Here is a 125,029-nt window from a genome sequence, read left to right on the forward strand (position 1 = left end):
GTACTGCTTTGGTCTAAAATCCGTTACTTCTGAAATACAGAGCTTCTTCATTAATTTTGAAAAATTACATTTTCAGTTTTGATTTTCCTTTAACTCAAGCTGTATTTTGAAATGTGTTTTTTTCATTTTGGAAATGAAAGGCTTTATGTGTATGTATGTTTCTAGTCATTTATACTTAATTTTTAGTTTATTGTATTGTAGCTTGAAAATTAAGCTGATACAGATTTTCCCACCCTGAAATTAGTTGAGTGATTTACTGCAGCTTTATAAATAGTCATTATCTACTATTGCAGGGGCAAAGAAGTTGGGTTTTGGAAAAGATCATGCATAAATTACAAGGTTTTTGTCTTTTTTTTTTTTTTTAACTGGTTATAAAATTCTCTCTGTGTAGATCAGTCATGTTAATTGTGTCATTCAGATTTTTATCTTCAGCATTTTGTGGTCCCATACCAGACAGAGATAGGAATAGGGAGAGGAGAGGAAAACTGACAACAGCAAGACAAAATTAAGGGCGGTTTTAGTTACCCTACATTTTAGTCACCAGTTCAGACCAATTCAGGTAAAAAAAGAATTATGTATTTATTAATAAAAGAAACAGAAGAAGCAAAAAATGCAAACAAATTCTGTATCTTTCAGGGTTTTTGCCATGTGATCCGATAATTTTTGAGAAAGTCATGTTAAAAATCTTCCCCCATGATTATAGAATCATGTACTTCTCTTTTTATTTAAAAAATTTAAATTACTACTTTTTAATTAAAAAAATTAAAAACAAATTCAAGTTAGTTAACATACAGTATAGTGTTGGTTTCTGGAGTAGAACTCAGTGATTTACCACTTACATATAACCCCCAGTGCTCATCCCATCAAGTGCCCTCCTTAATACCCATCATCCATTTGCCTCCCCCCCCCCCCCACTTCCCTTTATTATTATTTTTTAAACAAAAGCATTTATTTGAGGTCATAGTATCGCAATTTGAGAGTACAGATTCAGGTAACAACCCAAATTGTGTCCTACTAAGGAACAAAGTTAGGGGTTTTTAAAGACAAAAGGGAATGCTGTATATGTTGTTTACAAATAACTGTGACTGATATTGGTGGCAGAAAACTAACCTTGGCTAAATAGAATTGGTTGCTGAGGCGATCACTGAGCAAAAGTCCATTACTGTAGCAAGTTGCTGGTATTCCTGCAGAGCCCCCAGACTATTTGTGCTTTGACCCTACTCAAAAGCTTTTGGCCCACCTAAAGACTCTACCAAAAAACTACTAGAACAAATAAATGAATTCAGTAAGGTCATGGGATACAAAATTAATATACAGAAATTTGTTGCATTTCCATATACCAATGATGAAGCAGCAGAAAGGGAAATTAAGAAAACAATCCCATTTACAATTACCCTAAAAATAAAATACTTAGGAATAAGCTTAACCAATGAGGTGAAGACCAGTAGTCTTTGAAAACTATAAAACACTGATGAAAGGAATTCGAGGTGACACAAAGAAATGAAAAGACATTCTATGCTCATGGATTAGAAGAACAAGTATTGTTAAAAATGTGTATACTACCCAAAGCAATCTACAGATGTAATGCAATGTCTATTAAAATACCAACAGTATTTTTTACAGAACGAGAACAAACAATCCTAAAATTTGTATGGAACCACAAAAGACCCCAAATACCGAAAGCAATCTTAAAAAAGGAAAACAGAACTGGATTTATCACAATTCCAGACCTCATGTTATATTACTAAGCTGTAGTAATCAAAACTGTATGGCACTGGCACAAAAATAAACACATAGATCTATGGAACAGAGCAGAAACCCTAAAAATAAACCTGTAAGTATATGATCAAGTAGTCTTCTCTCTTCTTCTTCTTCTTCTTTTTTTTTTTTTTTTTTTTGGAGAAATTTTGGAGAAATTTTTGTTTTGGAGAAGTTTTTGTTGTTGTCTTAGCTATAGAATGAAAGTTTGTGATTGTTATAATTTCTTTAGGTAAGTTATTTCTTCCTTTGTTGTGGCCAGTCTTCTAATGAGGTCATCAAACGCATTCCTCATTTCTGTTAATCTTATGTTTTGTTTCAATTTTTTTTTTTTTTTTTTTTTACTGAAGTATATTTGATACACAATATGACATTAGTTTTAGGTGTACAACATAATAATTTGATGAGTTGGTATGTTATGCTGTGCTCACAAGTGTAGCTACCATCTGTTATCATAAAATGCTATTATAATACCACTGACTTTATTCCCTTATTCCCTGCATTGTACCTTTCATCCTTGTGACTTATTCCATAACTGGAAGACTGTACTTCCCATACTCTTTCATCCATTTTGTCCATCCCCCAGGACAGGATTTTCATGTCTGCTTTTGTTACCCATCTATTATTGCATATTTCTACTTTTCCCATTAGAGTCCTTATCGTATTCATCATAGCTATTTTAAATTCCCTGTATGATAATTCAAGCACCTGTATCTAAGACTGGTTTCTGATGCTTGCTTTATCTCTTTATATTGTTTTGTTTTTGCTTTTTATTTTGTCTTGTTTGTTTGTTTGTTTGTTCGTTTATTTTTGATGAAAGCTATATGTGTTTTATTGGGTAATAGGAACTGACGTAAATAGGCGTTCAGTGTGAAGTTTTATGTTAATCTGGTTAACAGTTGGGCTTCACTTACTGTTTGCTTAGTTATAGGTACCAAAACCATCAATGTTTCTTAACCTTGGGTTTTTTAAAGTACTTTTCAGGGAGGGGTAACTGGGTGGCTCAGTCAGTTTAAGTGCCCAACTCTTGATTTCAGCTCAGGTCATGATCTCATAGTTTGTGAGTTTGGGCCCCGCCTCGGGCTCTGTGCTAAGCACAGAGCCCGCTTGTGATTCTTTCTCTCTGTGTCCTTCCCCTGCTCATTCTTCTCTCTCTCTCAAGATAAATAAGTAAACTTAAAAAAAAAAAAAAAAGAATTTTAAAGTACTTTTCAGGAAAATTCTGTTTCTTTCAGTTGTAACACACCATTCTTACCCAGGAGGCTTTCGGGTGTGGCGGTATGGATGGGGGAGGTTATTCTATAATCTTCCAATCAGTCTTTCACTGGGGCCTGTGTATCTGGCCTATGACTTTTCACAAGTGTTTTGTTTTTGTTTTTGTTTTTGTTTTTGTTTTTTTGTACAGGTTCCCTCCATAGGTGGAGAGGAAGGCCGGAGGGTTTTGAGGGAGCAGAACAGTTTTCCCCAGAGCTCTAGGACAAGGCTCTGATGAAGTCTTTGCCCCTGGAGAGTAGGTCATCATTACAGAGAAGGCTCTGGGCATACATCACAAGGATTACTCTTCCTTCCTTGCTCTCTCCAGTCTTCACTGTGACAACCTGTTTGGTTTCCTCAGGGTAAAGTCCATGAAGTATGAAGCTCCCTAGGACTTCAGCCCCCAGGAGTATCTCATTCTCATGCTAGTCCACACTCAGCCTCCAGTAGTTTGTCAAAATTACCAGTTAAGATTCCTACCAGTTTATAGCTCCAGTGGCCTCTGTACCATGTGAGCAGATTTTGGCCATGAGACTCCGGAATTTCCCGTCTCTCCAAACTCCAGGGGGGAAGTTAGCACAATAGACTTAGTTCTCTGATAGGTCTAAGAAAAATCATTGGTTTCCGGTTTGTCTAGCTTTCTCTTGTAAGGATAGGAGTGACAACTTCCAAGTCTTTACATCTGAAACTAGAAGCCTCTAATCTAGTGTTTATCCTTATAAATATACTTGTTTGGGGCCTCATTTAATACTTGTAGTGTTATATCTTACTTTATCTGATTTTTAAAATTATCATTTGTTTAGAACATTCTTAGTCATGTCATTATTGTTAGCCTATGTGATTTTATTTTGTTTTGTTCCTTATAAAAAGCACATAGCTGTATTTTGTTTTTTAATCTAACCTGGCGTTTATCGTTTAATAGGATAATTCAACCCCTTACTCACGCTGTCATTGCTCTGTATTGTGAGGATTCTGACATTTGATTTTCCAAGTTGATGATTTGTTTTTAGCACTCTATTTTTAAATTCCCTTTATTAACCTTTTTTATATAAAAAATTGTGCTATTGTTGTTTTTAAACTGTTTAACTTCTTTTTTTATTCTTCTCTAATTTCTTTGAAATGTTTTCTTATATCATTTTATGGATTCATTTTTATTTCCTTACTCGTATTTAGGGATTGTCTTACCTGGGTAGTAAGAGGCTAAAAATGAATTCTGTCACCAGTTGGCTAGGAGCCAATGGACTGGCAAGCTGTGACACCTCGGTTGAGAGCTCTCTTTGGAAGCCTCCACATTAGTAAGCTCTTATGGAGTGAGCAGCAAGATGCATCTTCCTCCTGGCTTCTCATTTCCCTGGCACAGTCCTTCTCTAGGGGGAAACAACAGGTAAGTGCATTATGCTTTTCCCTGTGCTCTGATCACAGTGCAGATACAAACAGTTCTTCTGTGAAAGCCATGGCATGGGAGGGCATCACCCCAATTTCCTCATGTAGGTTCTCCATTAGGACTCCATGGTCTTGCATGACAGAAATCACTCTTCGTAGACTTCCCTTGTAAAAGAAAACCTTTTATGAGGTTGATTGCCTCTCCCTAAGCTGTATCCTTTGGCCCAACCACCCAACACAATTTCTCAACACACACACACACACACACACACACACACACACACTAATTACTAAAGAGGTGATTTGTAAAAGACAGAATTCATTAGTAACATAGGAAGCCATCTTTATAGAATCTCATTAGTTATCATTAACTTTTTCCATCTTCTTGAATAACAATATTAGACAAAGTAGCTTTCATATTGGAGGCTAAGTATAGCAATATATGCCTGAAGAAGACTGAAGAATTTATTTTTATTTTGTTCTTTGTAAATAAAAGAGAACCTTGCATTTGCATTAGCTAAAGTAAAGAAATATATCTGTATCTGTCTATTAGAAAAACACTCTGATTATTATTTTGTATCTGGCCAAGCTAAAGCACTCACATCAGTAGTGCCCTATTTATTCACAACATAATATTATCCTTATAAATTTGGAAAATGAAGAGGTCTATTTCTTGAAATGTATTTTTGTCTACTTGTCAATGTGGAGATAATAAAGTACAGTGCTTCAAAAACAATGGAAAATATTAAATTTACTAAGTTTTATTCACATGTTAACCTTCCAGTTTCTTTTGACCTTCTTAAATTTTGGCATACTTCCTCCTTCTTGGCTTTTCTCATCTTCTTCCAGATCAACTCCATTTGGAGCTACAAATTTGTTGAAAGCGACATTTAAGTGTTCATAATAAAAATCAGTGAAACTGCACTAAATGCCATCTATTGTAAATTTTAAAATATATTCTGTCACTAACCTAATGAAACCTCTATTGCTTTTAGCTATTCCATCATTAACACTTAACTTGATTTGGCATCTGGTTGAGACATCTTCTATCTTGGTTTTCAAATGAAAGCAATTAACTCAGTCAATTGTACACAGTTTCTTTAGGAATGACACTAACTAAAATAGAAGGGCAATAGATGAAGAATTATTTTTGGATATTCCTATATTTCCTTTGACAACACACTAAAATACAAACAAGAACAACAACAAAAACCCTATAACTTCCTAACAGGCATAGACTCAGGTCTCAAGTATCTCATTTACCTCTTTTATGTTTGTTTTCTTAAGAATATTTCATTTTATTCTGTATTAGAAAAAGTTAATAACTATTTTATCCTTATGAAAGTCAATTATGTGGATTCATCTGGGAATTTTCCAAAATGTCTGGACAAATATTTATGTTAAATAGCTAGGAATTCTGACTTTATTTTGCTATAGATTTCTCCAAAAATAAGGCTGACGAAATCTTGGGCTCATAAATCTAGTGGAAAAGATTTCCTAGGGATGTTCCAAATACCAAGCCAGAGATATAAATGACTCTCTTCCTCTTCTTTAAGTATTCTGAATACAAGCCCATCCACTGCATGCAAATATGTAAACTTCCTTTTGTACACCTGCCTCCTGTTGTGGCCTCAAGTTTTTTGCGGCTCAGGGATTCCAGGTTACTGGCACTGCAGTCAAGGTGGAAGTTCCTTGAATGACATTGACTTGTGTTAGAGCAGCAATTCTTGCCAGTACCATTTTTATTTTTAATTTTTAGGTACAAAGTTATTTTGCAAATATCGTTGGGATTGAGCCAGTTACCAATTGAGGATATAGATTGATTGACACTGAAGTTTCATACACAATTCATTAATGGAGACATTTAAATTCTTAAACAATTCCATAAATAACCCTCTAAATTACTTTTTTAGCTATTTAATAAAAATGCCAAAAATGAATTAATACACCACAAAATTGAAACAACAGTGTTGTGTTATCTTGGAATCACAATATGTTATGTTGAAAGGTTTGCTTTAGTGCAAATTCATTACATTGTTTGCTTAATCTGTTTTAATGAAATTCCTTAATATTTGGAAATAATTCAAAATCAACATATTTTTGTGCTTATCATACTTCTTTTTTTAACTTTTATCTAATTTATTTATTTATTTATTTATTTATTTATTTATTATTCTCAAATTAGTTAACATACAGTGTAGTCTTGGCTTCAGGAGTAGAACCCAGTGATTCATTTCTTACATATGACACCCAGTGCTCATCCCGAAGAGATCCCTCCTTAATGCCCATCACCCATTTAACCCACCCCAACATCCTCATCAACCCTCAGTTTGTTCTCTATATTTAAGAGTCTCTTACGGTTTACCTCTGTCTCTGTTTTTATCTTATTTATAGCAGCGATATCAATAATAGCCAAATTATGGAAAGAGCCCAAATTTCCATCAAATGATAAATGGATTAAGAAGAGGTAGTTTATATATACAATGAAATACTTCGCAGCAATGAAAAAGAATGAAACCTTGTCATTTGTAACAACATGGATGGAACTGGAGGGTATTATGCTAAGTAAAATAAGTCAGTCAGAGAAAGACATATCATATGATTTCACTCATATGTGGAATTTAAGAAACTTAACAGATGAACATAGGGGAACGTAAGGAAAAATAATCATACTTCTTAAATGTAAATCCAGTAATGTTTTATCTCCTACTTAAAATTTTAACTCTTTAGCCTGGTGTTCAACATTCTTCATTATCTGGCTTACCTCTCCTGTTCTATGCGCTTCCATTCTCTTACAATGTTCCAGCTATACTGAAGTTCTGAATACCTCTTGGGCTCACACTCAGTTCAAATATCCATCCACATCCTGGTCTGTATGTTTAGAAAAAAAAAAAAAAATCTGCACCAGAAGGACTTTCATCCAGTTTACTCCTAATCTTTTACAAGATTCATTCTTTTGGAAGATTCATCTCTTTTGGGAAACCTTCATGATTCCCCCAGTCTGGGCTACATGCTCCCAGAATGCTCTGTGTGACAACTCTTAACCACACTGTTTTACAAATGTTTGTTTCTCCTACTTTATATTACTTTTGTATAGGTATCATTTCTTACTAGTTTTTATATTTCAGTTGCCTATATGATGTTTGGCCCATAGTGGATATCTAAAACATGTTTTCATTCAAATAAAAATAAAATGAAAATGAGTTACCTAGTATTCTTTCAGTCATAATGGGTAATTTTCTTACTTAAAAATATAATGTCTAGTGTTGCTCTAGTCCTCTATCATTTCCATATCTATACATTTTTAATAACCATGTCTTTCCTAGGTTTCATTAATTTACAAAGACAGTATAGGAAACTGAGTTGAATTAATTGAAATTAAATAATAAAAAGGAAATTGAACACAAAAATGAGAAATAAATATCAAAAGTGCCAACTAACTAATTTGTCTTGGGATAAAAGTTTTATTTTTGAAGTATCAATTTTGACCAACGAAGATGTCCATAAATGCTTGTGGAATTCTCTTCCTGTTGACATCTGGTGACGTACATATGACGTTGAAAATGTTGGACTTTGCTCTCTGTTAATATTTTTGGAGACTATCTTTATATCTACTTGTCCATTTATCTATTTATTTTTACCAATTCTATTTTCCTTTCTGTGTTTTGACTTTTAATATATTGTCTCTAAAGTTCTATATAGATAATTAACTGTAAACCATTTACACAAAGTAGGATATGATAATGAAAAGACCTAGATTTCAAACTCGGCTTTAATACACAGAAAATGACAAAAGACATATGCTTCCAGAGTTAGAAATACTGTACCTAAAGCTTCTGGTATAAGGTAACTGATTTATGCTTATTTTCGGTCCTTTATTTCATTCCTACTCCATTTTCCTGTGAAACACATCTTAGTCATTGAGAATGACAGACTGCGGCCTTTCACTATGGTAATTATTATTTGTTTGTTTTCAAAATCTCTCTTCTCCTTACTTCCATGAATTTTGTTTCCTCATTTATTTTAATAATTCTTCCATTTTTCCTCTAAGTGGAAGCATCTCCAAAGGTATAGCTAGACTTCTTTCTCTGTATTTTCCTTTAATGTGTAAGTTGGTATTGTGCGTTATATTACATTGGCATCCTTGACTTTTTCCTAAGTGTAGGTTTTTCAATTCTTACAGCCTGGCGGACATCACTATTTGGTGCCTCAATTTCGGTGGATCTGAAATAGAATATTTCCTCTTCCAATTGCACTCCTCCTCCTAGTCCCTTCTATAAATATTCCATCAGAGACCTACTCATCTAAGTTCAAAAACCATGAGTTATATACGAGTGATTCTCACTGCCCTCCACATTCAATCACATTATAAGTAATATGGACCTACTTTTGAAATCTCTCTCACATATTTCCTTTCTCTATTTCAGTGGTTTCTTCAAAGTCCTCTCACACATCTGTCTCTGCCATCCATTCCAGGTGCTTTGTCCAAAGTCTAAAATAGTAGGCCTGAAACTTTTCCTTCTACCATCAGAATAAGAGAAAAAAATAATAAACTAATAATATCTAGGTAGTCAAAAAAAGTTGTGAGTCTTCACTGTGCTCTTCTTTCATATCTGCTTATAGTACTTGTCATAGGCTAAACTATGTCCTCCCAAAATGTGTACATTGAAGTTCCATTCCCCAGTACCTCAGAATGTAAACATCTTTGGTGATACCATCTTTAAAGAAGTGAAAAAATTACAGTGAGATTGTTAGGAAGGAGCCCCATCGCAATATGACTAGTGTTCTTATGAGAAGAGGAAGGGACACCAGGGACATGTATGCACACATTGGGATGACCATATGAAGAGGTAGGAAGCGAGCTAAAAAGAGAGACCTTACAAGGAAGCCAACACTGCTAGCACCTTGATCTCGGACTTTCAGCCTCCAGAACTGTGACAACATTAATTTCTGTTGTTTAAGCCCCAGTCTATGGTATTTTGTTATGGTGGTCCTAACAAACCAGTACAGTTTTGAACTTGGGTCAAGTACTTTCCAATCAAAAGGGATCTTCATGTTCTTCCTCTACATAATAAAGTTGATCACGTAAAGAGAGACAAAGAAGGTTCTAGCCAAAGTTCTATAGATGTAGATCTTCACAGTTGGAATCTTCATACCCACTGCTTTATTTCATTTAATATTGAAGTTTATTATCGATTACTAGTCTTTCAGAAGAAGGTTTTTAAGTGTTGGAACGCATTAGCGTGTTTAATGATGGAGTTAGTAGAGAAGTTAAAGATAAAGGTAAAGGAAAGAGAGAGGAGAACTGATGTGTTATAGTTCCTGAATATAACACAGGTGATAAGATTTAAGGCACAGGTATGGGAATTGCTCTTGGAGAGGACAAGGAACGTAGAAGAAGTGTTTTATTTAACTGAATGGGAGGAGAAAAGAAAAATTCTTATCAGAAGTAGGTTTGTTGAATAAAACTTGAGGAATTTCCATTCTGATAGCTTCCATTTTCTTTTCTTTTTTTCTTTTCTTTTTTTTTTTTTTTTGGCTTCCATTTTCTCATTGGTTGAGAGTGAGTAGGAAGTGAGATGTTTGGAGGTTTGCAAGAGTGGAGAACGTATGAAATAATCATGGAAAACAGGAGCCAAGGTAGTAAAATTGTTGTGCTTGAACAAAGGGCCAATCTATTATAAATGTCACTTAAGCTATTGTTAAGTAATTAATCTGTTCACTCAGTTTTGGAGAAAGCAGGAAGTTGGCTTCACTCAGGGTTGGAATGTTATCAAGGAGATAAAGCAGAAGAACAAGGAATAATTCAGGATATTAATAAGAGAGTTATTCCTCGAAACTGCCTAGCCATAATTTACATTCCCGTTTCAGCCACTGAACTGAAATAGATTAAACAAAATACACAAAATAACTACCCCGTTGTTCTTATGTTTTTGGTTATCCACATGCTTGGTTCTTCCATCCTCATCCTATCATGTTCCATTATTCATTCCTTAACATCTAAATTGTCACCAGTCCTGGGAATTTTGCTTCGAAGATATCTCTTATATTCTCTTGCCCCTTATTTTCCAAGACTCTACCTATGTTTGGACCCATATTATTTTGTGTGGACTTTTACAACTTCCTCAGTGCTCTTACTTGTTCCTTGTTTTGTCTCCCATCATTGTCTCCAAGTGGCTGTTCAAGTGATCCTTCTACAAAAAAAATGTGATCGTATAATTCCCTTTACTTAAGACCCTTGGCTGCTTCATTACAGCTTATAAAATGAACTTCACTGTAAATGAGACCCTTCATAATCTGACCCATCCCAACTTCTCCAGCTTTGTTTTCTGTTCCGTTCTCTTTCCCTCATATCAACTCTTTATGTTCCAGCAAAACAAAACCACAAAAATATGGATATAACTTGCAATCTACATCTATGTCTCACACGCATTTTTCTACTTGTTAGGAATTCCTTTTTTCCTTTTGGGCAATCTGGCATACTGACTTTAGAAAAACAACTCAGGCATCATTTCGATGAGAAATGGCAATCCTTTCCCCATACCTCGGAGTCCGTTAATAACTCACTTTCGGGAGGCCATAAGTGCCTTGTATATGAGTTTTTTGTTGTTGTTGTAATGATTATACTCTACAATTACCCTATTAGGGAGTGGTGCACTTAAAAGAGATGGTAATATTGTGTTTGATTCATTTGAGGATTGACGGATGGATATGACATTTATTGGTGTGGCCCCTGTGGACCAGCACCCCGTCTTGCTCATTGTTAGCGAAAGTTCTAATTTTCTTTTTCTAAGGCTTAAGTCTTGGAATCATTGGAAATACTGGAATTTTTCTTCCCTTTTGTCACCAGGTTCTCATTCTTCTCTTTGCTAGCACTGCTATACTTGTTCTTGGCAAATTATTTAAGGCATAAGACCTACCAGCTAACAAGTTTTATTTTTGCTATTCTTGTTGATTATTTACTTGATTTACCATTAGTGTTCTCAAGATTTAATGCTCAATGTTGAAACCTCTTATGTTGCTTGCAGTTTTCACATCTATTGTTTGCTATCCCTCCCAATGAAAGATAGCTTATTAAGGAAGGTTACCATGTTTCAGACTTTCTAGAACTATTATATAAACTCTTGAATTAAGAGTTGTCGATTGCCTCTCTGGAATGTCTATAAGGTTGATCATTTGTGTTTACTTTCATAGCCTTCATTTCATCTAGCCCTTCATCTTATGCTGTGATTACCGTTAAGATCCTTCTAGACAGGTGCTATGCCACTAGTCTCTTATTTTAGCTAATATTCTACTCCTAAGTGAACACAAAAAGCATTGTTCACACAATCCCTTTAGTCTACCAGGAGCCTATTCTTTTACTGTTTTGTTTTCTTTGTTTGTTTGTTTTTTACAGATTTTCTGAATTCTATTTCTTGGAACCCTAGGTCTATGTTTTTGAACTTGCAGCGCTAAAAATAAATCTTACACAAACATGTTATGGAGATACTGGGTTAGATAATGTTGAAATGTTTCTTTATGACATAGCAAAACATTGAGTATGCTAAAATACTTTGTAAATTTGAGAAGATAAAAATTGCCGAGTTTGTTTAGTCATTGACTATTTCTTTTTTCTCCTGAAGCATACTGAGGGCTAAGCTTGCATAGGACATCCTTCAGGAAATGCTAACTGAGAGATTTTGTCCAAATGTTTTATTCTGATCCCATTTTTCCTAACCCAATCCAATGCTTTCTTGACTTTCTCCGTGGCTTCTCTTTCACAACCAAGCCAGAGTCAGAATTTGACCTTTATCTGTCACCCCTCACCCTCTCTGCTGATGCTATTGCCCTAGAACCAAAGTTCTCCTGCACTAGTACTATATACATATATATATGTATATGCTTGTTCTTATTCATCATCTCTCATTTAAAAAAAAAATTAAGATTTATTTATTTTTGAGAGAGCATGAGCAAGGGAGGGGCAGAGAGAGAGGAGACACAGAATTGAAAGCAGAACCCTGGCTCCTAGCTGTTGGCACAGAGCCCAATGTGGGGCTCGAACCCATGCACTGTGAGATCATGACCTGAGGTGAAATCGGATGCTTAACCAACTGAGCCACCCAGGCACCTCTTTATTCATCAGCTCTTATGCCATATACATAAATTATAAATGGGATTTACTAATGTGGTAAAAAATGAAACATTTCCTGCAAAGGCACAGATTTAGACTTCATCATCTGCATGTTTGGAACTTTCAGTGGATCTAGCTTGACTTTAGAAAACCTAGAGGAATACATTTGTAATACTGACCAATATCGATTGTTTCCTCGGGTCTTAAAAAAGAGAGACAACAACAACAAAAAATCAATGCTGACGTTGTTTACAAATTTCTAAAAAACAGATTTTTGGATTGCTTATCAAATTGAAATAACATATTTGCTTTGGATACCAGAGGAAGAGGACATGTTGTCATAAACATTTAAGACTTAAAATCCTGGTTGCTGGAGGAAAGCATGACCTCTTCTCAGAGCTGCAGCAATGTTGATGGGCAGATTCAACGTTTGTCAAAAGAGGCAAATACAACTTTGCCCAGACTTGGCGAAACTGCCTTTGACTGGAAGAGTTGTGCCCTGACATACTAGTCATCTGCTTCTGCTGCAATAATTGTTACTATTACTCCAGAGGAATGTTTGGCTTTGAATAGTCCTGAATGAGACAATCTATCACACGTTAGCCATAAAATAAGGGAAAAAATAATGTACATAAACTGATCTTTGGATGACTGTTGCTTTGTCATATCTGCTCGGATGTGAAGAGTTCTGGCTCAAATCAGCGATTTTGGTATGATATTGATATTGGACTAGCTTTGATGACACTAAATAATAGGGTTTTTTTTTGCTTTTTTTTCTGAAGGCATATTCTGGAAGTATAGTAACAGTATCATGTTATTTATAGAAGTCAGTAATTTTTTGTCTTTTTTTGCTAAGGACCTGGGATATATATCTGGTCTATCTAAAAGCTATATCATATTATGTAGGTGCTTTTGCATTGAATGCTCTGATAAAACATCAAAACCTTGATCTATTTTAAGTTCCTGCACCTCCAATCACAGATTGTTCCTCTCCATGGGCGTAAGGGCTGATGATGGATTGATAGTACAGTGGGTCTTTGTGCAGAACTGTTTTCTCAACTGCATGATATGGCATAATGCTCAAATTCATAAATAGGAAAGTCTCACTCATATTTCTTATTTTATAATCTCAAAATCACATTACTATTAATCTGATGTTTTGGTTGCATATGAATGTTATTCTAGGTGTCATGGGATATGATTGAATATATAATTTGCAGTCATACACACAAAAATATTTTATTTTTTTAATTTTTTTTAACATTGATTTCTTATTGAGAGACAGAGAGAGAGCACAAGAAGGAGAGGGGCAGACACAGAATCTGAAGCAGGCTCCAGGCTCTGAGCCGTCAGCACAGAGCCTGATGCAGGGCTTGAACTCACAAACTGCGAGATCATGACCTGAACCGAAGTCGGACACTTAACCAACTGAGCCGCCCAGGTGCCCCCACACGAAAATATTTTAAAAGCTTACTTTTCAGAAATATGTAAGTGTATGTCTTCTCTATCACTTATTAGGAAAGTTATTTGCAAACTTTATAAGAGTTATATGATGCCTCTGAATCTTCATCTATAAATTGTAGTAAGAATAGATAGTATTGGCCCCATAAAATCATTGAGGAGATAATGAATTTAACATACTTTGTGCATGTCTGGAAAATAGTACACTCTATCAATAATGATAATTATTACTATGACCATTATGTTGAACAAAAAAATTAAGTGAAACATGATTAATGTATTAGTTCATGTTTAAGACCAACCTGGACTTGGAAGTAAGAGCCTGAATCTATACTTGAACGGCCTCTCTGACTTCAATTTCCTAATCTGTAGCCAGAATTCTGTATAAGCCATGTCTGCGTCTAAAAACTAAGCTGCTTTAACTCACCAGAATCAGAGTCTTAATGTTCTAACAGGACATTAAAGATGGAACAATCCCATCTCTTCCCTTTCTAACTCTATTATTCTAGATGAGTTATTTTCCCTTTTGAACCCTCTGATTTCTGACAAAAAATATGGGTATTAAAATAACTTGCAAAGGTAGCTTGAAGTTTTTAAAGTATGGTATCAGTGCCATTTCTGGCAATTTAATCAATAACAGTTGGCTATTATAGATTAAAATTTAGTTTAAAAATAATTGGAGATCGGAGAATATTTTAAGGATGATATGGTATTTTGGAAAAACATGGAAGTGATCGTGGGTTATCAAATACTGTTTTCATTATTCTAATACATTAAAATTGGCTGTCCATTGACACTTCCTAATACTAATTTTGCTGTCTTCTGAAATTCGTGAATAGTACTTAACAGATGCTGAGTAACTGACACATCATTCTAAGCATCCTCTGTTTTAACATTCTCTTTATTTGTACTTGTAATCCCATTATCTATTTTTGAACAATTTTTAAAGATGATGAATTGGGGGAAAAAAACACATCTAAAATAGCCGGACATGAGGGGCGCCTGGGTGGCTCAGTCGGTTAAGCGTCTGACTTCAGCTCAGGTCATGAGCTCGTGGTTTGTGAGTTCGAGCCCCACTTCGGACTCTGTGCTGACAGCTCAGAGCCTGGAGACTGCTTTGGATTCTGTGTCTCCCTCTCTCTGCCCCTCCCCTGCTCACGCTCTGTCTCTCAGTAATAAGTAAACATTAAAAAAAGTTTTTTTAAATAAATAAAATACCTGGACATGATGGAAGAATTGAGTGAAGGTGGTCAAAGGGTACAAAATTTCAGTTATATGGTAAATAAGTTCTGGAGATGTAATGTACAACATGATGTTTATAGTTAACACACATTTTGTCTATTTGAAAGTTATTATGGTGCCACAGTGGCTCAGTCGGTTGGGTGTCTGACTCTTGATCTCAACTTAGGTCATGATCTCAGTTTGTGAGATGGAGCCCAGATCGGGCTCTGCTTGGGATTGTCTCCCTCCCTCTCTCTCTGCACTTCTCTTGCATGCTCTCTCTCTTAAAATAAATAAACTTAAAAAGAAGAAAGTTGCTAAGAGAGTAGATCTTAAAAATTCTCATCGCAAGGGGAAAAAAAAATTTGTTAACTATATGTGGTGATGAATGTGGTAATCATTTTGCAATATATACATACATCAAATTATTATGGTATACATCTGAAACTTATACAATGTTATATGTCAATTATATCTCAACAAAACTGGAAAAAATAAAACAGCTGAATATGTTTTTCTTGAAAATATATGGTGGTTAAATTGAATTTGGACTCAAGTTTTGATGAAAAACCTCATTAATGATTTACAATTCAGACTAACATTAACAAATCAACATGATCTGTATAGAGAAAAAATAGAAAGGGAATGAATTTACATATTGCAGACTAGTGTTTCCAGACTTAAGGCAGTAGCAAGAGTGCTAAGTGCTTATTCCATATGAACAAATAATGTGGTGAGAAAAATCTCTCTTCTTCTTATGTTTGGTTACTCAGTCTAATGCAAGATATATAGAACAGCATTTACTTTTGATGATCAATTAAAATAAATATTATAGGCTACATGAAGCTGGGTAATTTATGCTCTCTCTACTATGTACCAGATATTTAACATAAATGAACCTGATTAGTTTTTAGAACAATTCTATAAGTTATGTACTTTTTTTTTTTTTTTCATGTTACTGATAGAAAAACACAACATTAAAGAGATTAAGCAACTAGGGCAAGATTTACTCATTTATTCAACACCATTCTACGTGCTTGGGCAATATCAATGGACAAAAACAGACACAAATCACTGCCTTCATTGAGCTTACATTTTTAAGTATGGAAAGAGAGGCAACACATATATTAATAAGTTGTGTAATATATTAAAAGGCAAAAAAAAAAACTATGAAAAAAGAAAAGGAAAAGCAAGTAAAGGGGGATCAGAAATCCTTGGAGGGGGGACAGTTTGCACTTTTAAATAATATCAGACAAATCTCCTTGAGAGGTTACATCTCAGATATAATTGAAGAAGTTAGGAGGTTAGACATGGCTGTCTGGACGAAGAACAGACTCACGGGAACCAACAACCCAAGGTGGCATTTGCGTGGCACTGGCATGTTGGAGAAGCATCAAGATCAGTGTGGATCGACCCTAGGGATCAAGGGGAAAAATGGGAGAAGGGTACATAACAACTAGAACCTTGCAGACTATTGTGAACACTTTGGATTAGAATCTGAGTGAAATGAGTCATTGCTGGGTTCTCAGCTGAGGAGTGACGTCATCTGACATATGACATATTTTAAAGGTTTCTGGCTGCTGTGCTGAGAATACGAGGGAATAGGGGAGACAGTGGCAGAGGCAAGAAGAGCAGCCATGAAGCTGTACAAATAATCCAATTTAGAGACGATGGTGACTCAGTCCAGGTATGTTACAGTAAAAATAGTGAGAAACAGAGTTTCCTCATAGTTTGGATGTGGAGAGTGACACAAAGTGATATTGAATAAAGAACAATTTTTAAGATTTATTTTTTGGCCTGAGGAAGGAAGAAAGGCAGGCATTGCCATCAGTTGAGAAGAAGACTGAGTGTGGAACAGATTTTGGGGAGAAGAAGATAAGCTCCGTTTTGGACTTGTTGAGTACTAAATGTTTATTAAATTTGTGAGTTGGGACATTGAAAACGCAATTGGATATATGAGTCTAGAGTTCTGGAGGAAGGTCTAGCTGGGAGAAATAAATTTGGGAGTCATCAACAATGGTACTGAAAGACCTGTAACTAGATGAAATTACTAAGACAGTGAATGGAAATTAAAAAAAAAAAAAAAATAGAGAAAGTGAACCAACACTTGACAAGATTGAGAAAATAGATTATTTCATGACATCATTGGGAAGCTTTCCTTTTGGAAATATACAAAGCAGCTATATAAATGCAGATGGGCTGATATCTTCATAGATAATATTTAAAAATCTGAACTTACAGGTTCATAGGCCTGGAAGTGGTCATTTTAGGTCACCAACTGTATTTCCTAACTTTTGGGCACAAAACAAAAACAAACCCAAACCTATCCAAACACTTGGACATGCTTTTCTTATGAATAACTAATTCTCCCAATATTATATCTATAGGTGGCATAATTACAAAACACTTCTAAGGAAAGTAAACCCGTCAATTTTATGTGTTTACAACACATAAATTCTTCCAAATGTGTTCCTAAGATTTTGTAAATAAAAGGTAAGTCTATTTCATTACTGGAATCTGAATATCCTATTATTCCAAACTCTTAGTGATTCCTTGATTATGAGAAAACTAAGTTCAAGGTTTTCTTCAACTTCCGAACTCCTTTGGTTGCATGAAACTTATTCTTTTACTTTTCTGTAGGGGAGGAGAAACAAATTTTCCCTCTATCCTTCTAGATTCTTGGCTAAGAACTGCTACATTTCACCATCAACCCAATAAAAGACAGATTAACAGGAGAAATACAAACAAGTTTAATAACATGTATACCTCTTTGTACACATGGGAAACACCCAGGAAAACTGAGCAATTCTCTGAAGTCCATCAAACCATCATCTTAAATACCATCTACTGCTAAAGACAAATTTAGATGTTAGAGGGTGGGGCAGTTGTCAGGCAGGAAGGCCAGTTATGGGAGGTTTCCAGGAAAAGCACAGTAAACAAGTGTATGGTTGTTATGCAGATTTAAGTCAAGGACTTCTCCACTGATAAAACTTTCTAGAGATTTAGTCACCTCCTCACCCTGGTGGAGAGAGAAAAAGAGAGACACAGAGAGACAGAGACAGAGACAGAGAGAGAGAGAGAGAGAGAGAGAGAAACACCCTTACAAATGGAGACTTCCCCTCTACAAGTGAAATGTTTTTTACAAAAGGGTAACTTCTGCTCAGTTTTCAGACCTTTCTCCTATGTCTGTTGTATCTTAAAAATGATCAGCTCAAAGTAATCCTTATCCCAAAGAAATATATCTTGGGGTAGCAAATTCTGTTCCCCTTCAATTCCTTACATCACATATTCTCCAAAACTTGAATCTTATAAAACTTATACAGTCAATGCAATTCTCCTTTATATACTTGTAAAATCCCAAAGCCCTATTCTGATCCAATTTGGAGGCTCCCAATAGAACAGTTCTTTAAGTAAAATAATGATCAGATGCTAACCTTAGACAGCAGAACGTCTTGTGAAGCTTATAAAACAGGGTTAGGTACGGAAAATGTCCCCTTCTGCTCATATCATCTGGTTTGAAATATTTATTAGTGGATACATCTGTAGGCCCCAATATACAGTACTAAAAGGTACTCATCTGGGACAATGCTTTGTTCATAAAAAAGTCAGTTAGGCATACAGTCAAGCAGTAATAGGAAAGTTTTGTCTGTTACCTGAAGGTGCATAGTCAAATAAAAGGCTGCTTCCTAAAAAGCGACAACCAACACTTTGCTACCAGAAGACGGAGATCATCTTTGACTCAAATGTAAAAATCAGACTTTGAGTTGCTGGTAAATTCCATTCAACATTAAGCAAATTCCTTAATACATTTGAGCTTCACTTTCATCATCCGCAAAACGGGAATGACGACATAAAACTTGCCCAGGAATGAATGATATAATGCAGGGATAGGGTTTTGAAATTGTAAAGTTCTAGACACACGCTAATTATGTAACAAATGTTAAAATAGCATTACCTGAAAGATTATATGGTGTTAGTAATTTCGACCAATTTAAGCTTGCTTAGAAAGGTCAAGTTGTTAGAAATAGTTGGTAAAACTCAAGGGATTAAGTTAGATGCCAAGAGTCTGATGATGAAATTACAGAAGCTGTGTTCATCTGCTTTATCCAAGATCATTTGTTGTTTTCCTGTTTTGTGATCAAAAGTTGACCCTAAACGATTTCAGCTCCTTGAAAGGTCTGTCTCCTTCTGTCCCCAAACTGGTCCTCACCCCCCCCCCCCCCCCCCCGCGCCCGTCGTTTCTAGTCCCCTGCAGGGGGACTACATTTCACAGAACCCCCTCCAGGGCCTGGAGGGGAAGGTGCTGTGACGTCCTTCCACGCTCGGTCGGAACACCTTCTCCCTCCTCCCGGCCCGCCGGCCCGCCGTCGCGCCAGCCGGCTGTCCCGCGGGCCAGCCGCCCCGGCTCACGGCAGCGCGGCCCGCGACCCGCAGCGTCCCCGAGCGCGGCTGCGGACGCCCCGGCAGCGGCGCGCCACGCACGGCGCAGGCTCGGCGGCCCGAGCAGGCGCGTCAGCCGAGCTCGGCGGTGGCGCGGGCGGCGGGGACGCAGCTGCCCCCGCTTTGCGCCCGCCGCACCCCCAGAAGCCACCGCCGTCTGGGCCCCGCGCCGCCGCGTCCTCGCCTGGCGGCTGCGGGCGGGGGCGCCTCGGGTAAGAGTCAGGGGCTCCACTCGGCTGGGGGTAGGGGTGGGGGGCAGAGAGGATGGGGAGTGGGCGGCGGCGGTGGTCTGGGGACCGGAATAAATGCTCTGCGGAGAGACCGGGTCAAGCCTGGGAGGCGCGGGGAGCACTGCGGCGTGCAGGGGGAGGAGGTGAGCGCTGCCCTGCGCGGGGAGAGGGGCACGGGGCGCCCGGCAGCCGGGTCACGGATGCGGTGGCGTCCGCGGATACGCTCCGGAAGGAGGGATGCAGAGAACTGGGGAGGGGGGGGCGTTGGGGGAACGCAGGATTTGCGGGGAGGGCTCCTTGCGTTGTTTTGTTTGCGAAGCTCCTTCAGTCATTGCAGTTGTCCCCTTTGAAAGGTTGGAGGTGAAGACAGAGAGCGTAGGGTTGGATTTCTGTCGACCCTTCAGCCCGTTAAGGATGGCCCTCCTGATTTCCCGGGGAAGAATGTGAAGGTGGGAGAAGTACCTGCTGCTGTGGGCGAAGGTGTCTGGAAGCAGATGCCACCGTAGGATGGGGAAGGGAGCGTCCAATGCTGGAAGTTGACAGAGGAGAGCCTTCTGTTGTTGCTCTTGGCCTGATAAGCCCCCTCTGTTGTCCTCAGTAGAGAGAACCAGGGAAGAAGCCCTTCTGGCTTCCCTCAGGGGCTGTAAAGGGTAAATGGGAGAAAATGAGAGTTCCTGGGAGAAAGGGAGATGCAAGTTATGACATTGGAGAAGGAGAATTATACAGGTGAGATAGGAATTAAGTTAGTGTTGAGGATTATGATAGATCTCTTAGTCTGCAGAAAACAATGATGGGGAAACAATTTATGGTTTGGAAATGAAGGACTGCAAAAGAGGCTTAAATATTCCAGTGTCACTAGATGCTTAAAGTTTTTTTCTCTCTCTTTCTCTCCCTTTTGTTAATGCATTGGACCGGCAAGAATATAATTCTCATTTGAGCATAGAGAATGTTATTAAAATAGGACTGAGAAGATTATTTGGAAGGGTCTGACCACACTTGCTATTTTTTTCATATAATGTTACAGAATTTGTGGAGTCGAAAATCATCTTGATGATAAATGTTAGTAACATGAAAGTGGGAAAGCCAACAAGCTAACTTAAATCAATATGATCCTATTTTGAGTAAAATGTAACTTGCAAATTTAATGCATATAAGTAAAAAACAATGAATATAAAGTGTGAAACTTTTGGTACTAATTTTTTTTATCTCTATCAGTTCTTTAATATTTAGAATTATCTTTTCCTTTAGAATAGTTTTATTATTTTTGAAAAAAAATGTACATGCAAAATTCAAACGATATAGAAATTTAAAAAGGAAATAAAGAATCCAATGTACAAGAAGAAGATAACCTTTTAACACTGTGTTAAAAACATCCTTCCAGGTAGCTTTCTAAACATTGGGATTATATTTCTGTGAATCACTATTTAACTTTTACTACTAAACATCACAAATGTATAATGAAGGCTTACCACTTAGGTTTGAGCAATGAAACTTTCACGTATAAATGCCCTTGGCCATTGGGTAGTCATGGTCTACTCTGTAGAGTCCTATTGTTATCATTTAATGTAAACATTTTCTTGTTCTTTCTTGTAGATTGATCTCCTGAAATTTAACTTTCAAGATGAAGTTTTTATTGGCGATTGCCTTTTTTATTTTAATTTCCTTGTGGGTTGAAGAAGCTTATTCTAAAGAGAAGTCTTCAAAGAAAGGGAAGGGGAAAAAGAAGCAGTATCTATGCCCATCGTACGTTCTTCATGTCTTATATTCTTATGTGGAGAAATGTTATTGCATTTTTTATCAAAGTAAGGTCGTTTATTAAAACACATATCAGCAAAACTTTTCATATCAGAATATGTACCCATTGGTTTCACAAGAGAGGTTTAACATGTGATAGCTATTTCCTAGTGTTTAAGGTAAAGTTTTATAAAGTTTTGTTCATGTTCTGGGATTATATGATTTCTATACATCTTTTATAAAATTAGAAAAAAGCATTACTATTTCTTTCAACCCTAAATATGCAACCATAATTAGATACTGGAATTCTGTGTTTTGAGCAAATACCAGTTCAAAAAGATGATTTTAAAAAATATTCCTAAAAATGAATATGAATTTAAAAATTAGATAGCTAAAGTAGGATTTTAAGGTGTATTTAGTTTATATTGATACATGGAAGAAGAAAATTCACATGGTAGATCAGTTTTCTATTTCAGTACTTTTCTGCAAAGGACTTAGATTAGGAGATTAGGTTATTTCTCAAAAAAACAGGAAAACAAATCCAAATCACCCACTCCTCCTTTTGTGGATTGGACTCTTTTTTTTTTTTAATAGGAAGGGTTAATATTGCTGGTGAATAACCGCAAATAGTACCTAATGGTTAGAGCAATTGAACAGTGTGTAAGCAAACGACTTACACCAATATAATGTGTTTTTAGGTAATAATATATGTGGTGGTCTGAAATAAAAGTTAATTTGTTGTTATAGGTCAGTTTTGAATTAAGATTTTTTAAATGCCATGTTGATCGTGGGTAATTTCAGGATCAACATCATTTAAAGGTAGACTATTATAGTTTGTAGATACTTTGTAAGAGATGTTAAGGTACATTTTAGGAAGTTTATTTTATAAAGAAAGGCTATTAAAATTGTTTTTTGGAATGGGTATTTATATGAGTATGTGAGACTAAAAGTCTGGAGACAGTATCGTGATCCACATCAAAGTCTAGAATTAAATACATTTCCCTATTTAGAAGTATCTGCTGGTTTTCAGGTTTAATAGTCCTGCTGCTTATTTCAGTGCTGCACAGTCTGATGTCAGGACCAGATTTCTGGGTGTGTAATAGGATGGCCCTGAATTCTACTCATGTGTCCCTCCTTGGCCATTTGCCCAACTGGGTATGAGGTATCTGATGGAGCAGGTTCAGGAATAATTGCCATCTGTAACTATCACTGTTCTTCAATGTCAAGAGCTTTGGTGTCACAACCAGGAGATAAGCATTTTAGGGAACTGGACATTGGCAGGCCTTACTCCTCCCAAGTGAAAGGACACATTCTCATGTTTTAGATATTCTTTGTATTAAGCATTTATTTGATGATTGTTGGCATATTGGTACAAACTGTTGCATATGTCTTAACAGTCATGGTCATCCCGTGTGTGGAATCAAGCCAACTTCAATCAGTCAGGTTTCTCTATATGTAGAAGTTCACAGGGCTCTTCTGCCTCCCCCATCAAGTGTCATGAGTTAAGAGAGTTCTGAAGATGCCAACACCAAACCTGAGAACTACCATGTATCTTACATGAGTTCTTTAGAGGACATTTTATCCCTTTTCAGAATTATGCTGTTAAATTGTCTTATATATAAAATGGCTATATATTTAAGTGTCTATACTTAAGACAGATTTTTAAAGTTAAATCTAGTAGGTTAATTAAGAGTGAAACCATAAAGGTTCTGTTCTGATGAATATGAATATCTTCAAGCAGAAGGCCCAACATACACTTGGTAAGCCCATATCACAGTATTTTAGACATGTTGGTAATTAATTGAAATTTTATCTTTGAAATTTTCTAACACAATTTTAAACTCTTTAGTATTTTATTTTTTTATAATTATGAGACTAGCTAAAGCATTATTAACAGTTGCCATGGTGATGCTGCCAAAAATCTGACTTATTAAAGAGTAAGTGTGCCTTGGAGAATAAGATTTACATATTTTTTGTTTGAGCATTTTATTAAGAATTTTGACTTCTTATTACTGAATTCAGTGAACTTCAGAAGACTAGAGTTTTTTCTGGCTATGTTTGGATCCATTATATTAAATTTCTTTGAACATCCAGATTAACAACCTCAGCTTTAATAATGTGCCGTGAAAGAATATGCAGATCATTTGTATCTAGAGGATGATCCAGTTAGCCCATCTTCTATAAGTTGAAAAAGTATAAAACATTTTGACTAAGAGGAATATTTGAGATTATGAAAGTTAGGTGCAGATCACATCATAATACCCTTTAATATGGCGAAGCCTTAGTGATTTTTTATTTAATTTTTTTTCAGTAGAGTTGAGGCAGTGGCATTGTATAGACATAGGCAGTTAATGTACGAGTGTAGCAGACACAAGCACAAATTTTCTGTTTCACTGTTGTGGTAATATCCTTCCCCCAACCAAGACTGTATATAAGAAGAAAAAGGTTTTAAAATGTAGAAGAAATAAAAGACTTGGGGTCCTTAACATTCTAGGGTTCAATTTTGATGTTGAACTTGAATTATATCATAAGTTTTTCCTGGCTCTTTTACTATTTTTTTTAATTCACATTTTTTTGAGATGCTGTAACATAAATTTATGCTGTTGTTTTTTTATTTTTATTTTTTTTTTTTTTTTTTTTTTTAATTTTTTTTTTTTTCAACGTTTTTTATTTATTTTTGGGACAGAGAGAGACAGAGCATGAACGGGGGAGGGGCAGAGAGAGAGGGAGACACAGAATCAGAAACAGGCTCCAGGCTCCGAGCCATCAGCCCAGAGCCTGACGCGGGGCTCGAACTCACGGACCGCGAGATCGTGACCTGGCTGAAGTCGGACGCTTAACCGACTGCGCCACCCAGGCGCCCCTATGCTGTTGTTTTTTGATGTGTAAGTGAAACAGCCATATGACATTGACAAGCTATCTGATAAATCTCCTTTCAAACATTTTAGAAATTTAATATATTTTAAAATATAAGAAATAAACTGTAAATGAGAAGATAATTTTGATTAAGTCCTTGGACACAGTGAGCTTTTTATTTTCCAGTTTGAATTTGACATTAACCTTCATTCCTTGGTCTTTCTTCTGGTTGTCTATACAGTTGGCCTGAGAGATTCTGTCCAAATCTATGGCTGTAACTACCATTTATTCACTGTATTCCTAAATCTCTGTGTCCATTTCAGACTTCTTTGAAGAATGCCTTACCCATAACTCCAATATTTTTATGTGGCTATACTTATTTTGACCTCGGGCTCAACTCAACATGATAAAACCTGAGTTCAGAAATCCTCCCCACCACTCCTAATACCGTGTTCATTTTTCCAGCAAATGATACCACTACCTCTTTTGCTAACGGAAGTACCGGGGATCACCTTAGACATTCTCTTTCTACCTTAGCGTCTCAAATTGAGTAGTCTCCAAGACTTCTCAGTTCAGAGTCTTTATCAGCTCTGGAATATGTCCTTCATTTTCACTCCCCTGTGGACACACTACTTTAATTACTCTTCTCCACCTGTTCTGGTGAACTTTTTATTAGTCTCTCTGCTTCTTGTCTTCCTCCATCAATTCATATTTTACTGGAGTGTGTTTTCTGAATCTTCAGTCTACTCAAGTAGTTCCAATGCTTAGAGCCCCGTAAGCGCCTCCATAGCTTTCTATATAAGGTTCTCATTTCTTGGCTTCATACTCAAAGCTCTTGCTAAGCTGGCCTCTGACACCTCTAGCAATATCTTTCTTTACTTCTTCTTTTTTTTTTTGAATCGCCATTTGACACCACTTTTATTTTTTTACACAGAGAGAGCACGTACATGTGGAAGAGGGTAGGGGGAGAGAGGGAGAAAGAGAGACAAAGGAAGAGAATCTCAAGCAGGCTCCACACACTGCAGGAAGCCCCACACAGGGCTCTCTGTCCCACAACCCTGGGATCATGACTTGAGCTGAAATCAAGTGTTAGATGCTCAACCGACTAAGCCACCCAGGCATCTCCAGCAATATCTTGCTATCCCCGTCCCCCTCCCACCTCAACACATATGAGTCAGATCTCATACACACTTGCTCTTTCACACCTCTAGAAGTGTTCTTTCCTTTACCTGAAATGCCAATGCTTTTTCTTTAGTTAACTCCTGCCTCAGTGGTCTTGTCTAAATCCATGGCTGTAAATACCACTTATTCACTGTTGACTCTTCTTAGAAAACAAAATTCAACCAAGTAAATTTGAACATCTAATTGGTTTAGTAGCAGATCATGAATCAGGCAGCATTCCATCTAGCAAGTACAGAGATGCTCTGAGGAGTTATACAACATGGAAGGTTTTTACAGGAAGGAGAGTGTGGCAAGAAGTTATTTAACAAAAAAAGGATTATTTCAGGCAAGGCTACATTCCCTTAGAGGGAGGGGATCTTACTAGATGCATTATCTCATCTTTTGGGGAATGGAGAGGGCACATGTGACAGATTCCTCATTGATGCTGATCAGAACATTCCTGACTGACTAGTTAAAACTACATTTTTAGGGGACGTTGAAATGTAGTTGGGTTAGGTATCAGGTCTATATTTGGTGACTTGGCTTAAGTGACACCATTTTGGGCCTGTGGTTTTCTTTTTAATACACCTAAGTCTGTATGTCTGGCCCAGACCTCGCTCTGAAGAGCATCACACCCATATAACCGAATTTTAATCTGACTGTTCCATAACGATCTCAAACCTTGGGAAACCTTCCCTAATCTGATCATTTGATCTAGATAATGACACTCTATGCCTCCATAGTTCCCCAACTGCCTATCATGTTAATTACAATACTGTTTGGTAATCATCAGTTGTAATTGCCTGCTTTCCCCACTAGATTGTAAGCTCCTAGAGAGCAGTGTCTTATTGACTCAATCATCAGAGATCACAGAATATATACATACAATAAAAATTTGTTTAAAGAATGAATAAAAACCTAAAGATCTTTGGCTCTTATAAGTCATTATATCTGGGTTTTGTTAAGATACTTGAAAGGAACTTATATAAGTCCCTATGGACCATATTTAGAAATATAGTCTCAATATAGGGACAACTAGATGAGTTAACAACTGGGTAATTAGTGGAACGTCTCCAACATGGATGACGTTTCCTTGTGAAATTTTGGCCTTATCAAGTTTAACATTTTTTTCAGTGACTAAAATAAGACTATACAGAGGAAACACCCAAACTGAGGATCATGTGATTTGGGAACATAGAGTGAATATCTGAGACAGAATTAGGATCCACTGTGATGTTGAAGGGTTAAAGTGATGGGCTGAATCTAAAAAAGATGGAAGTATAAATTGCACTTTTGTCAAGAAATCACCTGTGCAAGGATAGGATGGGGAAAATATGGTAGAAAACATTTGAAAGAAAAAATGAGATACTATGTTATATATATATATATATATATATATATATATATATATATATATATGCATTATGTGTATATAATATATATGATACAAATGAGTATATATCATTACTTAAAGAAATTAGTATTTCTACTTTACCAATTTTATGTTAAGTATATTAGTAGAATGATATTATTTGAAGCAAGATTTACAGAGATTTCTGCATTGTGCTAATCAATATTGCAGTAACAATTGAAATAATTAAAATCATGTCATACTAGGAAGAACTGAAGAAACTGAGGTATTTGAAAGTTGTTTTCAAATCATTGAAAAACTCTGATGTGGATGAGAAAGTAGATTTTGCTGCTTGGCACCAATAGTTAAAATAAGTAGTAACTGGAGGCACTCGCCATGAAGGGTAATTATTTGGCAGATATATTTTATAGAAAATTTGAACATTGGATAGGTGGTTAGACCAGATAGTGATATTTAAGGTCAATTTAATTTGTCATATTTTTAAGATTCTTTGATTTTATATATTGTATTTGATTACAGCCTTACTATTATCCAATAGAATGAGATAGAATCATTTGAAAATTTTGTTTCAGTGCAGATTTAAACAGATCTGCCTTTATTTTTGGTGCATTGTCTTGGAAAGCCCACCCATATAAAATAAATATATCTTGGTCTTGTGTTAATAATAAGGATTTAAAAGCCTTCGGTGGTAGAATCTCTTCTTGGAATTTCATGAACGATCATACTTTTAGAGAAAAGTGAACTAACTTGATTAGGCCACTATTATTATTTTTTTTTTTTTTTTTAATTTTTTTTTTTTTTCAACGTTTTTTATTTATTTTTGGGACAGAGAGAGACAGAGCATGAACGGGGGAGGGGCAGAGAGAGAGGGAGACACAGAATCGGAAACAGGCTCCAGGCTCCGAGCCATCAGCCCAGAGCCTGACGCGGGGCTCGAACTCACGGACCGCGAGATCGTGACCTGGCTGAAGTCGGACGCTTAACCGACTGCGCCACCCAGGCGCCCCACGATCATACTTTTAAAGTATGTCTTTCAAGCCCAGAAAATATTTCTCCTTTCTGATCTAAACCAATAGGAAGAAATATGTCAAGCTACTGTTCTCAAATAATGATTGAGGGATTGCAGATTTAAGTGATCTAGTCATACCTGCCGTAATTTTTAAGAAGGTGGTATATGTTTATATTTATATGTGCATTATATATGAAACCAGAACATATATAGTATACTTTCAGAATTTTTGATTGAATAAACCAAAACAAAATAGAATTATCTCAACAAAAAACATTACTTGTCACTTCTGTTTGTGCTATCAGCAGACATAATGACACTTTTAAATACTGAATTTGGCCAGGCTGTAACCTTTTGGCACATGCTGCATTTTTGCCATCACTGAGCCTAGGGAATCTTCTACCATTTGTTGAGGACTGTTTGAATTTCAAGTATAGGATAGTTTACAGTAAGTGCACTAATATGTTTATAACTTAAATTTAAAATTTCCTTTCTCCCACTTTTGGCCCATACTTGTATCTGAAATATGGGGAGACTTAATAATATACCCTTGATTGATACTAGATGAGGGCTGCTGTTATTTATATTAGTGTGTAGTCATGTTAGCATAAATGAGTCCCATCTTTTTTCCTCCAAACTGTTGGTACTCTACTTTTAAAATCATGACAAAGGAATTTGGTTCTGTGTGTATAATGGAAAACGATGTGGCTTCTCTATATTAATTTGTTCACAAACTAAAAACAAAACAAAACAAAACAACTATATGTGTAAAAGCATTTGGTATGTTATGAGAAATTTTTTTGTCTCTTAGAGATTTGACCATTTAATGATAGCATTTGTATATATCAGTTATATGTGGTAGAAGGGTAGATGTACTGAATAATCAAAGCTATTACATGTTGTCTAAGTATAATATTAGCTATTTTCTTCCTATTCTGATTTTCTTACCTACTGTTGATTATAATAGAGTGGATCGATTTTAGTTTAGTTCTAGTTTCTTCCTGATGGAAACATTCAAGATAAATGTGTTGGCCAAAAGATGAAAAGCTGATTGCAAAAGGGTGTGGGTAATTTCTGTAATGAATACAATTGAAAATTGTCTGTATTGTTACCATAACACATCTAGCTTGAATATGTCACTAATGTTTAGTTATACATTTTTTTTACTACCTGTTAAACAATCCCAGCTTACTGGCATGCTGTTGTTTTGCCATCAGGTGAATTAATGATCTTCCCTTTCCAAATAATTTCCTAGGTTTTGAAACTGGCATCCTCATTACTCTAGCTACTCAGGCATGAAACTTAAATGGAACCTGTCTTTCTTTCTCTTAGAATGATTTCCTCTATCTGTCATGTTCGTTGCATCTCCACTTACCATCATTTTGAACTTTTTTCCTCAATAGTTTTCTAATTATTTGCCCTATTTTTTCTCTGGTCATTATTATTGGTCTTATATACTGTTTCCATTTTCATCTTGTTAATATTATGTTCAAGACCCACAATGTCTTCTTTTTGCCTGAAGGATCCTAGTGCAAACTCTTTACTTTGATTTTCAAGGGCCCCTCTAATTTGCATCCCAAACTTTATGTGAAACTACCCTCTAGTTTTAGAAAGGTTGATCTGCCCTTGCTCCTAAACTACTCTTGCCATTGTTTATGCTTAGACATGTTTACGTTTAGAATGTTAGACAACACCTTGGTTAATCTATGCAGGTCTCAGTCGTCCTTCATGATTCACCTCAAGTATTACCTTACCTTATGAAGTTTTTAAAAATAATTAGAAGTTTCAGTTGAGAATAAGGTTAATATAAATTGATAGCATGTGCTGGCTATTTAATACTTAGTCTTGGACATTGATAGAAATATTATTTTTAGAAAGAAAATGTATTACTATCATGGTGGGTATAAATTCTGGTTGCCATCATTTGTGATGGTTAGAATTTCATGGGAATTTGTTAAGGAATCATGATCAGGATTTGCAGGAACATGAAAGTCTGTTGTTTGGTTGGTTGTACTGTGAGTTGTTTTCCTTGAAGAATAGAAGAGTAGTTACCTGCTATTTGAGGAGTTATTACACAAGATGAACTAGACTTCTTTTGCATGATGTCGACTTATAGAACCGAGATCAAAGAGAAACATAGAAGAAGACAAGTTCACTTTTAAAGGATATGATAGAACTGTCCAAAGAGAAAATGGATTTCTTTGGGTAGTTCTTTGTTGCTAATAAAATGTGGCCTGGGTAGAGATACTACCCAAATCAAGCCTCACTGGGAAATTACAGTATTTGAAAGTTGTTCTCATCCCCAAGATTTCATGAGTCTATGACTAGAATTAATGTTAACTCCCTCTTCTTGAGTCTTTTTTGTTCATACTGCATGTTTTGATATTTGATTATATTTAATAATACTCTTTATATGGTATGTTTTATTTTCTTGTTGAACCATATATAGTATTAACTCTAACAAATATATGCATACACACACACACACACACACCCGTCATCTAATATGTATATATACATATATCTCAAGTGTTTACAATTTATAGTTAACACAATATGTTAACTCTAACCATATATAACAAATGTATACACAGACACACTTTTATTTAGCATGCATAATGAGAATCTTATGCAAAGTATCTCAAAGTAGGCAGAATGTGAAAGTTTAATGTATATACATACATATACACACATATACTTAGTATATATGTGAAGGTGTGTGTGTGTGTGTGTATACACACACACACATAGTATACACACACATACACAATTTTATGTTCTGTCTACTTCAAAATTCTTTGCATAAGAGCCCCACTATGCCTGCCAAGTCAAATGGAATAAAATGGGTGACTGACTATACAGAAATAATATAAATCAGTCTTTTGATGGGTCAGTGGCTGACTGGGACTGGGATTAAAGGTAACACCTTTAAAGTTCCCTTTGTATGTCTGCTAAATCATGATGGTCAAGGCATTGTAATATGGGAGAAAGAACACTCCTGTATCTCAGTTAAAACTGTTGCTGATTGGTTTTATGACTTTGAATAAGTCACTAATTTGGGGGGTCTCTACTCATTTGTATAGGGAAAAGTTTGATTTCAGTAGTCTCCCAATTTCACTCATCCATCATTCATTTATGACAATTGTATCTTTTATGACTTAATCAAGTTTTATTTATCATTCTTTTGGTACCTTTATATTCAGGGTTAACTCCTTTTGTTTTGATCCTCTTTTGCTTTCAGATTAAAAACCAGCCAAACCTACCAACAGAAAAAGAATACACAAAATTCTGTTTCTTGACTAAGTTAATTACAAAGGGAGCTAAATTTCAGAGTTCACTTATTAAAATGTATGTATTTCATTGTATTCCAAAGTAGATTAATGTATGTAGAAAGTGAATTGTTTGCGTTATTAGCGTACCAATTTTTATACACTAAGGAATTTGACTTACAGAAATGTGCCTATTTTTTTCTTTTGGAGATACAGTAATATGGTAAAGCACAGAGTATATTTGCAGAGATCTTCTCTATTCTCATTGTGTTACTACCTGAAAGAGACAGAACACTGCTGTGTTCCACAAAGCAGAGAACCTTTTATAAAGGATTTCTTTTACTGTAGACATTTTACGGAAATTTACGCTTAGAATTCATGAGGCAAATTATTCAAATTTATGTACATACAAATAGCTCCTCTGAGACATGATGTAAATATGAAATAATATTTCTAGAGCTCTGATTGGAATAACAGCAAAACACTGATTAAATCACTAATAGAATATGTCGGTTAACTTGAAACATCTGACCTTTATTGGTCCTCTTTTAGGAGAACAATAGTATGGATTCATGACTGTTCAGGGAAGTTTACTACCATGATTCCTGGGAATAACCTCATAGAAAATACCAATGTATTAATGAGTAGATGAGTAATGAGTGCCCTTTTGCATCAATATTTAGCTCTCCGTTACACCATGGGCATGACTGACAAAATGATCCAAATTCTTACAACACTTTTCAATATCGCCCAGAATTTTGTTTTCATTTGACTATGATATTTTTGGCTTAATTCTTCAGATGTAGATGCTTTCAGTTATTCAGAATCTGTACTGATTTATTTTGTGTGGTGATCTAGTCTTGGCTGAGTCTTCACAATGTTTCCAATAATCCTTTTACTTGGCTCTTAGTCTCTGTTTTTCTCTCTCTCTGATAATTGTTTTGTCCTTGAGCCTACCCTTTTGAGTCTTAGCATACAGTCTTAGTTTATTTCAAAGACAAACAAATAGAAGTAATTGGGTGGAAACTCTCCCAGTGCCTATCTTCACTCTAAAGCTACCTATACTATCCTTTCTTTTCTCCTTTCCATCTGACATAACAGGAAAAGGGACTTCCTTTTGTCCTATCTCCTCTACTCTCTTCCGAGACCTACCTCTATTGCCTTACCTCTGCTCTCCGGAGTTTTCAATTTGCTTTTCTTTCTTTGGCTTTTTTTTCCCCCCTAAGGGCTTACAAATATACTAAATTGTCTCTCAACTGAAAAAAAAATATATATATGCAGGTTTTGGTTTTTTTTTTTAAGTTTATTTATTTTGAGAGAGAGAGTGCAAGCTAGGGAGCGGCAGAGAGAGAGGTAGAGAGAGAATCCCAAACAGGCTCCATGCTATCAATGCAGAGCCCAACTTGGGGCTTGATCCCACAAACCATGAGATCATGACCTGGGCTGAAACCAAGAGTCAGATGCTTAACTGACTGAGCCACCCAGGCGCCCCTACTGTATAGTTTTTATTTTTGTTTTTGTTTTTTCCTTCCTAGTATAGTTTTTATATTCCTATTTCATTAACTTTGTTTTTTCCCTCTGTTCACTACCATGTATCTTAAATTAATAGCCTACAATGGTCTATACTTTCTCTGGGCTATGCATTATTTCTTTCCTTTCCTCTCCTTGAATTTCTTGGAATTATGAAAGCCATACATTATTGTGGTAAGAAATGAAACAATGTGTACTACTTAATATTCTTAATGTTCACTCCTCTGTTAATATTAATTCCTGTTACCATGGTACTTTTTGGTAAAGATATTTTATTCTTTTTAAGCAAGTCTATTGACTTTTGAGTCCTTCTATGACTTGATAAGGACTAATGATTGTCTTCTACATCCTGATTCAGTCTCCTACCCTAAGCATCCATCTTTTGGCTACTAGCACTTGACTCACTCTTGGAACTTTTTTCCTGATTTAACTGATTAGCCACTTTCACTAGCTATTCCTTTTTAGTGTATCCTGAAATACTGGGTTTTGCCAGGTATTCATTCTTGGTCCTTTTAGCTTCTTACTCATCAGTTTTTTTTTGTGAGTAATTTCTACTTGTATCTGTGGTTATCCACACAACTTTATGTCTAGGTGGAACTACTCCTGTGGGTTCCCCATAATTATTTTCTTTTTTTTTTTTTTTAATTCTTTTTAATTTTTTTCTAATGTTTTTTTTTTTTTTTTTTTTTTTAATTTCTGAGACAGAGGGAGACAGAACATGAATGGGGGAGGGTCAGAGAGAGAGGGAGACACAGAATCCGAAACAGGCTCCAGGCTCTGAGCAGTCAGCACAGAGCCCAATGCGGGGCTCGAACTCACGGACCGCGAGATCATGACCTGAGCTGAAGTTGGACGCTTAACCGACTGAGCCACCCAGGCGCCCCCCCCCCACCCATAATTATTTTCAACTTCCTACTGGACCTCAGAGTTCATGTATCAAGCCGGCTCTACCATCTGCATTTCTCAACTTTGTACTCAGCCTTTCATGAAAAATGGCAGAAGCATCTTTCTTCCATGAGCTTCTCCCTGATCATCTCATCAGTTCCTTATCCTATCGATTCCTGTTTAGAAATGACTCTTATATCTGGCTGCTTCTCCCCATCCCTGCTATTATGGTCTTGGTCATTTTGTCATCGTCTCATCTCGAATCTTTTATTGAAATTGCTTACCTAGTTGCCTGAACTCCAGCCTGCCTTCTCCACTTTAGTTCATTCTGCACAGCAGTGGCTCTCCAACTGTTGGTCTTAGCACCCCTTTGCAATCTGAAGCATTTTGAAGGCCACAAAGAGCTTTAGTTTGTGTGAGTTATATGTACTGATATTGTCTTATAAGTTGAGACAAATTTTTAAAATATTAATTAAATCACTTAACTATACTTATTACATCTTAACATAAGCAACTTAATTTTTATGAAAAGTAACTATATTTTCAAAAACAAACAAAAATAGTGGGAGGAGTGGCTGTTGTTTTACATTGTTGCATATCTCTTTCCTGCTGGCTTAATGGAAGAGAGCCAGATTCTCATTTTGGCTTTGTGGTATATTGTTTTGATTGGAGTAGGTAAAAAAAGTATGACTTCACACAGACATGTAATTAGAAAAGGGAAGATTATTTTAATAGCCTTTTCATAGCTGTGAATATTCTTTTTTAATGCCATGCCAAAAGTTAACAAGTGATAATTTCTTAAAAGTTAATTGCGGTGTTAATTCTGAAATCAGATCAGTGAACATTTTGTTCTCTGTTGTACGAAAATCTATTGGTTTCCCCCCCCTTTTTTTTTTACACTTTCTTAGTTTTATTACTGTTCACAGTTTTTTAGCGTCTTAAATTGTTTTTGGAACAATTTGATTTCTGTTTTTTTTTTCTATTTTCATTGAGATGTAACTGGCCTATAACACTGTGTTAGTCCAAGGTGTACAACATAATGATTTGACATATGTAAGTAAGGTGAAATGCTCACCACAGTAAGTTTAGTTAATATCCAGCACATAGTTATACAATTTTGTTTTTCTTGTGATGAGAATTTTTAAGATTTACTCTTTCAGCAACTTTCAAATATACAGCATAATATTGTTAACTATAGTTACAGTGAATGACTGTAACATAATTTTATAACATTCTCCATTGGCCATGAGGAAAATATTGGCTTGCTGTGTTTTGCAAATGTTGGCACATTTCATTATACAATATCAAAAAATCACATCTATCTAATGTCCCTTCCAATCTCACTGGAAAGTCTGTTAAGTATTGGAAAGTATTGAAGCTCGTGATGGTGGGTATTACCTTGTCTAAAATTCCAATTTTTGTGTGAAAATTTACAATTTATTATTGGCAGCAAATACTATGCTCTTTGCAGTTTTTCTCAAAGTTAACAAGCTCTCTTGATTCACTTTTGAAAAATTGTTTGCTAAGTAACTAAGACTAAATTACCATAGTTTTTCTGTGTTGTTCCATGAAAATGGTGTTCCATAAGAAGTGTCTGCTTTGGCTAGAACATCAGTGACCCAATTGCTTTTCTTTGGACCTGTTAGCATAGTTCGATGTGTGGATAACCACAGATACAAGTAGAAATTACTCACGAAAAACTTCCCATTTTGTTCACACGGAATATTAAGACAATGTGGATTTAAATTTCAAAATTCAATAAAATTAGCATTTTAGTGCTTCTTTAAGAATATTACTTAGGAACACTGTTTTTAAAACTATTTATTTATTTACTGCTAATGTGCAAAAGTAAAGGACTGTTAATACGTGTAAGTATTACTTTCTTGATTTGCGCACCACAGTTTATCCACCGTTGCTTTTGTGGCATCGGTGTAAATGTCAGTATAGTGAAACAAAGCAAATAATATTTTTAAAATTATTATTTTTATGAAAGTAATTTTGACTCCATGGACCACCAGAAAAGGTCTTGGGTACCTTCAGGTATTTGTGGACTGCACCTTGAAAACTACTGTTTTATAGTGTCAGCAGATCAGTGATGCTCAGTGTATATCCCATCATTTATTTCTCTGACTATGGCTGACCCTTTCTCTTTTCACTTCTATTCCACACCTCTAGCATGCTCTTGGCATACTTAACTTGTCACTGACAAACGTCCCTTTGCTGTTGTGCATACTGCAACCACTGCCTTGACTTTGTCTTTGTCCTCCCCTTTTTTACTGGTTACCTGCCTCCTCCTCCTCCAGCCCCACCTCAAAAGCCACCTACCTACTCTACGAAAGCCCTATTCTATGTGCAATTAAATGATTGAAATTAATGCCAAATTTAAAGTGAAATTAGTTGAGTTAATAAAGAGGAAGAAGAATTAGATTGAAATTCTGGAGAAGAATTGGGCTCTGCTCTGTTACTAACTCGTGGTGTGTTCTCAGATAAGTTACTTTTCATTTTAATAACCCTGATCTGTAAAATGAAAGAATTAGCAATAAGATTTATGAATTTCTCACAGTTTGGGGAGAAAAGATTATTTGGGATTTTAACATGTGGAAACAATGTTGTCCTGAGTCTGAAGACTGTGGTTCTGTTCTAGAACAGATTAATACATTTGTGACCTTGAATAAGCAATTGTTTTGCCTCTCCAGTCCTCAATTTTCTTATCTGTAAATTGGAAATAATTACCTCCACCTATTTCACAGAGCTTCTCTGATAGTATAATTTGAAATTGTATATGAAAATATTTTCTGAACTGTAAAAGTTCTACAAAGTGGATTACCTATATTTGTGTATTGTTGAAACCTTTTTAAAGGTTCAAAGGAATTTTACGTATTTCATATTATTCTTGGTCTCATTCTTCTATCATTACTTAAGCTAATTATTATAGGCAGGAAAACTAATCATGGAGAAAATATCTGAGTAACTTTATTAGACATAGCTTTTTCATAGATTCAGAATGCTAAGATTTGGGTGAATACAACGTATGTGGCACACTCAAGGTGAGGGCAGGTGCCATGTGCTTGACCTATGACCCTTTTTAATACAATGAATCTATATAGGAGGCAGCATCCTTCTCCCTTTACATGTGAAAAGTTTGTGCTGTGGAGCATGTTTATATAGCTTTCTTAAGGTCATAAATTTAGTAGTATTCTTGTTATCTAATCCACGTGGGTATTTTAGGACTTTTTTTTCTTTTTTTGGTCATACAGCATCATAGTCCATTCCGTTTATTTGGAAGATAAGAAAGCTGAGGTCACAGGAGGAAATGGCTTTCTTAAGGCACACCACAGGCTAGGAGCTGGAAGTAAAACTTAGGTCTTCCGATTCTCAGTGCAATTTTTTTTATGAGCCTTCTTTCCAGTTTGTATTTATCTAGATGTTATTTCCACCAATGAGAACTCATTTTTCTTTACCTTGAATTCACTTATCCTTTGTATGTTTTTACCACTTTCAAGTAACACATTAGGTTTGCTTGTGGGATTTTACTGAGATTTAAAACTCATCGATGTTTTATCTAAATAACAGAGTGTCAGTTTCTGAGGAAACAGTCTTACAATCTTCCTGTTCATTGATGTGGGTTCCACCATATAAAAAATAGTCATTCATTTGATTAATGGTGTTCAATTTGGATGTTAGTTACCAATAGAGTTTTGTAAATAAGAAGTCATTCTAAGCTACTATTGTCGGGAAACAGTATCTGTGCACTCTTTTTTTCATACTGCCTGTACTCATACAATAAGATCTACAAAGGCATAACTACAAAGGAAATGAAGTGTAAAACACACAGTTCTCCTCGACTCTGCTTTCAGGGGATAAAAAGCAATAGTCCAGTTCTTGAGAGATACAAAAGGGAATTATCTTTTAGTGACTATAACAAATTTGGATGCGTGTATTTATCCCCTTTCATATAGAATATTAGAGAATTTTAGTTTTAACTTACCAATAATTCCAGAATCACCTTTTAATTGCTTTATGCAATCTCTCTGTTTCTCTCTCTTTTCATGTGTGTGTGTGTGTGCGTGCATGTATGTATGTACGTGTGTGTGTGTCTGTCCATGTGGGTGTACACATACATACACATATATTTAAACACAAAAGTTGTTGTTGTGTGTATTGTTTTGACGCTTTGAAGTCTAATATGCATATATAGAAATGCACTAATCATAAGTGTGCTACTTAATTAGCTTTCACATTTAACCATGGAACCAGCACTCAGATCTAGAAATAGAATGTTACTCAAACTTGAGAAGCCACTTCATTCTTCTTCCAATTACTCACTGCCTTTTTTAAGATTACCATACAGTATGTTAAATTTGCCTATTTTTCAGCTGCATATAAATGGAATAATCCAGTAAATATCTTTAATGAGTGGCTTTTTTTTTTGTTTTATCTGTGAGATTCATCAACAGTGTTAAATGTCACAGTAGTTGTTACTGTCATTGCTGCATTGTATTCTGTCATATGAATCACTACACTTTATTCTCCTGTGAAGGCATTTGGGTTGTTTCCAAATACACAGACACACACACCAATAAAGACTTTTATTGAGAACATAAAAAAAAAATGCTTTTGAAAATCATTAAGGAAAAGGCAGGCAACCTAATTGAAAATGACCAAAAGACTATAGCCAAGAGGTCAATAAGCATATTCATTGGTCATTAAGGAAATGCAGATTAAAATGACAATGGCATGCTATTACACATCCACTAGAATGGCTAAAAGTAAAAAAAAAAAAAAAAGGAAAAGAAAGGAAAAGAAAAAAGAAAATACCAAGTGTTAGTGAGAATGTGAGCTACAAGTCTCATGTACTGCTGATGAAAGTATGGACTGTACAAGACTTGGTGACTCATTTAGCAGCATCCAAGACCTGAAATTCATATTCTCTATCACCCAGCTAATCTGTTCCTAGGTATATACTCAGTGGAAATGTGTACATATGTGTACCAAAAGATATGTACAAGAATGTTCATAGAAGCACTGTTTGTAATTAATTACCAAAAATATAATTCATTTTTTAAAGTTTAGCTGTGTTTCTTTGATTCAAAATATTCAAAATTTTGGACTAATGCATTTGGCAATGCAGCAGGAATTAGAACTTTGATAGTACTAATATAGATTGGGTTGTCTAGAATAAGAATTACATGAAAAAAGGTAAAATAGACATTTGGAGCTACAGTTAAAGTATCCATAATAAAGATGGACTCCTGTAAGTTACTTCTGGAAATGTGCATCTTCTTATAAAAATTAGGTAGGTATAGTCAATTCTGTCTTATCAATGGAAATGAAAAGAGTGGTCTTATAGGTAGCTTTAAAAAGAAGGCACAGTCATTACAATTTTGAGTACATTATATGACTATATTCTGGGATTTCAAAATTCTTTTTTTTTTTTTTTAAGATTATTTTGAGAGAGGTAGAAGGACAGGAGAGGGAGAGAGAGAATTGCACGCAGGCTCTGTCTGCCAGCGCGGAGCCCGATGCCAGGCTCAATCCCAGGTTATGAGATCATGAGCTGAGCCAAAATCAAGAGTCAAACACCTAAACAACTGAGCCACCCAGGTGCTCTGAGATTTCACAATTCTTAATGCAAATTTTCAACTTAGAGCAAACAATCTCTTTCTGACACTTAACTGATATACTGTCTACTTCTTTTATGTTTTAAAAGTGAATCATTTAGTTTATTCAGTTACCCTTTATTGAGCATTTAATATGTACCAGGCCCTGATCTAGGTGCTTGGGCTATGGCTGTGAACAAAACAAGGTTCTTGCCCTCAGAAAGTTTGGTACTAGTGGGAGACAACATGGATATGTAGACATGAATTTTTAATATGGCAGGCGGTGAGGGGCACCTGGGTGGCTCAGTTGGTTGAGTGTCTGACTTCGGCTCAGGTCATGATCTCGCACTTCACGAGTTCAAGTCCCGCGTCAGACTCTGTGATGACAGCTCAGAGCCTGGAGTCTGCTTTGAATTCTGTGTCTCCCTGTCTCTCTCTGCCTCTCCCCCACTCATACTCTGTCTCTCTCAAAAACAAATAAACATTAAAAAAAATAATATGGCAGATGGTGATCACGGCTATGGGGAAAATTAGAGTAGGATAATTAAGGGGTGGGGTTCCTATTTTATACATGCTGGTCAAAAATATCTTTCTGATAAGGTAAGATTTTAATAGGGAGCTGAAGTAAAGATGAAAGCCATGGAGATCTCTAGGGGAACAATGATTCAAGGAAAAGGACACCAAATACCAAAGTCCTGAAGCAGGCTTTATGTATTTAAATGATGGTATGGAGACCGAGAGCAGAGTGAATGATGGGAAGAGTCAGAAAACTTGTAGGTCATTGTAAGGGTGATTCCCATGTTTTGGGCCTGAGAACAGAAAGCATGAAGGTTTTTGTTTGTTTGTTTGTTTGTTTATTTGTTTCAATATACTGAGAGGTCTATTAAAGACTACATTAGGAGTAGATCAGAGGTGAGGGGAAATCAAGAATTTGGTCTTGGTTGTCTTAATTTTGAGGTTTTCATTAGACTTCAATGGAGAAATGTCCAATAAGCTGTTGAATATAGCATCAGAAATTCTGGGAAATGGTGTAGTCTGGAGGTATAAATTTGCAAGTTGTAAATTAATGAAATGAATGAGGTCACTTAGAAACTGAGTTACTTTGGAAGGTAAAAACATCTGAGAAATGACTGGGGATGAAGTTGAAGAAATGAGGAAGAACAGGCAAAGGAGAATGGAAAGGAGCAGCTAGTGAAGTAAGATTGGAATTAAGGTCATGTCTTTTTACTTAGAACTCAAGCCAAGAAAATCTTTTAAGGGAGGTGGTAATGATCAACAATGTCAAGTATTGTGGTTAGATCAAGAAGGTGAACACTGAGAATTGGTCATTGCATTTGACAACATCATTGACCTTGATAAGACTTGTTTCTATACATGGTTACAAAATCTTGCTACATTGGATTTAAAGGACATTAAGGGAAGAAATGGGGGCTGCAAGTATTAAAATTCTTCTGAGGAATTTTGATGTAAAAAAGCACATTAGTAATGAGCTGTAGTCAGAGGGTATGCAGGGTCAAGAGAAAGGTTTTTACAGATGGGGGATAACAAAGCATATTTGTAAGGTGGTGGAAGGGTTCTGGTAGAGAGAGAACGTTTATGATGCAGGAGAGAGGGGGCAGTTGCTGGAGTGATTTCACAATGGCAGAAACACAGAGAAGTGGAAAATGTAACCTTCAGTAACTTTTTTATCTCTTTTTCCAGCTTTTGTATGAGGTTCACAATGATAGAGGAAAATTAGATAAGCAGTTGTTTTGGTTAAAAAATCATATCACATTGGAAAATATAAAAGGGACTTAATCTGGTATCAACATATTGCACCTGATAACCTTGCCACTTATTCTGCACTAGGACACAGATACCAAAATAAAATCTTTGGATAGATAGCAGAACATCAACTGTATTTCTGTTAAGTCTACTTTGTATTACCCTACAGGATCTGTACAACCTGCACAGGTTTTAATTAACTGATACCCCTGTGCCATGCAGTAGATAACTGCTTATGGTTCATTGTTCTCTCTCTATGGGTTGCAGAAGATTAGCGTACAGAGCTTTAGATTGTTTTCTTTCCATATATGTACTTGCTTGTTTGCCTTTGAAGTTCCATTTCTAAGCCATAGTGCACAAATTACCTTTCAATAGTGTGTGAAATTTTAGAGAAAAACCCACCTGAACAGGAATATTTTTGAGATAAATGTTTTTATTTTTTTTTAATTCTTCCTTTAGAAATGACCAGTTGTTGATTCAACTATTAATTAGGGCAAAGAACTTTTATTTAATTAGAAAACCAAGTTATAAAAATTCTAGTTGATAATGTTCATAATTCTTAAATCTTAGCTCATGTGAAAATTCTTAAATTTCTACTGCAAAAAGTCTGCCTATCTGTATTAATTCACCTTCTGTATTCGAAAGTCTTTTATCTTTATGTTACATCCTGCCAGAATCCAAAATATAGAAATGATAATTGATTATTTGATATTAAGGAACATTTTAAGTACTTCTATTTAATGTTAAGTAAATATTAATATTTACTTCATTAATTATATAAATAATCTATAATTACCTACATTTTCTGTTAGAAAGGACCACTAAGAGCAGTTAAAAGTTAGCTTAGTATATCAGGAAGTTGGAATAGCATTCTTTCTGACTCAGTTTTTGGCTGAGGCTCCAAAGGCCAAGAACAAAACAATAGGTGCCACGAACCCCCACATACCAAAGTTAAGAAAGAGACCTCTTATGCAGTCATGCAAAAAAGGTGCTGAAAACTGGCTTTGTGACCTTTACTCAGCATCTACCTCAATGGCCTTAAAGGGTTAAGATTGAAGACAGCATATAGAAATACTTTGGAGGAAATTCTTTGGAGCCCAGTGACCTTTTCCATACTCCCTGCCATGGAATTGGGAGGAAAATGTTTTTCCTTATTCTCAATGCTACTGAGAGGCGGAACCATGTCTGTCCCCTGTAGTTTGGGGGATTCATAGTAGACTGGTATCTGACTCACACTGGAGAAGTCATCAGTCATGGCTGCAGGTATTGGCTAGAGGCTGTAGAACAGAGAGAAGAGGGCTACCATGACATGGAGATTTGCTTTCTGTGTGTCAGGAAAAAGAATACTTGGGTAGTCACTATGACTCCGATGTTGGTCACATGAGCGAGAATAGGAGTAGACAGTGACAGGGTAAGAGCAAAGTAACTAAGAAAGTGCCGGTTTGATGTTTAAAACAAAGGAAATATGGGGAGCCTGGGTGGCTCAGTTGGTTAAGTGTCTGACTCTTGATTTCAGCTCAGGTCATGATCTCATGGTTTGTGAGTTCAAGCCCCACATCGGGCTCTGCACTGGCAGTGTGGAGCCTGCTTGGGATTCTCTTTCTCTCTGCCCCACCCCTGCGTGCTTGCTCGCTCCCTCTCTCTCTCTCTCAAAATAAATAAATAAACTAAAAAAAAATAATAATAATAACAAAACAAAGAAAGGAAATTCGTCCAAAAGGGGCTGGGAAGATGATGGAACCCCAGTAGTGTGCCTGTGAGGTGTGGACTGCAGAATACCTGGGGTGAAGGTTGCAATCCTGAGTTGCCAGCTGAAAATAAGCCATAGCCATTTCATGGTGATTGAACTTTGAGGTTCTCGAAGAGAGGATTTTGAGAAACCCACAAAAATGCTGTGAACTAACAAGGCAGGAAGACAGAACAAAACCTACTCATGCCTGCAGCCCCTTTCTGAGGGAGACTTGAGGAGGAGAGGGAGGTGTTGTCATTTCTGAATCAAGCTCTGAATTTTTATCATTACCAGGGACTGGGCATCTGAAATATAAAAGTGACAATTTTAGTGGGACTGAAAGTGCCGGTGGAGACTTTTTATTATCAGAGAATGACTGAAAATATTATGAAACCTGTTGGAGATTTCCTTCAAGTGCAGTGGAATGCTAGCTCACATCCAGGTTTGGATGGATGTTGGGGAGAAAACAGAATTTTATTTTTTTTTATAATTGAGTCCTCCAGGTTCTAGCTCATTCAATAAAGAGTCACATTCGTTTCCAAACAGTGGTTGATAAGGACAAAAAAAAGGCTTATCTTTCATTATCCGGATGCTACCACATACTGCAAGGAAGTAGTTCATCTCACCTAATGACATTCATACTTGTTGCCTTTGTATCTTGTCATGGGATTTTTGTTGGGGACACTTATCATTGTTCAGACATGTGTGCCTGCAGATATTTGAATGAAGATATAATTCAAAAGAGATAGTTTTCTTGTCTCTATATCACAAGTAATCTTACACCTTAGAAATGCTGAAAGAGAAGTTGCAAAGAGCAGTTACAGCAGAAACAGAATCAACTGTGGTGGCTTTTCAGCAAGCACTTCACTCAGCTCATTGGGTTTCCGGACAGTAGCAAAAGCCCCTTTCTCCAAAGGCTCTGCAGTGCTCTTGGAGCTCTGTACTCTAAAGGATGTTGAAGCTTAATATTTTATTTCAATTCCTGATTTCTGCTCTGACTTCTCTTGACTTAATGTCCTGTTTTTAAATTTTGGTTTGTGGTAGTAAGAAAACTACTTCCTTTCACTAGCCCAGTACCATAATTTTCTAGAGAGCAGTAAAATTAGAATATCGTTTTGGAAAATAAGATGCCTGAATTTACAGTATGCATATATGCAAGAAATCAGAATATTCTACATATTCGCTTAAACCAAAGCACAATACTGATAAATTGCACTTGCTTTGGACTCCATTTTTTTTTTTTTTCTGACTGGGTTGTCTTATTTTGTAACAGATTCCTTTTGCTTTGCTTATAATACAAAATAGGTTACTGTGAATTGATACATAACACGATGTATAACGTACTATTCTAAGCTCTTTACTTAAATTGTCTAATACTGAAAACAGGTCTTTTATGAAGAAAGGATTTTCTAGAATAATTAGGCTCTCTGCCTCAGTTAGCTCATCTGTGAACAGGGATAATAATCCTGGAAAATCACTCCACTCAACATCATATCTGTGAGATTTCACCCATGTTGTTGGTATAGCGATAGCTCTTTCTTCCTCATTGCTGTGTTGTATTTAATTGTCTTGAATATTCTGCAGTATATTTGTCCACTTTATGTCAAATGGAAAACAAATCCATACTTAGGCAAGATTTAATTGGAAAGGATTGTTGCAATAGAGGGATACTCTGACTTTAAGACCGATAAGCATCTGAAAGGTCAGGCAGAAGGAACTTCTCTTTTACAGGAGTGAATGTGGCCAGAAGGAGCCAGTTGTTGAAGACTGCAGTGAGCAGGTGGCAAAATTGGACAGTTTTTCTTTGCTGCGAGCCAGTTCTTGGAGGAGTCCATTAAGGAGGTTTCGTTCTGTGTTCCAAGTGATTGCTTTTAATCTTAGGGGCTAGAGAAAACTGAGGAACTCGTGGGAGGAGAGAAGCCTAAGCCACGTTTGGTCAGGTGAAGTTGCCAGGTCTCCGATTCAGATTGGTCAGTGGTGACAAACAGTTCAGGTACTCATTCAGTAGACAAAAAAGGGGAGTTTAGAGAGTTTCTGGTCTTGTCATAGGTAAACAAGGGGTTAACCGTGAGTCTTACTTAGGTCACATGGGGACAAACTCTTTGAGGTAAAGTGCTTCCCAGAATGCTGGGAATGATGGAGGAATTTCTTAACATCTCAGTGTTCCAGGAGTTCAGGTAAAGTTCGAATATTACTATCACTACTATTGATGAATATTCATAATGCTTCCAGTTTAGGGTCATTATTATTTGGGTTCATTAAAAGTGTTATGGACATTTTTATACATGCATTTGGGTAGACATAAGCATACACCTAAGAATGAAATTTGTGTATCATAGGGTATATGAATATTGAACTTTAGGAGATGTGGACAGTTTTCCAGTTATTCTCCATCATTAATGTATGAGGGTTCCAGCCACTCCACATTCATGTCCAAAGTTGATATTATTAGCAATCTCTTGAATTTTAGCCATCTCGTGTAGGTATAATGATACCACAGTGTAATTTTAATTTGTATTTCCCTGATGATTAATCTCATTGAGCACCTTTTCATATATTGGACTTCTAGCTATCTCTTTTGCAGAGTGTTGTTTCAAGTGTTTTCCCACTTAAAAAATTTGTTTTCTTTTTCTTATCGGTATGTAGTTCTTCATGCATTCTAGATAGGATTCTTTGTCACATACATGTACTACAGATCTCTTCTCCAATCTTTGTTATGCATTTTCACTTTTTCAATGGTGTCTTGATGAAATGAAGTACTTATTTTGAATAAGCTCTGATTTATTAGCTATTGTTAATGGTTTGATGGTTTTTTAAGTCTTTCTTTAGCCCAAGGTCATGAAGATAATCTATTTTTTTTTTTCTGAGAGCTTTATTGTTTTATGTTTCACATTTAACTGTGTAATCCATGTCAGTTTAACTCTTGTATATGATGTAGGGTAGGGTCAAGACTCATTTTTAAAATAGGCATATCCAGTTAATAAACACATTTATTTACTTATTTACTTTTAATATTTTTTAAGTTTATTTATTTATTTTGAGAGGCAGAGAGAATATGTGAGCAGGGGAGGGGCAGAGAGAGAAAGGGCGAGGGAGAAAGAGAATCCCAAGCAGGCTCCATGTTGCCAGTGCAGAGCCCAATGCAGGGCTCAGTTTCACAAACTGTGAGATCATGACCTGAGCTGAGATCAAGAGTTGGATGCTTGACCGACTAAGCTACCCAGGTACCCCAGTGCAGCACACTGATTGAAGAGGCCATCCTTTCTCTGATTTCCAAATAATAGCTGTGCAGATAGTTCAATAATAAGCTATTTGATTCAGTTTTTTAAAAAAGCAGACTAATTTTTGACTTTTTTTCCTACCTCAAATTGAGCAGTAACTCATGCAAAACTTATTTTATGTATACACACAGTATAGTTTTTTCTTTGGAGGTTGTCACTAGAAATTGTATTTTTTTTCCATTTTATTGTGGTAATAACACTTACTATAACCTCCTTAACAGATTTTCATGTACAATACAATATTATTAGCTATAGGCACAATATTGTACAGCAGATCTCTAGAACTCATTCATCTTGCATAACTGAAATTTTACCTCTTTTTTTTTTTAATGTTTATTTGTTTTTGAGAGAGAGACAGAGTGTGAAGCAGGGAGGGGTAGAGAGAGACACACACAGAATCCAAAGTAGGCTCCAGGCTCTGAGCTGTCAGCACAGAGCCTGACGCGGGGCCCAAACCCACAAACTGTGAGATCATGACCGGAGCTGACTGAGCCACCCAGGCACCCCAGAAATTTTACCTCTTGATTAGCCACTCCTCTTTCTTCTCACTCTAGCCAACCGTCATTTTCTTCTTTGCTTCTCTGAGTTTGACTACCTTAGAGACCTTATAGAAGTGGAATCAGGCAGTACTTATGTTTTTGACTGGCTCATTTCACTTAGCATAATGTCCTCAGTGTTCACCCTTGCTGCATGTTGCAGGATTTTCTTTTTTAAGGCTTGATAGTCCTCAATTGTATGTATATACCACATTTTTCAATGTGCTCATCTGTCAGTGGGCATTCAGGTTACTTCTATATTGTGGCACTGTGAATGCAGTGAGAGCTGGGTTTCCAGCCCACTCACAGCAAAGTGGGGGGCAGAGCTGTGGTGAGTGCCCCTTGATCAAACAGCTGCTTTGTTCTCTCTATTCCCCGGGGGACTACCACGTGTGTGCTGGATCCCATCGTTGCCCCAGATGGTGAGATAGGAGTTGGTTCCTAAGGTAGACTCAGAAAAGCTGGTGTATTGGACGTGAGGTCTCTTTCCCTCCTCAGGAAGAAGCAGGAGCTAAGGACATCTCTGGATGGCATTGCACCGTGCTGTATTGTGCTAAGGTGGAGATTATGGCGAGAGGGTGTCTCCACTTTTCCTGCTACTTTCATTACACATGCTTGGGTGTAGAAGCCTCTCAACTAGCTTTTGGATTTCTGACAAAAAGAATTGATTTGGGTTTTGCTGTTCATTTGGTATGTTCAAGAGGGGAAGGAGGGTCCAGAGCTTCCTGTCCCTTGCTGAAGTCTCTCCTAGTCGAAAGTTTTCAATGGGTATTCTCCCTTCCTTCATTTCCTACCTTACCGCTCACTACTCTGCCCACTCCAGTCAGGCTTCTGTCTCTCTCAGCTGAAAAACAGCTCTCCCTTTTGCTAAATGCCATGGGGATATTTTCTGTCCTCACCTTAACCTCTCAGCGGTATTTGGTCCCTTTATCCAACCCTTCCATAAAATTTACCCTTTCTCCTTAATTTCTGTTGTCACCACACCCTTCTTGGATTTCTTCCTTCTTCTTGGGTAGTTGATTCTTTGTCTTAATTGTTGGCTTATCTTCCTCCATCTGCTCATTAAATGGTGGAGTTCCTCAGGTTTTAATTCCATGTTCTTCTCTTCTAACAAGTGATTCATCTGACCATTAGAATCACCTGAGGAGCTTTTAAAACCCTGATGCTTGGACTTCACCCCAAACTAATTAAATCTGGGGTGAGACTAGGCATCAGTAGCTTGCAGAGTTTCTCAGGTGAATTCCGTGCACAACAAAGCTGAGAATCACTAGACAAATCCATGTGGACCTACGGTATTAAAGTTTATTTATTTTGAGAGAGAGAGAGAGAGAGAGAGAGAGAGAGAGAGAGAGAGAGAGACCGAGCATGTGCATGAGTATTGGAGTGGGGGAGGGGCAGAGAGAGAGGGAGTGAGAATCCCAAGCGGGTTCCATGCTGTCAGTAAGAGTCAAATGCAGGGCTCTCGATCCCAGGAACCGTGAGATCATGGGAACTGAAATCAAAAGTCGGACAGTAACCACCTGAGCCACCCCAGTGTCCCAAGAACCCACAATTTTAAATACTACTTTTGCATCAGAATAACCAACATTTGTGTTTCATTCTTAAGTGCATAGCCAGCATATGGCACCATGCATGGCATATAGCAAATGCTCAAAAACTTTGTTAAATGAATTCAGTAATGACTAAAATGCATGCAAGGAGAAATTCAGCATGCAGACAGTTGAATGATGGTTAAGTTTTCGTTGTTCTTTGAGGAGTTTTATTATTTAGTTGATGGTGTGGGTTGAGTTATCTCTAAGACAGACTGTGAGATGAAGATTTACATGCAGAAAGAGATTGCTTTTGGAACACTTCTAGGGAATGAGGAAGTGGGTTCAAGCACAGGAATAATGCCTTTGCAATTAAGGCATCAGGATGCTCCAGGGAGCTCTGAAGCCTGGATGGCTTGCAGAGATGTCTATCAGTAGGAAGGGATCTTGAATGCTTTTGTGTCCCCATATCAAAGTCTTTGAGTGTGGGTTGCCTCCAGGGCAAGGCTGAAGGCAGGCTATTCTGGAAGTGGCCTGGCTCAGCCTTAGGCAGCCAGCATTCCTGGCAGCAGCCTCAATTCTGAAGGGGTGATCTGGGGGATGGGGCACCACAGCATCCGCTGCAAGTGGAACCAGATTATCAATTGAATGGGATCTTACAAACACCTGATTTTGACCTTTGATTTAAAGGTGAGTATACTGAGGCTCAGAGAGGGATTTGCCCAATATTATGTAGTAATCTTCCAGTTTGTCTGCGTCTAGAATGCTAGTCTCTTGGCTCTTTGACAAGTGTCTCTTCAATTATAACCACACGTAACTTGATCATGTGTGCGTGAGTGCTGGACTTATCTTCTCACCATTTCTGTGAGTCCAGAAGGGAAACATTTTATATTTATGTTCTGTATGGAGAACTGAGAAAAAGTAAGCACCGTAGCAGCTGCAGTTGGTGTTGGAGTCAGAGGTATTACTCTGGATTTGTATCTGCTGTAATACTCTGTGGGTGGAAGGTAATTGCACGGTGAATGTTTTGAGGCGTAAGTTTGACTCCTTATGTCATGAGGTTTGTATCAAATTAGTAAACCAATAAGAAGTAGTGAGAATATATAATGTTTTACACTGTCTGAGAAACGTAACATGTAAATAGATCTTTGTAGTGTTCATAGGATGAGTAATCTCATGTGATATGAAGTTAAAAAAGACCATAGCGATTGGGAGATTGCTCGTATCCCAAAACCGGAATCTCTACACATAGATGTTTCTACTTTGTGAAAAATGTTTTTCTTTGGGCCATGGATGATGTAATTCCATGATTGTAGGTAGACAAGATTTGAAAATGTTTCCACAAGATCCAACAGTTCCTTAAGCCCAATTGAAGGATAAATAAAATGAATGCTGTGAAGCACTGTTCTTAATTATGATTCTTGGCCTATAATAACACAGTAGACTTTGCCACACACATGCACATATGCCCATAAACACATTCTTTTCAAATAAATATAAACTAATTAAACTCAACTAATCCTGTAAAAGGTATCACTCACTATATTCATAAACCTTCTGTTCACAGTTTAATCTGTGAAAACTGAATGGAAAATAAATATAGAAGCTGTCAAGAGAGGTAATAGTAACTTATACTGTAATTAGGAAAATGCAAAATAAATAAAAATATAATAACCCTGGATTCGTACACAACCATTGACTTAATTTATTACCTGAATATATAAAGTGTTGCTCTGTCTTTGTATGTCTATCTATCTGATTATCTAGAAGAGACTCAGAGAGGGATTTGCCCAATATTATGTGGTAATCTTCCAGTCTGTCTGGGTCTAAAATGCTAGTCTCTTGGCTCTTGGACAAGTCCTCTGTGCTCTGCCTATTAATCTCCCTCTCACTCGCAGTCCCTACCACCCACTGATCTTTTTACTGTTCCATAGTTTTGCCTTTTTCCACAATGTCACAAGTTTAAAATCATCATACAGTGCCTTTTCGTATCGTCTTTCATTTAGTAATATGCGTTTCTGGTTCCTCCATATCTTTCCATGGTTTGATAGAGCAAATAATTTAATGCTAAATAATATTCCATTATCTGGATGTACCACAACTTATTTATCCACTCATATACTAAGGGACATCTTGGTTGCTTCCAAGTTTGGCAATTATGAATAAAGCTGTTATAAACATTTGTGTGCATGGTTTTATTTGTGTGTGTGTGTGTGTGTGCCTGTGCGTGTGTGCCTGTGTGTGTGTGTGTGTGTGTGTGTGTGTAGACATTAAGTTTTTATATCCTTTGGGTAGATACCAAGGAGTGAGATTGCTGGATTGTGTAGTAAGGGTAAGTTTAATTTTTGAAGAAACTGCCACACTCATTGTCTTTCTAAGTGGCTGCACCATTTTGCATTCCCACCAGAAATGTATCAGAGTTCCTACTGTTCCTATTTGTCCATATCTTCATTTGCATTTGGTGCTGTCTGTGTTGGAGACTTTGGCCATTCTAATAGGTATAGATGGTATTTCATTATTTCAATTTGCATTTGCCTGATGATGTATGATGTGGAACCTCTTTCCATATGCTTATTTGCCATCTGTCGATCTTTGGTGCATTATCTGTTAAGGTCCTTGGCCTTCTGCTCTTCCCTGCGCCCCCTCCCCCCAAATAAACTTTTTATTTTAGAACAGCTTTAGATTTATAGAAAATTTGCCAAAGTTTCTCCTATTATTAACATTTTACGTTAGTATAATACATTTTTGGTTTTCCTTGGCTTTCCTTCTTTTTCTGTTCCAGGATCCCATTCAGCATAGTACATGTAGTCTTTATGTGTCCTTAGGCTCCTGTTGGCTGTGACAGTTTCTAAGACCTTCCTTTTTTTACATGACCATGATGGTTTTGAGGAGTCCTAGTCAAGTATTTTATAAAATGTCACTTTACTGCCATTTGTCTGATATTTTTCTCATGATTGGATTGGAGTTACGTGTTTTGGTGGGGGAAGACCACAGGATTCATTGCCATTCTCATCACATTTTATTAAAGGTACATAGGGGCGCCTGGGTGGCGCAGTCGGTTAAGCGTCCGACTTCAGCCAGGTCACGATCTCGCGGTCCGTGAGTTCGAGCCCCGCGTCAGGCTCTGGGCTGATGGCTCAGAGCCTGGAGCCTGCTTCCGATTCTGTGTCTCCCTCTCTCTCTGACCCTCCCCCGTTCATGCTCTGTCTCTCTCTGTCCCAAAAATAAATAAAAAAAAAAAAAAAGTTGGGAAAAGAAAAATAAAAAATAAAGGTACATAAAGTTGACATGACTTTTCACTGTAGAGGTTAACCTTGATCCTCTGGTTGAGATAGTATTTGTCAGGTTTCTCTGCTCTAAAGTAACTCTTTTCCCCCTTCCTATATGTACTCTTTGGAAGGAAGTCATTATGCACAGCTCACACTGAGAAATGCAGAGCTCTCTTCTACCCTGAAAATAAAGGGTCTATTTGGAATTCCAGTTACTTGGAATTCTGCATGGGAGAATTGTCTGTTCTCTTCCATTTGTTTATTTATTTAATCATTTGTTCATGTCTTTATGGACTCACAGATTTTTATTTTATACTTTGGGATATAATCCAATATGACTTTATTTTATTGCTCAAATCATTCAAATTTGGCCCTTGGGAGACCTTTCTGTTGGCTTTGTGTCTCTTTGATACACTCTTATCATCTTTTTTTTTTTTTTTTTTTTTGAGCTTACTTGCAGTCACTACATGATATCTAATTTGTTTTTTAATCTTCTCTTTTCCTCCCATTTTAGATGAGAATACCAACATCTGTTTCCACAAAAGAGGGTTTCTACCACCTGAGGTGTTCAGGTCCACGATCCCTCAGCATTGTAAACTTTGCATTTTTTTCAGGGAAGAACATAGCTTTTACCAGATTCTCAGTGTTGTCCATAACCTAAAAAAGAGGTAAAGAATCGCTGCCGTAAAGAGGAGAAATAATACAACCTACACATTTTACATACCTTCCTCTTTGCTTACTGCTTTGTGCTTGCTTGCCTCAGTTCATGTGAGGCTCAAAGCTTTGTGGCTCCCACACCCAGATTACTCATGCTGGCATGTGCCATACTACTTCAAAGTCTGAAAGGAATTTTGACCATTGTTGTTGCATTTATAACTCTATAAAAACAAAATCATCCGTTTGGACTCCCTCCTGGTTGGAGGGAGGATATTCAGATAATATGCTCAAACACACCAGTTTTGAAATGGAGCTGTGCCGTATGGTCACTAAAGGGTCATGTAAAAATAAGAATGCTCTTCAGTTAATGGAAAACTGAGTTTCCCCTTTGGAAAGAAATTTCTGGATTTTTCCCTTGGTGCTGGAAAACATTACATCATCCAGCTATACAGCCTGATGCATTCCTTGCATAACTTCACATATTAGTAATGACATCGGTTCAAGTTTAGGCAAGTGAACAAAAGAAGACTGGTTGTAAAAAGGCTTTTGATATAAAACATTATTTTCTCTAGTCATTTGATCACTTTGCCTGAGTAAAGTAAGTTATTTTCTTAAATTAGTATCGTATTTCTATGCAGTAAATCCTCTTTTGTAGTAATAACAGAATTGTTGATAGATTTCTTGAAATAAAACAAAATGGCATAGTCAAATAGATAAAATATTGTACTGAGATTCAGAATATAAAGACTAACAATGAAACGTGAATTAAGTATGTGCCCTAATTAAATGCATTTAACTCTTCTTATTCTTGCTTATTTTGTGTACATACTAGTCACTATACCAAATTACAAAATTATGTAAAGTGCAAGCATAATTTGAAAATATGCAAATTATTTCAACTCTTTGGCAGAAAGTGGTATAGCTTCTAGACTCTTAAAATATATTTTAATGTGTAGAGATGACTTTAATGTTATTTAGTATTGATTGAGCTAAACAAGTGATTTCTACTGTTTTTAGGTAGGAAAACCCCTGAATGCATGCATGTGAATATAAACTACATAAGGTTTCACTTAAGTTTTAAAACATCTTTGAATTTCTAATATAAATAAAGGTGAATTACTGAACTATTGAATAAATATTCATATCAGATTAACTACAGCAGAGTCTTGAAAATATATATTGATACAAATAAGAATGAAAGAAAAGAGCTGTAATATATTTGATATATTCCTTCTTATAATTTCAAGAGATTTTTGTTAGCGACATTGATTTTTTATTGTTAATAAATAAGAATTTTTGTTGTTTTTGTTGTTTTTGTTGTTTCTTTTTAGCTGTGGAAAGAAATAAAAACATTTAGAGATGGCAGGAGGGAAGAGTGGTGCTGATAAGTTATGGAAAGAGCAAATTCAGATTTTTCAGGACTAATGATTTTAAAAATTAGTAAGACTAATGAATAGAACCTTATATATATATACCTACGTATATGTATGTATATATATATCAGGATTTTCTCTTTCTCTCCACTGAAAAAGAGCTCTCTGGGTGGTTAAGAATCTCTCCTATTTCATCAAAGGAGCATTTGTGATTATTAAATGAAAGAATGTAGTGGACATGACAGTTGATTCCTCAATGTCTATTTCATTCCAGACTACTGATCTGAGCCAATAGTGATTGTTTCTTTCTCCTTGCCAGTGATTGGTTCAGCAGTGGCCAATGCTGGGAAGCTTCTGAGGAAAACAAAAACATAAAACCACAGAACCACAAAAACTAACCTTCATCCTAAGAGGACATCTCAGGAGGAAATGCTCTTCATCTGGAAGTGATGCGTGTACTACTACTGCGACTCCTGCTGCCGCCTGCTACTCCTATAGCGCATGCAGGCATCTTGAGGCTGAGGTCAATTTAGAAGCACTGGCGGATGGGAAGTGCTTGAGACAGTGTGTATTTCATACTATGCAAGCACTATAGGGAATTACAAAAATACGGAAGCCATGATTCCCTCAAGAATCGTACTGTCTACATTCAGTCCAGTTAGTAATACACACACACACACACACACACACACACACACACACACACACGTGCGTGCGCACGAAAAAAAAGCTACAAAATGATTGCCAAACAGTATATCTATGTTTATGTTCATTAGAGTAAGCTGGGATGATTAAGGCAAGATTTTAGATAGGCAACCTTAAAGGAGAGGCTGGATTTAGATGAGGACAATGAGAAGAGGAAGTTACAGTACTCTAGAAAGGAGGATTTATTCTGAACCAGTGAAGGGGGGGAAGGATAAAATTTGGTAATGAATTACAAGGGCTAGGAAGTGAGTTTGACACAAGCTTACAGCTGAATGGGAGGAAAGACTTTTCCCTCTATCGTCGATAGCTAGGTCTATGAAATAATGGGCATATTAACAGGAGTAAAGGTATACAAATTATTAATTTTTAATTTTACATGCATCAGGGGCACCAGAGCAAAAACCCAAGTGAATACCCAGAGTGTGATGAGATTTGAGAGCTGATATTATGTCTTGATAGGGGAGAATACGTGCCTTGTAAAGGGGGAGTACGGGAATTTTAGGAAAGATGAATTGGCCCCCAGAAGAATAGATGGGAGATATGACAGTTTGTGACCAAGTTTTTTGAGTGTCCTCTTCTGTGATAAGATTCAATCTTCTTTAGTTGATGAAACTCCCAGGGAAGGGATTTAGGACAATAAATTCTGTTTGGAGGATCTGTCTGTAGGCAGATGGGAGTTCAGAGAGAGCCTCCCCTGCATTTGCTCTTTTTCAAGTGGCTTTAGCTCCAGATAATCCATCTGCCAAAGAGACATCTTCCACAGCTGGAAGGAAAAATTGGGCTGGAAATTTCTCTACTACTAAAATTAGTATTCATTGTTTTTATGGTGTCTGGTCATTTCATTGCTTAGAATGAATGTACCTGTAAAGGAATTTACATCAAGAGACACAATAATGCAGTCTTTAATTGATCCAATAGAAGTGTATTTTGTAATCAGTTCTGTTTTCCTCCCCAGAATGAGAAACCTTGTAGATGGGTTTGAACACTAATTTGCATCCTAATATCCAATTTTCCCACAAACCCTCATTCTCTTTAGAATTTTCAATCTTTTGATAAGGGATGACAACTGGCTCTAGGGAGGTTACAGTTTCACCTGCAGTGAAATGGAAAATCCCATTACCAGTCCCCAAGTCCCAGCAGCTGTGATATTAGAACTGGTAAGACCATGAGAAGCAATTTTAAAAATCTATATAGTCTTTTGCACCTTTAGCTGTTTTAACTAATTGGTTATCAATTTTTTCTTTAATATTTTGGACTCTGATATCTACTTGAAAAGGCTTTCTGTATCAATTTGTAGTATTTTCTGATTTTTATAAACTTCTTAATATCAGTCACATCACACCTCTACTGGTTCTTATCAGCAGATTGTACGATAATTAACTCAGAACAGAATTGACTGGTAGGTAAGAGCTGGGATTTCAAAACAAAGCCATTACTTCTAAGTTTGTTTCACATAAATTAATATCATTTGTGAAATTAATAGTTTCACCATATCAATACAGAATAGAGTAGATTGCTAGGTATTCCAAGTATAATGAAAACTTCTTTGTAATTGTAATGGATTTTTTTTTTTTTTGTATTGGGGCAATAATTATATAAGACTTTATGGGTCATAAAAAGAACCCAAACAAACAGTAAACAACAAAAACGTTTTTTATTAGATCTAAGGAAGTGCGTTTTTTGTTTCTGTTAAATGCTTTCAAAGGATACCAATTTAGTCAAGCTTCATTGTTCAAAGTTAATTAAAATAGAAAAATATGGCAATTTGTCCTTTCTTTGATAGTTGACAGCAAACATATGTAGAAAAGATAGTTGTAACTTGTAGCTCTGTATTTTCCTTGTTTAATTGATCTGGTAATAGAGAAACTTCTTTTACCATCCCTCCACCCCCCTCCCCCCAGCATATTTAACTCAATGAGAACATTCATTGGTTATTTCTTGGGTAATATTTTATAAATGTCAACATGATAGTTTTATGAATTCTTAGACAATCTCTCTGGCTGTATTCTCTTAACAGTATTCACATACTCCTTGCTTAGGTTAATATACATCATTAAAAAAATATTTTTTGCTGTTCTTATTTTTTCCTATTATCTCATTGTCTGCACTCCCTTTGCGCTTGTCTAGATTTTAATTGCAGGTTGTTTTGGGGCAAGTAAGACGTCTGCTTAATTTTATTTGAGAGAGAGTTACATGGAGTGTTTAGAACAGTGTTTTCATGAATGTGGTAAAATTAAGTGGTAAGATACTTTTTTCATTTTTTTATTTTTTATAACCAATATTTGTTGGGCATCTGACAATGTCTACTATTTTTAGTTACTTCTATTTGGAAACACCATGCTGTCGTTGTGAATTTGTCTCAAAAAGCGTTTTTTCCCCAATGACAATTACCCATTTCTGATGTTGGCCATTTCTAAATACTTACCAGAGTTTTGTTTCGTTTTCTTTTATAGCCAGCAGTCGGCAGAGGACCTTGCCCGCGTACCCGCCAACTCCACTAGCAATATCTTGAATAGGCTATTGGTCAGTTATGATCCCAGGATAAGACCAAATTTTAAAGGTTTGTTTCTCCCCCCACCAAAAGTCTTCAACCTCTGCAGTTTAAAAATTATTTTACCTGTATAAAATCATTTAGTTGTGATATTCAGAACAATAAGATGTCAAATTGTCATGTTACTGACCTGTGATGTGCTTAGACTTAGAGCAACTTAATGACAAAGGCATTCAAAGATAAGCAGAACATTAATTCTAATAGTTTCATGTGGTTCCCAGTTAAAAAAACAAAAATAGGTATAGTGTGAATTAACAATCAACCTCTGTCATGGGTTTTCTAAGTAGTACTTCGTATTCTTAACCTTAGTGATTTAAACTTCAAGCTCTGGATGCAGTCTGGCTTTCATTCACAGTCACCAATGTTATAATTTGTAGAAAAGCTTATATACTCATTAGGGATGGACAGTAGTTCCTATATGTATTTAGATTATTTCAAAATTTTTCTTAGCATTAAACGTTGATTAAAAATTCCCTCTACTCTTTTGCTGGAAAAAGATGGCCATATGGTTTTAAAAAACATGTTAACTTTGTGAATAAGAGTGACTATGCTTTCTACCACATAGATTGCTTCTACTCCCAACAGAATATTACTATTTATCACACCTTTCAAGAACCAAACTATATTTTCAATAAAAGTCACGGAAATATTGTTTAGTTGTGCAAATTTTCTTTCTTTCCTTCTTTTCTTTTTTCTTTCTTTCTTTCTTTTTTTTTTTTTTTTTTTTGTCCTTTTGATGAGTTAGGAAAAGCTATATGAAAAGCTCTCCTCTGAAAAACTGTAATCCTTATTGCTGGCTAAAGACAGGTATTAATGTAGATCAGATTAACATTATAAGGCTTGATATTTTTTTCTTCTTCCTTTACAGAAAAAAAAAAAATGTCTGCAGCTGTTTCTAGTCAACTGAAGTTATACAACTATGTTGTAAAAACAGGGTTTTTTGTTCATTACCAGAACCTATTCAGTTACTTTCAACAACAGCCATGGTCTGGGTTGTCTCATGTCTACCATATATTGATTCACCACCTGTTTTTCATCAGTCAGTGGTTCTGTGGCTAAAAGGCTAAATTCACATTTTCCCTTTGTTAGCCCAACCAGCAGCCCACAACGAATAAAAAGAAAAAAGAAAAAAAGCAAGCAAGAAAGAAATTTGCAACATTATACCTTAATTCTCACTCCATGAACTTTCAAATTATTTTCCAACAGGTCAGGCAAAAATCCTTATAATGATTCTGTTATATGTCTGCTTAACTTCACATATTTATGAATTAAAAATCAAAATATAATAATTGTAAGTAAAATGTATTGAATACTGCTTTCTAATTCAAGTAAGATTTGAAGTGATTATAAAAATGCAAAAAGTTAAAACATTTTGAAAATGGTGCTTTTTAAAGAATAATTTACATTTTGTTAAGGTCAATGCATTAGCTCAATTTAAAATTTCTTTAAAGGTGAACAACTTACTCCGAGTCTCTACAATTTAAGAGATAAGTATGTCTGAATAAATAACATGAGAAAATACAACTTAACTCATTTTTATTTTTATTATGATCCCTTATTTAGAAAAATATGTTAATAGCAATTGTGAACATGGAATATTGAGACCATAGATTTAAATTTTTATACCCCATGTGGATTGGAAAAAATATAAAAATCAAGTGCATAAACCATTAAAATTTGAAAATTCTGACCGAGTTTTTTATAGTTACTAAATATATTCTTAATTTTTATTCACAGGCATTCCTGTTGATGTTGTAGTCAACATTTTTATCAACAGTTTTGGATCCATTCAAGAGACAACAATGGTAAGACTGCAGTTAATTTAATATGTTTAATTATCAAAATTTTAACTAGAGAATAGTGAAACTAATATTAAAACTGAAAAATAAGGGCACCTGAGTGGCTCAGTCCATTAAGCATCAGACTTCAGCTCAGGTCATGATCTCACCGTCTGAAAGTTTGAGCCCTGCGGCATCAGCACAGAACCTGGCGCCTGTTTCGGCGGATTCTGTGTCTCCCTCTCTCTCTACCCCTCCCCTGCTTGCACTCTGTCTGTCTCTCTCAAAAATAACATAAAAACACGAAAAAAACTGAAAAATAAAGGGGCACCTGGGTGGCTCAGTTGGTTTAGCATCTGACTTCATTCAGCTCAGGTCATGATCTCACGGTTCGTGAGTCCGAGCCTGGTGTTGGGCTCTGTGCTGACAGCTCAGAGCCTGGAGCCTGTTTTGGATTCTGTGTCTCCTCTCTCTGCTCCTCCCCATCTTGCGTGCTCGCTCTCTCTCTCTCTCAAAAAATAAGTAAACATTAAAAAAATTAAAAAAAAAAAACAAAAAACTGAAAAATAAAGAATAACTCTAAAGCAAAATGCATGCTTCCTTCTAGTATAAAATATCCAAGTTCCAAGGTTTGTTACATCAATAATTTCAGTGCCTATATAATTTTGCAATTCAAATGTAGCTTTAATGTTAGTTAAAACTTGCAGACTTGGAAGAATTAATATACTCACTCTGAGCAACTAATTGGTTACCACCTGGGAAAAGCACTTCTGCAATGTATTCTGGAGCAACATTTATTTCCTAGTGTGCTTATCTGTGTGAGCATTAAAAATAAGTGTTCACAGTTTATTTTTCTTCTGGTTTCTTGAGGAGAATCTTCATTTCCTCTGTTGTGCTAATATTGTGATGTTGGGATCAGAGAACTGTAGAAAGCAAAGAAGAAAATCAATCTTTCTAAGATATGGCAGCAGAGCTCCCTAAAAAACTGACGTAGCGAGGGGAAAGGTCAAGGAAAAGCAAAGGAAGAGCAGAAAGTAGTGACAGGCAGGCTCCTGTCTTGAAAGGCACGGGAAAGAGTTTGGAGGAGTGGCTGTTATCTGTGATGAGTTGTATTGCAGCTTCCATGAAGTACTTTTTTATTAGTAGGTTACTAATTAGCAGATTACATTAGCAGATTTCCTGAATGATGTGTGATGTAATTCCTCTTCAGCTTCTTAAAAGACATTCAATAAAGTCTACTTGCTTTTTGATGTCTTAGAATATTGGATTTTGCCCTTTTTGAAAAAACACATGCCGAAATGCTGCTTCAAGTGGGAGAGAGAAGGCTTAAGTTTTTTTGTATTTTTTGGAGATACCTATATTTTTATTAATACTTACATTTTTATCAATATAGTATATGTTCCAGATTGAAAGCCTAGTAATAGATAAGGCACAGTATAATTTTTCAGGGAATATCTCACACTAGAGAAAGAGTGATTTAAAATATGTATTCCGTTATTCCTCAGGGTAGCATAATGTGTTATAAAAGCAACCGTGTATTGCATTTAATTTATGACAACTGTTTTTATATCTAATTGCAATGAGAATGTTATTTATTTTTTGTAGAAGCATGTATTTAGCCCCTGAATAATTGATTATTTTCTTAGCTGATAGATGTTTTTGGAGAATTATTCAAAAGGATATTTTGGAATCAAATTCATTTACTTCCAGTGACCTTTTAGTTCACCTAAATGACAGAAACATACAGTACAGATCACTAGAAGATAGCTGTGGAATAAGATACAGACTACTGTACAGCACTCAGGAGACAAGTGTAGTTAACTTTAACTGAAAATGTGGTTAGTCTGTCTAAGCACTTCACTTTGCAAGAGTAGATGTTATTTTCCCAAGGTGAAACTTTAAGAGGATCTACGAAGTGTCTGTGCTCTCCTCTGTACCCTCTTTTGTCTTTTGTGGCATCGTTGCCCTAATCCTAAATCATCCCTGAAAGATATTCTGGCCTGTTGGAGACATTCCTACTGTATCTTGCATTCTGGGACGGCTAATGCGAGAATATTTGTTCTCATTTGTATAAAGGCTACCATGTGTCCCAACTCAGGAGGTATCATTAATATACCTATGTTTTAGTAATTACCGAATGCCCTCCAAATGTCAGACACCTAAACTTCTCCAGGTCCCAACAGTAGTTACTTGATTGTATCGGGTGGAAAACACCTGGGGAAAAGGGATGCTAGAAAAGGGAGAGGAACTTTCTTACAGAATATTTGAGGATTATAATAAAATATTGCATATTTATAATGTATCCTCTTGTTGTCCTCCTGCTGGGATTCATCATGGTAGCTAGCCCAGAGTACTTCCTGCTGGAACCGGATTCATCCAATTTTCATCAGGGAGTCTTTGTCCCTCCTATTTATCCCTGATTTCCGTCTCTTATCTTCTAATCAGAGCCTTTTATGGCTATTCTGACTCACTTAGTGCTTTCTTTTCAAACCACATCTTTCATCTCTATCATCTGATAGCTTCTTTGCTGTAACTAAATTATTTTTGTGTGTTCTTTTATTCTCTAATGGACTGTAAACTTCTTAAAGGCAGGAATAATGTATCCCACTTCATTTTCTCCAAGATACAGAAGACAAAAGGTGCTCCATAAATAGGAAGCCTATAAATAATTTCTTATATTAGCTAATATTGATTGAATAAATGAACAAATATTCTGCTCTTTGCCTAGCACAGAGTCAGAGTAGTGTTAAAACAATTGGCAGGGCAAATGTAATTAATAGGCTTATGTCAAGCACTTATTTGATTAAGTAACAGACTGAAATAGGTTTTTATGGTAGAGCATTGATTTTGGAAATTTTAGAGACCTTTATCCAGAGGAGCCAAATTATATATATTTGCTGGATGAAAATCTATCTGCCTTTCACTTTGTGTTGTGTAAACACAGCCTAAAGTTTTGCTCATTGAATAGACTTAAATATTCTGCTTTATTATTATTATGTTTTACTTTCAGCAATGTTTATTTTATACATCCCCATAAAACAGTTTCCTAAACATGTCTTTTGAGACTGTCATATTTTATAGATTTGCTCAGTCTTTTCAAAAATAGTGCCCTCATACTTTGTTCCTTCAAAGTAGGGAAAGTCACAAGGTATTATAGGTACATAGATAACTGTAAGGTGTCATCTAAGGAAAAACAAGGTCTAAAACAAAATTTGTTCTTTGTTACTAGATGCAAACACTGGTCAGGAATAATAGTGATGGACTCAGGAGAATAACTTAAAGGGTATATTGGATGAGAGGATATTTATTTTTTTTTCCTTCCAATCTGCCAGGGTAGGCTTACTTTATTATTATTATTGTTTTAGCTATTGATGTATAATTGACAAAATTTTAAGAGATTTGAAGTGTATGTGATGATTTGATATATGTCTCCATTGTGAAAGGAGTCCCCTCATCAAATTAATCAATACATCCATCACCTCATATACTTATCTTATTTTTTAAAGTTTTGGTGAGAACATTTAAGTTCTACTTTCTTAGCAAATTTCAGTTACACAGTGTTTTCAACTATAGTCACCACCTTATACATGAGATCCTGACCTTATTCACCTTATTCACTTTATAACTAAAAGTTTGTACTCTTCTATCGACCACTTCCTATTTCCCACACCCCAAGCCCCTGACAACCACTTTTCTACTCTGTTTGTATGCCCTCCAGGCTCATCCGTGTTGTTACAAGTAACATACTTTCCTTTTTTGAAGGATGAATTGTATTCCATTACACACACACACCCCACATTTTTTTGATCCATTCATCCACTGATGGACACTTAGGTTGTTTCCATACCTTGGCTGTTGTCAATAATGTTGCAGTGAACATGGGAATACAGATATGTCTGCAAGATTATAATTTTATTTCCTTTAGATATACACCCAGAAGTGGGATTACTGGATTTTATGGTTGTTCTATTTTTAATTTCTTGAGGAACCTCCATACTGTTTTCCATAGTGGCGTATATACCAGCTTATGTTCCCATCAGCAGCATACAACGGTCCCCTTTATTCCACATCCTTGTTGGTATTTGTTGCCTCTCTCCCCACCTTTTTGTTTAAAATAATAACTAGAGAACATATTTCTTAACAACAAAGCAAACAAAAAAGTGCCCTAAAACAAGAGGTTGGGAAAAAAGAGTATTAGATTTGTCTAAATACAGAATGTATGTTTATGGAAACAGTATGGTGTACAGTGTGCAAGCCGTGATAGCAGACAGGCTTGTGCTTGAACACCTGAATGTACTTGTGTTGAATACACTTGTGTTGTGTACCTGATGCGCTATACCCTAAAAAGAGCGAATAAGTTACAAAAATAAATTAACAGTATTTTGCCTGGCATATTAGCTCTCAGTGATGGTGACTCGGGTTGTCAAGCATTTTCAAATTATGTACTGTTTCACAATAGAATCACATCTTAAAGGAAATGCTAAAGAAAATGAACTCTTTATAAGTTTGTTAGTAGCCCCATTGTAAAGTTGTGGTTTTGCTTATTAAGAGCTGCCTAGAAATTTCCCCTACAAAGATATGCTGAAATAAAGGAACTCCTAAAATTTAGGAAGCTTCAATATTGCCCAAAGCTTTTCTCTATAGTTCAAACCTTTCTACCTCAACTGGCAGTTTCTTGTTCCAGAAGGCATAATGCAGAACACAAAGCTCAGGGGTGCGTGTAACATCAGTAGCTACAAGTCAGGTGGCAGGCAGATGTAGGGCAGCTTCTGAAAGAAGGCAACCCAGTCCTTTCTTCCAACAGATAAAGTTGATTATCGAAGAAGCAATCAGGGTTCCAGGCATTCACATTGTTGTTGGGAAATTTTAACCAATTCCATTTGGCAACCATTTCTTTGTGCTTGTTTGTTTAACTCAGATGCTAACTATTGCTGCCTAAACTAAAAGTAATCTCACATTGATTCACAAGCCATAATTGTGTAGTGAAGGAGAAATTACAGTCATATTAATATTCCTTAAGATCTTTCCACGTTATATGCCCCTACAGCTTGTTTTACGATCCCATTTTATAGCTCAAAATTCTTATTTCTCATTTCGATGTGTTTATTTGCATCCTACTACCTTACATTTTTTTTTGTAAAATATCATAATTAATACTACAAGTGGTATTTCCTGACATTAATAGTAACATCACCAAAATTGTCAAATAAATGTAATCATCCTAATTTGAAGTTCTAATTTTATCAGTGTAGATGGCACTGCTTGGGACAACTAGAAAAGGAGCATTCAGAACAGTGAGAAGGATGGTTTTTTGGAAGCCAGGTGGCATCTGTTCTATGGTTATGTTTATAATATTTATTGATTTTTTTTATTCAGTTCTTACCTTTGGCTTAAATCACTGGGATTTTCATAATTGAAAATGTGAACTATTATACTTGTGGGGGAAAAGTTGGGTATTATGGTTTATTATAATAATCTATACACAGACACTTCACCTCATCCGAGATACGTAAGCGCTCTTTCATGGAAATCAAAGCCTGTTTATACAATCCATATTCTTTCTTTGGTTTAGTCATGCTTCATAATTATATTGAATTATTATTGCACTATAACTCATGATCCTGTCAGACTTTCTGTGCCTTTCTGCTGTATGACTTTTTATTTGTCTTAATAATAGACTTCAGGGGCGCCTGGGTGGCTCAGTCGGTTGAGCGTCCGACTTCAGCTCAGGTCACGATCTCGCGGTCCATGAGTTCGAGCCCCGCATCCGGCTCTGGGCTGATGGCTCAGAGCCTGGAGCCTGCTTCCGATTCTGTGTCTCCCTCTCTCTCTGTCCCTCCCCCATTCGTGCTCTGTCTCTCTCTGTCTCAAAAATAAATAAACGTTAAAAAAAAAAATTTAAAAAAAAAAAAAATAAAAAAAAAAATAATAGACTTCAACTCTTTTTGGGCCTATCAGGAAAAAAAAAGTCACATTTGGGATCTGCTAAAAGAGCTTAATTCTGGTTTATGGCAATGATTTATCTTTGTTGTTTTAAAAACAATTTTGTATATTTCCCTTCTATATAGAGATTTACATTTTTTCCTTGAAACTAGTCTTAGTTTACTATTCCTTTTATTTTGTTGCTTTTATTATTAACTTTCCAACATTAATTCATTATGGAATAAAATTAGACATATGTGTTCCCATTTTTTTTTTCTATTTTACATCTTAGATACACAAACCTTCAAAAGGTTTTATATATATATTTTTTCTCATATGATCTACCTTCATTCAGGTTTGTACCCTGTGGTAGGAATAATGTTCCTCCAAGATGTCCACGTCCTAATCTCAGAGTCTGTGGATATGCTGTTTCACATGGCAAAAGAGGCTTTGTGTGTGTGATTAAAGTAAGGATCTTGAGCTGGGGAGATTATTCTGGTTGTCCAAGCAAGGCCTCTATAATCACCAGGGTCCTTAAAAACAGGAGGCAGGAGGATCAGAGTCAGTAGTAGATGCAATGAAACCTATATGAACTCGGAGTAATACAAGGAAGTGATGTATCATCAGTCAAGGAACATAGGTGCCCTCTAGAAGTTGAAAAAAGCAAGGAAATGGAATCTGTCCTCAGAACCTCCAGAAGGAGTCAGCCCTGCAGACACTGTAACTTGGGTCGTGTGAAACTAATTTTGATGTTCTGAGCTCCAGAAGTGTTGCGATGATAATTGTGATCTGTTAGGCCACTAAAGATTTGGTAATTTTGTTACAGCAGTAATGGGAAACTAAGACACATGCTGATGAATACTTTAAAGTTTTTCCTCCCAAATTCTGTTGGAGGATCATCCCAATTACGCTAGGTTCTTTCGGTATATGCAGCCCAGCAGACTGCTACTCTCATGAAGTTTTGAGTTCGGAGAGGCACCACAGTACCACCTAGCAGGCACTCCTAATATCCATGGAATATTGGAATAGGACTAGGAAATTTTAAATATTCATAAGGTGTTATTAAACGCCATTTAACTAAAACTTTTTAATAAAATTACATATTGAGAAATATTGCTAAAATATGACCTAAAAAAATCTTAGTGGCATTTTGTTAACTTGTAATTCCTACACGAAACATCTAACCTCACTAATGACTAAATTTAAACCCTTTTCAAACAGCCTTATAACACCTTTGTTGACAGAACTTTAGTTATTTTGCTGCCAGATGCTATGAGAATTGATCTCCTTTATTTCTTTGAATGCTCAATTTGTATTGTAATGTAAAGACTACCCAAGAGTTAAATTAAGGATTGCATATGTGAAGGCTAGGTAAAAATCAGGAGTAACCAGAATTGCTATCCTAACAATAATACAAAGTATAAAAACTTTTTAAGTGTTAAAATATCAATAATGCAATTCAGCCAGTTTTAATGTCTTGTTGTGAAGTGTTTTATTGCCTTGAAGAAATAGTTGAATTTGGGTGTTAATTGGGACTGAAAATTTGGAGAACATCCATTTTCTAGATAATGAATAATCGTATGCTCTTTGGAATGAACAATGAGTAGTATTTGTCACCAAGTTCTTTAAAAACAATTAAGTAATTTTCCACTGATAAAAGAAGTCTGTTTCTGATGGGAATTTTTCATTGCAAAACAAACGATAAAGCTATAATTATTGTGATTGAATAATTGAAAATGAAAATAAGTAGGTTTCAAAGATAGTTATCTTAATATAGAGCATTGGAAATGCCAATAACCAGCAATTATTTAGAAATGCCCATAAAACATTCACCAAAGCAACTAATGAGCTTTTATCTTTTAATGAATGTTAAACTCAAATTATTAATTTAAACTGTAAAATTTTAAAACATTCTTAAAAGATATATAAATTTGTTGCAACTTGGATTGAATCATAATAATATGTGGCTACATAGCTAACAGAAAAACATCGTTGAAGCACTTTCATAATGAGATAATAAGATACAATGACCAAGACTGATACAACAAGAAAAGCAATTTCCAGTTTTTCAGTGATGCTTACTGTAATACAACTCTAGAGTACTCTAAAAAATAAAATTAAGAAAAGGATAACTGTAGAGGCTTGAGGATTATGTGGTATGTTGAGCTTACAACAGAACAGTTGAAAGCAAGAAGAATAATACAGGAGATGCTCAGAAGTATATTTTAGTACTGTGTCAGGATTTGTGACCTTGAAGTAAATTATTGTTAAGAATAACTGTTGGTTGATCAGCACAGTACAGAACAAATTGAATGAGTGACACTATATGCAGAATTTTTTGAGGCAAAAATTTTATTAATAGGTATTACCAATATTATAAAAGGATAACAGCAGCATAAAAGATATATCCTAATAAGGCGATGTGCTTGTTTAGCCCTTAGTATAGCCAAGTGCAGAATATATTACCTCATTTAATCCTTGTAAAAATGCTATCTTTGTGGGTATATTATTATTATCCACATCTTATAGACAGGAAACTTTGTCTTCTGTTCAGTTTCTTAATCCTCCATAATCTTGCTTTTACTATGTCACTCTATTAAAATGCTTCTGCTAAAATTTTCAGGGGCTTCCTCATTTGCTGAAAGTGTGATTATACTTGAACTTCTGTGACATCTGCTGCTGTTGACCTTCTCAAAGTTTTTGCCTGTTTGGGTTGGTGATGAAATCACATTCTCAGGGTTTCCTTTTCTCCTCAGTCTTCTAGCCTGTCCCTTAAATGCTTGCCTTTCCCAGAGCTTTGTTCGTTTGTTTGTTTGTTTTTTGCCTTACATTCCTACTATGATTAATACTTTTAGACAAACTCTTCATTAGTCTTCTTTTTGTTGTTGTTCTGTTTTCAAGATTTATTTCTGCCATAATGTGTACCAGAATTTCATCCCTTTTTATGGCTGAATAATATTCCTCGGTGTGTATGTGTATGCAGGCATACCTTGTTTTATTGTCCTTTGCAGATTTTGTCTTTTTTACAAATGGAAGATTTGTGGCAACCTGCAGTCTATCGGTGCCGTTTTTCCAACAGCATTTGCTTACTTTCTGCCTCTATTGTCACATTTGGTAATTCTCACGGTATTTCAGACTTTGTTACTATTATTTGTTATGATGATCTGTGATCTTTGATGTTAGTCTTATAATTGTTTTGGGGCATCAGAAACCATGCTCATAAAAGATGACAAACTTAACTGATAAAAGTGTGTGTTCTGACTGGTCCACAAACCAGCCATTTTCTGTTTCTCTCCTTGTCTGTCCTTGGGCCTCCTATTCCCTAAGATACACAATGTTGAAATTAGGCCAATTAATAACCCTACGATGGCTTCTAAGTGTTCAAGTGAAGGAAGAGTTGCAGGTCTTTCACTTTAAATCAAAAGCTAGAAATGATTAAGCTTAGTGAGGAAGGCATATCAAAAGCCAAGATAGGCCAAAAGCTGGGCCTCTTGCACCAAACAGCCACATTGTGGTTGCAAAGGAAAAGTTCTTGAAGGAAATTAAAACTGCTGCTCCAGTGAGCACATGAATGATAAGAGAGCAAAACAAGCCTTATTGCTGATATGAAGAAGGTTTTTGTGGTCCAGATAGATCACACCAGGCACAACATCGCCTTAAGCCAAAGCCTAATCCAGAGCAAGGCTCTAACTCTCTTTAACTCTGTGAAAGCTGAGAGAGGTAAGGAGGCTGCAGAAGAAAAGTGTGAAGCTAGTAGAGGTTGGTTCATGAGGTTTAAGGAAAGAGGCCATCTCTATGACATCAAAGTGCAAGATGAAGCAGCAAGTGCTGATGGAGAAGCTGCAGCAAGTTCTCCGGAAGATCCACCTGAGATAATTCATGAAGGTGGCTACACTAAACAGCAGATTTTCAATGTACACAAAACAGCCTTCTATTGGAAAAAGATACTATCTAGGACTTTAACAGCTAGAGAAGAGAAGTCAATGTCTGGCTTCAAAACTTCAAAGAACAGGCTGACTCACTTGTTAGGGCCCAATTGCAGCTGGTGATTTTAAGTTGAAACCAATGTTTATTTACCATTCTGAAAACCCCAAGGCCCTTAAGCTTTATACTAACTCCACTCTGCCTGTGCTCTTATCAGTAGCACAAGAAAGCCTGTATGACAGCACCTCTGTTTACAACCTGGTTTACTGAATATTTTAAGCCCACTGTTGAGACCAGCTGCTCTAAAAAAAGGTTCCTTTCAGAATATGACTGCTCATTCGCAATGCACCTGGTCATCCAACAGTTCCGATAGAGATGGACAAAGAGATTAACGTTGTCTTTATACCCGTTAACATAACATTCATTCTGCAGCCCATAGATTAAGAAGTGATTTTGAACTTTGGGGTGCCTGGCTCAGTCGTTTAGCGTCCAACTTTGACTCGGGTCATGGTCTCATGGTTTGCGAGTTCGAGCCCTGTGTCAGGCTCTGTGCTGACAGCTCAGAGCCTAGAGCCTGCTTCGGATTCTTTGTCTCCCCCTCTCTCTGCTCCTCCCCCACTTGTGCTCTGTCTCTGTCTCTCTCTCAAAAATAAATAAACAATTTAAAAAAAGAAGTAATTTTGAACTTCAAGTCTTATTACTTAAGAAAAACTTTCCTCAAGGCTATAGTTGTCATAGATAGTGATTCCTCCATTGGATCTGGGCAAAGTAAATTGAAACCCTTCTGGAAAAGATAGTGTTTTAGATGCTATTAAGATCATTGGTGATTCATGGGAAAAGGTCAAAATATCAACGTTCATAGGACTTTGGAGAAAGAGATTCCAACCCTCATTAATGCCTTTGAGGAGCTTAAGACTGCAGTGGAGGAAATAACTGTAGATGTGATGGAAATAGGGAGAAAACTAGAATTAGAGGTGGAGCCTGAGGATGTGACTGAATTGCTGCGACCCCATGATAAAACTTTAATGGATGAGGAGTTGTTTCCTTTTGGATGAGCAAATAAAGTGATTTCTTGAGATGGAGCCTCCTCCGTGAAGTTGCTGTGCAGATCGTTGAAATGACAACAAAGGTTTCAGCATAGTACATAAACTTAGTTGTAAAGCAGCAGCATGATTGGAGAGGATTGACTCCAGTTTTGAAAGAAGTTCTTCTGTGGGTCAAATGCTATAGACAGCATCTCAGGCTACAGAGAAATCATTCACAAAAGGAAGAGTCACTGGATGTGGCAAACTTCATTGTCGTCTCATTTTAAGAAATTGCCACAGCCACCCCAGCCTTCGCCAGCCACCACCCTGGTCAGTCGGCAGCCATCAACACCGAGGCAAGACACCCTCCACCGGCAAAAAAAAAAAGATTATGACTCACTGAAAGCTCAGATGATGGTTGGTATTTTTTAGCAGTAACATATTTTTTAATTAAGGTGTGTACATTGTTTTTTTCAGACATACTGCTGTCACACACTGAATACACTACGGTATAGCGTAAATATACTTTTTATATGCACTAGAAAACCAAACAATTCATTTGACCTGCTTTACTGCAGTATTTACTTCATTGCTGTGGTCTGGAACTGAACCCGCAATATCTTCAAGGTATGCCTGCATACCACACTTTGGTTACCCATTCATCTCTTGGTGGACACTTGGGTTGTTTCCACCTTTTGACTATTGTGAATAATGCCGCGGTGAATCTGAGCATGCAAGTATCTGTTGGAATCTCTCCTTTTGGTTCGTTTGGGCTTATACCTAGGAGTGGAATTGCTGGGGCATATGGTATTCCTATGTTTAACTTTGTGAGGACAGACTATCATTGTTGAAAAGTTAAATATGTACGTAGAGTGAGGACGTGTTAGTGATTTATTGAACTCATTAGTGAGGGATCCAGTGGGATAGTAAAGCTGCTTCAGTGGAGACTTCAGGAGCTGGAAGTGAAGGAATGAATGCTGACATTAGACTGCTAAATTAGATACAGACCTGTTAATGTCTCACAGGGCAATAAAAACATATTATTGGTGGATATCTTTTCTACCTGACATAAAACATTTGCATCTACACCAGGCAAAAATCATTTGCAATTTACGAACCTGCTATAGGTTATATGATTTTATGGCATCTGGGCCCCTAACCGGTAGAAAATGGCAAGTCAGACAAAGTTACATTTTCCCGAAGAATCCTATGACCCTTTAAGTGGGCTTGTTAGACAATGTTTCAGCATGATATTAAAAAGGCAAACAACAGCATTTTTTCTCTATTTCCAGATTTTATTTTACTTTGCCTCCTTTTCCCTTTTATTTTGTTTATACTATGTTTTGCATTCAATTTTTTTTGTAGCTTCATCTTCGTACATACCTTTCTTAGGATGAATTACTTTGTTGGAATTTGTTTACTTTTCTTTAAATTTTGATATATATTGCCAAATAACCCTCCAAGAAAGGTTTTAAGTTTATTTTGCTATCCGTAGTGTAGAAATGTGCCAGGTCTCCATGCCTTGTGAATAATAAATATGATTACTCATCATCCTCATTTCCAATTTCATGAACAAAGGGAAAAAATTGAATCTTGTTTTTTATTGTGTTCGTTTTCTAGTGAGGCAGAACATATCTTCATGTTCATTGGCTGTTCTTAACAGACTTCGCTATTGGGTTTTTCATGAGAATTGTTACTTTCTTGAAAGAAACTCGTAGTATAAGTGTTTTGAGAGGATGATCGGATTGTTTTATACAAATTATGTTCATATTTTTAATGGTAAATTCATTCTATCATATGAAAATAACATATTTTACTAATCTGTTCCTCCATGATAGATTTTATATTGTTTCTGGGTTTTTTTGTTGGTTTGTTTGGCTATTACATAGATGTGTGCAATAAACATCCTTGAAATATATTTATGTGCCAAGTGCATTCACTTTTATGTATGTATGTATGTATGTATGTATGTATGTATGTATTTTTTAATGTTTCTTTTTGAGACAGATCGAGAGGGAGAGAGAGAGTGTGAACGGAGGAGGGGCAGAGAGAGAGGGAGACACAGAATCCGTGACCTGAGCCGAAGTCGGACTCTAACCGACTGAGCCACCTAGGTGCCCCAAGTGCATTCACTTTTAAAAGTAGAGTTTATTTTTATTTTTTAAATTTATTTTGAGAGAGAGAGAGCAAGAGAGCGAGAGTGAGCACAAGTGGGGGAGGGCAGAGAGGGAGAGAAAGAATCCCAAGCAGGCTCTGCACCATCAGCACAGAGCCTGATGTAGGGCTTAGGCTCACGAACCGCAAGGTCATTACCTGAGCTAAGATCAAGAGTCAGACGCCTAACTGAGTGCACCACCCAGGCACCCCAAAAGTAGATTCTTTCAGAGCCGTTTTAGCTTCACAGCAAAATTGAGCAGAATGTATAGGGAACTCTTACACACCCCCACCTCTCCTTGCCTACAGCCTCCCCCACTGTGGACATCTGCATGAAAGAGATACATTTGTTGCAATCAGTGAACCTACAATGACACATCATCACCTAAAGGCTGTAGATTACATTAGGGTTTGCTCTTGGTGTTGTTCATTTCATGGGTTTTGACAAAGGTGTGAACACATGATCTACTATTATAATTTGATAAAATAGAATCTCGCTACCCTAAAAATCCTTTGTGCTCTACCTGTTCATCTCCTCATCTCCCCCTGGCAACCACTGATTTTTTTTTTTTTTTTTTTACTGTATCCATAGTATTGCCTTTTCCAGAATGTCACATAGTTGGAATCATGCAGCATATAGCTTTTCCAGATTTGGGTCTTCACTTAATAGTATATATTTAACATTCCTGTATGTCTTTTCGTGGCTTGACAGTGCATTTCTTTACCCCGGTGAGTAATATCTGTTGTGTGGATGTACCACAGTTTGTCCATTCATTTACTGAGGGACGAGTTTTGACAATTATGAATAAAACTACGGTGAACATGGATGTGCAGGTTTTTGTGTGAGTGTAAGTTCTCAGCTCCTTTGGGTAAATACCAAGCAGTGCAGTGTGGTAAGAGTATGTCATTTTTTTTTTTTAATTTTTTTAATTTTTTTATTTAAAAAATTTTTTTTTATTAACGTTTATTTATTTTTGAGACAGAGAGAGACAGAGCAGGAACGGGGGAGGGTCAGAGAGAGGGAGACACAGAATCTGAAACAGGCTCCAGGCTCTAGGCTCTGAGTGGTCAGCACAGAGCCCGACGCGGGGCCCGAACCCACAGACCGCGAGATCATGACCTGAGCCGAAGTCGGCCGCTTAACCGACTGAGCCACCCAGGCGCCCCAGTATGTGTCATTTTGTAAGAAACTTCCAACTGTCTTCCAAAGTGGATGCACCGTTTTCATTCCCACCATCAATGAATGAGAGATCCTGTTGTTCCACATCCTCATTTGCATTTGGTGTTGTCAGTGTGCTGGATTTTGGCCCTTTCTAATAGGTGGTGTAGTGGTATCTCATTGTTCTAATTTACATTTCCCTAATGACATGTAAAGTGGAACATCTCCTCATATGCTTATTTGCCATCAGTATATCTTCTTTGGTGAGGTGTCTATTAAGATATTCGGCCCATTTTTAATGGGGTTGTTTGCTTTCTTATTGTTGCATTTCAAGAGTTCTTTGTAGGGGCACCTGGGTGGCTCAGTCATTTGAGCATCCAGCTTTGGCTCAAGTCATGATCTCATGGTTCGTGGGTTCAAGCCCCGCATCCGGCTCTGTGCTGACAGCTCTGTGTGTCTCACTCTCTCTCTGCCCCTCCTCCACTCATGTTCTGTTTCTCTGTCAAAAATAAATAAACATTAAAAAAATTAAAAAGAGTTCTTCGTATATTTCTTGCTCTTGATTTTTAACTAATGTCTTTCCACTGATTAGTACAAAACCTCTGTCTCTCGTTCTGGCCTCTTTTTAGTGACGATATTGATTATGTTTGTCAATTTATGTATCTTGATATTTAGTGATTCTTTTTAATTTTTTTTTTGAATTTTTCATTTATTTTTGAGAGACAGATCAGGAGCATGGGAGGAGCAGACACAGGAGAGAGGGAGACACAGAATCTGAAGCCAGCTCCAGGCTCTGAGCTGTCAACACAGAGCCTGATGCGGGGCTTGAACCCACGAACTGTGAGATCATGACCTGAGTCAAAAGTCGGATGCTTAACCAACTGGCCACCAGGCACCCCTTAATGAGTCTTTTGTCATACTGATAAAACACTTACCTGACCTTCTCTGATTGCAGCACCTGGCAAAATTCTGCCCACTCTCAGGGAACCTCCTCAGATTCACATTCTACAGCCTTTCCTGACTGGTGTCTGAAGTGATCATTTATTCTGTCAACAAGTACTGTCACCCTTAGAATCCTTACCAATTAGGTCCTTACTTGTATCCTCATCACCTTCTGAGAGTATGGCCCTCATGTTTTTATCCTTCTCAGACTGGTAGCTCAGAACTTCGAACATAGAAAGTCCTTAATGAATTACTGTTTAGTGAATGAACAAATGAAGGAAGAAAGGAATGTTTAACCTAGCATAGTAAAACTGATAGTTAACCGAGCCTCTTTTGTAATCATTGAATTTAGTCTGGAACATAATAGCAAGTAGATATTTTATTTTGTTAGTCTATAAAACAAACTTGCCATTGCTCATTGATGTATCTAAAGTCTGTGAAATCTTAATATTAGATTAATCAGATATTAATAATTAATAATCAGAAATCTGCTTTGTTTTCTAATATTGTATTATGTTGATCTGTGTATAATCAGCAACTAATATAGCACTTTACATCTGGTACATGAACAATGATTTTTTCAAAGCTTTTGAAGAATTAATAGAATTAAAGTTAGTTTTGATGTTTGGTAACCAATTAAAACTTACAGGTGGCATCTTTACCACAATAGAAAAGAAATGCTTTCAATAGTAATTGTTAGCCTTTTCACAGGGGTGATATAGCTATCTTGGTAATAATGTTAATAATACATATAATAAGTTAGCTAACTTTGAGTACTTCTTTGTTCCAGGTTTCATGCTTTAGGTACAGCATTTCATTTGATTCCTGTGAATAGTTTAGGATTAATTTTATTGACAAGGAATTTGAGGCTCAGAGAGATTAAGTGACTTGCTTTAAGGCACATAAAATATATATAATTCAGACCCATATTTGTCTGACTGTCCTGTCTTCAGGTCCCTGCCTTGATGTCAGTTCGCTTGGCTACTTTTATCTAATCCTGAGTCTAGATTAGATGCCCTGTTGCAAACTATTTCCATTTTTATAGCCTTTTGCAAATTGTTTTATGTTTGGCTGATTGTCAGTGTAACTTACAATTATCTTTGAAGTCTGGGAGTACTCACAGATGTATCCTTAGTACCCAGAGTTTGGAAAAGAATATATGGTTAATAAATGATTTTTGAATTGAATGAATGAGCCAACCCATCACCTAGGGATTTAGGAGGAATTTAAGTAAACATTTTCTGAAAGTATAGAACGTACTCTGTAGCTAGATTCTCAAGGATGTTTAATGAAAAGAGAACTAACTTATTTATATAGCAGTCACTGTGTTAATCTTTTAATTGATTATTTTATTGAATTATCACATTAGGGTATCGATATTCATGCTTTTTATATGAAGAAACTGAGCTCAAAGAGGTTAAGAAACTTGCTCAGGGTCAAAGCTAAAGATTCAGAGCTGAAATTTGAGTCAAGTACTTTATCTTTTCTAGCCCATGTTGACTCCATTATACTAGGCTTTATAATTTGGCTAATATAACTTCAAAAACACTATTTATGATGATATATAGAATAAAAAGGTGGTGACATTAATCATTTCTTGTATCATTTGTAATTTTGTAATTTTTTCCACAGATAGGTTTTATTTTGTCAAAACCCTCTGGTACTGTATAGGGCTATGCAAGGCTTTAATCAGCTTTCAGCTGGTTAAAATGCTTTGAACTTAATAATGGATATAAAGGTATAAGTGATATAAAGATATTCATGCATTGATGGAAATACTGTTTAGAGTTCAAGAAGGATTTGGAATAATGATCTTCACATGGAGAAACACTCTTAAAATTGCTATAAAATTTTTAAAAGAAAAATAATTTTGCTGTATAATTTTAGATGAACTATCCATACAATTTTGGAGACAGAATAGTGGGATATAGGATATGTGTATGTGTGGAGATTTTAAGGAGAATTCAGGTTACCCCAAACATTATAAGGTGGCTTCTTTTTAATTATGCAAAGTATGCTGAAGTTAAAGGTTGGCATTGCTTTCATTCCTGTCAGATATCTTGAGTATTATTAAAAATATTGATATAATATCATTGGAAATTAATTACTACAGGGCAAACCAGCATACACCCCAAAATGTAGTTGTTTTTAGTCTAGATACAGAATACCAATAGATCTTAATATTAGTATCTGTATAAATATATCTAACATTCTATTAAAATAAGAATACCTAATATTAGACTAAAATAAAGCATCTTGATTCTAAAAGCTACATTGGCAGAGTTGCTTAATTAACAGTGGCATCCAAATAATGCTGACAGTCTCTTGTCAGGTATATGACAATCCCTCAAATGATATTTTACTTTTCATCCATCTCTATTTCTGGCAAGGATTTGAGGTGTATAATAACAAAAAAAAATGCAAGCAAATAATTGAAATAGGACTAAATGTGCAAGAACCATGCAATGATAGTCATACCAGGATATGAGAGATGAATTATTAATTCAGTTGGCTGTAGAATTTAGCCTTCACTCCTTAGCTGCCAGACAAAAAGAAAAACATGATGAGATACTTCAGTTTCACTTTCCTGTAATAGGAGGCATGTAAGAGAATCAGGAGAGCATTTTTAGGAATAAACTCTAAGGAATAGATTTATTTTTGCAAAGTGCTTAGAGTAAGTGTGCCTAGCACACAGTAAATGCCTATTGAATGATATAGTAATATATGTATAAACAAGTGAAAAATTAATAAATAAAGAAGAATTTATCTTGTGTATTTTCATATAATGGTCGTTGACCAAAATAAGAGGTCATGGCTTTAACAACATGTTTACAGAAGATAGATAGGCAACCTCATCTGGTTATTTTTCATACTGATCCTTGACAACAAGTTAAGGACATGTATTTTATCATGACATGTGAATGCACATTTTAAACATAGAAGTTTAAAGATGTGGTTTTCGATGAATTACCTTTTGACAAGACATAGAACATAAAGAAAGTAATAAAATAGTTTTAGGGTGTGTAATTTTAGAATACCAATAATTTTAGCTGATCATTTCAAGGGAGCTTTTTAGCAAATAATATGAAGTTGAATACTCATAAGTGCTCAAAGTCATGTCAAGTCTATGTCAACCATGCGCTTAGTGAAGGTAGCATAATTGTTATTTTATTAGAAAATAATTGAACCTAATGTGTATGCCTTTTAAAGGGGAGGGCCATGGATGTTTGCCTGGAATGGATAAAAACTTGGGGTGGGAAGAGCGTTACTTCTGCTGGAAGTGTCACCACATGATGGTGAGAAGCCTTTGTCTTGGATGAGTTTGAGTTATTTCTTGTAGTCGTGACAACCACAGTCAGATATAAAGCAGTTAAATCCCATTATGAATTTTAAGATATGAATATATTTTAACAAACAGTTTATGTAGCTGTGCAACATAACTCTTTGTTTTCTAGAGTCCTTGGCCTCCTTTATTCCCTCCTTAATTCCATGTTCATTTAATAAGATAAATGTTACCTTCCCCCCACTCCCGCCCCCAATGGTGCAGATAAGTTCAGTGTCAGCCTATATAATCTTTTTTTTTTAGTGTTTATTATTTACTTTTGAGAGAGGCATGTGGGGGGAGGGAGAGAGAGAGAGAGAGAGAGAGAGAGCGCGCGCGCACGCGTGCGCCAGCAGGGGAGGGGGAGGGGCAGAGAGCGACGGAGACACAGAATCCAAAGCAGGTTCCAGGCTCTGAGCTGTCAGCACAGAGCTCAACGTGGGGCTGGAACCCATGAACAGTGAGCTCATGACCTGAGCTGAAGTCGGATGTTTAACTGACTGAGCTACCCAGGCACCTTGCTTATATAATCCTTGGTTTATTTGCCTTGGACACTCTGAAACCATCTGCATATGATTTTTAAGAAACCATTTGTGTTATATATGTTGAAGCCTTTATAAACCTTAAGTTTAGAGTAGCTATGAGATATAGGTAGGTTAAATCTTATTTTACTCTCTGTACTTCAGTGTGTGGATATTGCTACTGTGTGCCTTTACCCTTCTACAATTACTATACAGTCTGAAGATCATATGAGAAAGTAAAATGTCTCAGATTGCTCCTTGCTTATGCTTTATTTTATATTTTACACATATGTAAAGCATGTACATTTATGTTTTATAGAAATCTATTAGGTCTTATTATTTAGTAAAAGATGATCTATAACCTCTTCCTAGTTAATTATTTTGGATTTTGATTTGAAGTTTATGATTTCATTCATTTTGATAACATCAAAAGACTATATGGATAGATAGTATTTTGTGAATTTTGAATGATTGAAAATAAGGAAGCTGAGGCCCAATGCAATTTATGCTTTGGACACTTTTGTGCACGTTCTGAGTATAGTATATATAATTAAAATCAAAAGGTGTGCGCATGATGCTCAATGTTAAGTTCGTATATACTAACAACCTGATTTGTGCTAGAACCCCATTTAACTGGCAGATAATAAAATGTATTAAGGTATTAAACTTGTTCCTAGTGCACATACTCTTAAAATCTATGTCTTGACATAATTCAATTTTTACAAAGTTTTAAGATAAAAATTTTAGGAGGTAGACAAAAAACTCAAGTAAAATAATCAGCTATTTAGTAGATTTCAAAACATTTTTCTACTATAGTTAAATAAAACATAACATTTACAAATTTTGATGTACCTGTTTTGCATCCAATGCAAATCTCATTTGACTATCTTAAATTCTCTCTGTAATCGTACATGTATGAATCTTCAAAGACAGTTTTTCTTTTTCCTTCTTAGGTAAACATATGTACATATGTGTGTTATATACATATATACATAATATTATATAATGTGTATGTTTTATATACACATATATATTATTTTTGTAGTTTGCTAACTAGTAAAAGGCCAGGAGAAATATTTTTCTTTACTCTCCTTTTTTTTTTTTTTTAGCTTTATTGAGGTATAGGAGTAAGAGTAATTAAAGATGGGCATTAAGCATAAAGCAGTGAGTGTTGGAAAGGCACATTTCATAAGCAAAAAAGAAAAAAAAATATTTTAGGTATATTGACACAATATACACATATATTGATTAATAATCTGAAGCTTTTTTATTGTTGTTTATTTTGTTTTGTTATTATTATTATTTTAATTTAAATCAAAGTTAGTTAACATACAGTGTAATGATGATTTCAGGAATAGAATTCAGTAATTCATCACTTATGTGTAACACCCAGTGCTCATCCCAACCAGTGTCCTCCTTAACGCCCCTTCCTCATTTAGTCCATCCCCTCACCTACTTGTCATCTATTTTGAATTAAATTTTATTCTTTTTTTGGTGTGTTGGGGGGGGAGAAGAATAATGGTAATATTTAGCAGTCTCAGGTTTTTATAACACCACTTACCCAACTGGCATAACTGGCATTTGTATGAAAGTAAAGCAATTATTGGTAAACTTATATTCTGATGTTGGAGCTAGCAAGTGCTGCTGGAATGTCTATAGAGACACAAGGGTCGTTTTAGACTGCTCTTTTTATTTAGTGACCAAACTGTTTTGATCCTGGTTGACGTTACAAGACCAAAAATATTGGTGCTGCTAATCACTGAAACTCTTTTTATTCTGGTGCTGAGCATGTCTTTCAAATAGCAATAAACACCCACATGCACACATTTTTTTCCCCCCAGGACTATAGAGTTAACATCTTCTTGAGACAAAAATGGAACGATCCCAGGTTGAAGCTCCCTAGTGATTTTCGGGGTTCAGATGCACTGACAGTGGATCCCACGATGTACAAGTGTCTGTGGAAACCTGACTTATTTTTTGCAAATGAAAAAAGTGCCAATTTTCATGATGTGACCCAGGAAAATATCCTTCTATTTATTTTTCGTGATGGAGATGTTCTTGTCAGCATGAGGTACTTGTTAATATTTGTACATTTATACATGTATATATATTTTTTAAGTCAGTGTATCACAGAGAAACATGTTAAGCAACTTCTAAGACCTCTGTTTCTACTTTCAGGCTATCTATTACTCTTTCCTGCCCTTTGGACTTGACCTTGTTTCCCATGGATACACAACGTTGCAAGATGCAGCTGGAGAGCTGTATGTAAATGAGACCCAAAGTGACTATAGCATAAAATCTATATGTGACTATATGTTTAAAATCTCTAGACAATACATTCTACTAATATCTTGGATAACAATGATAAAACTGATGCTTTTGATTACAAATAGTAAAATAATTTATTTAGGAAAATTATAGTTATTCTTTTACTGTAATCATTACTAAGATAGATCCCTTTGGTACTAGTTTTACCTCAGTTATGTAGATGTACACTTCTAACTTCTTATAATTGCCAACTTCATTTCAAATTAGTATTATAAGTAAAGTAAATGATGAGGCACCTAGGTGGCTCAGTCGGTTAAGCATCTGACTTCAGCTCAGGTCCTGATCTCACTGCTGGTGAGTTTGAGCCCCATGTTGGGCTTGGTGCTGACAGCTCAGAGCCTGAAGCCTACTTCGGATTCTGTGTCTTCCTCTCTCTGCCCCTCCCCTGCTCACGCTCTGTCTGTCTGTCTCTCTCTCCCAAAAATAAATAAACATTTTAAAAAGTAAGTAAAATAAATGAAAAAAAAATTATGTCTTAACAACTGTTCTGCTGTTAAAATCACGTGTTCAGAGCAGAAAATTTGAAAACATTGAAAAAGTGTCTCTAAATCCTGCCAAATAGTCATTTTCTTTGGATATGTAAAAATTTTTTCGACAACATTGGAATTTTTGTGTTTCTGTGATCATGTTTTTCAGTTTATGAAGGGTGCACTACATTAAGGTATAAAGTATATTAATTGAAATTATTATTGAAATGATTATTTACCTTTAAAATACATTAATTCACTATGATGCTTATCTTTTGAAAATAAAAGTGGGACATAAAACTTGAAAAATGAACACTAACACAAGGAATCCTTAGCCTGAATACCTATATACCGTGAGCTATTTCAGCAAAAAAAAAAAAAAGAGTGATAGCCTTGGAAAATATCGTATATATACTTGCTAGATGATGTGCTTTAAAGTTACTTTGTGGTTATTTGTTGTTGTTTTAAGTGTACTGAAGTTTGATCCTACATTTGAACAATATCGGTTGCTTTCTAAGTATAAAATGGGATTTTGTAGATGTAAGTGTGTGTCTGTACATTTTTGTGAATGTGTTGTACAGTGTATACCTGTGTGTCAATACGTATTTGTGTAGAAAATTTTAACTATTTACATTCAAATCTATTACCCGATGCACTGAAATATTGCTTTGGAAAATCCATACACTTTAAGCGTTGAATGGTAGGCTACTCTATGCTGTAAAACCCTATAGGATCCTTGAATTGTAGCCATATTACCTAAGCCCAAAATGTGTGCTTCAGCCTGCTGTAATACTGTCCACTTGAGAGGTTGTTTTACTGCTTTCCTGTGGCCATGCAACTCCTTCAGGGAAGTTTCTGGTCATGTCTTCAAAAATATAGGTGATTTCGTGCTTAAATGTTTTTTGTTTTTTGTTTTTTTTAATGTCCAGGTAGCATATTGTATAGTTGTGAATGTAGATATGCAAAAAAGCTAGAATGACTTATTCACTGCTCTTTATCAACAGTTCAGAATTTTGATATAGAGAAATGTGCTACTACATATGATGCTGTAGGATTGTAACTGCAATATGCTAAATATTTGAGCTTATTCTTTCTTTAAGCCAACTAATTATCTGTAAATTTGTGCTAATATTTTCATTAATGGCCATAAATTTTATCTCTTCACATTTTTAACAAAAATTTTATATAAGTAGGGCCTATGATCTTACCGTTGCTGAACTTAATAATTGGACTACTAAAATATTTAAAAGTATTAATAATCATATTCCAAACTAATATTTTTATTTATTTACTTTTGTTTATAGTTGGCTACACAACTGATGATTTACGGTTTATCTGGCAATCAGGGGATCCTGTTCAGTTAGAAAAAATTGCATTGCCTCAGTTTGATATTAAAAAGGAAGATATCGAATATGGTAACTGTACAAAATACTATAAAGGCACCGGTAAGTAATATTCTTTGAATTAAACAAAACTAAGTCATATTTCAAAGATTCATTTTAATTTTAATATATGCTAGGAACAGGATAGAAAAAAACTTAGTTAAAAAGAAAGTTCAGTATTTATAAGTAGTTTATCATATATCCATATACTTAAATTACATATTTAAATCTTTCATAAAATTACATTTACTAAAGTTCTTAAAAAATTTTATTCTAGTTTTGCTTTTCTTTATGAAATTCTAGATAACAAGAGGTTTTCAATTTTTTATTTTAGTAATATGAACTCTCCCAAGCAATGGTTTGCTTAAGTATTGAAGAAACTCTGCTTCTGGCAAGATTCATTTTGGGGCCAAACATTATGGATTTGATCGATGTAATCCATATACATTTGTCTCTTGTCTTTTAGGCAGGTTTTAGATGTTGGTTGAGCCATATTGTTAGTTTTACAAAGCACTGATCTTTATGCTGTGCAGGAATCAATAGCATGTCTAGGAAATAACTAGACATCAGTGAACACTCCCTGTATAATATTCTTGGCATACGTTATGGAGCAGCTAATTGCGAAAAGCACAACAAATTAACCTCATTCATTAAATTACCTCAAACTTTGCAGAAATAAAAATATAATACTAATCAATACTTTAATAATATGATTCATATTCAACCTTTGAGTCACAACTGATAGTTACAGAGAGTTTTAGATATTAAATATAATAACATTGTTTCTCTTAGTAAAATACATAAAAAGATGATTGAATTTTGATCATTATATCAAACTATTATTTCAAATTATCATTTCAACTTGTAAATTACCATACAATTTCTAATTTTCAGGAAGTAAACAAAGATATGATGAAGATATTCAGAAATAGATACAATAAAAGTTTAAATTTATTGCAACATTTATGTTGGCTTGCAAAAATAAAACATGTATAGTATAATTCTGTAGAATTCAGAGAGATCAGATGTTTGAGCAAAAATGCTGTCATCGTGACATCATCAAAGACAAAATATAATATTAAAAAAGGTAGAGTGAACATTTGCATATTTACAGTGCTACAATAAACGCAACACTTAAGCAACTTGGAGATAAAGTTAGTTTAAGCATGTGTTGTTTACTTTCACATAAGTTAACAGCTTATATAGCATTTATATATAAGGAGTTCCTTCTCTTATAAAGCTTATATATTTTAGAACGGGAGAGATAATAAGGAAGTGCACTGCGAAAGAATTTATGAAGGTTTTTAAAAGGAAAACCTGAAAGCTCTAAAAAATTTGACCCCCAGAGTGGGAGAGAGCCAAAGCATAAGAGACTGTTAAAAACTGAGAACAAACTGAGGGTTGATGGGGGGTGGGAGGGAGGGGAGGGTGGGTGATGGGTATTGAGGAGGGCACCTTTTGGGATGAGCACTGGGTGTTGTATGGAAACCAATTTGATAGTAAATTTCATATATTAAAAAATAAAAAAAAAAAGAAAGCACACACTGATACCTATAAATTGATCATGCAAAACAAACAAACAAAAAAAATAAAAATAAATAAATTTGGGTGAAACTTATTGTGCAGCAATAAAAAAAAAAAAAAAAATTTGACCACCAAAGTACTCAGTGAAGAACTCATAGATACACGGACTGCTAGATATGGAAGTGATCTTATTGACAATTCTGAGGCAGCTTCTTTATTTAACACATAAAATAACTGAAGAGCAGGGTGACTGAGTGATTTACCGAATGTTCCAGGCAATTCGATGTCGGCGACTGCCCGAAGCATAGTGTCCCTCTTCTTGGTACTCACTCAAATTAAGGAAATGAGCTACAGTGTTTAGAAATGTTTACAGCTCACCTAGTAATGAAAAAAATAAGCTTGAAAGCCAAGAAGCAGCGTTTTGGGATTGTTGTGTAGAAGCACATATTAAGTACATAGCTCTTTGATTTCTTGCTGTATGTCAGGCATTATTTTAAGTAGTCTACAGGAATTCTGTATCTTAATCCTCACAACAATGCCACGACTTCGATACTTTTCTTCTCCCTATTTTACATGTTAGGACAATAAAGCAAAGACACTTATCCAGGTGAAGCACTGGAATAGTGAGTCTGGTATTGCTACCCTACCTGTGGAGTCAGTCCCATTATACACTGCAAATAGTTAACCACATCTAGATTATATGCTTAACATTTCAAAATGAATAGTCTCTAAATTGTTTTAAGAAATTTGAAATAGACCCTAGTGAAATTTTAAATTTCATCTAAAGATGAAAATAAAACTGGTAATTTTATTTCTGATTTTATGTAATAGCATAAAATGATGACATAGCATTGAAAATCCTGGGATATTTGTTTTTTCACCTTTAAGCCCTACATCTTAAACCCTATATCTAAAAGTCTCCTTTTGGGGATGCAGCAAGGAATAAAGGCAAGATCCCTGCCCTTTTGTACATATGTATTCTAGTATAGTACACACATAAACAAAATAATTTATTTTAGTTTTAAGAAGAAAATAAGATGTGCTGGAGAGTAGTTGAGAGCTTACTTCAGATTATAATAAGTAAAGATTTTGTGGTATTTTTTGCATTATTATAAATAAGTCACTGAACTCTCATTAGCTACAGAAAATAACAAAAAAAACCCCCTTATTTCTATTTAAAAATTTTTAAAATGTTGTTTATTTATTCTTGAGAGAGAAAGAGAGAGAGAGAGAGAGAGAGCGAGCATGAGTGGGGGAGGGGCAGAGTGAGAGAGGGACACAGATTTGGAAGCAGGCTCCAGGTTCTGAGCTGTCAGCACAGAGCCTGATGTGGAGCTTGAACTCACAAGCCATAAGATATGACCTGAGCCAAAGTTGGACACTTTACCAACCAAGCCACCCGGGCACCCTCCCCCCCAAAAAAACTTATTTCTAACATCATAATAATTGTCATTTACTATGTTTCAGTAAGCATGCTTTATCATCAGTGTTTACATGAATCATCATATGACTATTAGTAAAATATATTTTAATATTTGGGTAATATTTAGAAATGTACTTAGAAATATAGAGCCTTCTGGGACGCCTGGGTGGCTTAGTCAGTTAAGCGTCCAACTTAGGCTCAGGTCATGATCTCGTGGTTCGTGGGTTCCAGCCCCGTGTCGGGCTCTGTGCTGACAGCTCAGAGCCTAGAGCCTGCTTCAGATTCTGTGTCTTCCTCTCTCTCTGCCCCTCTTCCACTCGTGCTCTCTCTCTCTCTCTCTCTCTCTCTCTCAAAAATAAATAAACATAATTTTTTAAATAAAAGAAATAAACTTCTAAATATATGGGATGCTTAATAATGTAGAATAATGAAAAAGATATAGACAGCAACATATATAGAATGATGGACAATATGTTCTTTAACTTGTACAGAAATAATCAGAAATAATAATTTGGCTTTAACTTTATTAAAAGTTACAGTTTTTTATAATTGTAGATGTTACAAAGGAGAAATATATGGGAAAACAAGTATGAAAAATACTTAAATTGCAAGCCTAGGTGAATAATAATGAAATAAAACCCCACAGGAAATAGAAAGTAAATTGAATTTGCCAATGAACATTTATATCAATTAGCTGCCCACCTGCCTCTCATAAATGTAACAGTCCTAGGGAAAGATCAAAAAAGATCAAGAAATGTTTCTCATAAAAGTTTATGGAGCAAATCACTATAATATCCAAGCATGTATTTTATTGCCAAATTCATCCAAGTCTTGGGAAGCTCCCCTAGTGGGTGCCTTCATAAAAGGAGGGGGTGGAAACTTGCTTCAGAGTACAGGGTTTCTGTTATTTAGGTTGCCAATTAAATATGATGGGATGGAATGCAAAAGTTCATTTTAAAGTGAGCAACTCCATAGTAAATTGTTGAAATATTTGTGACAATTCAGGTTACCTAAAAATATGCAGTAAGTGAGAGACTACTAAAGATAGAGAGCAAGCCGAGAGATAATGGGTGGGGGGATGGGCTAGATGGGTGATGAGTACTAAGGAGGGCACTTGTGTTGAGCACTGGGTATTGTATGTAAGTGATACATCACTGAATTCTACTCCTGAAATGAATATTGTACTATATGTTAACAGATTAGAATTTAAATAAAAATTTGAAAAGAAAAAACAATAAAAAAATAAATTTAAAATATGTGATAAGCACATGTATGTCATTCCCTATCTCACATGTGCTAGGTAAATGTAAAATTAAATTGAGTAAGTGATGCTATTGCAAAGCCAGGTACTTTAGAACCACTTTTAAGAAGTACTGGGAGCCTCTTAATTGCAGAAAATGGGACTTTTAAAAGATTCTATTTTGGAAATTTTGCACATAATTGTTAGTTAGAAACATATGTTCTTGTTTGTCCAGGCAGGAAGTTAAGATGAGTGGTGGGGAACAGAAAAGGGAGGGAGGTTTCATTATTTGACCTTTTGCATCTTTTTAAAACCTATGCACAATTTAAATTAATTGCCTGGTTTTAATGAAATTAAAATTACAAAAAGAGACAAACATTCTGCATTTTTTTTTTGTTTTCTGATATAATATGGAAGCATTTGGCATAAGTAGAATTTACTGCAGTTCAAATCAACTCTTTATTTTTGTTACATATTTAGCCCTAATATGTTTCTAATCTCTCAGAGGTGGCGATGATTATAATTCACACTGGGGAAAAGATAGGGTTCTAATCTAAGTTATTTAATAAGAGGACGTGAATAGCTATTCTTTTATTTGACATTCTTTAATTGTGCACTATTGCCGTAAGTACCATTAATGAATAAAAATGAAGATTGTTCTAGTGCCAGAAGTGTATATATCCTTCCTAACTAGGAAAATCAGATAAATATTTCTTTTAAAATTTAAAATAGTAAAAAGCAATATTGTCCTTTCCCCACAATTATTTAATGTGTTCATTTATCATTCATTTATATATTTCCACATTTTAAAATAACAAGGTTTAAGCTGAACACAACTGGAGATATTTTAACTTTTTGGCATTTGCACATAACCTTGCTTTTGTTTGAATGGCTAACGACAATTTTATCAAAATTAAGCACTCTAGGCATTAAATATTATATTTAATTTGCTAACTGAAAGAACTAAAGCATTTAAAAAAATAATCTCAAACATCTAGAAGTGTGTCTTCTATTCCAGTGCTAGGAGAATATTTTGTCACTTATTTTGTTTCTCAAGTCAGCAAAGGCTATTATGAGGCTGCCCATAATTTGTGATTAATCCGGGGGACTAGTAGTGTCATGGCATCTCTAGAATTATGCTGTAATGCAATTTCTGCACTTGTCTCCGCTTGTGAAAATGAGGTCCTCTGCCTCATAAAGCATGCTTGAGGGTCTAGAGTGGAGGAGAGAATTGAGAGGAACGTTGGATATTTGCCCTTTATAATTTTTTATCTACGTAGATTGAAAACACATATTTCTTATTGCTGCTAGCATTTACTTCCAATACTCTTAACTTTTAAGGTTTAAGTACGCATAGGAGTTATTGTAGACTGCCATACTTTCTAGATAAGAAGTGGTACATGTAGCTGAAAAATTATACTGACAATGCGTAGTCGTGGAGTGTTTCTTTTTAGACTTGTTCCACTTTGATTTACTGCTCCCTATGTGACTCCTTTAGATCAGTTGCTCTGAGAGGACCCATGGGTAATGAAAAGTTTAAGTTCATTGCGAATTCTCTGAACAAAGACTTAAAAGCTGAGATGTTGACATAGTGGCACAGCATGTGGTATCTATTTCTCGATGCCATAATAAAGTTGTGAAAGGTCAGGTGAGACAGGTCCCATAATGTCAACCTTTCGCATCAAATGAATTATATATTTATAGAAAAAAAAATCTTTTTCTGAGTTTACTTTGTGAAACTGCCTCAAATGGAAGTGACTTACAATTTATAGGTACATCGTTGATTTTTGCAGTTGCACGTGGGTGAGCACCTCATATTTCTAACATGTTTGTTTCTGAAAGGGTACTACACGTGTGTGGAAGTCATCTTCACCCTGAGGAGACAGGTCGGGTTTTACATGATGGGTGTCTACGCCCCCACCCTGCTGATAGTGGTTCTCTCCTGGCTTTCCTTCTGGATCAACCCGGACGCAAGCGCTGCCAGAGTGCCCCTGGGTAAAGCGTTCTGTGCTTCTCTCTCGATGTCTGATGTGGGTTATGTCCTTGCCTAACTGTGTAATCAACTATTTTCAAACAGAACTGTAGAATTGAAGGCAACCTTTTTCTTTTCTTTTTTTAGACTTCCTTCAAAACTTGACATTGCACTGTATTTTCTCAGTGTTTATGCAGTCAATAATTAAACTAAGTTTTTTTCTTCTTTCATGTCTTTGGGTATTTTAAACAGCTGATCTGTCTAACTTTGACTCTTGTGAAATAATTATTAAGAAGTGATTTCCACAGGTAACTAAAGTCTAAAAGCCGCAATAGTGCCAGACTTAAAAACAAAACTATATTGATGGGAATCTTTCTCAGTGATATTTTATACTATCTCATGCTCTTCACTGGGGAATGACTTTGCATCATTTTCTTTTTTTTTAAGTTTTTTTTTAATGTTTATTTTTGAGAGACAGAGAGACAGAGACAGAGAAGCAGAGAGAAAGGGAGACACACAATGTGAAGCAGGCTCCAGGCTCTGAGCTGTCAGCACAAAGCCTGATGTGGGGCTCGAACCCATGAAACATGAGATCATGACCTGAGCTGACGTTGGACACTTAACCAACTGAGCCACCCAGGTGCCCCATCTTTGCATCATTTTCTTAAACATCGGATATTGTGTGCTGTATCATCAGGAGTGGCTAGGGAGAAGAAGAGCTGGTTATCTATGCTCTCTTATTTGTTATTGTTAATGCTCTGTCACATAGAAACATCATTAGCCAGTCTTAAAATTGTGTCTGTATAGGGATGAAAAAGTCTTTGCTTTGTGAAGTAATCAAGAGCCCTTCTAGTGGGTGAAGTGAATAATCTTGAAAATAAGGATTTTGTTACAACAAATTTTGATTGTTTGGAATGTTTTAAAATGTTTCATTACCTTGTGTGTGTGTGTGTGTGTGTGTGTGTGCGCACGTGCGCGTGTGTGTGTTCTCTGACTTTCACCTGGAACTTATATAGGTAGGGCTGTGGTATATCTGACCTCTTGGTGACTGATTGCTTGCAGCATTTTATTTTTTATTTCCATCAAAAAGGCTTTGTGCAAATCTCCCCCCAGACTTGTTAGGGGAATTAAATGAAATACAGATTTTAAAGAGTAGAAAACCAGGAAAGAAGCAATGAAAATGACAGTTTTACTTGAATAAGACATTTGGTGATTTACATTTAATAAAAGCCACAGAGACCAAATCTACATCTTAATGACCAAAAATGTAGGAGATTTCATCCTAATGGTTATGTATGTATAATGAAGACAATGGCAACTCATAGATTAATTCATTTAGGGGATGAGAATTAACTATGTAGTATGTTGTACTGAGAATAAAACTACTGGAAAACTAGATTTGTATTCTTAGACTTGTCCAAAATATCATGCATTTCCCCCAAGTAGTCAATTTTTTGCTTATTAAAAATATCTTACTCTTATGCACCGATATAAATTGAAATGTCAGACTTTCAAGAGTACTCTGGAGACACTTAAATCCCTGATATGTCCTTGAAGGATTTTTCTCTGAAAATCCCCATCTATTGCAGGAGTTCTGACATAAGGTCCCTGAGCTGTCCACTTAACGTCCAGTAGACCTATTGTATGGAGCAGAAGTATTTCATGGTTGAAAGTCAGTCCCTAGAGTTCAACTTGGATTTCAATTCCTGCTCTCTGTCTAAATTGTGACAATTTAGATAACAAACAGATCTAACCTCTTTAAACATACTCTGTTGAAATGTCAATAGGGATCAAAAAATACTCAAGGGGTTGGTTATTTGGAGAACTGAAAATATGAGTGTAAAGTGCTTATTACACATTCAGGAGTTAATAATATGCCACATGTATACATTACATTACACTTTGTAAGGCATTTTTGCACTCTTGATTCATTCAGCAAGTATTTAGTGTGTGCCAATTGTGTACTAAGCAATATTCAAGAAGATGAGCACATAGCTAACAAAGTAAATAGCTAAGAGATAGTTAATAGATTAAACAAAAGAAAACCTCTAAGCCTCAATGAGTATGTATTTTTTTTGGAAAGAAACAGACATCAAATAAGTACAATATATGATATACAAGACAGTGACGTATAACTTCCAGTTATAAAACAAGTCATGGAAATGGAAAGTACAAAATAGGGGATATAGTCAATTATATTGTAATAACAGGGTGTGGTGACAGATGATGACTGTACGTAATTATGGTGAGCACTGGGCAGTGTATAGAATTGCTGAATCACTCTGTTGTACACTTGGAACCAATATAACATTGTATGTCAACTACACTAAAATTAAAAAAAAAAAAAAATCCTAATGTCCGGGAATGTAGAAAGATAGTGACCTAAGGACAGAGAGTTCAGGGACAGCAGCCTGCTTGTAGGGAACTGTTGAAAGAGAAGTGATATTGGGTAAAGATGTGATGGAGGTAAAGAAATAAATCACGGTGGATATCTAGGGAAGAATGGGCTGGGTTAGTGATCATCAAGGCCAGCATTCCTATGGCAGGAGCATGTGTGGAGTACTTTGGGAACACCAAGAAAGCCAGTGTGGCTGGATCAGAACGAGTGAAAGGGTGATGTCAGAAAGACAGCAAAAGGGAGGAGACTGTGTAATATGTCCTAAGGCATTCTGATTATTTTGGCTTTTATTCAAAGTGAAATGGGAAGCCCTTGAGGGCTTTTCCCGCAGGATGTGCTTTAAATTTTAACAGATCTCAGGGCACCTGGGTGGCTCATTCAGTTGAGCATCAGACTTGATTTCAGCTCAGGTCATGATCCCAGGGTCGTGGGATTGAGCTCCCCCATGTCGGGCTCTGCACTGAGCATGGAGCTTGCTTGAAATTCTCTCTGCCTCCCCCCAAATCAATAAATAAAAATAAGAAAATAAATAAATTTTAACAAATTCTCCTTGCCTCTTTGTTTAGAACCCACTAAAATGGGGCATGGGTGGGAGCAAGGAAATCAGTTAAGAAGCTATTTTAGGGGCACCTGGGTGGCTCGGTCGGTTGGGAGTCCGACTTCAGCTCAGGTCATGATCTCACGGTCCGTGAGTTCGAGCCCCGCGTCGGGCTCTGTGCTGACAGCTCAGAGCCTGGGGCCTGTTTCGGATTCTGTGTCTTCCTCTCTCTCTGACCCTCCCCCATTCATGCTCTGTCTCTCTCTGTCTCAAAAATAAATAAACGTTAAAAAAATTAAAAAAAAGAAGCTATTTTAATAATCTAAGTGAAATGATCACAGTATGAGCCAGAGGGTAGAGATGCTCATAATAAATGATGGATATGGTAGAGATAAAGAGATGTGTAGATGTGTTGTATGTAGGATTTAAGAAAGTAGAATCGAAGCTGACTTCAAAGGGTTTTTGGGTTTGTATTTGTTTTTTGTTTGTCTGTTTGAGAAACCAGAGGGATGAAATTACCACTTAGTGACAGACATGGGAAAAGCTGCATGTAAAAGAGGTTTGAGAAGGTGGGAAGATGAGGAGCTTGGTTTTGGACATGTTAAGTTTGAGATCTCTTTTAGGTAGAGATATCAGATCGTTGGCTATACAAGTATGGAGTTTTTAAGAGAGATCAAGCCTGGAGGTAAGAACTTTAGATTTGTAAGAACATAGATGGTCTTTAACGTGAGGAGACGGGAGTGCAGGTGGACGTATAAAGGTTAAACCCTTGAGATTGAGAAGATGAGCAACAACCAGTATGATGTAGTTTCCTAGGAGCCAAACGGGGAAAGCATTTCTAGGTTAAAGGAGTGCTCAGTCAAGCTGCTTGCCAATCAAGTAAGTTTGGGGCTAACTATTGTCATTGGATTCATTAACCTGGAGAAGTCACTGGTGTCCATGATAAGAACAGTTTCTGTAGAGTGAACAGAGGAAAGCTTGATTGGAGTGACTTCAGGAGAGAATGGTGGCATCTGGGGAGGAACTAGAGGCATCCAGTAGAAACAACACGCTGGAGATTGTCAGCTGTAAAAAGAAAAAGAGAATGGGGAAATAGCTGGGGTGGGAATAGGAGTTGAAAGGGTTTCTGGTTTTTGTTTTGAAGACGGACAAAAATCTTAGCATGTTTATATTTAGAGGAAAACAACCAATAACAAAGGAAAAAATGAGAGATGGAAGAACTGCAGGAGCAGAATTTGAGAAGTGAGAGGGGATGAGATCAGGTAGACAGATTGGCCTTTTCGAGGACAAAGTGGATTGGTCCCAGGGATCAGCAAACTCTTCCTGTGAAGGGCCAGATAGTAAATACTCTATGTTTGTGGGCCATATGGTTTTTGGTGCAACTCCTAAATCTGTTGTTGTAGCATTAAAGGCAGCCTTAGACAATACATAATTGAATGGGTGTCCCATGCATCAGTTTACTAATCCTTGGTCTTCAATATCAGGAGGGAAGGCAGAGTATATAGGTATAGACAGAGATAGGTAAGTAGATATGGTAGTGGGGGCTTGCGAATGATTTTGTTTTCTCAGTAAAATAGGAAGAAAGGTCACGAGTTGCAAGTGAGGTAGGATAGACTGTTGTGAGTTTGAAGAGAGAAGGTAGTGAATGGACAAGGGAAATATACAATGCTTGCTGTGATTATGGGCTTCCTGAGGTTAGTGATTATAAATTTCAACTAAGATCATTCAGTATGTTGGGATGATTATCTCTAGCCACACCCACTAAAAGAAAACTAGAGGACAGGAATATATTTATGTTTGTGAGATGTATCCATGTTGTTGCTCATGTTTATATTTGACTCCATATAATTGTTGGGCAGTATTTCATAGTTTATTTTTCCACTCCACAGTTGATGGACATTTAGATCATTTCCAGGTTTGGGTTATTATAAATAACCCAAATGTTGCTTTCAATAATTGTGTACAAGTCTCTTTATGGACATATGTTTTTATTACTCTTGGGTAAATACCCAGGAATAAGATTTCTGGATTTTAAAGTAAAACTATGTTTTACTTTTTGAAAAACTTTCATTTTATTTTTACTAAGTTTTTAATTTCAATTCCAGTATAGTTAATGTACAGTGTTATATTAGTTTCAGATGTACATTGTAGTGTTTCAACAATTCTATATATTACTCAATGCTCATCATGAGTGTACTCTTTAATCCCCATCACCTGTTTCACCACCCACCCCCCAACCTGCCCTCTGGTAACCATCAGTTTTTTCTCTATAGTTAAGAGTCTGTTTCTTGGGTTGCTTTTCTCTTTCTTTCTTTCTCCCCTCTTTTGTTTTTTTTTCCTTTTGCTCATTTGTTTTGTTTCTTAAATTCCACATATGAGTGAAATAATGTGATGTCTTTCTCTGACTGACTTATTTCACTTAGCATTATACTCTCTATCTCTAGCTCCATCCATGTTGTTGCAAATGATGATTTCATTCTTTTTATGGCTGACTAATATTCCATGGCATGTATATATGTGAGATATATATATATATATATATATACATATATCGTATGTTTGTGTGTGTGTGTGTGTGTGTGTATAGAGGTGCATGCATTCCTTTGAATTAGTGTTTTTTAAATTTTGGGGTAAATACTCAGTGGTAGTTCTATTTTTAACTTTTTGAGGAACCTCCATACTCTTTTCCACAGTAGCTGTACCAGTTTGCATTCCCACCAACAATGTACAAGGGTTGTTTCCCCCCACATTTTCCCTAACACTTATTGTTTCTTGTGTTGTTGATTTTAGCCATGCTGACAGGTGTGAGGTGATATCAAGATACACTTACTTTTATAAAATACTGAGATACTATTTCTCAAAAAGATGGTACCATTTTGCATTCTTACCAGTTGCTTCAAATACTCCCCAACATTTAATTTTCTTACCTCATTGTGGTATTTCTACTGTAATGTTGAATAGAATTGTTGCCAATTATTCTTCCTGATTCTAGTAGAAATAACAGCCATTCACTATTAAGTGTGATAGTAGCTGTAGATTTTTTGTAGATGTCTTAACTGAATTGAGTAGATTTCCTTTGCTTCCTAGTTGGCTGAGTGTTGTTTTTTTATCACGTATGATAAAATTTCATTGAATTTAAATTTGATTGAATTTTGCCAAATTCTTTTTCTGCATATACTTAAATATTTAGATGGGTTTTCTTCTTTATTTTGGTGAATTATATTCATTGATTTATAGATGTTACATGAGTTGCAAGAATTATTAGCACAAAATATTATCATAATATTCCCTTATCCTTTTAATGTCTGGCTATTAGTGGTATGTCAGATTTAATTCTTGATATTGTTAAATTGGGAATTCTCTTTTTTCCTGATTATTCTAGCTGAAGGCTTATTTTTTTTTTTGATATTTTCAAAATATCATAACTATTTCATTTTTTTTTTCTATTTTCCTTTTGGTTGATTTTTAGCTCTTTATTAATTTCTTCTTTTTAATTACTTTGCATTTAATTCGATCTCTCTTTGATGCTTAAAGTGAAAACTCAGATAATTGATTTTAGATCTTTTTTCTTTTTAAACAGGAGCATTTCAAGTTATAAACAGATATATTCTTTCAGTTAAAAATGTTTTCTAATTTACCTTGTGATTTCTTCATTGGCCCATGGATTCTGTTTGATGTCCAAATATTTACTTTTAATAAGTACCTGATAATGATTTTAAATTTATTTAAATGCTCTTTGATTTTGTCAGAGAATATGATTTCAAACTTTTTGTTTATTCAGACATTTTTTTTTATGGCCTAGCCTAACATGTATCTCCTGGTAACCATACCACATTCCCTTGCAAAGTGTATTTGTCACTGTTGGATGTAGTGTTCTGTAAATATCAAGTTGGTTGATAGTACTGTTGAAATCTTTTATGCCTTTTGTCTAGTTATTTTTACAGCTATTGTTGAGAGAGTTGTTAAAAATCTCCAACTATATAAAATTATGCTGTAGGTATTTAGAAGCTCTGTTACTAAACGTATACATATTTATAATTTTATCTAAAAGAGAAATAATATTACTTTAGTGTACTACTTAATATATCATATTACTTTAATAACAAGATAGTCCATGCAAATGGAAACAAAAAGAAAGCTAGAGAAGCTATGCTTATATAAACAAAATACTTTAAATACAGACTGTAATGAGACTAAGAAGGGCATTACACAATGATAAAGAGGTCAATCCAACAAGATGATGTAATATTTACAAATATTTATGCACCCAACATAGAAGAACCTAAATTAATAAAGCAAATATTCCCAGACCTAAAGGAAGAAATAGACAGCAATCCATAATAGTAGGGGACTTTAATCCCCCCCTCCATTTACACCAATGCATAGATCACTCCAACAGAAAATCAATAAACATCAGTCTTAAATGGCACATTAGAGCATATGTACTTAACAGCTACTTACAGAATATTCAATCTAAGAGCAACAGAATACATATTCTTCTCAAGTGTACATGGAACAATTTTCAAGATAGATCATATGTTAGGCCACAAAACAAGTTTTAATAAATTTAAGAGGATTGAAATCACATCAAGCAGTTTTCCAAACCACAGCAATATGAAACTAGAAATTAATTACACTAAGAAAAATGGAAATTTTGCACGTTTCTGGAGATTAAACAACATATACCTGCACAACCAGAGGATCAAAAATAGAAATCAAAAGAGAAATTAAAAATACCTTGAGACAAATGAAAATGTAACATACCAAAATTTATAGATGCAGCAAATGCAGTTTTAAGAGGGAAGTTTATAGTAATAAACGCCTACCTCAGGAAACAAGAGAAGTCTCATGTAAACAACCTAACTTTATATCTGAAAGAACTAGGAAAAGAAGAACAAATGAAGCCCAAACTAAGCTGAAGGCAGGAAATAAAAATTATACTAGGAAAAAATGGAGACTAAAAGGCAATAGAAAAGATCAATGAAACTAAGAGCTGACTCTGAAAACATAAACAAAATTGACACACCCTTAATTAGACTCACCAAGAAAAAAAAAGAGTGAAAACTCACATCAATAAAATCAGGAAAGAAAGAGAAGACATTACAACTAATATCAGGGGACACAAAGGATCCCAAGAGACTCCTAGGAATAATTATATACCAACAAATGGACAACCGAGGCAAAATGGATAAATCCCTAGAACTATACAACCTACCAAGCCTGAATCATGATGAAATAGCAAATTTGAACAGATAACAAAAATTACCGGTAAGGAGATTGAATCAGTAATCAGAAACCTCTCAACAAACAAAAGCTCCAGACCAGACACATCACTGGTGAATGCTACCAAACATTAAAGAAGAATTAATATCATTTTTTTCTCAAACTCTTCCAAAAAATAGAAGAAGGAAGAACTCCTCTAAACATATTTTGCAAGGTCAGCATTACTTTGATACCAAAATCAGACAAGAATACCACACAAAAAAATAAAATTACAGGCCAATATCCCTGATCAATATACCTGCAGAAATCCTCAACAAAATATTAGCAGACCTGTTTCAAAAATACATTAAAAAGATCATACACAATGGCCAAGTGGAATTTATTCCAGGGATACAAGAATGGTTCAACATCTGTAAATCAATCGGTGTGATATACCACATTAACAAAATGAATGATAAAACTCCTATTATTATCTCAATAGATGCAGAAAAAGCGTTTGATAGATTTAACATCCACTTATAATAAAAATCTCATAAGAAAGTGGATACAGAGAGAATGTACCTCAACATAATAAAAGCCATATGTGACAAGCCCACAGCCAACATTATACCCAACAGTACTCTAAGATCAGAAACAAGACAAGGATGGCCACTCTTGCTATTTTTATTTAACATAAACATATTTATTTAACATTTTTATTTAACATAGTATTGGAAGTACTAGTCAGAGTCATTAGGCAAGAAAAAGAAATAAAAATCATCCAAAATGGAAAGGAAGAAGTAAAACTGTCATTATTTGTAGATGACATATTATATTCAGAAAACTGTAAAGACTCTATCAAAATACTGCTAGAACTAATAAGTGAATTCAGTGAAGTTTCAATATAGTCTGTTGTTTCTTTACACTAATTATGAACTATCAGAGAAATTAAGAAAGCAATCCTATTTACAATTGCATTAAAAGCATAAAATACTTAGGAATAAATTTAACCAAGAATGTGAAAGAGCTATATGAAAACTGTAAGTCATTAATGAAGTAAATCGAAGACAGTGCAGATAAAGGAAAAATATATTTCATACCCATGGATTGGAAGATTAATATTGTTAAAATGTCTATACTACTCCAAGCAATATGCAAATTCAGTGGAATATCTATCAAGATTACAATAGTATTTTTCACAGAAATAGAATAATCCTAAAATTTTTGTGTGGACACTAAAGATCCCAAATCTTGAGAAAGCAAAGCAAAGGTGGAGGCAGTATTTCAAACTATACTACAAAGCTGTAGCAATTAGAACAGTGTGGTAAAAAAGAGACACATAGTTCAGTGAAACAATAGGGACCTCAGAAATAAACCCATATATATATATGTCAATTTATGACAGGTGAGCCAAGAATGTATAATTGGAAAAGGGCAGTCTCTTCAATAGTGTTTGGAAAATTGGACAATCACCTGCCAAAGAATGAAACTGAACCATTATCTTATACCCTACACAAAAATTAACTCAAAGGGGATTAAAGACTTGAATATAAGACTTGAAACCATAAATCTCCTGGAAAAAAACAGGTGATAAGCTCCTTGATATAGATATCTTGATGATTTTAGCAAAAGCAAAAATAAACAAGTGGGACTATACCAAACTAAAAAACTTCTGCACAGCAAAGGAAACCATCAATAAAATGAAAAAATAATCTACTGAATTGAAGAAAGTAATTGCAAATCATATATCTGATAACAGGCTAATATCCAAAATTTACAAAGACTCATACGGCTCAAAAACAAAACAAAAAGAAAAGAAAAAAAGGAGAAAAACCAAAAATAAAAGTCCAGTTAAAAAATGGGCAGCAGACTTGAATAGACAACATCTAATTGGTCAACAAACACATGAAAAGATGCTAAACATTCTCCCAATCTCATTTGAATTTACCTTTTCCATTGTTAACAAACGTGAAAGCTCCCTCTATGAATTTTAGGTACAGACTTTTGTCTATAGCTCTTTCTCTGAGTATGGAAGTAATTATTGAAGCAACTTTTTGTAATACTCTTAAGTAAATAATGCATAACACTCCATTTCTCTGGTACATATAGTACTTGAATTGTTGCTAAAAGGGAATTTTTTAAAAAGGGAGTTTTTTTAACACGTAACTTTCAGTTGAAGTGTAAACAGATTAATAATTTAGGTTACAAGGCAGACCTCTAGCAGACCATGTATGCACACATTCTTTCTTATACTCTGATCATCTAGGACAGTGTTCAGGGATTATAAGGACCTCTTACAGAAATGTCAAAAAGGTTTTTTTGGATTCTCACATGATATTAATAATAGCTTTCTTTTTCGTATCCTTAGAGTAAAATGTTATGAAATGATAACGTGTTAATATAATTTAGTAGTACTTCTAAATTAATTTTCATCTTATTAATCACAATTCCCCATGTATGAATTTGATAGTTTATTGCAGTATGAGATAAAAATTATTTGTAGTTGAGACAGGTATGTAAACACTTGCAGTTTACTCCTTGACCTCTACTGGTTCATGACATTTGTTATTACATTAGCGTTATACTCTCTAGCACCATCCTTCTTGCTGCAAATGGCAAGATTGGCATTGTTTTATGGCTGAGTAAAGTTACATTGTATGTATATCCACTTCATCTTTAACGATTCATCTATCATTGGACACCTGGTAGCCTTTCGTATCTTGGCTATTGTAAATAATGCTGCAATAAACATAGGGATGCATATATCTTTTCAAATTAGAGTTTTTATTTTCTTTGGGTAGATGCCCAGTAGTGAAATTTCTTTTGATTGGTTTATAAATTATTAAAATTCAGACAAAATTTCACTATGCATTATTTAACAGTGAAGTAATTTTATTTGAAGACTATGTTAAGTGAATGGTACAATACTTGTCCAAAGAAATATTATTTGCTCAGATTTCTTATTTTAGGATTAAAAAAGCAAATGGATATTTTCTAATTTTAATATGATTTCCTGAAGAGAAGGCATACAGTGATGTTCACATTTTTCTCCATTTCTATTCTTTCATCTCTGAAATGATAAAAATCTTAATAGAATTGACCATCATGGTTTCTAACTTAATATCTGGAATTATAAATGCCTCCCTCCTCTCCCCAGAAAACCCTTAATGCCATATTCTTCCTTTAAAAGGACAGTCCCTTCTCTGTTTCTTTGGTCTCCTTTCTTTGACATTCCAGCATCTTTTCCTCACAAGGTGTTCTGCATTTTCAAAATGACCTCCATCTGAATAATATTGGCTAATCTTTTCTTTTACAACATTCTCAAGTGTATCATGCTCTTGTCATGGTCATCGGTTTTATGCTTCTTGGCCTTTCTCTAACCCACCTCAATGTTTTCATACCAAAGTCATTTCTTTCCTATGTCTCCTATTCCCATCTTTCATGGGTATTCTTCCAGTTATTCCATTCTTCGGAGCTTTGTCTCAATCTTTTCCTTCTTCCTTTAATCAGTAACCAAGTCTTTTAAAATGTCTTGTCAAAATCCTTTTGCATCAGTTCTGTGCTTTGTTTCTGCAGCTACTATTTTTTCCTTTCTTAGTCTGTTGTATATATCCCTACCAGAATAATGTTACTCAGCATTCTTTTGGTAATGTCATTTCTCTTCCCCAAATTTAAAGTTTCTTAATATTTTCTACCAGGTATGGTAAATTCACTGTAGGGCTTTCAGGACCCTTAAAATTCTGCCATTATTCTCCATTTTCTCATGAAGTTTCTGATATATCAGGAAATTTTCAGGTATACTACTGAGTTTACACCAGTTTGATATATCTATCCTGTGTTATTGATGAAAGTGAAATGCTATGGAAACACAGAGAATGGTGTGTCAATATATTCTATTTCAAGGAATTAAGTAAGGTTGTTTTTGATTGCTAGATTGACATATAGCATTTGATTAAAAATAGAAAAATTGACTTGGAAATATGACTTGTTAAATTAACGCCCATAGGTATAACTAATTGCAGTTTCGGGTAACAAGTGATAAGATCTTGGTTTTTATGTTAGTTTCCACTTCCAGGTTAGAAACATTAAGACCTATATTAACTTTTAAGATGTAGTCTCTATTAATTAGTTCTTAGTTTTCCTCAGGACCAAGGGTAATTGATATAACTGTCAAGTCTTTACATTCTAAGTAATATTGTTTCTATCTGCAGAAGTTACTATATTTTGCTAGAAACCTTTCTTTCTAGTAGAGAATCTCGCAGCTCTTCAATACTCACAAAAAAGAGCCGAACAAACACCTGAGAGGTGTCAACCTCTCAGGAGACTTTAAAACAGTGCAAATGATGGAATATATTTTTCAGTGTTCTAACTGATTATTAATACTAATATAGTGCTTACCATACTTCCAAGGCGAGAGACAAGAACACCAAGTATATCTTTGTTAGGTTGACCTATTTGTTAATTCTCTGTGGTGGTCAAATCTAAGAATAAAAAGTGCATTTGGCCCCATAAGTGCATAGCCTAGGCAAACCTGTTTTCTACATTACTTAATGTGAGCCTCCTTTGACATCATAGAAGACTTTTTCTGACACAGGGTGTCACTGGTAGTCAGTGGGAATGTGGCAAGTGCAAAGAAAAGGAGGGATATAAATTATTGCACTTTTCCTTTTGGATTTTATAATTATTTGGCTTAAATTGATATGTAACTAGTTAACCTTCCACAAATGGTTAATACAGATAGCAGAATATTACTCTTTCCTTGAAAAGCTGAAATCATTTGTCTCCCCTGAAATAATCAGGAATGCTCTATCTTTGTCTTTTCTATTAGATATTTTAAATTGTAAGCCTTATCAGAAAATTGCTTTATATGTTCTATTCTTGTTCAGACTTAGTTGTTCTTGGGGTAAAATGCAGTTCTGTGACTGTCTAAAATAAAGCTGAAAAATGAAATAACTCTAACTAGAGAGCTTTGTGGCTTCCTCCGAGATACTACAAAATAGTTTCAGACATCTTTAATATTTAAACCAGATCTAAATTGTGTTTTTACACGTTGGCTTAAATTTCTATTTACTTTTAAATATTAAATATTTACAAACATCTCCAACTACATTAAATAATACTTGCATGAAAAGTATGTCAATATTATTTTTTCTACTCTTTGAGCTTGAAAGAGATCTGATGAACATTGGGAGTTAACTGCAGAGGGATATCATCAAAAAGTAATGTTTGCAGAACATTTCACAGGGGTAAGAAGCAACTTTAACTGCTATTTCTATTTCTGTAGGTATCTTCTCAGTACTCAGCTTGGCCTCCGAGTGCACAACCCTTGCTGCTGAACTTCCCAAAGTATCCTACGTGAAGGCCCTTGATGTGTGGCTCATTGCTTGTCTTCTCTTTGGGTTTGCTTCTCTGGTGGAGTATGCTGTTGTGCAGGTGATGTTGAATAACCCCAAACGAGTCGAAGCAGAGAAAGCCAGAATTGCAAAGGCTGAGCAGGCAGATGGAAAAGGTGGAAATGTAAATGCTGCTAAAAAGAATACTGTGAATGGTACAGGGACTCCTGTTCACATTAGCACTTTGCAGGTAAGAATGACACTGGCGAAAGTATTTCCCCCATCCGCTCTGCAGTTCAGGAGAAAGGTACTTTTCTGTGGGTGTGAAGCTTTGATAGAATTGGTGCTCCCTCATTCTTCTCTCACAGATAAAAAGGAACTGAAACACATCGAACCTTTTTGTAAGAGAAATAAAAAATACTTAGGTCAAATACTAATTAATAAAAAGAAATCAACACCTTATCAACTTTCTAGAAGACTTTCCATGGAGTTTAATGAGACGTTTCTTCTTTGATGGGTACCATTGACTGTGGAGATATTGTCAAAGCTACAGACCCTCCTGTTCTTTCTCACCTGATAAGCCTCAAAGGCCAGAGGATTGCTGGAAGCACTGACCTTTTGCCCACTTGGTAGATTTAGGGGAGCCCATGCTCTTGATAAAACCCCCTTCCTGTTCCCTATCAAGTTAGAGAGTTCCACACAGAATATGGCCGGCAGGCTACTTACTTACAGGATGCCTGGCCCATGGGAAAACTATACCGTAGTCAGAGATCTGTCCAGCCCAGTGGTGAGTACTTGCAGCAGAATTGGACCTTGCCTTGTCACTTGATCATTGGTCTAAGAGTAATGGTCAGTGCCTTTAGATTCTGATAAATTCTGGATCAACAGGCTGTTTCATGAATTTAGGATAGGTTTCTACTTACCCCAAAGCTCCCCTGATTGATACCTTCTGTTTGGGATGACCAGTAAACCAGGAGGCTATTGCCATTGAGCTTATTAGCCTGGTACATTCCACAGGAGACTAATAGGTTCACACCATCTTACAACCTTGAAAATCTTGCCTTCTCTGCCTATATTTTGGCCCAATATTACTCTTTCAGTTTGTTATCTACCATCACACCCCTTACCTAGAATGTTAGACAAGTATGCCAGGTGCATGTTTGTAGATATGAAAAGTAAACTATTTTTGTGGTGCTGCCTGAAGCTATATTTTTTAGAAAATTTTAATTTCTTGTAAAGTCATTAAACTCATTTTCTGCATCTACAGCCAAGTCTCTGTAGTGTTAGTTGCTACCTTGTGGGAGGGTTTTTAAGGCCTTATGATTCTTTCATACCCTAACTCTCTTTATGATAAATAAAGCTAAACTGTTTGTTAATAAAGAACGATCATGACCTTAGAGAAGTCATACATTTGACATATCTTTTTCCATCCTTTTCCATCCAGCATGTCTAAATCATTATGTTTGAAGTGAGTTTCTGGTCGACAACATATATAGTTGATTTATGACCTTGAACCGCTCCACCACTCTCATGTTTTAATTGGTATGTTTAGATGATATGATTTAATCTAAGTAGTGATATGTTAGGGCTTCAGTCTATTGTTTTATGTTTTCTTTTCTGCTTATCCCATTTTTTATCTCCCTCTTTTCTGTTTCTTGCTTTCATGAAGGTTACTTTAAACATTTTCGAGAATGACATTTTGTGAGTTTTCTATATTGTGTTTGAAAGTGTGTCTCTTTATCCATCTTGTTTAGTGATTGTCCTAGGTACTAATTATATGTACATAACTTATCAAAGTCTGCTCGTGTCATTATTTTACCAGTTTGTGTGATGTGTAAAAATATCACATCCTTTAATGTCACTTTAACTTTCTATTTATGATAGACTTGTAAATATTTCTGAGAATCTAATTAGAAAGCATTCTACTTTTTATTTCACCATCGAATATACTTCAGGAAACTGCAAGGGAGAAGGAAAGCTTATTGCATTTATGCATATTTTTGCTCACCATGTTCTTTCTTTTACTCTGATATGTCTTTCATTGTTTACTTATAGAGAATTTCCTTTATTCAATATTTTGAGGAGCACTGCTGGTAACAAATTCAGCTAGTTTTCCTTCATCTGAGAAAATCTTGATTTCCCCTTTATTTCTGAAGGATATTTTCAATGGGTATAAGATTCTAGGTTGACAATTCGTTTCTTTTAGCATGTAAAAAATATTGTGCCTCCTCCCTCCATCTGGCTTCCATGGCTCCTGATGAGAACTCCTCTTCATTCATATTGGTTTTCCCCTGAGGGTAAACTCATTTTTGTCTGGCTGCATTCAAGACTTCTTTTCGTCTTTATTATCCTTAAAGTCTGTGTTTTGGTGGGGATTTGTTTGGGTTTATCCTGTTTGGGATTTATTCAGCTTATTTAAAAATGTAGGCTTATGTTTCTTGTCAAATTTGCAGTTTTCGACTGTTATTTTTTTGAGTACCCTTTTCAGACCCACCTTCTTTCTCCCGTCTTTCTGAGCCTCTGATGATGCAACTGTTAAATCCTTTGTTATAGTCCCACAGATCCCTGAGACTCTCTTCATTTTGTCTAGTCAATTTTTTTCGGTTTTGTTCAGATTGGATAATTTCTTTGGTTATATCTTTTAATTCAATGATTTTTTTTTCTGCCCCTTCCATTTTTTCTGATGAGCTTATCCACTGAGATTTATATTTTGCTGAATGTATTTTTCAGTTACAAAATTTCCATTTGGACTTTCTTTTTGCTGAGATTTTGTATTTCTTTGCTCAGGCTTTCTATTTGTCAGTGCTTTCAAACAAATGTTCATAATACCTGATTGAAATATTTTTTTTTTTTTAATCATCCATGTTTTAGAACCTCTCTCAGATGATTCTAACACATTTTTCATTTCGGTGTTGTTATCTACAGACTCTATTTTTTAAAAAATTCAGTTTGAGATCTTCTCCAGTTCTTCATATGATGAATGGTTTTCTGTTGAAACCTGGACATTTTCATAGTTTGTTATGGACTCTGAATCTTATTGAAACTTTCTGTGTTAGATGGCTTTCTCTGGCCCTGTCCTGCTGGGAGAAGGAAGGGTGCTGCTTCAGGACTTCAGTGGAAGTAGAAGTCCAGGGCTTGACACAGTGTAGCTGGGGGCTCTTTATTATTGCAGGGTGGGACTGCTAGTTTTTAATTACCCATGTGGTCTCCACTGATACACAGTGTGTGTGTGTGGGGGGGGGGTGCCCTCATTACCACTTTGTGGTGATTCCTGCCCCTCAGCTAGGGCTCCTATGACATCACCTCCAGTGTGGAAGAGGAGAAGCGGTCTGTTTCTGCTGGGTAGGGGTGGAAGTCCATGCTGCCTGCACAGTCTCCTCTGATGCAATGGGGGAAGCAGGGCCTTGTTAGTGGTCTATGGAGATGGGAGTCCTCTCTCCTTAATGGGTCTTCTCTGATATCACTGTGGTGGGAGTGTTGGGCACCTTGTTACAGCCTCTAAAGGTGGAAGACTCAGCTCCCCACTCAACCTTTGCTGGCGTGGGTGGGGATGGGGTCACCTTTTTGTGTGTGGTGTTTTATTGGACTAGAGAGAACATTGTCTAAAAGTTTTTTGTCTTGGGGCGCATGGGTGGCCCAGTTGGTTGAGCGTCCGACTCTTGATTTCGGCTCAGGTCGTGATCCCAGGGTCATGGAATCAAGCCCCATGTTGGACTCTGTCCTGAGTGTGAAGCCTGCTTGAGATTCTCTCTCTCTACCTCTGCCCTTCTCCCTGGCATTCTCTCTTTCTAAAATTAAAAAAAAATAAACAAATAAAAATTAAAAAATAAAGTTTTTGTCTTGCTAAGCTACTCTTTTCTTTGTCCTTTGGATAGAGAAATTAGACTTTTATTGGAGCTATTTTTATCTGTACCAATTTCATTTTGAATTTCAGCTCCTTCATCTTCAAATCTGGGATATATGAGGCAAAAAGGACACTCAACAACGTGTTGTTCCATGCGTCTGAAGGTCCACAACTGGAAAATGGTTGTTTCTCCACTGTTCACAGTCTTCTTAGGTTTGTTTTATATAAGGTCCAGTATATGTCTACTATATCTTCCCGGGAGCAGAGTTCCCCAATACTCTTTTCAAGTCTCCCAGCATCCTCACTGAACCTGTAGCCTGGCTGCCACACCCTAGTGATTAGACACGTCACTGAGCTACTCTTAACACTTCAGTTATGTGACAGCTACTCTACCTATCGGACTGTTTCAGACTTATTGCATTCCTGCACCAGGAACACACCTTTTCAGAGAAATATTGGTTCTTTCCCCCAGTATTTTACTTTACTTTCTGTTATGACCCAAACCACCAAATAGTACCTTGGAAGAGCTCATGGCTGGTTAAGGGTGCTTCAGAACATTAAAAAAAAAAAAAAATGAAAAAAACCCAAAAAAACAAAAAAACTGGTATTTGAAGCATGCTAGCTCCTTGTGAGGAACTTTGCTTTTCCTTCTAAACATACTTATTTCCCCATTCCAGAAATGGAAGGAGGAATACTTGAGCCCCCTTTTTTATATGGACATGTCACTATATGGACTCCTTAAATATGTGGCCCTAGCTATCAGTCCCCCAATGTATATCTCCTAGTCTTTTACCACTTTCTCATTTTTCCTACCTACTAATCCCCCTACCTACTAACTTGAACTCTGGTTAAGTGATCTAGAGAAGAAAACAAAGACGTTCTATGGAATGGGTGCTTGATTTTCAGTAGTGCCACAACCAGCTCCATTTTATGGTATGTCACGGGGTCTGGATGATTGCAGAAATTATCTAGTAATAGGGAACACCAATGTGCAAGGAATTTGGAATCTTAATATATTCGATGCAGTGGGATTGATACTAGAGATTCATTGGAAGCAGATTTTCAGAGTACTATAGAACATATCAAAATTATTTGTGAAAATAGATACAAAGGATAAATAGGATCTAGAACATTAGACTGAATTATTTATTTTTTATCAAAGAATAATTGCTACACAATATTGAATTAGTTTCATATGTACAACATAATGATTTGATACTTATATACACTAGGAAATGTTCAGTGCAGTAAGATTTGTCACCATCTCTCACCTTACAAAATTGTTACAAAGTTATTGACTTTATTCCCTATGCTGAAATTTACCTGTTGTGTCTCACTTATTTTTGTAAATAGAAGATTGTATCTTTTAATTCCTTTTACCTATTTCATCCATCCTCCTGCCCCCCTCCTCCAACAACCATCAGTTTGTTCTCTGTATCTATGAGTCTGTTTGTTTCGTTTTGTTTGCTTGTTTGTTTTGCTTTTAACTCCAAATATAAGTGAAACCATACAGTATTTACCTTTTACTGACTTATTTCACTTAGCATAATACTCTCTAGGTCCCCCCATGTGGTCACAAATGACAAGATTTCATTCTTTCTTGTGGTTGAGTAATACTCCATTGTATGTATTTACCACATCTTCTTTATCCATTCATCTATCAGTGGACGCCTAGGTGCTTCTATACCTTGGCTATTGTAAATAATGCTGCAATAAGCATTGGGGGTACATATGTCTTTTTGAATTAGTGTTTTCATTTTCTTCAGATAAATACCCAGGAGCAGAATTGCAGGATCAAATGGTGGCTCTCTTTTTAATTTTTTTCGGGAACCTCCACACTACTTTCCAGTTTACATTTCCACCAATAGTGCACAAGGATTGCCTTCTGTGTACATCCTCACCAACACTTGTTACTTATTATCTTTTTGATAGTAGCCATTCTGACTGATGTTGTATGATAACTCATTGTGGTTTTGATTTGAATTTTCCTGATTGTTAGTGATGTGGAACATCTTTTCATGTGCCTGCTGATTATCTGCATATATTCTTTGGAAAAGTATTCAGGTCGTCTGCCCAGTTTTTAACTGGATTGTTTTATTTTGTTTTTGATAGTGAGTTATATGAGTTCTAATGTGAATGTTAGCACATTTGATATTGTCCCAAAGATCCCTTAAATTATCTTACGTTTTAAAATCCTTTTTTCTTTTCGTGTTCAGTTTGGGCTATTTTCACTATCTTGTCCTCTAGATTGTTGATCTATTATTCTATATCATATAATCTGCTGTTTATTCCCTCTGATGTATTTATCATTTCTGTTATTGCATTCTTCAGCCCTGGTTGGTACTTTCTTATATTTTCCAGCTTTGTTAAAGTTCTCACCGTGTTCATCCTTTCTTCTTCTGAGTTTGATAGGCATTTTTATGACCATTACTATGAACTCTTTATCAAGTAGATTGCTTTGCTCCATTCATTTAGTTCTTTTTCTGAGGTTTTGTCTTGTTCTTTTATTTAGAACATATTCCTCTGTCTCTTCATTTACCTGACTTTCTCTATATGTATTGGGTAGTTCAGCTCCTTTTCCTGGTCTTGAAGGAGTAGCTTTATGTAGAAGTTGTCCTGTGGGGCCCAGAAGGGCAATTCCCCCGGTCTCCAGAACAAGGTTGCTCCAGGAATGTCCCCTGTGTAGTCTGTGTGCACTCTCCTATTGTGGTGGGGAAATGACTGCTGTGGGTACATGATAGGTGGGAGTGGCCCTGGACCAGCTGGCTGCGATGCCTGGCTGTCACTGCTGCAGATGCACTGGTGGGTAGGGTTATTATGCTGTTGGCTGTAAGGCCTAGACAAGGCCCAGGCTTGTTTGACACTCTTGGTGGATCACGCCCTCTGACATTAGCAGTCTAGAGGGAAAATCCAAAATGGTGCTCCCCAGTGCCAAAATCAGCATGGCAGAACAAGATAGTAAAAATGGCTGCCTCCAGTGTCTCAGTTCCTGGGGAGAGAGAGGCCCAGCTTTCTCTTGCCTCTCTAGTGGGTACATTAGTAAGGAGGCCTCCTTCACCTATAGATATGCACTTTTTGATTGTATTTCTTGCACTGCTTTCCATGTCAAGTGAGCCAGCACATGAGCTTTTTAAAAGTGGGTTATTCTGTCACTACAGTTTCATAGTTTTCCTTACAAGGATATGTTCCTTGTAAGTTTTCAGAGTTAAGTATTTTGGGGGTTCCTCTCTCCTGTGCAGAATCTAAGGGGTAATGTGCCTTACATGGAGCTCAAATCTTTCACTCCTCAGGGTAAATAAATCTCTGTATCTTTGAGATTCCTCCGATCCATGGAGTGCTGCATCTCGGGTGTGTTTTTATCCTTAGCGAGACAGTGTCTCTGCCTCTTCAACCCATTTTGTTGTTCCTTGTTGCAGAGGCTCTGTTCATCCAGCTTCTCAATCCCCTTCATTGCACTGCTTTCCATGTCACATGAGTCAGCACCTAAGCTTCTCAATCCAGTTTCTCAATCCCCTTCAGAGGGAATTATTCCATATGCAGTTATGGATTTGTTATGTCCATGGGAGGGGTGAGTTCAGAATCTTCTATGCCATCTTGAACTCTCCCCCAGAATTATATTATTTAAACTTTAGCCTTCAGGCATTAAAATAATTTCCCAATGAAGAAAACTTCATCATATTTAAGAACTTCTGTATTTCAATTCTCTATGTTTGGGTTGCTAATAGAAACACACGTGTCTTAATTCTGAACCTGCTACATTCTGCTACAGAAGTTATAGAGTGATGCTTAGGGAGTTTAAAAGTTGACCAGAAATTTTAATCTCCAGAAATAAATGTAAATTACTCTCATTGCTTACAGGCCAAATGCAATTTCTTTTTAAAAAAATTTAATGTTTATTTATATGAGAGAGAGAGAGAGAGTGCAAATGGGGGCAGGGACAGAGAGAGAGGGAGACAGGATCTGAAGCAGGCTGCAGGCTCTGAGCTGTCAGCACAGAGCCCAATGCAGGGCTTGAACCCATGAACCATGAGATCATGACCTGAGCCTAAGTTGGACGCTTAACCAACTGAGCCGCCCAGGCGCCCCCAAATGAACATTGGACCTATGTAGTATTTGTACCCTGAGAAAGATTTCAGAACGTGAATGCATCCGAAAATAGCTTAGTTATATATATATATATATATATATATATATATATATATATATATATGTATATCAAGCTTTATCAAGCTTACACATTTGCTTGATAAAGCTTACACATTTGCTCTAAGTTTGATATATATAGATATCAAACTTAGAGCAAATGTGTAAGCTTGATAAATTCAGTAAGATTGTTACACATTGACACATAAAAGTATGTAAAAAAAGAAATTAAAAAATTGTTTCTTTTTTCATTGATGGTTTTCCTGTGAAAAATATAGTTTTTGGTTTCAAAATGCATCTGTTCCAGTGTATTTTGCTTTCAAATCACAAACTTTTGCTAAGTAATTTCAATGAAATTGTTAGCAAAACCCAACGTCGGCTGCTTGCCACTGGAAAGGTAATACTCAAAAGACAGGTGCTGGCCGGAAAGGAAAGATTCCTTTATTTAGGAGTCTGGCAACCTGGGGAGACAGCGGATTGGTGTCCAAGGACCATCTCCGAGGTTCCAGGTTAAGGAGCAGGGTTTTTAAAGGGGAATTCAGGGTAGGAGATTACATATATGTTGATGAAAAGGGCAGGGAAACTTATGACTATTCATGAGGAAAGGTGGAATACACACATTGAGCAAACATACATGCAGCATCCATCCCGTGTTCACTTTGGGGTGGGGACTTAACACCAGAGGAGGAAAAATTCAGCTCCTGGCGTCAGTCAGGAGGTTATTTTACGCCAAGGACAAGGGGCTATGGGCATGTTCCAAGAGCTGGTATAAACTCGAATGGGGTCTTAGGCTCATTATCTGTTAAGGAATGCAGGCCTTTCTTGTTCATAGGCTGGAACTATATCAGTTGACCTTGAGTTCAAGCCTCTGTAGAAACAGCTAGTGGATTTGTTAGTGGGGTCTGAAAAGACACAATAGCTGATTAGGGAGAAACAATTCTCTAAAAAACAACCTTTAAACTTTCTGCTGGTTTCAATCTCATTAACACTGTGGGGCATGGTTTCAAAATGATATGTCATTTATTTTTAGACAGCATAGGAATAGTCATTGGAAGCACAGTGAAATTTGGATTATAGGAAATTTTTGATGCTGATATTTAAAATAATACTGTCCTTGCTAAGAAAAGGGATGATATAAAAAAATGTAAGAGCAATGATAGTTTAATCTAGCTTTTAACGTGTTTTTATAATTTTAGCTGCATACATAAATCTGTCATCATACATACATAATTTTCCAGGTAAATTTAGGACTTCCTCAACCATTACAATATTTTGTTTACTAATTTGTTTGTTCACTCACACATTTCTTTCTTTTAATTCAGCAAAAACAGTGAGGACCTACTGTTGTTAATACCACCCTATTCTCAATGCCTAGTGTGTGCCATGTACCATTCACAAGAAAGTTGTGAATGAAAGACAAAAATAGTATCCTTGCTTTTGGATTTGATTGAATTAAAAATAAAATCTACTGTTCATGCTTCAATGGGATAGTTGTTTCTTATGGTAATGTTAAATTTTTAAAAATAAGGAATGACTTAAATTTAGTAAAATATATAGAGATTATTCCCTTCTGAACGTGTTTTCATCAACTGCAGAAGGTATCTTTATCACCACGAAATCATGCGTAAGTCTTCTGGTCAAGGAATATTGCATAAGGTTATTTGCCTTTAAATGTGTGACTCAAACTGAAAAGGACAACAAAGAAAATCTTAAAAGCTTCAGTTTGAAACATTAGTAAGTTATTCTCTGCATCATTTTTTTTTTATTCTTGACAGTTTCATTATCATTTTTGCTACCTCATTTTTGCTACCAGTGATTTTCAAAAGTGACAAGTTTATATGATGAAATTAAAACACATATTTATCTGAGAAAAATTGAGAAATTTTAGATTGGGGATTAATATAACTAAGATCACTTTTAATAATGCGTTATGTAGGGTTAGTATCTCATTTATAAGGAGTTTATTGAATCTCTCTTCATGTTATAATTGCTTAAAACATTTTAATAAATTTGTACTTTTATGTACATATTAGATATGATAATTATGTGTGGAGAGTATTAACTAAATAAAAAGTTATGTTTGTATAAAATCTCTGATGAATGGAAAAAGGGGAGAGCAGCCAACTTGTTAATGAATCATGACTTATTTAAGGAATCTGAGGACTTCTTATTTCTTTCTCAGTTGTGTCACATAATTAAAAAATATTTCTGTAGAAGAGGTTCTCTCCATCAGTACGCGCACACACACACACCCCTACTCTTTTCAAATAGAAGAATCTTCAACTATGTTTCTAAAAGAGGTTTTAATAAATAAAATGATTGAAGATTTAGTATAACCAAATTGAAGCCCTTTGGAGTACTTTTCTATTTTATTATTTTAACATTGAATAAATTATTCTTCTCTTACTGACAAGTTTACTGTATTTAAATAAACTCTCTGAATAAATATAACATCCTGTGTCACATTTTGAATAAACTGTGTAGGTAAAATTTTAAAATTATTCAGATTGCTAGCAGAATCTAAGAATATGTTTATGTAAATAAAACAGATTAGAAAATGTGAAGCATTTATGTGTGACTTAGGTTATAATATCATATAAATTTGATTACTTGTTTAGTTATTTATAGATACTAAAACTATACTTATAGCTATGTAGGTGTGTATAAAATATGACTTAAAGCAAATGTATTTCTCATGTAAATATGCATCTCTTTCTTTGTGAAAAAGTAAAATCACCAAGAAGAAACATGCTTCTTAAGTCTATTGGCAGAAGCCAGAAATACTCCTTTGTTTTGATAAGTGGATTCTAAAGCACAGTTAGTGAATCTAAAACTTTAGATTTCTTAGAGAATTCTCAAGGGAGAAAGACTGGGATATCTACAGAGTCCCAGATTTTGCAGATTACTCTGAGAGTCTGAGGATAGTGCACAGATTTGATATGTAGAGCCTGTTCTCAACCTCTGTTCCAGTGAAGGTAGTCATTTTACTCTTTACAAAAGTTCACTGGTACATACTGAGACCGACTCCTCAGACAGCACTGGAAAATTTGAGCTTTAAGTGCGGGCTTCCTTCTGGCACACTTACACGGAAAGTGTGTGAATGTGAATATGATGAGTCTGTGTATGTGCATGAGTCTGTCATGGTGGTGGAGCTTAAATGACAAACCGCTTGCTGAAAATGGCCTTTTGAAATTTCCAATTGGGAAATTTAAGTGGAAGGTCTAAAGGTAAATTTTATATATATAAAGTCTATTTTCTATCATATATAATCATTATATTCATAATTCATAATATTCACATATATAATACTCATGTACAGTCAAATATTTATAATAGTCAAATAAATATATTCATGAATTATATATATATATATATATATATATATATATATATATATATATGATTTCCCAAAGTCCTATTTAAATAATTTAGATTTTAGTTGCTACCTTTGCTGTCTTTCTCATTCACCAGCCCCTCTTTTTTGCCAGATATTGTCATAGACACAGTGCATAAATTGGTATGGACTAGACACTAGACCTGTGGTTGCTCCGTCAAAACCAGATACCTCATCAAGACACAATTACTCTTCTAAGCTCAGCTGAGATCTCACAATTGGCAAATTGTAAGGGCACATTAGAAAAGCGGTGGGGATCCTGTTTCTTAAGGTTGGCTGCTGGTAGCTAAAACAAAGTCCCATCAAAGCAGGATGGAAATGTGTTTCCATTTGGGCTATTTAATAACAAACATTCTCTAAATATGTTAATATATTGGCACTCCATATCTTTTCTTTCTTGTGTATTTTTGTATAATTATGTTTATATAAACGTATTTTTTAAAAATTCTTACTCAATGGGATTGTACAAATATCTATGTGGTATAAAGTATATAATGATCAAGCTAACACTTGCATACCAGCTGAAAAAATAACATTACCAATACATGTTCATAATTGAAAAAAAATGGAAATAACCTACATGTATAATGACAGGAGATGCATAAACACATTTTGGCTTTTCCACTCAGTGTATCTTAATTATGTGTGCTATCCACCTCTAGACACTGCCATCTGGCTCTGGCCCAGAAAATATGTCTCAGTGTTTGTTCAGATAAAGGATAAGGTCCTGCTACCTGAAGTACTTCTAGGAAATAATGTGTTTTACTTCTTAGAGTAAGCATGACTTTTACCCAGCCATAACTTAGGGTAAGTAGAATCCATATGTATTATACTAACAAGGCAAAAACTATAGTATACCGACAGTATATATAATGACATAGTTTCCTTTTTCAGTCAAATCAGTAAATATCGATAATGGAGATCCCAAAGGTGAAGCATAGAACTCAGGAGTAAGAACAGTAGGAAATTAAGCAGTAGAGTCAAAAGCTGGCCCTTCTGTGGCCTTTTGTAATATCAGGGCTATCCTAGACACTGGGGTTAGCCTACACCTCTGTTTTTTCTAAGAGCATTTCTGATTGCTAGAGTTCAGTGTAAAATAATTGTTATGTATGTCATGGGGAATGAATTCAGATTTAATAATTCAGAGACCATCAACTGAATAATCTCTATGGCTTATGATCTGGCTGAAATACACACAATTTCTTTAGATTCTCTGAGTGTGGTTGGCTCTTCAAATTTAGTCAACAAATTAGGAATGGATGCCTTTCACCAGTAAATCTTTGGTTCATGGTAATTGTGACCATCTTTTAGATCTTGTTTGTGAGTGTGGTTTGGAGACAGAGTCTGTCTCATTGAGGAGATAAATGCCTCAGTCATTTATAAGCCACCGTCTTTGGAAATAGAATCCATGGGGAAGTCAAAGGTTAGAAATACCAGAAGATTCCGTAATCCACATATTGTGGTAATGTGGTCTGTGTTATGGTTAAATATTGGATTTTTATTCATTGGTATTTCAGCTGAGAACTCTCACAAGCCTGGGAGCGCCTGAGATAAATGTTGGTTTGCGCTTTGATCCTTTGACATAAAATAACCTGTCAAAAGTTTATTCCATGACATAAGCCTTGTTATATGGGCAACATTTTCAAGCCCTAAATGTTCAGGTAACCCGATGGTCTAATCAGTTGCTATTAAATTGTTTTGCCAAACAGAGATAATAGTCAACTGATTAGACCATCAGATTTTTTAAATATCCTTTTGAAGAGATGTTTTATGAATAGAAAAAAATTAAATATACCCTGTCCTTAATTTTTATTCTCAGGTTGGAGAGACAAGATGCAAAAAGGTTTGCACCTCTAAGTCTGACCTGAGGTCTAATGACTTCAGCATTGTTGGAAGCTTACCAAGAGATTTTGAATTATCCAATTATGACTGCTATGGAAAACCTATTGAAGTCAACAATGGGCTTGGGAAATCTCAGGCAAAGAACAACAAGAAGCCGCCCCCTGCCAAACCTGTTATTCCAACAGCAGCTAAGCGAATTGATCTTTACGCAAGAGCATTGTTTCCTTTCTGCTTCTTGTTCTTCAATGTTATATATTGGTCTATATATTTATGATAAATCTTTTTCATTTGTGTAAAATAAAATCCCATGTCATTGTGACCAACCTCATTCATAAATGCCAGTCTGAAAAATTTTGCATTTTCATAGCAATATATTGCATTTTGGATGCCATGTGATTGTAATAAAAATGTGGCACCTAACTTTTGAATGGCAGCATGATCTTGTTACGTCTGTGCTCTACTGATGATGTATATATGTATAGCAAACATACTGCTTTAGGAATAAATGAAGGATAAGCATACTCCATACAATAAAATCTAAACCGTTCTCTTTGGTTAGTGTAAATTGCAAATATTTCACATAATTCTGATAATAAAATGATGTGCACGCTGGATCCTGTTATGATGACCACTCTAATGTATGTAGTATTTCAAATTTCCTTCCTTGTAACTTTCAGAGAAAGCCATCTTATTCTTGTATAATTTTAGATGGTACTATCACAGATTAAGCAAAAATTATATTACATATTGTTTAAACTTTGTAAGTAGAAATATATTAACTATAATCATGTGGGCTCTGTGGAGAAATAAAGTTCAAAAAGTTACTAGTTTGTAAAATCAGCTCATTTTAAAGTGTGTCTGTGTTGTCAAAATGCCAGGTTATGAAACACGGTAAGCATTTTTGAAACAAAGGGACATCTGGATTTACATAAATTCATACTGAATTCTGGCTTCTGATAAAAATAAAGGATAGATACATTGATTAAATGTTTCTGACAAAAGAAATTCTATTTAATCCATCTTAAAGCCTAAATATATTTTCATGGATTTCATTTTATTGATATAGAATATACAAAATCATTGTGCCTTAAAGAGTCATAAATATTTTAAATTGGAATATAATAATGGATATATGATTCCACATAATTTTTAAGAAACCAAGAGGAAAATACCCTATTATTAGAAGTAACGAGTTTGGAAAAAAAAAATCTTTGAAGGATTTTAGCTTCTTTATTTTATTAAAATGCTTACATATTTTAAAGTAAAACTAAATTTTTTTTAATTCATTTCTTTTTTATTTGAATAATTTCGGATTTGTTATAAAACATTTAAAGATTAAGTATATAATGTCTTTGTCTATGTTAGGCCTTCTAGTTGTATTTTTGTTCTTGCTACAAGTCTAGATTACTTATTTACTTTGATCTTCAGTTTGAAAGTAGGCAATTTCTGGTCTATAAGTGTCCTATATCCTAGTGGTATCAACCCAATGTACCTTTTTATTTCTCCATAGTTGAAATTGGAATTATCAGTAATTCATATAACACAAACATAAGACCAAATAAGTATATTTACATTATTTGGAGAGTTCTGTCGCAGATGAGAGTTTATATGGTTAATTCAACAATAAAGTGTGTTTAAATATTGTTTATGCAAATTGCTATGTGTCATTCAATGCTATTTTATTAAAGACTTTAACTTTTAAAAGATTTTCACCGATTACCAAATTTTTAAAAAATAAGATGTAATCTAATCCTCTGTAGAACTTCAGTACCCCCTAGTTGCAAAAGCTCAGCCATCTGAATAGTTTTAAAATGCCACAAGTAACCCTACTGATGGACTTCAATATCCTGCAAGGACCCAAGGCAGTAACATTTTAATGGAACCATGCTAGGAAGAAAATGCCTTGAGTAAGACTTAAACCATTTACAACTTTTATTTATGAAAATGGCATTTGCTTATAATACATTTTTTATATTTCTGCAAATTTCACTCATATTCAGAAGTTTGATTTAGATATAGAGTTTTAAGTGGGAAATGTACCAAATGGAAGACAGGTTTCATTATACAAGAATTTATTTATTGAAAATAATGTGAATGAATTCCTTTCTGTAATATTTTAGCCCCCTAAGATCAATTTTAATACCAAACTAAATACATAGCCATATAAGGATTAAGTGTGTATATAGAACTTCAAGTGGGACATTAGACAGTGATCATAACAATGAAGTCCAATTAGTGTCCACTTAACCGTTGTTCTATAATTATTATCTCAAGGACTTAGTCGCTTAACCCCAGGGTAGTTCTGGTCTGTGTCTTTAAATATTATGTCTTTCTAGGAGACTCGCAGTGTATTTACCTGTATCTCAGTATCTCAGATCCACTGTCTCCAAAATAAAAAATTATCTTGTCCTCACAATCAGTAGGTTCTCTCATTCCCTTATTCCTGTTAAAGCCGTCCCTGTTGCAGTCAGCCATATTAAATCTTCTTTCCTTCTCTCACTCTACACCCGTTCAAGTACCGAGGCATATAGATTCTCCCTCTCACACCTACCACTTCCTCCTCTCTGTTTCTGCTGACACAACTCTAATTCACTTGCCCTTTCCCATTCCTTATCAGACTGTTACAGCAGACTCGCTCCACTAGAACCCAGCTTATTATTATTATTATTTTCATCAGGTTGGCTTCACACCCAATGTGGGGCTTGACCTCACGATCCTGAGCTCAAGAGTCACATGCTCCACTGACTGAGCCATCCAGGCACCTCAAATCAGCTTATTTTTGAACTGTGTGATACTCATTTTTTTTTTAATTACCCAAGTAAGACGTGAATACCTTGATGTATTAGAAACCAAGATGTATTTCGAGTAAGCACTCAAAGTTGCTGTCATGGCAGCTGCTCTCCAAGCTCTTTTCTCTTTTCCCCAGAGGTCACCACCTTAGGCATCTGCCTTAGGCATTTACAACTCTATCCGTTTTTTTAAATCAAATTTTTAATTAAAAAATTTTTTAACATTTATTTATTTTTGAGAGAAACACAGAGACAAAGCATGAGTGGGTGAGGGGCAGAGAGAGAGGGAGACACAGAATCCAAAGCAGGCTCCAGGCCCTGAGCTGTCAGCACAGAACCTAATGTGGGCCTTGAATCCACGAACCCCAAGATCATGACCTGAGCCAAAGTTGGACCCTTAAATGACTGAGCCACCCAGGCACCCTTATCCAGTTGTGTTTTTTTAAATGTTTATTTATTTATTTTTGAGAGAGAGAGAGCACAAGTCAAGGAGGGATACAGAGAGAGGGAGACACAGATTCCAAAGCAGGCTCCAGACTCTGAGCTGTCAGCCCAGAGCCTGATGTGGGGTTCAAACCCATGAACCGTGAGATCATGACCTGAGCCAATGTTGGGCACTTAACCGACTAAGCCACCCAGGTGCCCCCCCATCCAATTTTTAAATATGAAAGATAATTTAATGTAATGTGATTTAACATAAAGGGGATTTTACCATATGTTTTGTTTTGCAATTAGCTTAGTTTTTGTTTAATATGTCTTGGAGATCTTTCTTTGTGAGGACATACTGGACATTCATAGGTCTATCTTCTGTCTCCTATTATTTTATAGCATGAATATGCCTGAATGTAGCTTCCTCTTAAACAGAAATTTGTGCACATATGAGTATTCTTCCATGAGACAAATGCCAGAAGTGAAGTTACTGAGTTGAAAGATGTATACATTTTAGATTTGGGGAGTTCTCCCAGATTTCCCTCCTAAAAGCTACAAATGTAGCTTTTCATCATGATAAACTCTCACAACCTAGTCATCTCTTAACCTATTTTATGTCATTGACATATTACTTTTATAGCTCTTTTGAAATTGTTTCAGACTTTTAGAAAGCTTGCAAAAATATTCCAAAGAATTCCTGTCTACCATTTATCCAGTTTCCTCAAATGTGAATATTTTATCATATTTGCTTTATTCCCCACTACTGTGTGTGTGTGCGCATGTGTGCGTGTGTGTGTGTAAGTGTGCGTGTGTGAGTGCGTGTGTGTGTCCTTGAGACTTTTTTTTTCTGAAACATTTAAAATAAAGTTGCATAAAGATATGATGATGTCCCTTTACCTCTACAAACTTCAGTGTACGTTTCCTAAAAGAGAACTTGGTACCACCATAATGCCAAGTATCCATATCAAGAAATTAACATTAATAAAATGCTATATTCTAGAGACTTTATTCCAATTTGCCAATTGTCCCACCGTGTTCGGAGGGGGTGTTCAAGATCCAATCCAGTTTCATATATTTCACTTAATTATCATGACGTTAAGTTCTGTAAAATAAAACTGTGATCGTGGCATCTGGTCAAACATCTCTAGTACCTTGTGTTGCCCAATGAGCTAAGTAAAAAAAAATCCTCTTTCTGACATGAGATTCTCTCCTGTTAAATGTTTAATTTATCCCTGAAGCTGTTTCTCCTACTACTCCTCTGCTCACATTTTGAAATCCAACCAAATTGATTTTGACCTTTATGTTTCATTTAGTAGTGATTGGAGTGTGAAGTTCAGCCAGGTACCTTGCCTTATAGGAAAGTGGTTTACGTTTCACTATTTCTTTTACGTGTGCCAGCCTTGGATGTCATGTCTTTAAATACTCCTTTTAACTGATGTGTTTTCACTCAACATTGTCTTTTAGTCACATGGTTACATCTCTATTGAAAAATAAAGTTAAAATATTTCCCATTACATACACAGTGTTTAACTCAAGCTGCTCTAAAAACAACTCAATTTATCATCTATTACACTGAAAACTTCAGCTTACGCAAATAGTTGAATATAAAATTTTAAAGTACCAAGCCTAGGGGTGCCTGGATGGCTCAGTCAGTTAAGCGTCTGACTTCGACTCAGGTCAAGATCTTACAGTTTGTGATTTCAAACCTTGCATTGGGCTCTGTGCTGACAGCTCAGAGCCTGGAGCCTGCTTCAATTCTGTGTCTCCCTCCCTCTGCCTCTCCCCTTCTTGCACTCTCTCTCTCTCTCTCTCTCTCTCAAAAATAAATAAATATTAAAAATACAATACCAAGCCTGTGATAAATGGTTAGAAATATTTTTGATAACTTTTACTCAATGCTTTCTTGTTAGAATATTACCTTGCTTTAGAATAGCAGATTTATTCCAATTATATTTTCAAATTAAATGCATATGTTTATATAACATATTAATAATTTAGCATTCATTAACTCACCCTCACTTTTTAACTAAACAGACTTTCTTGTGATTAATATTAATGGATAATATGAATGTTATATTCAAGGTTGGTTATACTCTTAGTGTGTGTATACACATATATACAGACATTTAATATTTTATATTTAATATGTTTTATATTTTCTCTACATATATACCCATATATTGTTATATATGCATATGTATTATTTTATTTTGTCCTTACTCAGCAAGAACAATGAAATTTTGGAATTTCTATATTCTAAACAATAAATACCATTTACATTTCCACAAGTACTTTAAGATTTCTCACATCTCACATATCATACCCCAGACAATTCTTTCTAAACCCTCTTTAGCCTAGAATACTGAAAAAAAAAATGTAGCTAGGTAAATGCTTCTTGGGTACTTAATATCTTAATATGTGTTAACCAAAAACTGTGAGAACAGAGATTCCATTCCTAAATGAGAGTCAACAGTGTGAGAAGGAAATATACATTAAATTCCCAAATCACTATAAAACAAATCAGAATGCATAATGCATATTATCAAAGCATAAGGAGGAACAAAATCATTTGTGTCAAAGGAAAAAAAAAACCTGTCTTAAGGAAAAGTAAGAAATACTTTAATATACCCATTAATAAAGGCCATTTTACCATTGATCATAGAATTTTGAAGCTAGACATTAGCTAAAAAAAGAAAATTATGATACGTAAAGTGCAGAAACATTGCAATTAAAAATGTCGAAGTGCTATTTGAATTTTATTTCCTAGTTAACATTGCTGAGGAAATAATGAACAGTAAAGGAAAGTTTCCTTAGCTGATGATGTAATGCACTTTACCTAATGTTTGTTTCTTAACTAAAACTCCCATCTGATCTTAATCCTGTAGCTTGAAACATTTTTCAGTAAATCCCAATTTGCAGCCTGAGGCAACTGCAGTTCAATTAATATCATTCACAGTGAGGTTGTCAAAAGGAGTCAGAGCCCTCCACCCCTTCAGCAAGAATGCAGTCAAACTACAGGTCCTTTCCCAATTACCTCATCAAACAGGGATTTTATTAGTCAATTAGCATTGCCTCACCCTATGCCATCGATGACACATAACAGAAACCCCATTTGGTGAAACGGTAAACAAGATGAAGAGGCAAATGATTTCAGTTTTTGAAAAGCTCAGCTCAGTTCACTGTATGTTCCCATGGGATATTCTTTTAAGTGTTTATTAGAGTTGGAAGTATAGCAGGAGGAAAATGGCATTTAACAATAGTAAACACCCTGTCCACTTCTCTTTGAGGACTGCGACCTCACGCCATATAGCTTTTAGGTATCTCCTCCTTAGGACACAAGCACACAAGCACATCCGCTTGCTTTACTAACAGGGTTTTTTTTGTTGTTTTGTTGTTTTTTTTTTTTATAAATCTAAGTCAGAATTTTCAGGCTTGTCAGCTACAAAGATGATCTTTAACTTATTAACTGGGAGAATTATATGGAACTCATTAAGAGGGAATACCTAATAAAGTCTGCCTTAGACTATTATAAAGCCTCATTCTAAACACAGCTGCACTTGTCTGGTTCATTCATTTGTATACTCAAAAGCCCTTTCATTCAAAAATCACCGGAGTTTCCAATCAGTCCACTGGCATCTTAGAAGCTTCCAAATTTCTAGATGAATTAATTTAAATGTCTAAAGAAAAATGTGAACTTTCCTAATGAATATATGCGGGACATGCATCATATAAAAATAATCTTAGGGTCTAAACAAAGACGAAAGCCAATTATTGTATTATATAGGGAGGCGGGAGTGGGTAGCAGAAAGACTAAACGTTATAGGACCTAGGTTATAGTTCTGAGTTTGCCATATACAATCCTGCAAACCTTCTCAAAGAATCTTTTTCTCCATTGCCCTATTTTTAAAGAGGGAATAAAAATAATGCAAGAATGACCAATTACAACATGTAAGCCTGCCTTTTATAGTCCATTATAGACGAGGATTTGGGAACATAGAATCGAGGCTAGAATCCTATTTGCTAGTGTAAATCTTGGCAAGTTATTCAACATCTGTGGGCCACAATTTGCCTATTTCTAACTCAGGGGTCGCAATGACAACCTCGTAAGGTTTTTGTGGCATTTTAATTTGTTGTTATAGGTAACATGCTCAGCAGAGTCCCCAGCACATAGTACGTGTAATAAATTATCGTTCTTATCTCATTTTACCTCTTACTACTATAACTACACTATTTCTAAGGAAGCTGCCACTTTTCAAAAGTTCTTTATTAAAATAACGAGTATTGGGCTAAAAAATACACCGACATTTTGATAATAGATTCACATCATGTCTGTCCTTCAGGTATTTTAGCACTCATAATCATCGAGATCAATTTGGAGTGTAAAGGACTTTAAGAATAGAAACAACATCAGGAACTATAAATAGCCTATTAAAATATTCTTGGAATGTGTAAAAAAAAATCTTCGGGCTATTACTTGGAAGTCCATAATGTAAACATTAGGTTGTGGGTAACGGAATACAGCAATGCCAAAAATTCAGAATCCACATATTTAAGGGTCATATTCTACATGTATCCTATACAAATAGATAAATGAGAATATTTTAGATTTTTTTAAAAATAATACAGAAAAGAATTTTCTAAATATGTTACCCATCTTGTTCAAATTGAGCTTAGTCTCTAATAACCCATGAATGTATGGTAGTAATACAAAATAATTAATGCTCTTAACAATTATCCTGGAGAACTGCACGATTCTCAAGTTCTTTCTGAAACATAGAGGGAATACTAAATTATGTTCAGTAGAATTTTCATTTTAATATATTTTATTGTACTTTAATTCTTTGAAGATTGGTAACCCAACTATGTACTGAACATATTCTCAATTAACCCAAATATCCAATTAACCCAATTCTGTATAAATAATGTGTTGCATTCTGAACTTACATTGAAAATATATGAGGCCAACCCCTAAGTAACAAAATTATATTGAACTTCTTAAGGCAACATAATTTATATGATAGCCATAGTATTTATCCATTTATGAAGAAACTTTTGTTAAAAACTTGACATCTAACAGGTGTAATGCTGTGAAAATATTAAAGTAAAAACTTAGTATGTGTGTGTGTGTGTGTGTGTGTGTATGAATAGGTGTAAGTGAATATATATAATATATATATGTATACACACACACACACACACATACACACATAGTATAGTAACAATTGGTGTTTTATTTGCAACTAAGACATACTATATTTTGCCCTTTATGAAGTACTATTTTATGTATATATGGAACAGTTTCACATTAAGGTTACATTAGAAGCTCTTTGAGAGAATGCCTATTTAAGGATCAAATAAAATCAGTGTGTGCTAATTGATATGAACCAGATGGCCCACAGAGAAAAACTTAGTCTCAACAGATTGTTCCATTTATTTATTTGTGTGCTATTCACTGAAAACACTCCCATTCTTGTATACGCCCCAGGTTAATTCTGCCCCACCTCATAAAATGAACTATAGCTTCTCCCCACATCATTCTATACATCAAGAACAACTCCTGTTTTTTTTACATTCCAAAGGGCTCAGGAAGGAAACACACCCAGCTGCCTCCCCATTTCTCTTAGTCCAGTTCTTTTGAGTTTGCCCATAATTCAGGTTGAATCTAACTCCTTCCACCAAACGCTGTGTCAGTCCTGTCCTCCAACGCAGGTTGGCAACTGCAGAATATCCTGTCTTGGTAGGATTCCTTCTCTTGGTGTCTATTCGTGAGTCATCATCCTTGATCCCAGCCCAGATGGCAGCCTTTCTTCTTCCATTCTTCCACTTCCATGGTTCAACCTCCTCTCGTGCCCTCAGGTCCATATGTTTCCGCATGTGTCCTCTGTGCCCCCTGGAATGCCCATGCTGGTATAAATAAAATCTTATCATCCTTAAGCTTTATGTGTGTGTGTTTTAATGTTTATTTATTTATTTATTGGGAGAGAGAGCATGAGTGGTGGAGGGGCAGAGAGAGAGAGAGAGAGAGAGAGAGAGGGAATCCCAAGCAGACTCCACACTGTCAGCACAGAACCCAACATAGGACTGGCACTCAGGAACTGTGAGATCATGACCTGAGCCGAAACTGAGAGTTGGTCGCTTAACCAACTGAGCCACCCAGGCGTCCCAAGCTTTATGTGTTTTATTCATTCCCCTGCCTTGCTTGTACTTAATCAAAAGTGGTTATCAACTATATCAGTTTCAGATGGGTCCTGTTTATCTTCCCTCACTACGTACGGGGTAAGGGACCTGAATTAGTGTCTTGCTTGGTCTCCAGTGGTTTTCCAGATTATTTCTCTACCAATGTATTTTAGACCATTGGAGCCGTATAAGAAATCACCATAGACTGGATGACTTAAACAACAAGCATTTATTTCTCACAGCCCTCGAGTCTGATAGTTTGAGATTAGGGTGCCAGCACAGTTCTTAGGGAACTCTTCCTGGCATACAGAGGGCCATGTTTCTGTGGTGTCCTCACATGGCAAAAAGAGAGCTCGTTAGCTCTCTGGCCTCTTCTAGGAGAAATAATCCCATTCATGAGAACTCCACCCTCATGACCTAATTACTTCGCCAAAGCCTAATCTCTAAACACCTTTACATTGGGATTAGGATTTCAACATATGAATTTGGGGGAGCCCAAACATTCACACCACTGCACTATACAAAACTACTTTTCTTTTTTTTTGATGCTTGAATTATCTTCCTTTATTATGCTTTTAAACAGGTGTGTGGATCTATGAAAGAGAGATCTGTGGGAATGGAAAACAATCAGAAAAATGGTAAAGGAAATATAATAATTACTTATTTTCCAACACTGAGAATTAAATCACTCTAACTTTCTGAAATATTTGATTTGAATTTTTTAATTCATTTTATTGATAAGTAACATATGAATACTTTGTCTTATTTGGTTTTTTAAGTAAACTATGAAACCTAATAAAGGGAAACCTCACTAAAATGGAGCCAGGAGACCAGAAGGGGAAGCTCCTAGGCCCTACCGCTTGTCATCCATCGCATCCGGGCAGGAAGAGACATAACTTGCAAATGATAATACTCTAGCTACTACTTTACTACCCAGCAGGAGGAAAAGGTTTTGCTCCTCCCCCAGCAACAACTCAGCCAATGAGAGACTGTCACAACTCAGCCAATGAAAAGCCACTGCATTTCAAACTCCCAGTTTACTCCAATGAACTTTTTGTTTATAACAGCCCTCCTGTTGTGTTTATAATGTAAACAACATGCTATGTTTTGTTTATAACAGCCCTTCTATAACAATCCCTATCCTCTATAAGGAACATAACCTTCTTTTGTTCTCCAGACTTGCCTAAGAT

At 35.7% G+C, this 125,029-nt stretch overlaps 1 protein-coding gene and 1 long non-coding RNA gene across 4 annotated transcripts; one reads left to right on the plus strand and one right to left on the minus strand.

Moving 5' to 3' along the window:
- The first annotated feature begins 16,854 nt into the window (after positions 1 to 16,854).
- On the plus strand, positions 16,855 to 116,098 carry GLRB (glycine receptor beta). Of its 3 annotated transcripts, none has more exons than XM_060653908.3 (10): positions 16,855 to 16,874; positions 21,451 to 21,600; positions 56,570 to 56,676; positions 58,405 to 58,472; positions 79,256 to 79,485; positions 79,593 to 79,675; positions 81,514 to 81,654; positions 87,621 to 87,773; positions 101,173 to 101,471; positions 114,422 to 116,098. In XM_060653908.3, exons 2-10 carry the CDS (start codon positions 21,479 to 21,481, stop codon positions 114,716 to 114,718), a joined length of 1,500 nt encoding a protein of 499 aa, XP_060509891.1. In that variant the 5' UTR covers positions 16,855 to 16,874; positions 21,451 to 21,478; the 3' UTR covers positions 114,719 to 116,098. The 3 variants fall into 3 exon arrangements, with proteins under 3 accessions (XP_060509891.1, XP_060509890.1, XP_060509892.1); XM_060653907.3 differs by lacking the exon at positions 16,855 to 16,874 and adding an exon at positions 19,481 to 19,839; XM_060653909.3 differs by lacking the exons at positions 16,855 to 16,874; positions 21,451 to 21,600 and adding an exon at positions 57,757 to 57,873.
- On the minus strand, positions 91,567 to 100,627 carry LOC132691984 (uncharacterized). Its single transcript, XR_009616119.3, has 2 exons — positions 100,287 to 100,627; positions 91,567 to 91,751 (listed from the first exon to the last, which is right to left on the minus strand). It is a non-coding gene; the product is annotated as an uncharacterized LOC132691984 (long non-coding RNA).
- Positions 116,099 to 125,029: the final 8,931 nt, after the last annotated feature.

Source organism: Panthera onca, chromosome B1, assembly GCF_046562875.1.
Source record: "Panthera onca isolate mPanOnc1 chromosome B1, mPanOnc1 haplotype 2, whole genome shotgun sequence".
Classification (NCBI taxonomy): Eukaryota; Metazoa; Chordata; class Mammalia; order Carnivora; family Felidae; genus Panthera; species Panthera onca.

Bases quoted from the DNA above. Each gene is read 5' to 3' on its own strand.
- GLRB (XM_060653908.3), top strand. From the start codon at position 21,479: ATGAAGTTTTTATTGGCGATTGCCTTTTTTATTTTAATTTCCTTGTGG. The intron at 81,655-87,620 runs GTAAGTAATATT...TGTTTCTGAAAG, and splicing joins AAAATACTATAAAGGCACCG to GGTACTACACGTGTGTGGAA. The intron at 87,774-101,172 runs GTAAAGCGTTCT...CTATTTCTGTAG, and splicing joins CGCTGCCAGAGTGCCCCTGG to GTATCTTCTCAGTACTCAGC.